Genomic DNA, 144,179 nt, shown 5'->3' with positions numbered 1-144,179 from the left:
AACTCATTTATTACTTCTAATATTTATGTTTATAAGATCATGCCATCTGTGGGGCCCCTGTGTGGCTCAGTTGGTTAAGTGTCTGCCTTCGGCTCAGGTCATGATCCCAGGGTCCTGGGATCCAGCCCCGAGATGGGCTCCCTGCACAGAGGGGAGTCTGCTTCTCCCTCTGCCTCTCCCCACTGCCACCCACCCCCAGCTTGTGTACTCTCTCTTGCTCAGTCTCTCTCTCTCTCAAATAAATAAATAAAATCTTTTCTTTTTTTAAAAAAAGATCACACCATCTGTGATAGCTTTACATCTTCCTTTACAATCTGAATGCTTTTTTTTCATTGCCTAATTGGCTCGGATAAAACCTCCAGTTCAACGTTAAATAGAAGTAGTGAGAGTGGACATCCTTGTCTTATTTCTGACCTTAGAGGGGAAGATTTTAGTAGTTCACCATTAAGTATGATGTTAGCTATAGTTTTTTGTTGATGCCCTTTATTAAGCTTGGGGAGTTTCATTCTATTTCTAATTGTTGAGTGTTTTTACCAGGAAAGGGTGTTGGATTATATCAAATGCACTGTTATAAGTCTATTAAGATCACCATGTGGTTTTTGGTCTTTCTTCCATTCATGGGGTTTGGCATATTGACTGATTTTCATATGTTGAACAATATATGAATTCCCACGTTCCCGAGATAAAATCTCAGCTTGTCATGGTACATAACCCATTTTATGTGTTGCTGGATTCAGTTTGCTCATATTTTGTAGAGAATTTTTGCACCTATATTAGTAAAGGATAGTGGTTTGTGGTTTTCTTTTCTTGTGGTATCCTTGGTTTTCGTATCAGGGTAATACGAGCTTCAAAGAACAAGTTGGGAAGTGTTCCCCCTACTATTTTCTGAAAGGGCTTATAAAGGATTAGTATTAGGCACCTGGGTGGCTCAGATGGTTGAGCGTCTGCCTTTGGCTCAGGTCATGATCCCGGGGTCCTGGGATCGAGCCCCGCATCGGGCTCCCTGCTCAGCGGGGAGCCTGCTTCTCCCTCTGCCTCTCTCTCTCTGACTCTCATGAATAAATAAATAAAACATTTTAAAAAAAGGATTAGTATTAGTTCTTCTTTAAATGTTTCATAAAATTTACTAGTGAGGCCATCTGGGCTTTGAGTTTTCTTTGTGGGTTTTTTTTCTATGACTACTTCAATCTCTTTAATTATAAAAGATATGTTCAGATTTCTAGAAATTTGTTAATTTCATTTAGGTTTTCTAATTTGTTAGCATGTTCGTAGTATTTCCTTCCAATTCTTTTTATTTCTGTAAGGTCAGTAAAGATATACAAAGAGTTTAGTCAACTGGGAACAGTCCCTGCAAGACTGCCCTCACTTTTAAATTAGTGGGGAAAAGGTGGAAGTGTTTCTAAAAACACTCTCAGGTTTGATAATTTAATGGAAGGGCTCAACAGAAATCACTAAAAGTTATTATATCCATGACTTATTACAGGGAAAGGACACAGGATAAAATTAGTCATAAGAAGAGATGTACAGGACAGAATCTGGGAGAGATCCAAATGCAGAGCTTCTGATCATCTCTTCCCATGGTCATGGATAGCATTAACTCTTCCTAGACACAGTGTGCGACAATAGAGTATTATCAACCAAGGAAGCTCACCCAAATCTTTAGTGTCCAGACTTTTCAATGGGGCTTGGTCATATATTACTCGCAGGGCTGAACTTTGGGGCGTGGTCATATATTACTCGCAGGGCTGAACTTCATTCTCCAACTTTTCCCATAGGGTGGGCTAATTCCTTTAATCTGTAGTTCCTTTGAAGTTTGGAAATGATGCAATATGGCCAAAGGCCCCAGGCAAATAATGAAACTCCTATTAAGCAGGACTTTTCAGAGGCCTAGAGATCAAATCGCAGTTGTCAAGGGCAAAGGCCAGATCTCTACAGATGAGGTTAATTCTTCATTACACATAATGTACCCTCTTTCATTTCTGGTTTTAGTAATTTGAGTCTCCTTTCTTTTTCTCCTTGGTAGTTTAGCTAAAAGTTTGTCAATTTTTCTGATCTTTTAAAGAACCATCTTTTGGTTTCATTGATTTTCTGTTATTTTTGTACTTTCTAGTTCATTTATTTATTTTCTAATCTTTATTATTTCCTTTATTCTGTTTGCTTTGCATTTAGTTTATTTTTTTCAAGTTTCTTTTCTTTTTTTTTAAAGATTTTATTTATTTATTGACAGAGAGAGACACAGTGAGAGAGGGAACACAAGCAGGGGGAGTGGGAGAGGGAGAAGCAGGCTTCCCGCGGAGCAGGGAGCCCAATGCAGGGCTTGATCCCAGGACCCTGGGATCATGACCTGAGCCGAAGGCAAATGCTTAACGACTGAGACACCCAGGCACCCCTTTTTCAAGTTTCTTAAGGTAAGAGTTTAAGTTGTTAATTTGAGGATTTTTTCTTTTTTTAATTTTATTTTATTTTTCAGATTTTATTTATTTATTTGACAGAGAGAGAGATAGCAAGAGCAGGAATACAAGCAGGGGGAGTGGGAGAAGGAGAAGCAGGCTTCCTGCTGAGCAGGGAGCCCGATGTGGGACTCAATCCCAGGACCCTGGGATTATGACCTGAGCCAAAGGCAGACGCTTAACGACTGAGACACCCAGGGGCCTTTTTTTTTTTTTTTAAAGATTATTTGTTTATTTATTTGACAGAGAGAGAGACAGCGAGAGAGGGAACACAAGCAGGGGGAGTGGGAGAGAGAGAAGCAGGCTTCCTGCTGAGCAGGGAGCCCGATGCAGGGCTCGATCCCAGGACCCTGAGATCATAACCCGAGCCGAAGGCAGATGCTTAACGACCGAGCCACCCAGGCACCCCTCTTTTTTTTTTTTTTTTTTTTAGAGAGGAGGCGAGAGGAGGGGTGGAGGAGGGGTAGAAGGAAAGGGAGAGAGAGAATCTTTTTTTGTTTTTTAAGATTTTATTTACTTATTTGAGAGTGAGAGAGTACAAGCAGGGGGGAAGGGGCAGAGGGAGAGAGAGAAGCAGATGCCCTACTGAGCAGGGAGCCTGACATGGGGCTTTGATCCCAGGATCCTGAGATCATGAGCTGAGCCCAAGGCAGTTGCCTAACTGCCTGAGCCACCCAGGGACCCAAAGAGAGAGAATCTTTTTTTTTTTAACCATTTTTTTTAAGATTTTATTTATTTATTTGCCAGAGAGAGAGAGAGTGAGAGTACAAGCGGGGGGAGGGGGGCAGAGGCAGAGGGAGAAGCAGACTCCCCACTGAGCAAGGAGCCCGATGTGGAACTCGATCTCAGGACCCTGGGATCGTGACCCGAGCTGAAGGCAGCCACTTAACCGACTGAACCATCCAGGCGTCCCAAGAGAGAGAATCTTAAGCAGGCTCCACGCCCACTGCAGAGCCTGACTTGGGGCTCGATCCCACAACCCTGAGATCTTGACCTGAGCCAAAATCAAGAGTTGGATGCTTAACCGACTAAGGCACCCAGGTGCCCTGAGATAGTTTTTCTTTTTAATCATGGACATATTCAGCTATAAATTTCCTTCTAAGTACTGTTTTAGTTGTATCCCAGAAGTTTTGGCATTTTGTGCTTCTGTTTTCCTTCATCTCAATGTGTTCCATAATTTCCCTTACGATTTCTTCTTTGAACTACTGGTTATTTAGGAATGTGTTAATTTCCACATATTTGTTCATTTCCCCAATTTTTTTCTATTGTTTAGTTCTAATTTCATTTCATTGTGGTCAGAGAACACATTGGAGTCCTTTTAAATTTATTGAGATATATTTGTGGCCTAATACATTGCTCTATCCTAGAAAAGGTTCCATGAATAGTTCAGTGTATATTCTGCTGTTGTTGGGTGAAGTGTTCTATGAATGTTTTTGGTTTACTCATAGTGTTGTTCAAGTCTTCTATATCCTTCTTGATTTTCTACATAGTTATTCCATTAACACTCTGTTGAATCTCCAACTATTATTATTGAATTGTCTATTTTTCCCTTTAATTCCATCAGTTTTTGCTTCATGTATTTTGGGGCTTTCTTGTTAGATTTATATGTATTTATAATTGTTATGTCTTCCTGATGGATTGACACTTTTATCAAATGTTTAAAATGTCCTTCTTAGTGTCTAGTAACAATTTTTTGTCTTAAAATCTGTTTTGCCTGATATTCTCATAGTTATTCTTCATTTCCTTTGGTTACTGTTTACAGGGCATATCTTTTTTTCTTATCTATTTTTTTTAAAGATTTTATTTATTTATTTATTTATTTGAAAGAGAGAGAGAGAGAGAGAGAGAGTATGAGCAGGGGGAAGGGGCAGAAGGAGAGGATTTGTATGGAACCACAAAAGACCCCAAAATAGGTGGCTGGGTGATAGACATTGGGGAGGGTATGTGCTATGGTGAGGGCTGTGAATTGTGCAAGACTGTTGAATCACAGATCTGTACCTCTGAAACAAATAATACATTATATGTTAAAAAAAAAAGAAGAAGATAGCAGGAGGGGAAGAATGAAAGGGGGGAAATCGGAGGGGGAGATGAACCATGAGAGACTATGGACTTTGAAAAACAAACTGAGGGTTCTAGAGGGGAGGGGGGTGGGAGGATGGGTCAGCCTGGTGATGGGTATTAAAGAGGGCACATTCTGCGTGGAGCACTGGGTGTTATAGGCAAACAACGAATCATGGAACACTACATCAAAAACTAATGATGTAATGTATGGTGATTAACATAACATAAAAAAAAAAGACCCCAAAATAGCCACAGCAATCTTGAAAAAGAAGAACAAAGCTGGAGGTATCACAATCCCAGATTTCAAGGAGAGGGAGCCTGACACAGGCCCTGACACAGGGCTCAATCCCAGGACCCTGAGATCATGACCTGAGCCAAAGGCAGACACTTAACTGACTGAGCCACCCAGGCACCCCTCATCTGTTTACTTTAAATCAGTCTATGTCTTTGAATCTAAAGTGCATATCTTGTAACATATAGTCAAATCATTTAAAAAAATAAAAAATTCTTCCCATTTACTATTTGCACCAAAAATAATAAAATATCTAGGAATAAACTTAACCAAAGAGGTGAAAGACCTGTACTCTAAAAACGATAAGACAATGATGCAAGAAATTAAAGATGACAAAAACAAATGGAAAGATATTCCATACTCATGGATTGGGAGAATATTGTTAAAATGTCTATACTACCCAAAGCAATCTACAGATCTAATGCAATCCCTATCAAAATATCAACATTTTTCACAGAACTAGAACAAATAATCCTAAAATTTGTATGGAACCACAAAAGACCTCAAAATATCCACAGCAATCTTGAAAAAGAAGAACAAAACTGGAGGTATCACAATTCCAGATTAACATGCTGTAGTAATCAAAACAGTATGAAACAGACACCGATCAATGGAACAGAATAGAAAGCCCAGAAAAAACCCATGATTATATGGCCAAGTCATCTACAACGAAGGAGGCAAGAATATACAATGGGGAAAAGACAGTCTCTTCAACAAAGGGTGCTGGGAAAACTGGCCAGCTACATATGAAAGAATGAAATTGGAGCATTTTCTTACACCATACACAAAAATCAACTCAAAATGGAGTAAGAACCTAATATGAGACCTGAAACCATAAAAATCCCAGAAGAGAGCACAGGCAGTAATTTCTATGACATCAGCCATAGCAACATTTTTCTAAATGTCTCCTAAGGCAAGAGAAACAAAAGCAAAAATAAACTATAAGGACTACATCAGAATAAAAATCTTCTGCACAGCAAAGGAAACAATCAACACAACAAAAAGACAACCTACTGAATGGGAGAAGATATTTGCAAGTGACATGTCTAATAAAGGGTTAGTATCTAAAATGTATAAAGAACTTACACAACTCAACACCAAAAAAACAAATAATCTAATTGAAAAATGGGCAGAAGACATGAACAGACATTTCTCCAAAGAAGACATTTGCTGTAATTACTGATAAGACAGGATTTAAGTCTGCCATTTTCCATTTGTTTTCTCTATGTCTAATGTCTTTTTTGTTTTTCTATTCCTCCATCACAATCTTCTTTTGTGTCAGATAGATATTTTTAGTGTGCCCCTTTAATTACCTTGTTTACTTCACCATATTATTGTTATTCTCTTAGTGGTTGTCCTGTGGATTGCAATTAGTATCTTTTTTTTTTTTAAGATTTATTTATTTGTGTGTGTGTGTGTGTGAGAGAGAGAGAGAGAGAGAGAACATGCAGAGCGGAGGGACAGAGGAAGAGGGAGAGAGAGAATCCTAGGCAGATTCCTTGCTGAGCACAGAGCCCCTCACAGCTCAATCTCATGACCCATGAGATCATGACCTGAGCAAAATCAAGAGTCGGATGCTTAACTGTCTGTGCCACCCAGGCACCCTGCAATTAATATCTTAACCTAAAACAATCTAGTGTGGATTAATACCAACTTAATTGCAATAGCATACAAAAACTGTGCCCCTATACACCCCCCCATTTTTACAGTATTATTACTACACAAATTACATCTTTATATGTTATAAGCCCATAAACAGTTTTATGATTATTGCTTTATATATATTGTCTTTCAAATCAGGTAGAAGAAAAAAAGTTACAAATAAAAAATACATTTATACTGTCTTTTACATTTACCTATGTAGTTACCTTTACTGGTGGTCTGTATTTCTTCTTGTGGATTTGAGTTACTGTCTAGTGTCCTTTCAATGCAACCTAAAGGTTGCATTGAAAAAGTTAGGTTGCATACCTAACTTTTGGTATTTTTTGTAGTGCAGGTTGGCAAGCAGTGAATTCTCTCAGTTTTTGTTTTTCTGGGAATGTTTTACCCTCTTCTTCATTTTGAAGGATAGTTGTACTAGGTATAGAATTATTGGTTGACAGTCTTTTTCTTCAGCACTTTGAATATTCCATCACACTGTCCTCTGGTTTCCATGGTTTCTTTCTTTCTTTTTTTTTTTTTTCTTTTCTTTTTTTAGAGAGAGAAAGAGAATGTGAGCATGAGTGGGGGAGAGGGGCAGAGGGGAAGAGAGAGAGAGAAAGAATCCCAAGCAAATCTCTGTGCTGAGTATGGAGCCCGACTCAGGGCTTGATCCCACCACCCTGAGATCACCACCCAAACTGAAGTCAAGAATCAAATGCTCAACTCACTGAGCCAGCCAGACGCTGGTTTCCATGGTTTCTAATAAAAAACTAGTTGTTAGGGGCACGTGGGCAGCTCAGAGTGTTAAGCGTCTGATTTTGGATCAGGTCATGATCCCAGGGTCCTGGGATCGAGCCCCTGTGTCAGGCTCCCTGCTCAGCTCCCTCTCTTTTTGCCCTCCCCCCAGCTTGTGTGCACTCGCTCTCTCTCTCAAATAAAAATAAAAATTAAAAAAAAAAAGTAGCTGTTATTGAGAATCATTTGTGATGAGTCGCTTCTGTCTTGCTAGTTTCAAAATTCTTTATCTTTGACTTTTGGGAAGATTGTAATGTGTCTCTTTGTGGATCTCTGTTTATTCTACTTAGAGTTTGTGAAGCTTCTTGGATGTGTAGATTGTTTTTCATTGAATTTGCAAAATTTTTGGCCATTATTTCTTCAAATTTTTTTTTCCTTCCCCTTTCTCTCCTTTTCTTCTGAGGTTCCTATTATGCACATGTTTGTACAGCTGATGTTCCATAGGTCTCTAGGGTTCTATTCATTGTTCTTCATTCTCTTTTCTTTTTTTTTTTCTTTGACTCGATAATCTCAATTGACCTATGTTTAGATTCACTGACTCTTTCTTCTTCCAGTTCAAGTCAGTTTATGGGGCCCTCTCATAAGTATTTCATTCAGTTATTGTAGTTTTCAGCTCCAAACTTGTATCTGGTTCTTTTTTATAATTACTCTTTATTGATTAATAGTCTCTATTTGGTAAGACATTGTTCTCATACTTTGTTTCAGTTCTTTGACATGGTTTTCTGTAATTATTGGAACATATTCATAATAGCTAATTTAAAAGATTTTGTCTAGTATGTCCAACATCTGGCCTTTTAGGGATAGTTTCTATTGAATGACTTTTCTTCCTGTGTTTAGACCATATTTCCTGTTTCTTTTGTGTCTCGTATTTTTGTTGTTGTTCTTGATAACTGGACATTTTATATAACATATGTGGCAGCTCTGGGAATTAGATTCCTTCCCCCGCCCCCAGGGTTAGTTGTAATTGTTGTTTGTGGTTTGTGTTAATGCCGCTATTGCCTTTTGTTTAAGGACTTCCTGAACAAAGTCTGTGAAGTTTGTGGTTGTTGGGTTTTTGTTTTTTATTTGATTTGTTTTGTTACATGTGGCCACTGAAATCTCTGCTCAGTTTAGCTTAGTGGTTAAGTCAACGATTGGACAAAGACTTGCTGAAATGCCTTGAATCAGGATATCACCTAGGCATTGCCAAAGGGCATTATGTGTGTGGTGGGGCATGTTTTCAACTCTCTAGCAGGCAGCTTACACCTCTGCCTTAGTCTTCGGTTCCTGCTTATACAGAGCTTCAATGTCAGGCAGTGGTGGGAAATTCAGGCCTTCCTGAGCATGGGTATAGTCTTGCACATGTGCATGATCTTCTAGAGTCCCAGGATTATGTCAGAGCTTTTCAAAATACCCTATGGACATCTTATTCCCAAGATTTTCCTTTTAAGTGTTTGGTCAGCTTTTTGTTTGCCCCAGTTGTTTTCAACAAATATCCTGGGGAAAAGGCTGTTCACACTGAGCACACTCTGAATCAGGTCGAATAAAGATAAGCTCTCTGATTAGGGGTTAACAGGGAATGCCAGACATGTTAAATAATGACAATTCTCTGAGAATGGGGCTTTATAGAGGGTTCCAAACCCATTCTGCCCCACTAGGGGCTACTAGGCTGCTGGTTTTCATGGTTACTGTGATTGTGAAGTTATTTGTTTTTAATAATTTTACAGAATTGGGAAGAGAAGGATGGGAATAGGTCATGTTTAAACACCACAAATCTTGGGGCACCTGGGTGGCTCAGTTGTTAAGCGTCTGCCTTCGGCTCAGGTCATGATCCCAGGGTCCTGGGATCGAGCCCCACATCAGGCTCCCTGCTCAGCCAGGAATCTGCTTCTCCTCTCCCATTCCCCCTGCTTGTGTTCCCTCTCCCTCTCTGTCTCTCTTTGTCAAATAAATAAAATCTTAAAAAAAAAAATAAACACCACAAATCTTGCTGTTCTTAGATTCAGCTATTTTCTTGTATACATTTTCTTTGGGTTATTATAAGCCTTTGGTTAATTTGGGGTCTTAAAAGCTGATTTTAGTAATTTTTGCTAGTGTTCTCATTGCTTTTATGAAGGAGTAGATTTTCAGAGGGCCTCACTTCATCATTCCAGAAGTATCACAACTGATTTTTGTATATTGATCTTTAATTTGAAAATTTTGCAAACATTTTATTATTTTTAATAGTTGACTAACTTATTCTTTAAGGTTTACTACATTGATAATCATATTACCTGGGATTTTTTTTTCCAGATTTATTTATTTGAGAGACAGAGAGTGGGAGGAGGGGCAGAGGAAGAGGGAGAGAGAGAGAATCTCAAGCAGACTCCCTGCTGAGTGCAGAGCCTGACTTGGGGCTCAATCTCATGACCCCAAGATCGTGACCTAAGCCACAATCAAGAGTCGGACACCCAACTGACTAAGCCACCCAGGTGCCCCTTACCTGGGATTATTTAATTTGGTTTCCTCCTTTCTAATTCTCACACCTTTTTTCCTTGTCTTATTGTGCTGGGTTCACTATCCATTACAATATTAGATAAAAATGGTAATGTTGGTGTATTAGTTTACTAAGGCTGCCATAAGAAAATACCATAGACTAAGCAGCTTAAACAACAGAAATTTATTTTCTTACAATTCTGGAGGCTAGCAGTCCAAGATCAAATGTCAGGAGGTTTGGTTTCTTCTGAGGCCTCTGTCCTTGGTTTGTAGATGGCTACCCTATTACTATCTATTCACATTGTTCTCTCTCTCTCTGTGCAAGGTCTGGTGTCTCTCTCTCTCTTTTTTTTTTTTTTAAGATTTTATTTGAGAGCGCGTGTGCACGCGCACGAGTGCAGGGAGGGGCAGAAGGAGAGGGAGAAGCAGGCTCCATGTTCAGTGGGGCTCAATCCCAGGATCCTGAGATCATGAACTGAGCCCAAATCAGACTGAGACACCCAGACACCCCTCTCTCCTCTTTTCATAAGGATACTAGTCACACTGGATTAGGGCCTACCCATATAACATCATTTTACCATAATTAAGTCTTCAAAGGCTCTATCTCCAAATATAGTCATATTCTGAGGTACTGGGGGTTAGGATTACAACATATGAATTTTGAGGTGACACAATTCAGTCCTTATTTTGTGATTTTAAAGGTAATGTATATAATGTTTCATCATCAACAAAAGTATTTACTCCAGAGTTTGGTAGATACACTATCAGATATAGGAAGTTTTATTCCCAGCTGATTAAGAATTTATTTTAGGGAGCCTGGGTGGCTCAGTCGTTAAGCGTCTGCCTTCAGCTCAGGTCATGATCCCAGGGTCCTGGGATCGAGTCCCACATCGGGCTCCCTGCTCTGCGGGAAGCCTGCGTCTCCCTCTCCCACTCCCCCTACTTGTGTTCCTGCTCTCGCTATGTCTCTCTCTGTCAAATAAATAAATAAATAAAATCTTAAAAAAATAAGAATTTATTTTAAATTCAGTAACTATTGAATTGTTTAAAAAAAATGCCTTCACATGATATTTCTTCTTTCATCTTTAAAAGTAGTTAATAACGTTAATATATTTTTATATGTTAAACCACCTTGCATTCCTAGGATATTCCCAACTTGATCACAATATATTATCTTTTTAATACATTTCTTTTTTTTTTATTATGTTATGTTAATCACCATACATTACACCATTAGTTTTGGATGTAGTGTTCCATGATTCATTGTTTGTGCATAACACCCAGTGCTCCACGCAGAATGTGCCCTCTTTAATACCCATCACCAGGCTAACCCATCCTCCCACCCCCCTCCCCTCTAGAACCCTCAGTTTGTTTTTCAGAGTCCATAGTCTCTCATGGTTCATCTCCCCCTCTGATTTCCCCCCTTTCATTCTTCCCCTCCTGCTATCTTCTTCTTCTTTTTTTTTTTAACATATAATGTATTATTTGTTTCAGAGGTACAGATCTGTGATTCAACAGTCCTGCACAATTCACAGTGCTCACCATAGCACATACCCTCCCCAATGTCTAATATCCAGCCACCCCATCCCTCCCACCCCCCTTTTTAATATATTTCTAAATTAAATTTGCTAATGTTTAGTTTGGATTTTTTTGAACTGTGTCTATAAGTGATTTGAAAACATAATTTTCCCTTATCATGACCTTTCCCTTATCCTGACCTTTTCTGACTTCAGTATCAATATTATATTACAGTCACAAAGTGAGTTTAGAAATGTTCTTTTCCCTCATCTCAGGAAGAGATTATACAAGATTGGAATGATCTGTTCTTGAAAAACTGGTAGAATTCACTTCTAAAAACACCTAGACATTGTATTTTTTTTCCTTTGGGAGATTTCAAATCATCTACTTCAATTTCCTTAACAATTTTGGTCTCTTCATTCCTACTATGGCATTTGTGGCTTTTTGTTTTTTTAAAGATTTTATTTATTTATTTGAGAGAGAGCGAGTGAGAGAGAAAGCACAAATGGGGGGAGGGGCAGAGGGCGAGGGAGAAGCAGTCTCCCCACTGAGTGGGGAGCCCGACGCAGGGCTCAATCCCAGGACCCTGGGATCACGACCTGAGCCAAAGGCAGACACCCAATGACTGAGCCACCCAGGCGCCCCCCTACTGTGGCATTTTGAATTTGTCTTCATACTTTTCTATAACTTCTTCCATTTTCTCAAGGTTTTCAAATTTACAGGCATAGAATTTTTATATTTTAATCTTTTTATGGGTTTGTAGTTATATTCCCTTTATCATTAATATATGGATCTTCTTTCTCTGCATTAACTTTAGGAGTTTATCTATTTTACCAGTTTTCTTCAAAGAACATTCTCAGTTTAGTATGCGAGTCTTTATCTTGGGGTTGTGAGTTCAAACCCCAAGTTGGGCATAGAGTTTACTTAAAAAAAAAAAAAGACCATTCTCAGTTTTATTGACTTTTTATTGTTCTCCCACCCCCTTTTTCACTGATTTCTGCTACTACTTTTATAATCATTCTTATGCTCACAGTTTTGTAATTTAATCTGTTCTATTTCAAACATAAGGTGTATAGTTGGCCAATTAGCCCTACTTTTCCAATATAAGCATTTAAGACTACATATTTCCCTCTATGTATCACTTTACTGTATACTATCTATTTTTTTTTAAGATTTTATTTATTTGAGAGAGAGTACACAAGCTGGGGAGAGAGGCAGAGGGAGAGGGAGAAGCAGACTCCCCCTGAGCAGGGAGCCTGATGCAGGGTTCGATCCCAGGACCCTGAGATCATGGCAGCCAAAGGCAGCCGCTTAACTGAGCCACCCAGGCACCCCTACTATCTATTTTTTAAAGATTTATTTATTTTAGAAAGAAAGAGAGCATGGGGTTAATATATTGGGGGGGCAGAGAGCCCAATGTGGGGCTCGATCTCACAACCCTAAGATCATGAGCCAAAACCAAGAGTTGGACACTTAACCGACTATGCCACCCAGGTGCCCCAACTATCTATTTTTAAGTATTTTCACTATTGTTTGTTCCACTATTGTTTTAAAAATTCCCATTGTGATTTCTTCTTTGACACAGACCAGTTATTTAGAGTTCTTTAAATCTTCAAAGGAAATATTTTGTTTTATTGACTTATGATTAACAACATTGTGGTAAGATGACCTGGTTGGTGCAATTTGATTCTTTGGTATTTTATGAGACTGGCATTTATGGGCTGGTACATTAATATCTGAAAATATTCCATGTATGTTTGAATGTACATTTTTTAGCTGTTGGGTTTGAATTGCTTATTTGTTGAATCAAACTTTTTATTCAAGTCTTCTAAATCTTTACCAGTTTTCTATTTCCTGCTTTATGTATCAATAAGTGAAGAGAAGTATGTTGAAATCTCCTAATGATGATGTGTTTCTCAATTTTTCCATTTGGTGCTTGCTTCAGCAGCACATATACTAAATTTGGAAGATATAGAGAAGATTAGCATTGTCCCTGCACAAGGATAGCACACAGATTCATGAAGCATTCCCGTATTTAAGAATTATTTTTCCCATGTTGCTCTTTTTTTTTTTTAAGATTTTATTTATTTATTTGACAGAGAGAGACAGTAAGAGCAGGAACACAAGCAGGGGGAGTGGGAGAGGGAGAAGCAGGCTTCCCGCCGAGCAGGGAGCCCAATGTGGGACTTGATCCCAGGACCCTGGGATCATGACCTGAGCCGAAGGCAGACGCTTAACGACTGAGCCACCCAGGCGCCCTCCCATGTTGTTCTTTTGGTAATGTTTATGAGCTTAGGTGGTAGACCTTAATCTCTGAGAAACCTGAGGGCCCAAATTGAGGGCACTTTCTTCCAGAAAGAAATATGCATCTCCCAGAAGCTAGGGAACATTAAGGACCTGGATGATTTTAGCCTCTGCCAGGATCCCTGGCTTATTGTGGGGGCTATGGTTATCTTTCCTTTGCTGCTGGTCCCAGGCTTATCTCTCAACTAGTAGCCCACGTATCCAAGGCATAGCATAGAGTAAATGCAATTCAAACATTTGAGTGATTCCATTTAATTTACTAAAGGCAATTTAAATTAAAATATGGTTCCTGCTCCCAAGGAATTTGTAATTTGATGGCAGATGACATAATTATTGTGCTGGATACTTTCACCAGCCTTGTTTGACAAACTTCATGTGTCCTTGCTTTAACATTAATTCATCATCCATTGTTCAAATCGTTGAAAATGCAGTCTTAAATGCTCTTTTTGACTTCTCTCTCGATTTTCTTCCTTTCTCACAGGCGATTTACTCCTTTTCAGTTTGATTCAATGACTCCATTTCTTCTGCTTACTTTAATTAGGTTGGCAAGTGACCAAATACATAATCCACTCTGACTTGAACAAAAATAAAATGCTTAAGGTTCATGTAACCAAGAAATCTAATGTGGGGGTTCAGATTTTGGCACAGCCTGCTCCGAGGACCAAATGATGTGGTCAGCAATATTTCCCTCTTTGTAGTCCTACTTTCTTCTGCGTTGTTTCCACTCTTAGGCCCGCAACTCAATGAAGCAAGATGAGCGCCAGTAACTCCAAGCCTACACATTCCACAACAATCCTAGCTTTTTTTTTTTTTTTTTTAACAATCCTAGCTTCTTTCCAGGCAACAGAATTCCCAGAATGTTCACTCTAGCAACATAATTAGCTTCGAGTAAGTGCTTGTTTCAATCAGGGCTAGGCACTGTGGAAGCCTTGACTGCCTGGATCTAATTCACACACCTACTTCTGAAGCCTGGGATCCAGTCACAGAATGGAAAGAATGGAAAGCCAGTTTTTAAATGCTACAAAGGCCCTATATCATTTTCCTTACTTTATTTCCTACCTTCGTCCCCCGTGGCTCATATCACTCCAGCTACACTGGCTTTATTACCATCTTTAAGGATGTCAAGCATGCTTGCTCTTTAGGGTTTCTGGATTTATTCTTATCTCTGCCTATAATTTTGTTAACACAGATATCATTTCAATTAAGTTTTTGCTTAGTATTGCATCCCATAATATCCTTTGCTGGGGTCTTTTTAGACAGCTACCAAATCAATTTTCTTTCACAACTACAGTCTTTTATAAGATTCACATTTGATGTGAGGTGAAAAAAGATCAAGCAAAATACTCAATGATCTAAGTCCTAATTTATACCATTCTGTGGTCTCTTAACCTAACATCCTAAATCTACTTTGAAGGGAGCTAGTGTATGTACAAGTGACTCCCAAGTCTGTGGTCTTCAACTGTTTTGTCCCAAAGAGAACTTTGGAAAATATGTACCCTTTATACTTTGACTACCAAAATGTGTAAGTTTAATAGTCGCAAGTTTGTAGTTCCTGGCATATTGTACATTGTGTTATATATACTTTAAATATATCATTGTCAAAACCTTGGCACTTAATTCATTCTGTTTATGGAAAATGGCCACTCTGGAGCACCTGAGTGGCTCAGTCGTTAAGCATCTGCCTTCGGCTCAGGTCATGGTCCCAGGGTCCTGAGATCGAGCCCCGCATTGGGCTCCCTGCTAGGCGGGAGGCCTGCTTCTCCCTCTCCCACTCCCCCTTGCTTGTGTTCCCTCTCTCGCTGTGTCTCTCTGTAAAATAAATAAAATCTTAAAAAAAAAAATTAAGAAAATGGCCACTCTATAACCTAACTGGCCAGTCCTTATCATCAGAAAAGATCTGACCTCATTTGAATGCAAAACAGTTAATTGATAAACATTCCTATTACAACCTACTCTCTTTCAAGTTCTAAGATGATAGAAGACAGAGAAGGTAGAAGTTTGTGTCTGGGTGAAATATGGTCCTGCTTCCTTCAGTATTTCTCTCTCTGGCGCTATGCAGCCTGGCGTTTTCACTTTGTTTGGATTGCTTCCCAAAGATTTTTATACCCTGGGGCAGTGCACCAGAGTAAGAACTGGGATGAGTGAGGTAGCCTTACTTTTGTAAAAGAGACGGAATCTGTGTAAGATGAATTAGTAAAGAAGTCCTGAGGCATCCATTCTCATCTGGGTGGAGATCATTTTAAATTCAGGGTACAGATGAAACAAAATTTGCAAAATAATTCCATAAGACTACACTACCATTTGAAACTAAAGATTACCTGTCCTAGAGCATTTCACCTACCTATGCCAGAGGTAGGATTACAAAAATATTCCCAAATCAGGGGCACCAGTTGAGCGTCTGACTCTTGGTTTCAGCTCAGGTTACGATGTCAGGGTCATGAAATCAAGTCCTGCATCGGGCTCTGCGCTTGGCAGGAGTCTACTTGAGAGTCCCTCTCTCCCTCTCCCTTCCTCTGCTCCTCCTCCTGCTCTCTTTCTCTAATAAATAATCTTTAAAAAAAACTTTCCAGGGCGCCTAGGTGGCTCAGTCATTAAATGTCTGCCTTTGGCTCAGGTCATGATCCTAGAGTCCTGGGATCAAGCCCCACATCAGGCTCCCTGCTTGGCAGGAAGCCTGCTTCTCCCTCTCTCCCTCCCCCTGCTGTGTTCCTGCTCTCACTATCTCTCTCCCTGTCAAATAAATAAATAAATAATAAAAAATAAATTTAAAAAATTTCCAAGTCAAAGTTTTCTAAAATTTCTATTTGAATTATAGAAATTGTAACATCTCTCAGTTCAAAGGAAACAATCTGGGTTCTAAGACTACATTAAATAGCAATGCTCCAGGGCATGAATTTTACAAGTTTTTCCTCTGAATTAAGAGTCAAAAAAACAAGGTTAATTAATTTCAGAATACTTATACTTAAATTTTTTTTAAAAAGATTTTATTTTTAAGCAATCTCTACATACAACATAGGGCACAAACTTACAACCCTGAGATCAAGAGTCACGTGCTCTACCAACTGAGCCAGCCGGTCGCTTCATGAATATTTATGCTTAAATTTACATACACAATCACAATAGAGCTGCTTGATACATTTCGGTTCACTTGCCATAGCTAATAGAATACATGCTGGATGTGATTAAACTTTGAGCTTCCTTGCCAATTATGATGTCTCACCATTTGTTTTTTTTTTTTTTTTCATCATTTGTTTTTTAAAAGTCATAGTTTTTGGTCACTAAGAACTGATTCATCACAGTCTTAACAGTAATATTGTCTTGTTTTAAAAAAATTTTATTCATCCTTATATTTAAGTGACTTAAAACAGATTCAGAGAGAAAAAATGAATCAATTTGAGGACCCAAAAGCAAAACTATGGATTAAAAAAATTCACAACCCAGGGGTGCCTGGGTGGCTCAGTTGTTAAATCATCTGCCCTTGGCTCGGGTCATGATCCCGGGGTCCTGGGATCGAGCCCCGCGTCGGGCTCCCTGCTCTGTGGGAAGCCTGCTTCTCCCTCTCCCACTCCCCCTGCTTGTGTTCCCTCTCTCGCTGTGTCTGTCAAATAAATAAATAAAATCTTAAAAAAAAAATTCACAACCCAGACATGAACTCAACACAGTTCTGCCAAATTAACAAATTCCTGTGGTTTGTTGTTGTTGTTGTTATTTGAATTTATTTTGGCATGATTTCTAAATACTGAGACCCCCCCTTTTTTTTCACATTTTAAAAAGGACATTAGGCTCTGAGTAGGGAATAAAGGGAAGGTAGAGACTGTGTCCTTCAGTCTTCTACACTATACAGGAGAGTTTTGCTTAGAATTCCAGATTACAATCTAGAATACAATTTATAAATACTATTTTCTGCAGCAATCCAAAGTAGACTCTCCAAATCAAAACCTAAATATACTATTTTAATTAATACAAACTAATTTTATTCCAGAATTTGAAGCAGAAATGTACTGGCTCTTTTTTTTTTTAAGATTGATTTATTTAATTTATTTTTTAGAGAAAGAGAGTACACAAGCTGGGGGAGGGGAAGAGGGAAAGAGAGAGTCTCAAGCAAACTCCCTGCTGAGCATGGAGCCCAATGCAGGGCTCAATCTCACAACCCTGAGATCATGACCTAAGATGAAATCAAGAGTTGAACACCTAACCATCTGAGCCACCCAGGCACCCCTGTACTGGCTCTTTTAAAATAACAAATATGTAGTTAGGGTTATGGTCATCCACATTACTCCTTTTGAATAGAAATGCTAGTATATCACTGCTAGCATCCATTTCACACAGTTCTTTTGAGGCCAAGTTGGGAAAATGCATCACAAAGAGGAAGCCAGCAAAGAAAGTTGTTTTCCTGGGGCACCTGGGTGGCTCAGTCCTTAGATGTCTGCCTTCAGCTCAGGTCATGATCCCAGGATCCTGGGATTGAGACCAGCATCGGGCTCTCTGCTCAGCGGGAAGCCTGCTTCTCCCTCTCCATTCCCCTTGCTTGTGTTCCCTCTCTCGCTGTGCCTCTCTCTGTCAAATAAATAAATAAATCTTTAAAAAGAAAGTTGTTTTCCTTTTCTGGAAAAAAAAAATTTGTACTCACAGAAAGATTTAGCACTATAATTAGCTTCACAGTTTTTTAAAATAGTTTTATAGTTTACAGTTCTATGAAAAAAATGAATCATAGGTTTTCATAACTAAAGACCACAGACTAAAATTTTAAAGTTTTATTCATCACTGAAAGTTCTCATCCCAAAATGAGACCCTTAAATTTGTCTCCTTCTAGTTTTTTGTACACATCTTTAATTGTCCATGAATGAGTCTGAACATCATTATTACTGCTACATCTGAGCCCATTACTTCAAAGAAGGAATGAAATTATTTTGTTTTTGTAGAAGAACTAATAATCCACCAAACACTAATAAACTGATTATTGGTGGTGCCTAGGTGGCTCAGTTGGTTGAGTGACCGACTCGATTTCAGCTCAGGTCATGATCTTAGGGTTGTGAGATCAAGCCCCACAGTGGGCTCCATGCTCAGAGGGGAATCTGCTCGAGATTCTCTCTCCCTCTCCCCTGCCCCTCCCCCCCCAGCCCCCCTACCTCCCATGTGTGTGCTCCCTCTAAATCAATCTTTAAAAGAATAAAAGGATGGTGTGCCTGGGTGGCTGAGTTGGTTAAGCCTCTGCCTTTGGCTCAGGTCATGATCCTGAAGTCGTGGGATTGAGCCCTGAGTTGGGCTCCATGGTCAGTGGGGAGTCCGCTTCTCCTTCTACCCTTTGACCCTCCCCCTGCTCATGCTCTGGATCCCGCACTCTCTCTCTCAAATGAATAAATTTAAAAAATGTCAATAAGGAAATTTTGTTACCCCAAAATACAATTACAGGTTAAACATAAAGAGTTTTAAAATGCTGACAATATAAGCCACAGAATATACTGTCGTTAAGATAAAAATCACTTCCTTTAAAGTACACTTAACAATTTCAACAATCTATTTCACTTTCCTAAAAAGCCAACAGTAAATTATTAATCTGCTCCCCTGCCATAATCTCTGTTTTCTACATCATAAACTACAAACATCAGTATGTTGCAATCACAACAGAGGGAGGTAAACATGTGCATTTCTAATTTGTAGGTAAAGCAACCCAAACCTGAGGGTCAAAGGACTCCCAACAGGTTATTACAATTGATATGACAAAGGTCTGCATCTTAGAGTGGTTCACTCCAGACAATATTTAGGGCTAATTTAACTAATGTAACTGGATCCACAAGAAAAAAGTACACCCTGGGTCACAGTAATTACCCAAAAAGCTGCTCAAGACATATTCCGTTCAACTACGTGCTATGGGAACTACTAAGTTACTACCTTAAAGAAACTTACAATAAGGTGAAAGTAAGCAAAAACACAACTAGAGTAAAGGTTCACATAATACAAAAATTACAATGGAGAACAGGATGGGTAGGATTTGAGAAGAAAAGGGAATTTCTATGGGCAGAGTAAAGTCACAGAGAATCAAGAACCGGGGAGAATTCAGTTTGTCAGGATAAATTAAAAAGAGGACCAAATAGGGGTGCCTGATTGGCTCAGTCTGGAGCATGTGACTCTTAAGGTGGTAAGTTCAAACCCCACTTTGGGGGTGAACATTACTTTAAAAAGAAAAAAAAAGGCCCAAATAAAGACTTTAAAGATTAGAAGGTTAAAGGGGCATCTGGGTGGCTCAGTTAAGCGTCTGCCTTCAGCTCAGGTCATGAGCCCGGAGTCCTGGAATTCACACCCCACCCCCTTGAGCAGTGAGCCTGCTTCTCTCTCTCCCTCTGCTCTTTCTTCCCGCTCATGCTCGCTCTCTCTCAAATAAATAAAATCTTAAAAAAAAAAAGATTCGAAGGTTAAAGGTGGCATATGCCACAACGCCAAAAGGAAAAACAAACAAACAAAAAAACTCCCGCCCAAATCACCTGCCGCAGAGCCAAAATCTGGCCAAGAAAGCCTTGAGGCATGAGGTTAGTCATCCCTATTTGATTTTACAGCCGAGGTCATTTTTCTCCCAGAACAAAAGCATCCCCAATAGAGATGAAGCGATTTCCCCCAGGTCACCACTGCCTCGTCTCCCCAGCCGGTGGCCGGCACACCTGTCCGGATCTCCCGCTCCCGGCTCTGGGACGGCCCTAGCAGGCAGCCTCCCTCCGCCAAGACCCAGGTCTGCGTCCCTCCCCCAACCCCCTGTCCAGGCTCCCTCCCACCGGCCAGGGCTGCAGGGGCACCGCGCGCTCCGCGCCCAGCGCCACCGCTGGCCGTTACCCAACTAACCGTTTGCGCGTCTCGCGCCGCCAAGCGTGTACGTGACGCGGCTGCGCGGGGCGGGGCTCGGCTCCCCTCGGCCGCACGCGGCTCCCACGCGGTGGGAACGCTCCCCACAGTGTGTGCCGGGTGGGCGCCGCTGCCTCAAACCCTGCCCGGGCCGGAGCTTGCGCGCGGGGGCGGAGCCGGCCCGCCCTGGCACCGCCCCCTCCCCCCCAAGTGCGAGCGGTCACCTGTCTGGCCCCACCAGGCGGGGGGTGCCGACGCCCTGGCCCGCCACGAGTATCCCGCATCCTCGCCGTGACGTACACGGGCGCGGGACACCAGCTGCCGGCCTCCCCCTCAGTCTCTGGCAGAGAAAAGGGAAAAGCCCCCAAGGAGGGATGCGGCCCGGGAGCCTGACTCAGAGCCTCCCCTGTGGTATTTGATGAATGCTGGGTGTTAAACACAAGTCTGGAAAGAAGAGCGGGTCAGAGGGTGGTGAGACTGGTCCCTAGGGAGGTGTGTATGTTGGAAACATGGAGAAACGAGAATGCAGAGGCCAAGTTTTCATGGACCCTGAATGTTCGGGACAGGATCTAATTGCAGCTAGCAGACTGATTATGTGCTAAGTACTTCACCTGAATCCTCGTGACCCTGTGCAGTGGGTACTACATTTTACAAGTAAAGCACCTGAGGCTCAGAGAGATTAAGCAATTTTCCACGGGTCACGCAGCTAACAGTAGCCAGCCTTTGAAGTCAGACTCCAGAGCCTGATTTTGTCCTAAGAGCCACCGATGTCTTGAGCAAGTCCAGAGACTGAAGCATATCAGTTAAAGTCACTTTAAATAATGTTGACTTTTAAGAAATACCCAAAAGGTATAAATCAAGGCTCCTGCCCTCCAAGAAATCACAATTTCTTTGAGGAGGCTGAGGTACAAAAGAGCCAACATTTGTTGAACATTCGCTGCATTCTGGGACCTTGTCCAGCCACTCCACTCTCACCCCCTACCACACACACTTCATTCTCAAAACAATCCTAGGAGTTGGCCTTAAGATTTTGTTTTGCAAATGAAGAAACAGACTGAAGAGTGGCGTTTGGGGGATCTGGTCCTGAGAGGTCCCAAGTGCTTTCCTCTCACTCACTCTTCCTCTGTTTCACAGCAAACTTTTCAGTAACAGTTCCAAGTGTTAGCAGAAGACAGTGTAGAATCTACAGCCAAGAACTGCTTATGAGCAAGAATTGTTTTTGCCTTTGATAAATGCAGAGTAAGAAAGATCTTCATGTCATTGTGGTGGCCAGGACTTGAACACTGATGCTTTAGGAGTGTTAGGGTGGCAGCAGCATTCAGGGTTGACTGTAGACAGTTGAGTTAGGGAGACAGAGTGGGAGACTGGTTCAGGAGTGAATTTATAATGGCAGTGGGAAGAGATAGGATAGAGTAATTCCCAGGAAATTTCTTTCTCTCTCTTTTTTTTTAAGATTTTATTTATTTATTTGACAGAGAGAGAGACAGCGAGAGAGGGAACACAAGCAGGGGGAGTGGGAGAGGGAGAAGCAGGCTTCCTGCCAAACAGGGAGCCTGATGCAGCAGGGCTCGATCCCAGGACCCTGGGATCATGACCTGAGCCGAAGGCAGATGCTTAACAAACTGAGCCTCCCAGGCGCCCCATTCCCAGGAAATTTCTCAAAGAAGTCTTGTAAAGCAGTGGTGTAATGGGTTCAGAATATGGACTCAGGAGCCAGACTGCCGGTTTTCAAAAACCAAAGGACCTAATTAGGGTTGTTAAGGAAATAAAACTAGTGTTTGTGAAGCACTGGGACAGAGCCTAGCATATAGCAAGTCCTGCATAAGTATTTGTTAACAACAAAGAGAAAAAGAAATTAAGAAAACAATTTCATTTACAATAGCATCCAGAAGATTAAAATACCTAGGGCTATATTTAAGGAGTCTGCAAAGCATTTAGGCAATAGTACACTCTGAAGAAACAGTGCCCCCAAACTGCCTTTGCTTTAGACACCAGCTGTATGTAACTTTGAGGGCCCCCAGGGCCACCCTCACTTTAGACCATCTGGCCACAAATTGGGGGTTCCCAAAACCACCCTCAGGCTCACCAATTTGCTAGCAAGATTCACAGAGCTCAATGGAAGTTATTATACTCAAGGTCAGGTTTATCACAGGTTAAGGATAAACTGAAATCAGGCAAGAGAAGAATAGCATAGGGCAGAATATGGAAGGGGTCTGAACTCGACATTCTAATCCTCTCTCCCAGCTATGATGTGTGACAATGTTCAAAGTTTTGCCAATCACAGAAAGTCACTCCAGTCCTGGTACCCATCATTTTTTGAGGCTTCGTTCCTTGACATGAATCATCACCCAAGTGATTGAACTCAAATCTCTAGTCCCTACCTACCTCCACCCCTGGGCTATTACCATGTCACACAAAGCCCTACTTCTCCAATCACATGGTTGGTCTTTCTGGCATTGCCAGCCCTCACCCTGAGTTGTTTTATTAGCATAAACTATTGGGGTTGATCTCCAGGAACCTACCATGAATTACAAAGATACTCTTCTATCACTTGGGTAGTTGCAAGGCTTTAAGAAGTCACCTCCCAGGAGCTTGGATAAAGGCCAGACCTCTCTTTAGATGAGGCCAAATTCCTTACAACATTAAGTTAGTAGACCTATACATGGAAAACTACAAAATGCTGCTGAAAAAAATTAAAGAAGACCTAAATAAATGGAAAGGCATCCATGTTCATGGATAGAAAGACTTAATATTGTTAAGATGGCAATACTACTCAGTGTGATCTACAGATTCAAAGCAATCCCTATTAAAATTCCAAGAGAATTTTTGCAGAAGTGGAAAATAGGACCTCCAAATTTGTATGGAATTGCACAGGACCCCAATTAGTCATAAAAATATTGAAAAAGAACAAAGTCGGAGGACTCACACTTCCTTATTACAAAACTTATTACAAAGCTACAGTGATCAAAACAGTGTGATACCATCATAAGGACAAATATATAGACAAATAGAATGGAATTGAGAGCCCAGAAATAACCTCATAAATACATGGCCAACTGATTTTCTAAAAGGGTCCTAAGACCATTCAATAGGAAAAGAAAGTCTCTTCAACAAATTGTGCTGAGACAACTGGATATCCATATGTAAAAGAATGAAGCTGCATCCCTACTTCAAAGCATATACAAAAATCAACTCAAAATGGGTTATCCAACAACCTAAAACTAAGGGCTAATCTATAAAATTCTTAGAAGAAAACAGGGGTAAATTGTAATGGTCTTGGATTTGGCAATGGATTCTTAGATACAACACCAAAAGAGGAGCAACAAAAGAAAAAGTATGTAAATTGGGTTTCATAAAAATTAAAAGCTTTTGTGCGTCAAAGGATAATTATCAAGAAAGTGAAAGGGACACCTAGCTGGCTCAGTCGGTGGAGTATGCGACTCTTGATCTCAGAGTTGTAAGTTCGAGCCCCATGTTGGGTGTAGAGATTACTTAAAAATTACTTAAAAATAATAAAATCTTTGGGGCACCTGGGTGGCCCAGTCAGTTAAGGTGGTTTCAGCTCAGGGTCATGAGATCAAGCCCCACATTGGGCTCTGCTCAGCATGGAGTCTGCTGGAGATTCTCTCCCTCTCCCTCTGCCCCTCCTGCTCATGCTCACTCTCTCTCTCTCTCTCTAAAATAAATAAATAAATAAATATTAAAATCTTGAAAATAAAATAAAATCTTTTTTAAAAAAGTGAGAAGACAACCACCTACAGAATGGGAGAAAATATTTGCTAATTAGGGTCTACTATCCACAGTACATAAAGAACACTTACAATGCAGTAACAAAAAGACAGCCTGGTTAAAAAATGAGCAAAGGACTTGAATAGATATTTTCCAAAGAAAATATGTAAGTGGCCAACAAACACATGACAAGATACTCAACATTATTAATCAATAGAGACATGCAAATCAAAACTACAAGATGCCATTTCACATCCACTAGGATGGCTAAAATAATAATTTTTTTAAAAAAAGAAAATAAGTACTGGCAAGAATGTGAAGAAATTTGAAACCTCATACATTGCGGGTGGGGATAGAAAATGGTATAGCCACTGTAGAAAACAATTTGGTGGTTCCTCAAAAAGTTAGAGAATTACTATATGACCCCCCTTCTATGTATATATCCAAAGAATTGAAAACAAGTATTCAAACAAATACTTATACAGGAATGTTCATAGCAGCACTATTCATAATAGTGAAAAGTTGGAAACAATTCACCGCCCATCCTTGAATACCATCATTGAACAAATATGGTATAGCCATACAATGGAATAGTATTGAACCATAAAAAAGAATGGAGTATTGATACATGCTACAGCATGTGTCAAAATATTGTAAGTGAAAGTAGCAAGGCACAAAAGGTCACAAGTTATATGTTTCCATTTTATAAAATATCCAGAATAGGTAAATCTGTAGAGATAGAAAGGAGATTTAGTGATTGCCAGGGTCTGAAGGGTAGGGGGAAAGGGAATGATTGCTTAATGGGTATGGAGCTTTCTTTGGAGTAATGAAAATGATTTAGAACTTGATATAGGGGCTAGTTGTGCAACATTGTGAATGTATTAAATACCACTGAAATGTATACTTTAAAATGGTTAACTTTATGTTATATGAATTTACCTCAATAAAAAAAACTGAATAAATAAATAAGAAACGGGGGCGCCTGGGTGGCTCAGTCAGTTAAATGTCTGTCTTCGGCTCAGGTCATGATCCTAGGGTCCTGGGATCGGGTTCCCTGCTCAGGGGAAGTCTGCTTCTCCCTCTCATTCTGTGGTTCCCCCCGGCTTGGGCTCTCTCCCTCTCTCTCTGTCAAATAAATAAATAAAATCTTAAAAATAAATAAATAAATATATAAATAAATAAATCTTAAAAAAATAAAAATAAAAAATAAACAGATTTTCCATGAATTTAATGAAGTTTACTATATATGTTCACAGGATATCTAATTTTGTAATTGTAACTTTAGATTTTTTCCTAAAGAAGGATAATGTGGTAGTCAGAATAAGCAACCCCCTCAAGATGTTCATGTTCTAACCATTGGAACCTGTGAATATGTTATATTACAGGACAAAAGGGAATTAGGGATGTAGATGGAATTAAATTTTCTAGTCAGCTCACCTTAAAATAAGGAGATTATCCTGGATTGTCTGGGCCCAATGTAATTAAAAGCATTCTTAAAAGTGGAAGAGGGAAGGGGTGCCTGGATGGCTCAGTCGAAGAGTCTACCTTTGGCTCAGGTCATGAACTCAGGGTCCCCATGTTGGGCTCCCTGCTCAGTGGGGAGTCTGCTTCCCCCTCTCCCTCTGCCCCTCCCCCTGCTCATGCTCTCTCTCTCTCTCAAGTAAATAAATAAAATTTTTAAAAAAAGAAAAGTGGAAGAGGGAGGCAGAGAGGTCAGAGTGATACAGTGTGAGAAGGATTTGCTATTGCTGGCTTTGAAGTTGGAAGAAAGGGTTTGCCAGCCAGGGAATGCAGGTGGCTTCTAGAAGCTGAGAAATGCAAGGAAACAAATTCTCACGTAGAACCTCCAGAAGCGAACAAAACTCCCCTTGACACCTTGATTTTACCCCAGTGAGGTCTGTGTTGGACTTCAGACTTAGGGAACAGAAAGATCATAAATTTATGTTGTTGTTGTTGTTTTTAAAGATTTTATTTATTTTTTGACAGAGACACAGCGAGAGAGGGAACACAAGCAGGGGGAGTGGGAGAGGGAGAAGCAGGCTTCCCGCGGAGCAGGGAGGCCAATGTGGGGCTCAATCCCAGGACCCTGGGATCATGACCTGAGCCGAAGGCAGACGCTTAACGACTGAGCCACCCAGGCGCCCCAATTTATGTTGTTTTAAGCCCCTCTTTGTGGCGATTTGTTACAGCTGTAGTAGAAAGCTAATCTTGCCAGCATAAATGTGGATACTTCAGGCCCCACAAAAGTGGTTCCCATTAACAGGGAATATTGTCATGAAGAGTACAGGCTTTGGAGTAGGCCAGGTCCTATAGCTGCCTGGTTTTGTTATGTGGGCAATTCAGCAAAATCTTCCAGGCCTCCTGTTTCCTCACCAGGTACACCAGAGATAATACGTATAATCCCACTTTTTTGTGAGAATCAAAACAGAAAATTTAGCAAGTGCTCTGAGAATGTTTATACATCATATTAGAAGTTGTCAGTAAACGGTGCTTAAGAGGAAAAGGTCAAAGCTGGAAAAACAGAAACAGGGAAGGGGGAAAGAGGAATCAGTTTGAGCGAGCTGGAGAAAGTGATAAAACAGGTGCAACTCTCTAACTATTTTGCCAAATTTTATCTTGCCTTTAAGGCAGTACAAAATAGGAATTTTAGAGTTGACAGGAACTTGGAAACAGCATAGCCAAACCCACACATTTTGCAGATGTGGAAGCTGAAACCCAGAGAAGCTGAAAGACTTTCCTAAGGCCACCCAGATAATGAACGGTTTGACCAGGTGAATAAACACCACCCTGGCTTCAGTATAATAACTTTAAGATGAAAAGGGATTTCTGCGCAGAAATCCTTAACTGCAAACCACACGGGGTACAGTGCCCTCTAGTGGCTTTTAATTTTATCTTACAAATCTCCTTTACTTCACCTTTCTGTTTACAGGTCAAGAACAATTGGAAATGGTGCAAGGTAGACGGCCTTAGATAAACTTACAGCTATTTGCAAGCTCAGGAAGATTTCAAGCGAGTTTTAACTTCAGAAATTAAGGACAAGGGTGAGAAACACCATTAAAGAAAAGGGGGGAGCAGATCTTATAAATGAAAAATTGGAAATTTATTAGTTTTGCTGAATACATTGCTCAAATATTTTATCTGGAAAATAAGAAAAATAAGTTGCTGTTGTGTTTTCACTGAAAATTCAGTTACTTCATGTCCATTCTTCCCTTATTCTTTCAACACCTCTCTTAGGTAAGAAATAGGAAGGTGCTCTTAACCCTATTCCACCAATAATAAAATGTAAAACAAGTTTTTGTTTTATTGAAATATAATCCTCATATAAATTCACGTCTGAATATTACAAAATTCCATATTCCATAAAATACCAGAAAATTCACCATTTTAAAGTGTACATTTAAGTGGTTTTTAGTCTGTTCACCATGTTTTACAAACATCACCACTATCTAATTGCAGAACATTTCCATCTCCCCATAAAGAAACCCTGTGCTATTAGCAGTTAGTCTCAATTTTGCCCCCACTTGTCCCATTCCTTGGCAATAACTAATGTACTTTCTGTCTCTATAGATTTTCCTATTCTGTATATTTCATGTAAATGGAAGAATATTATCATGTGACCTTTTGTGGCTGGCTTCTTTCATTTAACATAATGTTCTCAAGGTTCACCCATCTTATAGCATGCATCAGTACTTAGTTCCTTTTCATGGCTGAATAACAGTATTGTAAGGATATGTCACGTTTTGCTTATCAGTTCATCAGATGATGGACCTTTGGGTGGTTTCCCCTTTTTGGCTATTATGAATAATGCTGCTATGAACATTTGTGTACAAGTTGTTGCATGAACATATGTCTTCATTTCTCTTAACTCTTTTTTGGTTTGAGAGAGAGAGCCCTCACATGCACACACGTGCAAGTTGGGGGGGGCAGAAGGAGAGGAAGAGAGGGAATCATTAAGCAGTCTTCGCACCTGGTTAGTGCTTTTTGTGTCCTACCTAAAAAATGTTTTCCAACCTCCCATTCTTCCACCCCCAGATTACAAAGATCTTTTCCTGTTTTCTTCTAAAAGCTTTAGAATTTTAGTTTTCACGTTTAGGCCTATGATGCATCTCAAGTTAATTTTTGTATAATATGCATTGAAGTTGGGGTTGGGGAGTGGTCTGTAATTTTTTTTTTTCTCCTACAGATATCCCCTACTTGTTGCAGCACTGTCTACTGGGAAACTTTCTTCCTTCATTGAATTGCTTTGGCTATTTCGTCAAAATCAATTGATGGTATGTATGTAGGGACCTATTTCAGACTCTACCATTGATCTATTTATCCATCCTTATGCCAATACTACCTCGTCTTTTGGTACTATGGCTTTTCATTGTAGTAAGTCTTTTTTTTTTAAAGAAGACATTTATTTATTTGAGTGTGAGAGAGACAGCACAAATGGGGGGAGGAGCAGAGGGAGAGAATCTTCAAGCCAACTCCCTGCTGAGCACAGAGCCTAATCAGGACCTGAGCTGAATCCAAGAGTTGGACCCTCAACTGACTGAGCCACCCAGGCGCCCCTCATTGTAGTAAGTCTTGAAATTAAGTAGAGTGTGCCCTCAAACTTTGCTTTTCTTCTTCAGGATTCTTTTAGCTATTTTGAGTCCTATTCATTTCCATATATATTTTAGAATAAGCTTGTAAATTTCAATGAAAAAACCCTGTTGGAGTTTTTTTGGAATTTTATAGAACAGTTGGTAAGTATTGTCATCTTAATGATATTCAGTCTTCTAATTCATGAATATGGTATATCTCTTTATCTATTTAGGTCTTTAGTCTCTCTCAGCAGTGTCTTATTGTTTTCATGTAGAGGTTGCACAGTTTTATTAAAATTATTCCAGATGTTTTATTTTTTATTATTTTAAATAGTTTAGTTTCAATTTTTATTTTTGAATTACTAGTAGACATACAATTTATTTTGCATATTGAATTTGTATCCTACAATCTTGCCGAATTCACTTATTGTTTCTAGTAATTTGTTTATAGCTTCCCATGGATTTTCTACATATGTAGTCATGTCACCTGCAGAAAAGAAAGTTTTTCTTTTTCTTTACAATCTTTATCCCTTCCTTCTTGCCTTGCCTTGCTACACTGGCTAAAACCACCAGTACAATTTTGAATAGTAGTGATGAGAATGGACATCTTGGCTTTATTTCAACTTAGAGGAAAGTGTTCAATATTTCATCATCAAGTTTGATGTCAACCACAGGATTTTATAGACAACCTTATCAGATTAATGAAATTCCTTTCTTTTTTTTTTTTAAGATTTTATTTATTTATTTGGCAGAGAGATACAGAGAGAGAGCAAGTAGGCAGAGAGGCAGGCAGAGGGAGAGGGAGAAGCAGGCTCCCCGCCGAGCAGAGAGCCCGATGAGGGGCTCGATCCCAGGACCCTGGGATTATGACCTGAGCCGAAGGCAGCCACTGAACCGACTGAGCCACCCAGGCGCCCCGAAGTTCCTTTCAATTTTCAGTTTGCTAAGAGTTTTTATCATGAACAGGTGTTAACTTTTATGAAATCATTCTCTATCTCTACTGAGGTAATCATATGTTTTTTTCCTCCTTAATTCGGTTAATGTGATGGCTGACATTGATTTCTTTTTTAAAAATACCTTTTTATTATGGAAATTTTCCAAATACATACAAAGTAAATAGAACAGTATAATAGACTCCCAGGTACCCATCACCCAGCTTCTTAGATCATTTGTACCTTTACCTAATCCCTACACTTAAAAGCTCCTTTCAGGTTTTCTACTTTGGATCTTCTGTTTGTCACTTTCTCTCCAATTCTTTTCATTCACCATTTTCTTCCTCTTCCACCTTGCGTTTCTTTTCCTAGCTTCTCCTCCTCCTCCCTCTGCATCTGCCCTTCCTCTTTTGTCCCCCTCCCCTTCTGTCTTCCTCCACCTCCTTCCTTTCACTTTTTCCCTCTCCTTTCTCTCCCCTTCCCCTCCTCATCTTGTGCTTCTTCTGGTAAAGTTGACAAAGTCTTTATTGTTATTTAATAAAGATAAATGAACTCATATAAAATCCTTTTCTTGCCTCCCCTTTTAATACACTTCAAATTAGCAAAGTTTTCTTTCTATATTTTAGTTCAGTAGAATACTAGAATTTTGTCAAGAACTGAAATGTTACACATTAGTCACCATTATAAATTCCAACAATGTAGTTCAAACCCCATGAGTGTATCACTAACTAAAATTTAGTTAATTGCAGAACCTTCTTTCCAAAGACATGATAAGAAAGCACTGTATCATTTTCCTGTTTCGGGTAAATAATCTGAAAAATGAACTGCCTATGGCTATACTTAACAAGTTGTGATATATTGTGAAAAAATAGGAAGAACACGGAGCCAAAAATATCACATTTAAATATTTTATATTCTTTAGAATTCAGGCCCAGACAAATTAAATACAAAATTTAGATTTATATGGCTATTTTCATTGTTTTTGCAAGTTCTACTATCTGAAAAGGGATGAGAAATCAGCTTATCAGCTTGTTATGAAATCTGCGAGCAAAAAAAGCAAAAGAATAAGGCAATATCAATATTATGTGAGAATACAATATTTAAAATTTTTTTTGTTTTTTTGAAGTATATTTAACATACAGTGCTATATTAGTTTCAGGTGTACAATATAATGATTCAACATTCGTTACATTACTCAACGCTCATTACGATAAATGTATTTTTAATCCCCTTCACCTCTTTCACCCATTCCCTTACCCACCTCAACTCTGTCAACCACCAGTTTGTTCTCTGTATTTAAGAGGCTTTTTTTGTTTGTCTCTTTTTTTCTTTGTTTCTTCGTTTGTTTTGTTTCTTAAATTCCACATATGAAAGAAATCATATGGTATTTGTCTTTCTCTTACTGATTTATTTCACTTAGCATTATACCCTCTAGATCCATCCATGTTGTTATAGTGGCAAGATTTCACATCTTTGTATATTCATCTATCAGTGGACACTTGGGTTGCTTCCATAATTTGGGTATTGTAAATAATGCTGCCCTAAATAAAGGGGTGCATATATATTTTTGAATTAGTGTTTTTGTATTTTTGGGTAAATACCCAGTGGTGCAATTACTGGATCATATGGTAATTCTGTTTTTAATTTTTTGAGGAACCTCCATACTGTCTTCCACGGTGGCTATACCAATTCCATTTTCAACAGTGAGCAAGGGTTCCTTTTTCTCCAAATCCTCACCAACATTTGTTTCTTGTGTTTTAGATTATCGCATTCTGACAGATGTGAAGTGATATCTCATTGTGGTTTTGATTTGCATTTCCCTGATGATGAGTACTGTTGAACATCTTTTCATGTGTCTGTTGGCTATCTGTATGTCTTCTTTAGAGAAATGTATGTTCATGTCTTCTGCCCATTATGCAATTGATTATTTGGTTTTTTGGTGTTGAGTTGTATAAGTTCTTTATATATTTTGGATACTAACCCTTTATTGGATATGTCACTTACAAATTATCTTGTCCCACTCAGTATGTTGCTTTTTGTTATGTTGATTATGTCCTTTGCTGTCCAGAAGCTTTTTATTTTGATGTAGTCCCAATAGTTTATTTTTGCTTTTGCTTCCCTTGCCTCAGGAGACATATCTAGAAAAGTGTTGCTATGGCCGATGTCAGAGAAATTACTGTCTGTGTTCTCTTCTGGGATTTTTATGGTTTCAAGTCTCACATTAGGTCCTTAATCCATTTTGAGTTTACGTTTGTGTATGGTGTAGGAAAGTAGTCTAGTTTCATTCTTTTGTGGTTACCCAGTTTTCCCAACACTGCTGAAGAGAGTTTTTTCCATTGCATATTCTTGCCTCTTTTGTTGAAGATTAATTGACCATATAATCATGGGTTTATTTCTGGGCTCTCTTTCCTGTACCATTGATCTGTGTGTCTGCTTTTGTGCCAGGACCATACTGTTTTGATTACTTCAGCTTTGTAGTATCTCTTGAAATCTGGGATTGTGATACCTCCAGTTTTGTTCTTCTTTTTCAAGATTGCTTTGGCTACTCAGGGTCTTCTGTGGCTACATATAAATTTTAGGATTATTTGTTCTAGTTCTGTGAAAAATGCTGTTGACATTTTGATAGGGATTGCATTAAATCTGTAGATTGCAAAAGCTTTTTATTTTGGTGTAGTCTTAATAGTCTAATTCTGCTTTTGTTTCCCTTGCCTGAGGAGGTATATCTGAAAAAATGTTTCTACAGCTAATGTCAACAAAATTACTATCTATGTTTTCTTCTAGGAATTTAATGGTTTCAGGTCTCACATTTAGGCCTTTAATTCATTTAGTGTGTGTGTGTGTGTGTGTATTATAAAAAAGTGGTCCACTTGGGGTGCCTGGGTGGCTCAATCGTTAAGTGTCTGCCTTCGGCTCAGGTCATGATCCCGGGGTCCTGGGATCGAGCCCCGCATCAGGATTCCTACTCGGCGGGAAGCCTGCTTCTCCCTCCCTCTCCCACTCCCCCTGCTTGTGTTCCCTCTCTCACTGTGTCTCTCTCTGTCAAATAAATAAATAAAATCTTAAAAAAAAAGAAAAGTGGTCCACTTTCCTTCTTTTGCATGTAGCTATCTAGTTTTCCCAACACCATTTGTTGAAGAGACCCTCTTTTCCCCCATTGCATATTGTTGTCTCTTTTGTCAAAGATTAACTGACCATATAATCATGGGTTTATTTCTAGGCTATTTTGTTTCATTGATCTATGTGTCTATTGTGCCAGTACCACACTATTTTGATTACTCAGCTTTGTACTTTGTAGTATTGGTTCATTATATGCATGCTCTAAGGGGTAGTGATTATTTCATCAGAATATTTGAAAATATTGTCACATTATATAAGAAAAAACATAGAAAATACCATGTATTGAGTAGCTGCATTTTTCACATTACAGGTCTAAGGATAGTTTTGAACATACCTATGCTACACCAACTCTGAAAATTGCTTGGAAAAACTTTTAGAGCAACTGAAATTTGTTTTTCTGGAGGAAGATTGCAACAGCCTTACTCTTATCACCAGAGCCTTCAAATACTTATTTGCAGTTGTCAGTAATACATACCATCTCAAACAATACTTCCACAGCAGTCATTGGTCACATAAACATGTATTCCCATAGTCAGCCTCCACATCCAATAAAAACACATGCATTTTCCCTCCTTTCTCCTCTAGTCCTAAAGTAAAAAAGAAAAACAAAAACAAAAAAACAAAACAAACAAAAAAACTAGGCAGCAGTTGCAGCTACTAAAGAGAAGGTGGAGGTGGGGCTGAGGGCAAGAGCTTTTGGGGCATGTTTTCACATCTCTTTTCTCCTCCTCCTTTCCCTCCCCTAATCCTTCTATTTCAAATTGTGATATTAAACATGAAATTACACGTATAGATCTTAAGTCATCAGCTCAGTGAGTTTTGACAATTGTACATACCTCTCTAACCACCCCCTAAAAAAAAGATAATATTCTGTCACTTCAGGAAGTTTCTTCATGCCCTTTCCTGTCTGTTCTCCTTCTTCCTAAGGAACCACAGTTCTTTTTCTTTTAAGATTTTATTTTTGGGGTGCCTGGGTAGCTCAGTCGTTAAGCATCTGTCTTTGGCTCAGGTCATGATCCCAGAGTCCTGGAATCGAGCCCCGCATCGGGCTCCCTGCTCAGTGGGAAGCCTGCTTCTCCCTCTCTGACAACTGCAAATAAGTATTTGAAGGCTCTGGTGATAAGAGTAAGGTTGATGCAATCTCCCCCTACTTGCGTTCCCTCTCTTGCTGGGTCTCTCTCTATCAAATGAATAAATAAAATCTTAAAAAAAAAAGATTTTATTTTTAAGTAATCTCTGTACCCAAAGTGGGGCTCAAACTCACAACCCCGAGATCAAGAGTCACATGGTCTACTGACTGAGCCAGCCAGGCACCCCAAGGAACCACAGTTCTGATTTTTGTCCTCATAGATTAGCTGGTCTTGGACTTCACATAAATGGAATGGTATACTATTTTGTGTGTGGCGCCTTTCACTCAGCATATGTCTAAGATTTATCTATGTTGTTGCTAGTTTCAGTAGTTTGTTTCTTTTGATTGCTGAATAGTATTTCATTATATGAATATACCACATTTTTTCCCAAGACTCCATTTTTTAGAACCGTTTTAGATAGACAATGAAATTGATAGGAAGGTACAGAGATGTCCCATATACCCTTTGCCCCCACACATGCATAGTTTCCCCCATTATCATCACTCACCGGAGCAGTACATTTGTTACCAAGGATGAACCTGTGCTGACAAATCATAATCATCCAAAGTCCATAGTTCACCTAAGGGTTCACTGTTGGTGTTATGTGTTCTATAGATTTGGACAAATGTATGACATGCATCCATCTTTATAGAATCATACAGAGTATTTTCACTGCCTTATTTGCACTGTCTGCTCTGCTCTGCCTATTCATCTTCTTTCCAACCCCAGCAATCCCCCTGCAACCATGGATCTTTTTACTGTCTCCATAGATTTGCCTTTTGAATGAATATATTTTATAGGGTGTAACTGGTAATGTTAGCTTATTAATATTAAAGTCAATGACTTTACCAGAGCAAACTTTTGATCATTATAAATAGAAAATTTTGAAATTGGCATGTTGTATAATAATTTATTTCTACATTTTATTTTGTTCGCACAGTATTGAAATGATTGCTGGTTGAAGATCAAAATAAGTCGTCACACATGGTAGCCCATTTTTAAATAGCTCACCTTATAATTTAGGTCACTCTTTAATTACATTAATTCCAAAGCTTGAACGAAGTGTAGTAGAGATTTTTCTTTCTAAGTTGGCATAAAAGTAGTATCTAATAAGAGTTCAGATTCCTTTTCATATTTGTAATAGATATAATTTACTCCAACAATAAATGTTAACGTGTCTACAAGCGTTTACCGGTTATTGTACAACTGATCAACGCAATGTAAAGAAAATTTGCTCCAAATAGGTGAACCTTGTGCATTTTATTGAGTGTGCTATTGTTACCTACTCACCTGTACAGTTTTGTAACCTGGATTATTTATTTATTTATTTGCGAGAGAATGAGAAAGAGAAAGAGCACGAGCAGGGTGGGGGAGAGAGGGAGAAGCAGACTCCCCGCTGAGTAGGGAGCCCGACGCGGGGCTCGATCCGGAGACTCCGGGATCATGAACCGAGCCGAAGGCAGACACTTAACTGACTGAGCCACCGAGGCGCCCCTGTAACCTGAATTTTGGAAAGAGTTAACACCTGGGGCGCCTGGGTGTGATTCATTTGGTTAAGCATGCGACCTCAGGTCATGATCTCACAGTCAGTCATGAGGTCGAACGCTGGGTGGGGCTTCCCAGTCAGCACATAGTCTTCTTGAGATTCTCTCTCTCCCTCTGCCCCCACCCCCACCACTCACGTGCACTCTCTCTCTCTTTAAAAAAAAAAAAAAAATCAAAAAAGTTAACAGCTTCCTAGTCAACCACACAACCACAACCTCCCTTTCTGCCAGGGGAGGAGTTAGAAAACTGCACTCAAATGACATCTGACTCCACACTTCAGAACGTGGAGGAAGCGCCTGGCAGCCAGGCCCGACAGGCTTGACAGATTAGCCTTTCTAATTCCTCCCTAGGAACACCCTGCTCCGTTGGTATCTGCTGTGGTGGCAGAAAGCCAACTCCACTGCTCTGCACATAGCAGAGGGCACTGCCGCCCTGAGGACGGTCAGTGGCCTGGGAAGCCAGTACTCCGGCTATGAGACCGACTTGTTCCCTTTAGGGCACAAGGCCGTTTGGAAGCCCTTGGAGCATTCAGCTGAAAAAGGTGACAAAACCCACGCAAGGTGTCTTAAGTAACCACACTTAATTAAGTCGGAGGGGCTTGAAGAAAATCAGAGCCTTCAGTCCAAGAGTAATTAGCATTTCATTCACTTCTTTTTTTTAATTTTTAAGATTTTTTATTTATTTACTTTTGAGAGAGAGAGAGCACGAGTGGGGGAAAGGGTAGGGGGGGAAGCAGACTCCCTGCTAAACAAGGAGCCAACACAGGACTTGGTCCCAGGACCCTGGGATCATGACCTGAACCAGCCAGGTGCCCCATTTCATTCACTTCTACAAGGAGGAAAAGAAAGTTTTTGGAATACTCAGGAACTGACCTGCTTTCATTTGAGTGGGCCCAGTCTGTTCTGAGGGAGTGTGCTGCAGTGTGGTATGGCAAGAATACTATGTTCTGAGTAAGGAGACCTATAGCTTGGAACATATTATTAAGTGACCTTGAACAAATCACCTAACTTTAATTTCCTCATCAGTAAATGGATTGCTGTGGTAAGAACTTCATAAGATAATCCATTCAAAAGCACCTAACACGAATTCTTGGTATATCTTCTTTAATCTGTAAACAATCACTAAATAAAACAAATATTCCTTAACACACCAACAGATGCTCTTGAGTGATAGATGGATGAAACAGGCAGGAAGTTTTTGAGAGGACTATCCTGAAATAAATTGGAGGTGTTCATGTAATTGTTGCTATTATTATTTAACCTTTTAGAGTTGAAGGGGACCTGAAGCATCACCTAAGACAATGCTGAGGTAAATACATGTAACTTCTGCTTTCTTATATCTAGTGATAGATGCTGTGCCCTTCCGGGGAGGCCAGATCCCAAAGTAACCTCAAACATAAGTAATAACGGACAGCTTTTACTCTTGTCTGACTAGCATTTATTATTCCTTTTATGTTTATAGCATCCAATTTTCCTCTATCATGTTCAGTTCATTGGTCCTGGGGGGGAAGAGTCCACCCCAGCTTTAGAGGTAGGCATATGAATCAGGCCTGGCCAACCACAGCACTGCATCTGTGGCACAGCCCATTGATTGGCCAACCCAATTCCTATCCCCAACCCTCTTCTTCCCAGCCTAAGTCAACTGGAGTCTGGAAGAGCAAAATAGTTGGCTCCCCAACCTCCCTTGAACGTAGAGGCAGCCTTCTGACCCAGTTGTGGCCAGTGAGTTGTGAGGAGAAGTCTGCTGGGTGCTTTGGGGAAAGCTTTTGCTTTCCTCAAAGAGGAATATTTGCTGCCCATAACATCTTTTTGCTGCCTAACACCTGGATGTCCTATTTTGGGGGGGGGAACTGCATCAGCCATCTTGCAATCCTGAAGAAAAGGCCAAAGAATTATGGAAGTTGTTAGTCCATAGAATCATCAGCAGGAGCTGTGCATTCCACGTGTTTTTGTAAGTAAGGGACATGAACTTCATTTTCTTTTATCATGTTCTTGTTGGTAGTTGAAGGCATCTCTAACTGATAAAATAGCTCCTGGGCTACCCTGATTGGTTCCAGGATGGGCATGTGACTTAAGTTAGACCAATCAGAGCCAATGAGACTTAATTTTAGGATTTAAACTGGACTGCTAGAATAAGAAGTTCTGGGTCTCTAGATTTGAAAGTAAAAAGATATTAAGCCAGAACTGCTGCAGTCAACTTGCCCCTACATGGCCAGAGTGAGAATGAAGCCCGTTCAGAGGAAATCAGAGATGAGATGTGGAGGGAGAGTGAGCTACAATGACATGCTTTGAGTCCCTGATACTGATCTGCCTGAAGTTAAGGTGCCTTTGGGCTTTTTGAGTACATGGGTCAATAAATCTCTCTTTGGCTCAAGCTTATCCGAGAGGAGTTTTCCAGCATGTATTATAACTTGGCAACATATTACTCATGCTGCTTCTAGTCCGTATTTTCCCCTGCCTGCTTGGCCTCAAGTGGTATTTAAGTACCTAAAAGTAGGACTTAATATTAATCCATTTTTATTTTTTAAAAGATTTTATTTATTTATTTGACAGAGAGAGGGAGACAGCGAGAGAAGGAACACAAGCCGGGGGAGTGGGAGAGGGAGAAGCAGGTTTCCCGTCGAGCAGGGAGCCCAATGCAGGGCTCGATCCCAGGACCCTGGGATCATGACCCGAGCCGAAGGCAGACACTTAAGGACTGAGTCACCCAGGTGCCCCAATACTTATCCATTTTTAGTGAGCCCCTCCTCCTCCACCTCCTCTCTTGAGACTTTTGTGCCTCCCCGCCCCCCCCCCCCCCCCCCCGCCATCAATAAGGACAGTTCTTTGCTCTGGGTACAAAGAGATGAAAGATCCCATACATCTTCGGGGCAAGACTTGCCAGCACAGGGAAGCCAAGTGCACACAGTTCAATTCCTCTCTGGTTGAAATTCATCAAGAGGCTGTTCAGAGGGGCACGGAAGAGGAGACTGGTTGGAGTTGCTAGGATGAAAGATAATTTGGTTTATTACTATCAAACTTTTTTTCCCCTTATTCTCAAAGTCACAGAGAAAATATAAAAATAGAGATCACTGTCTCATGAATGATTTTTCTTCTTATAGTCTTCTGTATTTCCCTCTGTCTTCTGCTAAGCATGTATGTCGTTGATAATCAGAAGAACATGATAATGGTTGAATCACTTTGATAGCAACAACCCAAAGTCCCAAGGCCAAGGGAGAGAAGTAGTTTGGGCTGTTGTCAGGAGACAGAGTGTCAACCTGGACTCCAGCACCTACAGCTGGCCAGGTGATGTCTTTAATTCTCCAATTCCTCCTCTACAAAATAGAGATAGTAGCACCTAAGTACCGACCTACCTGCCCACTTACCTCGTTTGGATATTGTGAGAATTAAATGAGATAGTATTCTTTTATATTCCTAGTAAGACATATGTGTTTCTTGTGCGTCTTGTTAGAACAGGGAGTTTAGAGACCAGTGACTGAGGGGCGCCTGGGTGGCTCAGTTGGTTAAGTGACTGCCTTCGGCTCAGGTCATGATCCTGGAGTCCCGGGATCGAGTCCCGCATCGCGCTCCCTGCTCAGCAGGGAGTCTGCTTCTCCCTCTGACCCTCCCCCCTCTCATGCTCTCTCTCTCTCTCTCATTCTCTCTCTCAAATAAATAAATAAAATCTTAAAAAAAAAAAAAAGGTCAGAGACCAGTGACTGGGGTGGACAGCACAGGGGAGAAAGACAGAGTGAGAGGCTGTCCAGCTACCCGCCCGCAGCACCCCATTATCCCAGTGCCTGTTACATTCCCCACCTCCACGGACGCCACTCTTCCTGTACTTACTCATGTTGTTTTCTTGTTACTCCTGTGTCCTCATGCATACCTGCAGCAGGCCTGTGCATTTTCAGGCTGTTTTACAGAATTTCAGGGGGAACGTGTACCTCTCTTCCTGCTGGCCCTGCTGACACCCAACAGCTCTGTGTCTTCTGCTGTCCTTCCTCTCCCTGTCTAGAAACAGATAAGCATTCACAGACGTGTTCTTTAGGGTCATGTCATCAAGATTTTTTAAAATGTGAATGGCAAGTGAGGTTTCTGAAGTTCCTTCTTTTTTTGTTTTTGTTTTTAAAAATGTATTTATTGGGGCACCTGGGTGGCTCCGTCATTAAGCGTCTGCCTTCGGCTCAGGTCATGACCCCAGTGTCCTGGGATTGAGCCCCGCATCGCGCTCCCTGTTCAGCCGGAAGCCTGCTTCTCCCTCTCCCACTCCCCCTGCTTGTGTTCCCTCTCTCGCTGTGTCTCTTTCTGTCAAATACATAAATAAAATCTTTTTTTTAAAAAAGTATTTATTTGAGAGAGAGAGAGAGTGCCCAGCAGTACACGCAAAGGGGCAGAGGGAGAGGGAGAGAAAGTCCCAAGCAAACTTTCTGCTGAGCCAAGGGTGGGGGGTGGAGGGTTGCTGATCTCACCACCCTGAGCTGAAACCAAGAGTCGGAAGCTCAACCAACTGCCCACACCAGCGCCCCTGAAGTTCCTTCTTTGAAGTCTTTTCAGAAGTCACCGGGAACTGATGGGGGTATGGCAATGCGGCCTGGGAGCTGTTCTTGCTGCAAGAAAAGTGGTCCTGCACCCCGCAATCCAAGGACGACCTTTGCTTGAAGAGTCCTCTCCCCGTTTCCTCCCACGCTGGCCTGTAGACCTCCACAAAAAGAAGGAGGAACAACGACTTCTTCAGCTACAGAGACATGGCGGCCACAGGGACTTCCAGGGCTCCCCTGACACCCAGGCGCACCCGGCACAGCCACCCACCCTCCCGCACAGCGCCCTCAACCCTTGCTCATGCAGGTCACGTGCCCTCTCCACCTGCTCACGCGGACGTCATTCCAACGCTCAGCCCGCAAACCAGAGGCGCAAGACAGCAATAGCTCTTTACTGCATGGCTAGGCTCAGGAAGACTTCACACACTTTATTCTCTAATCGTTATTCAAATTTACAAAGAGTTAGTGACTCCACTTGCCTTTCTTTTATGTGTATTGAGACCCAGGTTCAGGATGTTATAGCTGGCCTAAAGTCAGTCGGTAAGTGTCACAATCAGGTTGTAAACCCAAGTCTGTCAGGCTCTCTGAAGCTGGTGTCCAGCCTCATTTTTCTATTTCCTGGTTAGCTCGTGTAAAGGAAAAACCCCAAACCAATGTGATCTTAAAAGAAAAAAATCCATTTCCCCCTGTCAAGCAATTTTATTTTCTGCAGAGAAGAAACTTGGTACTTAAATGAGCTTGATAACTATGTTCTTTTCCTCTCTCCCTTGCTTCTCTTTATTATTTGCTGGAATGAAGTGAGGTTTTTTATTATTATTATTATTTTAAGATTTTATTTACTTATTTGATAGAGCACAAGCAAGGGGAGTGGCAGGCAGAGGGAGAGAGAGAAGCAGTCTCCCTGCTGAGCAGGGAGCCCAACGCCGGGCTCGATCCCAGGACCCCAAGATCATGACCTGAGCCAAAGGCTAGACGCTTAACCGACTGAGCCACCCAGACACCCCTGGAATGAAGTGAGTTTTTTTTTCTAAGATTTTATTTGACAGAGAAAGACACAGTGAGAGAGGGAACACAAACAGGGGGAGTGGGAGAGGGAGAAGCAGGCTTCCCAGGTAGCAGGGAGCCCGGTGCGGGGCTTGATCCCAGGACCCGAGCCAAAGGCAGACGCTTAACGACTGAGCCACCCAGGCGCCCCTGAAGTGAGTTTTGATTGAAAAGTAAGCTTTCACCATTCACTTCATTAGTCACTGGAAATTACTGCAGCCCAAATGGCAGAGAAAATATCTAAAGAGAAACATGTTGCTGAGCCACTTGCTTCAGCCCTTTGTCCAGCCCAGGGGAGGCTTCCTACAGCATCTGCTTCAAGACCACAGAGGACGTGCAGCTTCCACCAGTGGGCAGCAGTTACATGAAACTTGTCTAAATAAAGTTCATTTTTCGACTCAAGGCTTGGGGGAAGTCATGTTTCAGAAATAAAGAAGCAGACATGATTATTTGGTTTATTTCTTTAAAGAAGTTTATTGCTGGGAGATTGAAAAAGGGGAAGCACACCCAACATGTTAACACCTGGCCTTCCATGCTGCTTTCTTAAATCCCAAGATGGAAGAAATGGAACAACGTCTACTAAAGAGGCCTCCAAATACACTCTTCACCTGTAGACCTGCGCGTGCACACACACGCACACACACACACAGATTTGGGTATCCTTCTCTCGCCCTATTAGTGATTCAACAAACATTTATAGGATTGGACTCTATCAGGAGGACACACAGTAGAGTGAAGGCAAAGGAATTTTGTCATCAAATAAAAAAGGGAACAAATAAACCTGTGTTCATTCAACATCTACCTCCTAAGCACCTACTCTGTGCCAGGCACCATAAATAAGCAGACAAAACATAGTCTCTCTCCTCAGTATGCTTATAGTCTGTGCAGGGAGATAAACAAGTAAATGGATAATTTCAATACCCTGTGATAAGTACTATGTTTGAACTTGCTCTCTTCAGGTTTTCACACCTATCTTCCAGTAAAGCTAACTTTGCTAAGTTCACGCTGTCAAATATGATGGTCAATTCTTGGTCTTTTTACTTCACCTGTTGGCAGCATTTTACACCGTTCTTTGGATCCATGTAGTGAGGCAGTCAAGAGTGTGGACTCTTGATCCAGAAGAGTTCCAAATCCCAGCTCCACCACCACCACCACCACCACCACCACCACCACCACCACCAGCTGTGTAACCTTGAGAAAGGCTCTTAAATGCTGGCCTCAAGTTTGTTATATATAACGTGGTGATACTAATAGAATCTACTTCATAGTGTTGTCAGGATTAAAGTGTACTAAGAACAGCTATTGCTGTTGTTGTTTTATATTTTGACTTGTAGGATCCCACACTAACTGATCTTTTCTCTTACTTCATTAGCTACTTCTCCTACTCCCTTGCTGGTTCCTTCTTATTTCCCTTATCCCTAAAGGTGCCCCGGGTCCCTGTCATTGTACCTCTCCTTTAACTCTGTCACTTTCTTCGTGAGCTCATCCAGTCTTGTGGTTTTAAATATCATCAGTGGTGGACACTATGATGAACCACCCAGATACTCCTACAAGGAAGGCCTCTTGCCCTAGCTGCTCAGGGTACTGTCGGTGGGCAGCCTTCAGCTGTTGGCCCTTTCAGGGATTGCCTCGGCTGCAAGGCATTGCCTAAGGCCATGTCTTTCTGGGGATGGTCAAAATTCAATAGCTAGTACAGTCTAGAGGCCTTCCTATTTCAACCTCACATAGGACAGTGCTGACAGGCCATTTCAAACAGAGCTCCCCATGGAATCAGCTGAGGGTGTCGGGCCTGCATTGTAGCTCAAATGCTTCTGCCCAATCCTGCTTCCTCTACCTGCCTTCCAGAGATGTTGATCTTAAGGACATTCATTCTCTATTAAACAGCTGAAATACTAAAGTCTGCCTCAGAATGTGCTTCCCAAAGAACTTGAATTGTGATGCCATTTATAGTCTGATGACTCCCGAATTTTGTATTGCCAGCCCAATCTTCTCCTCTGAACTCAAAACGGTATATTCAGCTGCCTCCTGGGAGATTTAACAGATATCTCAAATTTAACATGTCTAAAACTGAGCTCTTGATCTTCCCATTTCCAAAACCTTTTCTTCTTCTCTCAGTAAACAACAACTTAATTCTTTCAGTCGTTCAGCCCCAAAACCTAGAACAATACTTTATTCCACTCTTTATTTCATACCCTACATTCTGTTATCAGCAAATCTTATCTATTGTACCATCAAACTAGATTAAAAATCTAGCCACTGACATTTCCCCTGCTAATAGCCTGGCCTAAACCACTATTATCTCTCCTTTGGCTTATTTTAATACCCTCCTAATTGGTCTACCTGTTTTTTCTCTTCCTCTTCTACATTCTATTTTAGACCAAGTAGCCAGAGTGACAGTGTTAAATGTAAATCATATCATGTCATTACTCTACTCAACCCCTTTCAATGTGAGAAGATGAATAAAATTGGTAAATCTCTCTCTCTCTAGACTGACCAGAAAAAAGAGATGCTATAAATTACCAATATCAGTAATGAGAGAGGACATCATGACAGATCCTACAGATATGAAAGGGATAATAAGAGAATATTATGAACAATGTTATGCCTGTGCATTTGACAACTTAGATAAAATAGATAAATGTCTGAAATGACACAGAATATCAAAGCTCATTAAAAAATAGATAATTTTAGGGGCACCTGGGTGGCTCAGTCGTTAAGCATCTGCCTTCGGCTTGGGTCATGATCCCGGGGTCCTCAAATGGAGCCCCACACTGGGCTCCCTGCTTGGCGGGAAGCCTGCTTCTCCCTCTCCCACTCCCCCTGCCTGTGTTACCCCTCTTGCTGTCTCTCTCTTTCTCTGTCAAATAAATTAATTAGTTAATAAATCTTAAAAAAATAATTTTAGTAGCCCTATAAATTCAATTTATAGTTAAAAATCTTCCCCAAAAGAAAACCGCAGGCCCAGATGGCTTCACTGGTGAATTCTATTGAACACTTAAGGAAGAAATAATATGCCAGTTATACACAAACTCTCCCAGAAAATTGAACACTAGGATATACTTCACAATTTGTTCTATGAAACCAGAAATGCCCTGATACCAAAATCAGACAAAGGCATTACAGAAAAAGATAACTGCAGATCAATACTCCTCATGATATCAATGCAATAGCTTTTTTTTTTTAAGATTTTTTTTATTTATTTGAGAGGGAGAGAGAGAGCATGCGTTGGAGTGAGCCAGAGCACAAGAGCAGGAGGAGATGGAGAAGCAGACTCCCTGGTGAACAGGGAGCCCGATGTGGGACTCAATCCCAGGACCCTGAGATCATGACCTGAGCCAAAGACAGACACTTAACCAATTGAGCCACCCAGACACCCCTATACTCCAATTTTTTAAAAAATCGCTTCTCAGCCTTTTGGCTAAGATCAAGTACAATTTTTTTAAAAAAGGAATTAACTACTGATATACACAATAACATGCCTGAATCTCAGTGAATGAAAGAAAACAGAAACCTACGTTCTATATGATTCCATTTATATAAAATTCTAGAAAACGTAAACTACAGTGATAGAAAGTAGCTCAGTAGATGCCTGGGGAAAGTGGAGACGCGCAATGGTGAGCAGCAGAAGGGATTCCAAAGGGCACCAGAGTATGATGGACATGCTCACTATTCTGAATGTGGTGATGTAGTATACACATGTCAAAACTTATATTGTACACTGTAAATATGTGCAGCTTACTGCCCATTATATCTCAATACGTCTTTTTTGAAAATTAAACCCACCACAGACCAGCAAACATAAAGGCCTACATGGATTGGAAGATTCATCATAATGGCTTACAAAGCCAGACATGATCTGCCCCCAGAATCTCTCTGACTTCAATTTCTTGCTACTCTCTTCTTTGCTTTCTGATTCCAAACACACTGGTATATTTTTTGTTCTTGGAATACCCTTTGAGTGCTTCTAACCCAGGGCCCTATACCAGGGTTCCCTCTACCTAGAGTACTCCTCCCTCAGATATTTGCATGCCTAGCTCATTCACCTCCCATGATGGTCAGTTTTATGTGTCAACTTGGTTCGAATGTAGGCCCCAGTTATTTAATCAAGCATTAACTAGGAGTTTCTCTGGTTGAATCCCTGACTAATATACCTCCTCAAGTCTTTCTCAAGTGTGACCTTCTCTAGTGGTCCTTGACAACCCCATTTAAACTTGCAACCCCTGACCATTTAGATCTCTGTTCCTGCATTATTTGTCTTTGGTAAAATTATCACTATCTAAGATACTATAACTATCTTATCACATGTACTAGAATTATAGCTCCTGAGGATAGAAATATTTTTCCTAGGGCGCTTGGGTGGCTCAGTTGGTTAAATGGGTGCCTTCGACTCAGGTCATGATCCCAGAGTCCTGGGATGGAGCCCCAAGTTGGGCTCCTGCTCAATGGAGAGCCTGCTTCTCCCTCTCCCTTTGTCCCTCCCAACCATGCTCGCTCGCTCTCTCTCTCTTGCTCTACCTCAAATAAATAAAATCTTAAAAAAAAAGAAATCTTTCTTCCTTGTTGTCCTTTGTTGTAGCCCCAGCAATACCTAGTATACAGTAAGAATGAATGTTTTAGCAAAAGAGGCCAGGAAAGCAGAGAAAGTACACTTAATCCAACCCATTGTAGAGGAATCAGGGAAGATTTTCTAGAGGAGACAATACAGTTAGGTGAAGACATTTGGGGTAGGAGGTGACATCTAGGATAAGGGAATTTAATCTAAGCAAAGGAGAACAGCAAGTTCGGAGGCCTAAAGGCAATAATGGTAAGAACTAACATGTATTATGTATTTACTGTAGACCAGGGACTGTGTGTATGTATTCTCCATGAATTCTCACAATTACATAAGGTAGGTACTAATATTGTACCAATTTTATGAATGTGGAAATTGAGGCACAGAGAGATTTGGTAACTTGCCCAAGATCACACAGCTAGGAAGAGGCATAGCAGGGATTTGACTTTAGGCAGTCTGCCTCCAGAATCTATTCCCACTCCACTGAGAGACCTGACATGGTGCATATGTGTGGAAATGCCTACAATTCAGTGAGTTTGGAGGGTGGAATATGAGAGGACATGGAGAGAAAAAGAGAGAAACAGGCAAGTGGACCCCACATTCTGGGACTGGGTCTTGTTTCTACCTCCAACTAGCTGTGGGTATCTGAACCTCAGAAAGGAAGGGTGATTAGATGATGCCCAGGACCCCCTCCAGTTCCCAGAGCTGTGTCTCTGGGGATCACGTATCCTAGAATTATGCTGTGTTATTGGAGCAAGGTGGGTGGGGAGGGGAGAAACTGAGATCATAGCATAGTCTCGATGCCAGCTGAAAAACCATGACAGATGCCAACAGAGCTACTTGATAACAATACATGACAGTCACAACTAGGGGAAGTTATCTGAAGACTTCACCTTAGAGTTTAGAGAAGGCAAAAGTGAGTGGGAGTTTTCTCCCATGGAATGGGACAAGATATTTGCAAATCATATATTTGAAAAACAATCACTATCCAGAATGTATAAGGAACTCCTACAACTCAAAAACAACAACAAACAACCCAATTCAAAAATGAGCAAAGGACTTGACGTTTCTTCAAGCAAGATACACAAATGGCCAATAAGCTCATGAAAAGAGGCTCCATATTGCTAGCCACTAGAGAATTGCAAATAAAACCACAGTGAAATACCACTTCACATGGCCATTAGGATGTCTATTATCAAAACAAAAACAAAAACAAAAAGGAAAATCACAAGTGCTGGCGAGGATGTGGAAAAATGAGAACTCTGTTGGTGGGAATGAAGAATGGAAAACTGTTTGGCACTTCCTCATAAAGTTGAACAGAATGACCACATGACCCAGCAGTTTCACTGCTGGTGTATACCCAAAATAACTGAAAGCAGGAACTCAGATATTTGTACACCCATGTCCATAGCAGCATTATTCACGATAGCCAAGAGGTGGAAACAACCCAAATGTCCATCGACAGATGAAGAGATAAATAAAATGTGGTGTGTACATAAATGGAATATTATTATTCAGCCTCAAAAAGGAATGAAGTTTGTTCGTTCGTTCTTTCTTTCTTTCTTTCTTTCTTTCTTTCTTTCTTTCTTTCACTCATGACCCTGAGATCAAGGGTCACATGCTCTACCAACTGATAGAATGGAATGAAATTCTGACACCTGCTACAACATTGGTGATTATGCTAAGTGAAATAAGCCAGCCACAAAAGGATTCTGCCCATACGAGCTAACTAGAATAGTCAAATTTATATAGAGAGAAAGTAGTAGAGTGGTTTCCAGGAGCCAAGGGACGTGGGGGTGGGAAATTGTTTCGTTGGTATAGAGTTTCAGTTTTGTAAGATGAAGTTTTGGAGATTGGTTGCACAACACTGTAAATGTACTTAACACTACTGAGCTGGACACTTAAAAATGATTAAGTTGGTAAATTTAATGTTATGTGCATTTTACCACAATTAAAAAAAATTTTTTTAATTAAAAAAAGGAAAAAAAGAAGCAGTGGAGTTAGGATTCCAGTTCAGGGCATTTAATGACAGTGCCTGGTCTTAACACAAGTCTACCCTGGTGCTGCAGGTAACATTATCCATGATCCGTGCACCTTAGATGGCAGCCTGTCACCTAGTCTTGCCAAAGCATGTCCCTTGGAGTCCATTTATATGAGGCAACGTCATAGAGAAAGTAGAATAGAGGTTATCGGGAGCTGGGAGAAGGAAAGGAGGAGGCATTACCATTGACAGAGCAGTTTCTGTTTGGGATGATGAACAAGTTCTGGAAAGGGACTGTGGTCGTACTTACACAACTTTGTGGATGTGCTAAATGCTGCTGAATTAAACGAAAAGTGGTCAAAATGGTACATTTTATGTATGTATATTCTTCCATGAGTTTTTAAAAGGTAGTTTTTAAAAGGTGAGAGGGATGGCTTCTAAGTTCATGGCCCTACACAGCGTTTACCTCTCACCATCACATTTACCTAGACACACACACTGAAAGCCCCAAAGACCATCCAGGGTGACAGACAGGCAAACCTTTAATTAGACTTAAAAAAAACTGGCGAACCTGACTGGCTAAGAGACAAATTCCGTCTTCCCTATCTGTTGCCTTCAGTCAGTTGACAGTTCCTGCCTACCAGCAAGTTCAACCATAGCCTGTCCACTTGAACTTCCTCTTCTGTTGCTCCCCTCTCCCCAGCCTTCTGTCCAGGCAACCTTGAGGGCTGCTTGTGGAAATGAGTGGAGTCAGTTTGGATCTAAACTTCCACTTCCCCTTGCAAATCACTTAACCATTCTGGGCTTCAGTGTCCTTTTCCGGGCAATAAAAATAGTAACTAAGTTAGAGGGTTGTGGTGAGTAGTGAGTGATTTTATCTAAAGAACTTGGAACAGTGCCCCGCGCATAGTAAGCACGTGTTTTTGTGATTTATTATTCTCCCAGATGAGGCATGTAAGAGGCCTTGAGGGGAAGGAAAACTAACAGGTGGGAGCAATCCCGTAAACAGGAAGGTCAGAGTGTTCATGGTGCCTAATGGCCTCCTTTCTCTTCCAAGTTTATATTTGCCTCTTTCTGGGTTGGCTTCCTCAAAACAACAGACCCCGCCTTGATGGAGATGTATGTGCAAGGAGTTTACTGGGGAGTACCCTCTCAGGAACAATGCCTGTGGGACGTGAAAAGGGCAGGGCTGGGGAGAGGGGAAGTCGAATTGCAGAGCGCCCCGAAGGCCTCAGCTAACCCCTCGGTGAATTCTGGATTTGGACTGTTGGAAATGTCCCAGAATGAGGGCTAGTGGGGCTTTCTACTATTCCAGTGGTGGTGCAGGCTGCCACCAAGAGGGACATGTTGTCAGCAGCTGAGGCAATTCCCAGAGACGGAGTTGCTTGTAATCTGTCAGCCTTTAAGTCATTCTGCAGCTGGGCAAAGGAGCATGTCAGTTCTGGAGGAGGAGGGCTCAGAGGCAAACTGCAGCATCTCTTCACCTACCCTTTCCATCATCTCCATCCACTTGCTGCACAGAAGCTTTGGGAGCAGCTCCACCAGGATTCTGTTTGGCCCCTTTCCTTGGTGAATCTTGCAAAATGAAAGTAAAGGGATGAATTACAAACACAAGTGAGAATCATTAACAAGGACTTCCCAGAGCCTAGAGAAAGTACACAGAAGTTTACCAAGGAATTTAGAATAGTTCCAGGAACATATAATCCAAGATGCCAGATCTGTATCAATTGGCTCGTATGTTTGTAGGCACTCCATGTGCAAAATTATTGGATGGGAAAGGCAAGGCAAGTAGACCCCGAGGGTAACCTAAGAGACCAGAAGTTGGATAAGAAAACAGGGGGGTTTGAAAAACTGGAGACATTGCACAATGCACTTTTGGAAGCTATCCTCAAAGTTTTTCCTATGAGAACAGAATGAACTCTAATTCCATCCTGCAAGCAAAGGAAGGGTGAGTCCAAAGAAGATGGCAGGAATAGGCTCCTTAATACCTGTAGAGAGCACTCAGAAACAAACTTGGAGGCAGATATGACTCTAGCTCTCTCCTCTCTCTCTCTCTCCTTTTGTTAATGGCCTTAGGCTAGAAATAGGGGATTTAGGATGCAAGCAAAATTTTGAATGGGAAAAGCCCTATTGTCAGATATCTAACTTCTCACTAAACATTTATAAAAACTGATATATAATTTACAAACTATAAAATTCACCTTTTTAAAAAGATTTTATTTATTCTAGGGAGAGAGAGAGCAAGAGCATGAGTTGCGGGGGTGGGGGAGGCAAAGGGAGAGGGAAAGAATCTCAAGCAGACTCTCCGATAAGCATGGAGCATGTTCGAATTATCTGACAAAGAGGTTTTTTTTTAAGATTTTATTTTTTTATTCATGAAAAACAGAAAGAGAGAGAGACAGAGAGATAGAGGCAGAGGGAGAAGCAGGCTCACCGTGGAGCAGGGAGCCTGATGCAGGACTCAATCCCAGGACCCTGGGATCAGGGCCTGAGCCGAAGGCAAACATTTAACCGACTGAGCCACTCAGGCACCCCCCTAACAAAGAGTTTTTAAGCAGCTCTAATGTTTCATTGAGCAATTATGAACACACTTGAAACCAATTCAAACATAGAAAGTCTCAGTAAAGAAACTGAAGACAAGTAAGAGCAAATGGAACTTTTAGAACTTAAAAATACAATAACCAAAGTAAAAACTTAATGGATGAGCTCAACAGCAGAATTGAGGGGACAGAGGAAGGAATCCTTTAACTTGAAGATAGCACAATAGAAATTGCCCAATCTGAGCAAAAGAGAGACAATAGAGGGAAAAAAAAATGAACATAGAATCAGGAACTTGTAGAGCTAAAACAAAAGATCTAATAATTGTATCACCAGAGTGCTGGAAATAGCAAGAAAGAGGGCAAAGATGAAAAAGTATTCAGAGAAATAATGGCTGAAACTTTTCCTAAATTTCCTGAAAATCTGTCCAAAAGACATAAGCTTACAAATTCAAGAAACTAAGTGAATCTCAAATAATATAAACCCAAAGAAATCCATACAAGACACATCACAGTCAAACTTCTGATAACTAAAAACAAAGAAAAAATCTTAAAAGCAGCAAAACAGAAAAGATGCATCATCCCTAGGAAATCAATAGTTTGAATGACAGCAGGTTTTCTCATCCAAACCCATGGAGGCCAGAAGGAGATGTGGTATAGTATTTTTCAAGTGCTAGAAGAAAAGAACTGTCAACCCAGTGTTCTATATCCAACAAACATATCCTTCAGGAATGAAGGAGAACTGAAGACATTCCCCAGAGGAAGGAAAATTAAGAGAATTTGTCCAGCAGACCTACCCTAAAAGAATGGTTAAAGGAAATTCTCTAAACCGAAAGAGAATGATAAAAGGAGGAATCTTGAACATCAGGAAGAAAGAACAAGAAAAAGATTAAAAGTACGGTAGGAACAACTGGGGTAAACAATACTTTGCATCACTGGATGGAGAAGGGCACCCACTAGCCCACACCAGAGAATTTAAATCTTGGTTTTTGTAAGTCATTAAAATTTTGTTGTGTACTTTCTTCTGTAGCATTGCCCATAATGCTGATTAAATCATAATAGATTGTTTTAACTTAATTTTGTAATTTTCCTTTTTTCTATTAATTTCATATTCATTATAAATCTTTCAAAAATATTAATATAAAAAATCAAATTGTTGTAAAAATCAGTGTAACTTACCACATAAACAGAATATAGGAGAGAAATCATTTGACCAGCTCAAATGAAGGAAAAAACATTGACAAAAAAAGTAATTAAAGGAAAAAAGTAATTAAAGGAGTATTAGAAAGAGTATCATGGGTGAATTGAACTTTTCCGAGATGGTTTCTTATTTTGTAAAGTGAATTATTTAGAAGACTTAAGGAGATGTATATCAACAACCTGCTGTCTAGCACAGAATAAGGGCTCAGTTGATAGCTGTTATTGATAACATATTATTTACATAGGAAATATATATTACATATATGCTAATTACATTGGAGATATATATATGGGCTTGGAGTCCTATATGAAGACATAAAAAGGAAGGACCTATTTGGGAAAACATATGAAATAATACTTGTATTATTTAACATAGGGTTAAAATCTATGCTACATAAAAATCTTATTTAAAGTTATGATTAAAATGGGCCCTCGGGGCACCTGGCTAGCTCAGTCAGTAGAGCATGTGACTTTTGATCGCAGAGTTGTGAGTTCAAGCCCCACATGGTGCATGGAGTCTGCTTAAATAAATAAGTGGCACCTGGGTGGCTCAGTTAGCTGAGTGTCTAACTCTTGGTTTTGGCTCAGGTGGTGAGCTCATGGGTGGTGAGATCCAGCTGTCAGCAGCCTCCACTCTCAGCAGGGAGTCTGCTTGAAGATTCTCTCCCTCTGCCCCTCCCCCCACTCATGCACTCACACACACTCTCTCTAAAATAAATAAATCTTTAAAAATAAATAAATAAATAAAATTTTAAAAATAATAAAATAGGCCCTCAATAAAAAGGCAGTGAATAGGAAGACACAACTCACAAATAGAAAATGAAAGACGAGACTATGATACACAGATGGAAGTGAAAATGTTACTCTTTAAGAATTTTTTCTTCTCATGTGTGATGGCATTTAATTAAAGAAAGAAAGCATTCCCTTCCTTAGTCTGTGCTCTTGGGATCCACCATTCTGTTGGGATTTTCTTGAGCAGGGTGTCTTCCTGATGATTTAAGAATGCTTTTGTTAAAAATAAAATGTCTCAGGGCTCCTGGATGGCTCAGTCGTTAAGCGTCTGCCTTCGGCTCAGGTCATGATCCTGGGGTCCTGAGATTGAGCCCCACATCAGGCTTCCTGCTCAGTGGGGAGTCTGCTTCTCCCTCTCCCTCTGCCCTTCTGCCTGCTTGTCCTCTCTCTCTCAAATAAATAAAATCTTAAAAGAAAAAGAAAAAATAAAAATAAAATGTCTCTTAATTATAAAAAACTTAGAAAAAATGTTTAATGAAAGTGCCCAATGCTGAATAAGTTGGGGTGAGATAGGCAATACTCATCTAAGGCTGTAGCAGCTCAAGTTGATACAAAATAGGCCTGAAAAGCCAGAAATTAATGAAAAAAATAATGCAGAAGAGAGTGGGTTTTGTATATTACTCTCAAAATATATGTTTAATAGTTTCCTAATTTCCTTAACAGTAGGCTAATATTGTATATGACGACAAACTACGAAAAGGTCAAGATCTAATTTAGACGTCAGAAATTAACATCTCTGCTAGAGGAAAACAGTCTGGTTGTACCTGGAGCATGGCTGTGGCCCTCCCTTCCTCACCAAATGGTGGTCGAAAGGCTCTCATGATGAGTCCCTGGGACAGGTTTTGTCAAAAGTCAGAGTGTGGTTGGGTGATACCCCTTGGCCACGTTAGACTTGTCCCGTGAAGCTGAAAGCCTTCTGGCTGACAGGGATAGTAATACTCACGATGGGTAATCAACCATTAATAAATCATTCCGGTTGTTCTACTTTAATCATCTGTCATGAAAGATTCAGAGCGAAAAATGCATTTCAGTTTAAATGGTCGCCAGGGCTTTCATCTAATCCAGTGGTGGGTTCAGGTTTCATCATATTTTTGCACAGCGTGGGCGTAGAGCACAGGCCGAGAGTTCTGAGAGAAGCTCCAAATGGAGGTGCCACCCCACACTGGAGGAAGGGGACCTATGTGCTACAGGAAGAGGTCACAGGAGGAATGGCCAGAGCCCTGCTTTCAGATCTGGGACTTCTGGGTCCTGTCCCTAGCCCGACACTGGCTCTGCTGAGAGACTCACATGGTCTTCCCCAGTCTGTGATTGTAAGCATTTAAAAAGTTCCCAAGCTTTTGAGGTCATAAAAGGAGCCCTGAGAGTGGAGGGATCTATGGGAACATGGCTGGGAGAGGGGCTCAAACCACCAAGCATTCAGTCCTGCCCAGGAAACTGTGGACAACTCGAGGTTTGGGAAGGCTCAACACAGAAAGCCTGTCAATATAGAAATGGCTGACATGTCTATAAGTCATGTCTGAGGAGCTGTGGTCCTGATTGGCAGCCAGGGAACCTGGGAAGTTTGAAAGGTGGGTTGGCAGGATTGAGTGAATCTGGGCCTTTCTGCTTGGCGTGCGGAGAGAAGTTCACTTCTTGGGCAGACCCCAACTGATGCATGGGTTTGAGAGCAAGGCCAAAGGGCACCATGTCCTAGACTCAGCAGTCCAGCCCCATAGTCCAGTCTATCCTCTTTTGTTCATTTTTAGGATGTGATTAGAGTCAAAAATGAGTTGTTGTAGGAATCAGTGTTGGGACTACAGTGATGCAAGCGAGCGACCCAGGGTACAAGACTTAAGGAGCCACTCACCCGCAGAGACCAACTCCATATTTGTATGATCTTGAGCGAGCGTCTCCTTAAATCCCACACCTCCTTGCCGCAAGGTGGTACTGGCCCTGGTAGGGAGCTCTCCAGACAACTGAATTGCCTAGGCTCCCCATCACTTGTGGCCCCAAATCCTCTTCTCCTATTTCCCAGATCTCTGGAGTTTCCCACCCCAGGTACAGTACCCTGAGAATCTAATCTTAGATTAGATTTGAAAGAAAGGACAGTGGTTAGTTCCATTCGGGCTCCCCTGTATTCTCCCTTGCCTGGACCAAAGATGGATACGGAGAGAGTGATTTCCAAGATGGACACATCTCCCTTATCTCCACTCCCTGAGTCCAAGCCCAGCTGAATACTTAAATAGTTTCTCATCCTAATTCCTAAGGAATGTGAATTTCCACTGCCTCCTCCCATCCTTCCATCAGCTCAGGACACTCGAGTGCTTTCACTGTGGATTCCCTTCCCTGTCAGCTCTGGGCAGCTCCATTCTGATCTCAGAGCTAGGAGGTGCACCCACTCTCTCCGGTATAGCAGCCCTCTCAGCTGCAGCCCTTAGTCTTTGCTTAATCTTTGCTTTACTCAGCTGCCTCTTGGCTCTAAGATAGCTGCCAGGAGCTGGCCCCTGGGGGAGGGAGAAAGCCTTACCACTCAGAGTCATCCTAGGCAGTTGGCAAACCGCCAAGTGTGGGATTTCAAGAGATCTTCCCATTTCCTATCAAAAAAGTCCTGTTTTACTTCACAGATGTATATCTCTCTATGAAAATGCAGATTCCCCGGGGAAGGAGAACACTTTACTCGGTCATCGAGGACACCTCGTGTGAATACTCATTGCTGAGTAGTAATGCATTGAATGGGTGTATCACAATTTGCTTATCCATTTCCCAGTTGAGGGAGATTTGAGGTGTTTCCAGTTTTGACAATTACAAATAAAGTCCTCATGAAAGCATTCGTGTAAAAGGTTTTGTGTGGACATTTCACTTCTGACCACTTTTCATCGTTTTCAATGCTTTCATTGAATGTTTCCAAGGCACCATCATCTCTCCCAGCGGCCTCTACAGTTCTCCTTGCTTGCCCTCTTGCCTACAACTCATTCTCTGCAAAACGGCCTGACTCAAATTTGGAAAATGTCACTCGGCTGTATCTCACTTCAGTTATAAGCTCTTTCACGCATCCAATTACTCTTAGAATAAAATCCGAACTCTTTAGGCTTCCTTGCTCACAAAGTACTCAGGCCTAGTCCCATCATTCATCTCTGAACACATCCTCTACTTCTATCCTCCTCTGTGCTCCAGCCCAGGGGCAGACCCAGGTTTGGGGGGACCTGAAGCTTATATAAGCTGTGGGCAATGGGAGAGCAGATTAGAAAAATAAGATAAAATGAAAAATCAATACAGAGCTTTGGAGACATCTATGAGGGTCCCTGGAAGCTTACGCTTTATTAGCTTTAGGGTCAACTCCCTCCTCTTCCATATTCTCCTTACTGCTTTTTTTTTTTAATTGTAATATAACATTGTATAAGTTTAAGGTATTAGATTCCCCTTACTTCTTTCCATCCCTTTGCTCTAGCTGTTCACTTTGCTTGGAATGCTCCTACTCTGAATTTGCATCCGACCATTTCTTTGACTTTTGAATTTCAGCTTAAATGTCACTTCCCCAGAGATGCCTCCTCTAAGCACCCAATTTAAGAATCTACCTAGTCATTATGCTAAGTGAAATAAGTCAAGCAGAGAAAGTCAATTATCATATGGTTTCACTTATTTGTGGAACATAAGCATGGAGGACATTAGGAGATGGAAGGGAAAAAGGAAGGTGGGGGAAATCGCAGGGGGAGACGAACCATGAGAGACTATGGACTCCGAGAAACAAACTGAGGGTTTTGGGGGTGGGGGGGACGGGTTAGCCTGGTGATGGGTTTTAAGGAGGGAGGGCACGTACTGCATGGAGCACTGGGTGTCATATGAAAACCATGAATCGTGGATCACTACATCAAAAAACTAATGATGTATTGTATGGTGACTAACATAACATAATAAAATTAAATTAAATTTTAAAAATAAAAATAAAAAAAATCTACCTAGTCGTTTGAAATAACATCACTCTGTTTTAGTGCTTGGCACAGCACTTGTCCTATTTGATTCTTTCTTACTCATTTATGTATCTCCTACCTGTCTTCCCAAAGGGGAACATCATTCCATGGGGGGCAGGGACATGTCTGTACTGTTCATTGTTGTATAGGCAATGACTTGAACTGTGCCAGGCACATAGAAGGTGCTCAGGAAGGAACAGAGACTCCACCCTCAAGGAGTCCACCATCCTGTGATGAAATCAGACAACCCATAAAACACCTGCAATGCAAGATAGAAGGGCACTGACATGATAAGGCGGGTGCAGATGAAATCAGAGGACAGAAAATATCTCTCCTGATGGGGGAGTTAGGGATTGCTGACCAGAGGTGGAGTCCTTCGATCTGGGCTTTGAGAGATAGGTGTGATTGAACATGTGAAATGTTAAAGAAAAAATTATGCAATGACAATTGTTTAAAGCATGGTAAGGCAGATTTCACTCCGGACCATTATAAAAGAAATGGGGACCACTGCAGTGGATATTTGCCTGAGGGGAGAGATTGGACTCAACTTTGAAAACAGTGTAGGCAAGTGAGAATTTATAGCCAAGGAGCAGGGTGGAGATCACTGGATGGAAAATTACCAATTGGAAACATTAAACGTAAGGGGGCTTCTGGTTAAACAGAATCTAACAGGATTCTTGCTGAAGACAGGCTACAGTGCTCAGACATCACCTGGAGGATGGGGGAGGGTGAGGAACCTGACTGGATATTAAAAGTGATCAGAATCCTCCAGGATGAGGATTCTTGCTAAACTGACGTTGTAGCCTCGTGCTAAAACTGGATTTTACAAACACACGTACAGATGGGCCTAGGAGAAGGATCAGGAGCCTGACTAAAGTTTGGTCAAGCAAAAAATCTTAGTCAGAAAATAGAGCCATGATGGGGCATTTCAAATAGGAAAGAGAATGAGGTTAAGTAGAGGGTGTGTATAGGAAATGGAAACTATGAGTGTATTAGTTATTTAATGTTATGTAACAGACAACCCCAAAACTTAGAGGTTTAAAACAACAAATATTTATTCTTTCTCACAATTCTGTGCATTTACTGGGCTTTAATGTGGCTACACTCAGCTGTTAGCTGGATTGGAAGATCCAAGATGGCTTCACCCATAGGTCTGGAGCCTTGGGGCTGGCTGTATTTTGAGGCTGCTCTATTTTCTTCCACATAGGAAAGGAAACTCTGCTGTGAGGAAAACTCTTCCTCCTCCAACTCCAATCAGTGATTGAAGACTTGTAAATTAACTGCCAATATACAGATTAATAGGAGAAAAGATAAGGGTTTTTTTATATATGCACAGGAGCTTCCAGAAATAAAGTTTTATATATATCAACTTAACAGAAGTGGGTTTATTAGGGCTTCAGTGAAAAATATGGAAGTTTCTATTAGGCTGTTTGATGCTGATGGAAATGATCAGTCTGTCTCCAAGGCAGCTGAACTCACAGGAAATTCCCTTGGAGGAGGAGCTAATGGTGTTTTCAGAAAGTTAAGATAAGTCAGATAAGGGAAATTCAAATAAGATTTCTTTCTGTATCTTCTATAGCTCAAATTTTTCACTTTCTCAACTTTAGGGAATCCCAGTGGGTCCCCCCCACCTCTCACCCTCTGGAAGGCTAGACTGGCTTCCTATAAGGAGAGTTGCTCTCAATTCCTCTAGGGAATTGGGTTATAATTTAAATGAGATCATAGTTTGATCTACCCATACAACCTTTAACAAGGGCTTTTTCCTCTGGGTACATTTAGCTTAGGGGAGGAGATCTAAAAAAAATTCCTATCAGGCTCTGAGTATCAGCTTACAATTGGCCAAATTTCTGATCATGGAGTTATTAAATCCTGTCAAATATCTTGTCAGGTTTCAAGCAGGACAAACGGTAAATATTTCTGGCAGTATTGCACAAACTAGAAGACTGTATTTCAAACATATTTCTAAAAAGCTGAAAAATAACCAAATCCTTACACATATATAATTTAGGTATATTTAGTTATTTGATGAAATAAATAGTTGTATAAAAAAGCAAGGGAAGACAGGATTCTAAGGAGAAGCTGAGTAGGAAGCACTGGCAATCCCACTGGGACTACATTTGCATTTTGAAACTCTGCAGTTTATTGAAGACTTCCCGTAAGTTGTGGTTCGTTTCAGTCAACTTTAGCTATGACCACAGTAACATCTACCCATCCCTCCCACCAGCCATGTGGCAGGCAGATGTACATGTGTTCCTGACGCAGCTTGTGCACAGATTATGGAAGTCAGGGTGGATAATAGCCACCTTATCTTCCAAATATGTGGAACCCATGCTCTGATTGCTGATTGAGACTTTTAATCATAGAGGTGCAGACAAAGAGATGGGTACTCATCGTTGCAGCTCCCACCCAATATCGCAAGCCCCTACCTCTCTAGCTGAAGTGACTTCCAGGGGATTTAAAACGCCGGAACTCTCCCCACCCCTCATTTTTCTCTTTTTCCCCTTTTGGGAGCCAGACATTAAGGACTAGGACATTCAGGGTGCCTGGGTGGCACAGTTGCTTCAGTGTCTGACTCTTGGTTTCCGCTTAGGTCATGATTTCAGGGTCATGAGACTGAGCTCCTGTCGAGCTCTGTACTCAGCACAGAAGTCTGCTTAAATTCCTCTCTCCCTCTCTCTCTGCCCCTCCCCAACCCCATGCATCTCCCTCTCTCTCAAATAAATAAATAAACCTTAAAAATTAAAACTAGGACATTCAGAAACAACTGCATATATAGGGAGAAATTAGAAAGTGACTATGCATGCCCAGAGAAAGTATCAGAAAAGATCTCTGAGAAGACTTTAAAATTTACACCTCAGGTTAATCCTTGGCACAAAACATCCTACACCAAGCCAAATAATAATGATAATAATAAATAACAACCCTGATGAAAGGGAAGAATCTGATTTCCAGAGTTATCACATTATTAAAATGTCCAGTTTTCAACAAAAAAATCAAAAGTCATAAAAAGAAACAGGAAAGTATGACCCACTCAAAGGAAAAAATGATAGAAACTGTCCCTGAGAAAGACCTGATGTCAGATATGTATGCTAGGCAAAACAACTGTCGTGGGGTGCCTGGGTGGCTCAGTCAGTTAAACATCTGACTCTTGATTTCAGCTCAGGTCATGATCTCAGGGTTGTGAGATTAAACCCTATGCTGGATTCCATGCTCAGCAGGGAGTCTACTTGAGATTCTCTTCTCCCTCTCCCTCACCCCCCCTCAGCTCACTCTCTCTCTCTCTCTCTCTCTCTCTCAAATAAATAAATAAATCTTAAAAAAAATAAAACAATTGTCTCAGAGAACTAAATAAAGATGTGGAGAAAGTCAAGACAATGATGTCTGAGCAAAATGGAATATCAATAAAGAGATAGACACCCTAAGAAGAAACCAAAAAGAAATCCTGGAGCTTAAAAGTATAACTGAAATGGGGCACCTGGCTGGCTCAGTTGGGGGAGTGTGCAACTCTTGATCTTGGGGTTGTGAGTTTGAGCCCCACATTGGGTGTGGAGATTACCTAAAAATAAAGTCTTTAAAAAAAAAAGCATAACTGAAATGAAACATTCACTAGAGAGATTCAAAGGCAGATTTTAGCAGGCAGAAGAAAGGACTGTGAACTTGAAGATAGGATAATGGAAAGTATGGACTCTGAAGAACAGAAAGAAAAAAGATGGAAGAAAAGTGAACAGAGCTTAAGAGACTTGAGGGACACACCAGGTGGATCACATTTGTATTGTGGGAGTCCCAGAAGAAGAACAGAAAGTGGCTGAGAGACTATTTGAAGAAATAATGGCAGAAGACTTTCCAAATTTAATTAAAGACATGAATACATCCAAAAGGTTCAATGAACTCCAACCAACTCCAAGTTCAGTGAATTTGGAGACCCACACTGAGACATAATCAAACTTTCAAAGACAAAGACAAAGAAGGAATCTTGAAAGCAGCAAGAAACAAATTATCATGTACAAGAGATCTATTTTTTTTTAACTTTTAAAAAAAGATTCTATTTATTTATTTGACAGAGGGAGATCACAGAGGGAGAGTGAGAGGGAGAAGCAGACTTCCTGCTGAGCAGAGAGCCTGATGAGGGCCTCAATCCCAGGACCCTGAGACCACGACCTGAGCCAAAGGCAGCTGCTTAAGCGACTGAGCCACCCAGGCTTCCCTGTACAAGAGATCCTTAATAGAGCAGCTTTCTAATCAAAAACTGTCAACCAGGAATCCTATATCTGGCAAAATTGTCCTTCAAAAGTGAGGAAGAAATTAAGACACTCCCAAATAGGGGTGCCTGGGTGGCTCAGTCGGTTGCCCCTCCCCCACTCTCTAAATAAATAAAACATTAAAAAAAAAAAAAGAAATTCCCAGATAAAGAAAAGCTGAAGAAGTTCATTACCACTAAAGCTGCCTGCAAGAAATGCTAAGAAAGGCTGTAAGGTAAAATGAAAGGACACTAGACAGTAACTTGAAGCTATATGGAGAAAGAAAGATTTCAATAAAGGTAAATTGCCCACAGGCAATTACAAAAGCTAGTTTTATTGTAACAATGGTTTGTAACTACGCTTTTTGTTTCTACATGATTTAAGAGACTATAAAAAAAAAACCAACAATTATTAGTGTAAAAGTTGGTATTGTTGTAACTTTGGTTTGTAACTCCAAATCTTGTTTTCTATATAATTTGACTAATGCATTAAACAGTATTAGTTTAGGTTTTGGTCTTTAGTATTAGTTTAGGTCTTTGTATAAAGATGTAATGTGGGGACACCAACAACTAGAAGGAGTAGGTTGTAGCTATTATAAAGAGGCAGACTTTTTATGTTACTGAAATTAATCTGGCAATAATTCAAATTAGAGTATCATTAACTTTAGGGTGTTACATGTAATCCCCATGGCAGCCACACACACACACACACACACACACACACACACACACACACACAAAGCTACAGAATATATATGAAAGGAAACACAAAGAAATTTAAACATTCACTAGAAAAAAATTAATTTGGGGCACCTTGGTGGCTCAGTTGGTTGAATGTCTAACTCTTGATTTTGGCTCAGGTCATGATCTCTGAGTCATGAGATTGACCCCTGAGGCGGGCTCCACACTCAGTGGGGAGTCTGATGGAGATTCTCTTCCTCAACCCCTCACCCAGCTCACGCATGCACTCCCTCACTCTCTCAAAATAAATAAATAAACAAATAAATATTTTTTAAAAATCAATTAAACACAGAAGACAGTAATGCAGGAAATGAGGGACAAACAAAGATATAAGGCATATAGAAAACAAACAGCACAATGATAGAAGTCCCTCCTTATCAGTGATTACTTTAAATATAAATATATTAAATTTTCCAATCAAAGACCTAGACTGGCAGAATGGAGAAAAACACATGTCTATATGCTACCCACCAAGAGACTCAAGAGCCAAAGACACAAGTAGATGGAAATTGAAAGAATGGAAAGAGATAGTCCATGAAAATAGTATCCAAAGAGATCAGGAATGGCCATAGAATATCATACAAAATAGACTTTATTATTATTTTTTAAAGATTTTATTTATTTGACAGAGATTGTGAGAGAGGGAACTTGTGGAACTTGTGTTCCACAAGCAAGGGGAGTGGGAGAGGGAGGGAGAGGGAGAAGCAGGCTTCTGGCTGAGCAGGGAGCCCGAAGCAGGGCTCAATCCCAGGACCCTGGGATCATGACCTGAGCCGAAGGCAGATACTTAACAACTGAGCCACCCAGGCGCCCCACAAAATAGACTTTAAGTCAAAAAAGTTTATAAGACACAAAGAAGACATTATATATTTACAGAAGTTTCAATATAGCAAGAAGATAAAACAATTATAAACCTTCACATAACAGACCAGGAAAATATATGAAGCAAAAACTGATGGGTTGAAGGGAGAACTAGAAGGTTCTATAATACTAGTAGGAGACTTCGATACCCCATTCTCAATAATGGATCCAACAACCAGAGAGAAAATAAGTAAGGGAACAGAGGAGTTCAATAAGACAAGAGAACAACTAGATCCAACAGACATGTTTAGAACACTCTATCAAACAACAACAGCACATACATCCTTCTCACATGCACATGGGACATTTTCTAGGACAGACCATATATTAGCCCACAAATTAAGTCTCCATAGATTTTAAAAGATAGATATATGAAAAAAAAAGATAGATAAATGAAGCTATCTTCTCCAACCATAGTGGGATGAAGTTAGAAATCAATAACATAAGGAAAACTGGATAATTCACAAAATTGTGGAAATTAAAGAACACATTTTATTTTATTTACTTGACAGAGAGAGAGCACAAGAGAGCACAAGCAGGGGGAACAGCAGAGGGAGAGGGAGAGAGAGAGAAGCAGACTCCCTGCTGAGCAGGGAGCCCAATGTGGCGGGGCTGCATCCCAGGACTCTGGGATCATGACCCGAGCCGAAGACAAAGGTTTACCCCACTGAGCCACCCAGGCACCCTAAAGAACACACTTTTAAACAACCAGTGGCTCAAAGAGGAAATCACAAGGGCAATTAGAAAATACTTAGAGATGAATGAAAATGAAAACACAACATAGCAAAATTTATGGGATTCAGTAAAAACAGTGCTAAGGTAAGGGGGGAATTTATAGCTATAAACACCCACATTAAAAAACAAGAACAATCTTACATTAGCAACTTAACTTTACACCTTAGGAAGTAGAAGAAGGAGAACAAAATAAACCCAAAGCTAGCAGAAGGAGGAAATTATAATAAAGAGTAGAACAGAGACAGAGAATAAAAAAATAATACAGAAAAATCAGTGAAACCGAAAATTGGTTCTTAGAAAAGATCAACAAAATTGACAAACTATTAGCTGGATGGACTAAGAAAAAAAGAAGCCTAAATTACCAAAATAAGAAATGGAAAAAAAAAAAAGGAAATGAAAGTAGGGACATTACTGCCAATTCTACAGTAATAAAAAATAATTATAAGAGTACTATAAACAATTGTATGCCAACAAATTGAATAATTTAGATGAAATGGACAAAACAAAACAAAAAACAAAAACAACCAAGACTAAATCATGAAGAAACAGGCAACCTGAATAGACTTAGGACTACTAAGAAGACTGAATCAGTAATCAAAAATCTCCTGACAAAGAAAAGCCCTGGACAGGATGACTTCACTGGTGAATTCTACCAACATTAAGATTTATATTTATGTATATATACACGCACACGCACGCGTGCGCACACACACACACACACACACACACACACACACACACACTAAAAAAGCTAGGAATAGAAGGAAACCACCTCAACATTAAAAAAGCCACAAAGGAAAAATCCACAGTGAACATCATACTCAATGATAGAAGACTGAATGCTTTTCCTTTAAGATCAGGAACGACGCAAGGATGTCTGCTTTCATCACTTCTATTCAACATAGTACTGGGGGTTCCAGCCAAAGCAATTAGGTAAGGAAAATAAATAAATAAAAGACGTCCAAGTTGGAAAGGAAGAAGTAAAATTATTTCTGTTTGCAGATGATATGATCTTTATATAGAAAGATTTTACACACACACACACTGATTAGAACTAATAAATGAATTCAGCAAAGTAGCAGAATACAAAGTCAACACACAAAAATTAGCTGTATTTCTATAAACTACCAATGAACAATCTGAAGAGGAAATTACAAAAACAATTTCATTTACAATTGCATCAAAAAGAATAAAATACTTAAGAACTAACCAAGGAGATGAAAGATTTATACAATGAAAACTATAACACATTGCTAGAAGAAATTAAAGGCATAAATAAATAGAAACACGTACCATGTTTATGGATTAGAAGACTTAATACTGTTAAAATAGCAATACTGGGGCACCTGCATGGCCAGTCCGTTAAACGTCTGACTCTTGGTTTCCACTCAGGTTGTGATCTCAGGGTCGTGAGATCAAGCCCTGCATCAGGCTCTGTGCTCAGAGCAGAGTCTGCTTGAGACTGTCTCTCCCTCTAAAATACATAAATAAATCTTTAAAAATTATTAAATAAATAAAATACAATGTCAATACTACTCAAAGCAATAAATAGATGGGAGTGCAATCCCTGGCAAAATCCCAATGGTTTTTTTTTTACAGGAACAGAAAAACCCATCTCCAAATTCACGTGGAATCTCAAGGAACCCTCAACAGCCCAAACAATCTTTTTTTTAAAAGATTTTATTTATTTATTTGAGAGAGAGAGAACGAGAGATAGAGAGCACGAGAGGGAAGAGGGTCAGAGGGAGAAGCAGACTCCCCGCCGAGCAGGGAGCCCGATGCGGGGCTCGATCTCAGGACTCCAGGATCACGACCTGAGCCGAAGGCAGTCGCTTAACCAACTGAGCCACCCAGGTGCCCAGCCCAAACAATCTTGAAAAGGAAGAAAACTAGAGGATTTATACTTCCTGGTTTTAAAACTTACTATAAAGCTACAATAGTCAAAACAGTAGTATTGGCATAAAGACAGACATACAGACCAATGGAGTATAATAGAGAGCTCAGATATAAACACTCACAAATATGGTGAAACTATTTTTAAAAAGGCTGCCAGGACCATTCAGTAGGGGAAAGGGCAGTCTTTTCAGGGAATGGTGCTGGGGAAGACTGGACGTCCACATTCGAAAAAATGTAATGCAGTCGGGCCTTTACCTAACACCACATACAAAAATTAACTCAAAATGGATCAAAGACCTAAACGTAAGAACTGAAACAATAAAACTCTTAGAAGAAGACACAGGACAAAACTTCACGGCACTGAATTTGCAATGTTTCTTGGATAAGACACTGAAGGCACAGGTAAGAAAAAAAAGACAAATTTGACTTCGTGGAAATTTTCAAATTTTGTGCATCAAAAGATACTTTCGGGGGCTCCAGGATGGCTCAGTCGGTTAAGTATCTGCCTTTAGCTCAGGTCATGATCTCAGGGTCCTGGGATCAAGTCCCACATCGGGCTCTCTGCTCAGTGGAGAGTCTGCTTCTCCCTCTCCCTTTGTGATCTCTGTCACTTTCACTCTCTCTCAAATAAATAAAAACTTTGGAAAAAAAAGATACTCTCAACAGAGTAAAAATGCAATCCACAGAATGGGAGAAAATATTTACAAATTATATAACAGAAAAAGGAGTGCTATTCAGAATATACAGAGAACCCCTAAAACTCCACAACGAACAAATAAGCTGATTCAAAAATGGGCAAAGGACTTGAATAGGTGTTTCTCTAAAGACATACAGATGGTCAATAAGCGCATGAAGAGATGCTCAACATCACTCATCATGAGGGAAATGTAAATCAAAACGGCAATGAGATACCACTCACACCCATTAGGATGATTATTATAAAAACAAAACAAAAAAAGAAACAAAACCAAAAAACAACCAGTGTTGGAAAGGATGTGGGAAAGTTAAAACCCTTGGGGCAGCTGGCTTGCACTCTTGATCTTGGGGTTTTGAGTTCACGTTGGGCATAGAGCTTACTTAAAAAAAAAAAAAGAGGGGCGCCTGGGTGGCTCAGCTGGTTAAGTGTCTGCCTTTGGCTCAGATCATGATCCCGGGGTCCTGGGATAGAGCCCCGCATCCCACTCCCTGCTTGGAAGGGAGTCTGCTTCTCCCTCTCCCTCTGCCCCTCCCCCTGCTTGTGCTCTCTCTATCTCAAATAAATAAATAAATAAAATATTTTTAAAAATGAGAACCTTTGTGCACTGTTGGTGGGAGTGTAAAATGGTGCAGCCACTGTGGAAAACAATATGGTGGGTCCTCAAAAAAATAAAAAATAGAATTACCTTATGACCCAGCTATTCTGCTTCTGGATACACAGCCAGAAGAACTGAAAGCAGGGTCTCAAAAGAAATATTTATATACACATGTTCATAGAAATATTATTCATAATAGCTAAAATGTAGAAGCAACCCAAGTGTCCATGGATGGGTGAATGGATAAGAAAATGTATAATGGGATATACACACAATGGAATATTATTCAGCCTTAAAAAGGAAAGACGTTCTGACACATGCTACAACATAGATGAACCTTAAGGACATTATGCTAAGTGATATATGACAGTCACAAAAAGACAAAAACTGCGTGATTCCACTGAGATAAGAGACCTAGTCAGGTGCATAGAGACAGAAAACAGAATGGGGGTTGCCCATGGCTGGGGGAGGGAAGAATGGGGAGGTGTTATGTAATGGGTACAGAGTTTCAGTTTGCCAGGAGGAAAAGAAGTTCTGGAGACGGATGGTGGTGATGCTTGCACAACCTTCTGAATGTATTTAATACTTCAGAACTGTACATCATATTTTATATGTATTTTACCACACTAAAAAAAAATGGAAACAAAAAGCAAGAGAAAACATGAAATTAGGGTCAGTGAAGAGGAACACAAAGGAAGGTGCAACTTTCTAAATGATTCAGCTCTCTTGTCAGGTGGCAGGTTCCCGGATAATAACTATATTATGTTTTAGAGCTAACATTTTGTTAAATTGTCTTTTGACATACACGAATATTGACTTGGAAGATACAGGGAGAAAATCTTCAGGGGTGAAAGAGGAGGGCGTGCAGCTTGGGCGCCGGCCCCGGGGGAGCAGTGGGCGCGGGCGGGGGCGCAGCGGGGCTCCTGGGGGGCAGCTCAGCCCGGGGCTCGGCCCGGAGCTCCTCAGCCAGCAGCGCGCCGGCGCGGGAGGAGGACGACGGCGGGGAGCTGCAGCGCCGCTTCCGGCCACACGAGGGCGCCCCGCGCTGCCGCATCCAGCCTGGGGCGCTGGACCCGAGGGGGGCCGGGGAGGGCGCCTTCTGCGGGGCGAGGGGCAGCGGGGAGTAGGGGACGGAGGGAGTCCTGTCTGCCCCCAGACCGGCCCCCTCTCCAGGTTCCTCGTGTGGTCACCCTTGAAGAAGGGCCGTGTGAGGTCCCCCGGACAACTGGTCGCGCGGTGCCGGCTTCCAGGCCTGAGGAGTCGGCGCGCATGTGTCGGGGCTGCCTGCGTGGGGGAGGGGAATGTTTGTTGATCGGGGTGTGTGCTGTAGGTAGGGGTGTGGGTGTGGAGGTTTCCCCGGGGATGCCGTGGAGGGTGGGAGGGGGCGTGGGGAGGGGCAGTTCCTGCCGGCCGAGGGCTGTAACGAGGAGCGGAACCTGAAGCAAGGAGCAGCCCAAGTGGACTCGGCGCCTCCCCCCCGTCGGGGTCCGCGGAGGGTCTGGCCGCGGCGAGAGGTGACTGGCCGGAGGTGGCCGGCGCCTCCCTCAGCCTGGCGCAGCGGGATGGATAGGGAGAGCTTCCCTAGGGGCTTGCAACCCCCCACCCCACCCCCCATCCCCACCCCCCATCCCCCATCCCCAGCCTTCTCATCACCCAGCAAAGGCTGTGATGCACCGCGGCTGCCCGGTCCTGGGCTGCGACTCAGGGAGCTGGTGCCACCAAGATGTGCCCAGGGGCATAGTCCAGCAGAGGTCCTGTGACCTAAGAAACACCACTGGTCTCACTTTGACCAGAACATTTTTTTCTCCTGAAAGCTGCCTCGGGCCATGGCAGGGAGCCCAGGTTTGGAAGGGGGAGTGAAGTGTGGTGGAATATGCCACCCCCAAATATGCCCTTGATCATAAGGCTTATTTTGAGCTGATTGTTGTGACAAAATACAGACACCGGAGAAGCTCTTGAAAATAGTAGAAATTACTCTTTTGAAAGGGAAACTTAACATTTGTAGAGGAAATATTCATTTGTAAGGGTGTTTCCCTCTCTGTAGTAGGAAGAGAAGCTGACTCTCAGTCACAAGAGACTCTTACCCAATGGAGAGAGCAGTGATTTAAATCTGCCTAAGAAGCTTTACCCTTGTTTACCCTGCTTTTCCAGGTAACCTCCGGTTCAGACCTCACCCCACCACCCCCGCCTTTTGTTCTTTAGCTGAAGATGTTGTTGCGGCCGCTGAGTTAGGCCCCTGGGAGGATTGACTGTTTTTCCTCTTATCTCAAATATATATAGGAGGTACACATGTGAATAAACTTTGGTTTGTATTTCTCATGTTAATCTGTCTTTTATTACAGGGGTGTCAGTCAAGAACTCAGAAGGGTATAGGAAAAATTATTTTTCCGCTCCTACATGGGACACAGCTCCCAGGAGCCTAGAGGCTTCCCCCACCCCCCGCCGTGGGCACTGGGCAGCTACTGCACATGAATAAGCTCTGCAGGCTGTACCCTGGCCTGGCGTCTCAGCTGGGGATTTGGAGAGCATTAGGGTTAGTGGAAATTAAACCCAGGGTGGGAGGCTCAGGCCGGTAGGCTGAGGCCCTGGACAGTGTCCCAGAGCAGGAGGATGAGGAGGTCCTGAGGCTTCTCAGAGCCAGAGTAGGAGAATAGCAAGCCTTAGGAGTCCTTAGGGTCCTGAAACAGGCTGGCGACAAAAGCAGGACTTTGCAGTGCCTAGGAGACCCCCTGCTGGGGAGGGGTGAAGAAGAGCAGAGCCTCCCAGGGCCTCCCATCCGACAATCCCTGCTGTCCTTGTTCTGTACACTTCATCTTTTCCAGGAGCTTCGATTCCCAGGACCAGGCAAACAACCATGAGAAAGATGTGAGAGAACATCTTCCTGGAACGTGACTACTCGAGGGAGTAGCAGGACCTGACACGGAGCAGGGGTTCCAGGGAGCAAGGCTTTGTTACCCTGTAGTCATTTGGAAGAAGGCCTTAGTATCAGGTCTGGGTTGGTTAAAAGTCTAGTTCAGCCACTTAGTAGCCATGTGACCCTAAATGAGCAAATTTCTCTAAGGTTCTAACTGAACCTTAGTTTCATCATCTACAAAGTGGCAACAATAATGATCTCACAGAGTTATGGAGATTCAGAAATCAGGAATGTGGAGTATTTCCGGAACAGAAAGTGCTATTTACTGGCATTCTTTTCCAGGGCCCAGCCCCCCAGGGGATGACTCCAGGCCGCTCACCTTTCTAAAAAAGCAGGCCTCCCTTCTAGGCTCCTATAATTGGCCTGCACTACTGTGATAGTGGTAAGAAGTTACGATTATCAGCCAGGCAGTAAGTAATCGGCTGCTGTCTTCCTGTTGACAGCCTCGGGGGAAATGCCTTGGTTCCAAGGAGTGCATCTATTGGATGGCAGACCGTAAGTCTTCGGGGTGAACATGCAGGTGGGTCTCTCCTTTCATCTGGGATCTCACAGCAGAAGGAATGCAGAACTCTAAAAGCAGAAAGAGACTAGGGATGGGTGCCTGTTCCAGCAGAGGTTGGGGCCCAGGGGCTTTGTCTAAGGCTCTGCTGATGCCCTTTGTACCTTTCAGTCATGGGGGTGAGAGGTCATAGGTCAGGGCCCTCCTACATAGGGAGAGGAGAGAAGGCCTGAATGTAGGCTCTGTGTCCACAGCCTCTCCCTGGCCACCCTCAGCCCCCCATCCCTGCTCCAAAGCCTCTCAGTCATCCAGTTCAAATTCCCTTAGGTGAGAAGGGGAGAAGCTTCCCTGGTTCCTGGCACATAAGAACTGCTTAATAAATGTTGGTGGAATTGAATTGCATGTAGGCCATAAGGTTCACGGGAGGGAAGAAGCTTTCTGTGAACTCAGTCCAGAGGCAGGGAGACTGTGGGTGGGCACCACCCCAGGATCCAGTGCCAGGAGCTGGTGGGGGCCCCACCCTTCCAGGTATATCTGGTCATGAAACCTGGCAGCCACCCCAGGTTTCTCCCTGCTCCCACCCCCACCCCCTCCTGTGCACTCTGCCTCCTCCTAAACTCCCAGCAGTCTGCTCTCTTTTCCCTGTCCTCTTCTAGGCATGCCTTAGTTCCGGCCCAGGCTGCTGCAGTGTCATTGTTGACAACCTCACCTGCAGTCCTGCCCTCTCCAACCGATTCCACAGACTGCAGCAAAGTGATTTTGAAAAACCAGAACGATGACTCTTGTCCCTGCTTAAATACCTACCATGGCTTCCCATTGCCCACAGGATAAAGCTTAAATTCTTCAAAATGCTGTGGAAGCCCCTGGAGATCTCCACACCCCTGCATTCCTCTCCAGCTTCATTTCTTACCCCACTACCCTCACTCATCACTCTCGGACTGAACTGTCTACTTGTGGAAAATGCCAAGCATCTTGCAGGGGTTTGTATATGTATGTGCGCCCCTGAAGTGGAAATTAGCATTGTCACACACACACACACCCTTTGTTTCTTCCTGCTTAATCTGGTTAATTTGTAGTTTTCCCTTCCAGCCTTGTATTAGACTCTATACTACTGGAAAGCTGGCTCTTACCATTCTGCGCCCCACCCCCACACTGGTACAGGTGCGCCCCCTCTGCTCTCAGCTCCCTGTGCTCCCCAGGCTTTTAGGACAGACACACTGTTACACCAGCCACATTCCTTGATGATTCCAGTCTCTGCTGGCCCTGGAGGGTCAGCCCTTCTTCAGGGTCGGGCTCTGTCTTGTTCGCTGTGGTATCTCCTGGGGCCTGGCCTGGAGCTGGCTGTCACCACCACCGGAGCCTCCCCAGAACCCTCCCCAGAACCGCCTTCCTTCAGCACCTGCTGTGTGCCTTTGGGGGGGGGGTGGTGTGGTGAGCTCTCTCCAGGCACAAACCCAGTTGTGGTTAACCCTCTTGTGGCCGAGGAGCACCCAAGGCCCCTTCCCCACTATTTCCTGTCCTTTGCAGGCAGAAAGCTACAGCTGTATTTCCCAGGCTGCCTCCTTCCAGAGTGTGGGTGTCCGCTGTGAGCCGGCACTCGGCCCTCACCTGGGACTCAGAAGGTGGAAGGGAGCCAGAGGCCGCCTTCCTGGGCTTTGGCTGCTCCCTCCTGACACACAGGGTCATGCAGACCTGCGTCTTTTCCTGCACTGGTGTCCTGGGCGCAGTCCCATCCCTGCTCACAGCCCTGTGGCTCCAGATGCCCCCAGCTCCGGAGGCTCCGGGGCAGGGGCAGATCCTCTCAAGCCTCAGCCTACCCTCCTCCCCTCCCCCATCCAGCCACCCTGACCATCCCCCAAGCACCTAAGCCCCTGGGTGAATCACTTTCTGCCCCAAATACCCCAGTGTTCGGATTTCTGCACGGAACTCTGGCTGATACAACCCTTGTTACCCTTCTTTTGCAGATGAGGGGACCGGGGCAGAAGTGACCTTCCCAGAGCCACATGGCCAGGCAGTGCTGGAGCCGGGCTCTGAGGCCAGAGCCACCACACCACCTAGCCTCGGTGGAAATGGGGTGAGGTGTAGCAGGTGCGGGAGGTGGCTGGGTGGGCTCGCAGGCCTAACTGCCATGGTGGGTCCCGAGCAGGTGCTCCGGGTGTCTGCCCCTCCTGAGAAGGCAGCACAAGGGAGGCAGGGTCCTGGGGACTGTCCCAGAGGCCCGGGCTGATCCAGATGGGATGTGTGAGGCAGGGAGGCTGCTAAGAGAGCCAGGCTGCTAAGAGAGACCCTGTTGGTCACCTCCCGTGGTTGGAGCAGATCCGCAGTGTTGGGAGAAACATTTCAGTGATCAGGTCAAAATCAAAAGAGGTGGATGTTATGGTGGAGGTGTTGCCAGGCCCGTGGGGCGGGAGGCTCACTTGGGCGGGACCGCCTTGGTGAACTTAGAATGGTTTGGTCTTGTTGGTGTCCTAGGGTTGAATGGAGCTTGGGAGTCTGACGGACATTGGAGGCTCAGGTTTATACCAGAATTCAGAGGGAGAGTATGGCAGGCACTCAGACTGACTGTTCCTGCCAATATGCTATGTATATCATTTCCTATTAGGCAGCTAAAACTATAGAAGCGGCCAGAGCGTTGTCTGGTGAGGAGAAAAGTAAATCCAAGGAGTTGGCTGGTGCTTCAAGTATTTAAATGAGGCCAGTCTTTGACTGACTACATCTGAGGGCACTGAGCAGGACAGCCAATCTGCCAGTTTCGTCTCCCTGAACAGGTCCTTCTCTGGAGCCCCCATTCATTCATCCTTTCTTTTTATATATTCAACAAATGAGTCCTATCAGATAATAAGCATATTCAGATACTCCCTGCCTCACAGAGCTTAAATTCTAGGGGAGAACACATTTTCCTGAGTTTCCTTGTTGATTATCCCCCTTTCAACATACTGCCTTTCAGCTGGTGAGTACCGTTTTCTTTGCAATGACTTTTTTTTTTTTGAAGATTTATTGATTATTTGAGAGTGAAAGAGAGAGCACGTGCATGTGTGAGTGGTGGGGGGGCACAGAGGGAAAGAATCTCAAGCAGACTCTCCGCTGAGTGTGGAGCCCGATGCGGGGCTCAATCCCATGACCCTTAGATCATGACCAGAGATGGAACCAAAAGTCAGAAACTTAACCGACTGAGCCACCCGGTCGCCCCTGCAATGACTTTAAATGAGCTAGTTCCCTAAGTAAGACTTGGGGAATGCTTCAGGGTTACCCCTGCCCATAATAAGGACTTCCATTCCCAGAGATTTGAGGGAACTCAGATTCTTCCACAGCCACCCATCTGGCAACAAATGTCCAGCCACAGGTAGGAAGAGGAAGGGGTCTGACTATGGGTGTAGAACAGACACTTCTTCATTGATTTCTCTGAGGCCACGCAGAGCCTCACAGGGATCTCCTGTGTTTTGCCTTTCATCAAACCTGGGCTTGGGCAACATTGTGAGCAGTTCCCTTGAGTTTCTAACTTTGGCATCTGGACTTTCAGGGCCCTCATCACACTATGTCGTAAGCCTTGATTTCCTTTTATTTCCCACAATAGACTGAGTGCTTCTTGAAAGCAGAGAGCAGGCCTCATTTCTCTATCTTCCTAGCCTAGCCCAGGGCCTGGCACAGTCTGTGTTTAACACCTGCTTGCCAGTTGCTTCTTCCCTGGCCCCAACACAGCTCTCTGGATGCTCTTCTCCAGCAGAAATGTAGCCTTCCCTTTCTCTACCCAGCTCAAATGTCACCTCCTGCAGAAATTTCTCCAGCCCCTAAAATCAAAATGGATCGATGAGTTTGCGTGTTGTTTCCTCTCATCTCAAGCAGCTCACAGCTGGTAGGGTCTAGAAAGGCAAACTGATGAGTGCTGTGCACTATTATGCGAGGAAAAATTGTTAGGTTTTACAAATGGGCAAAGGATTCCTGGGTGTTCTGTCAATGGAAGGCTGTGAGTTTTCTAGGGTTCCGGGCTCTCTGGCTCTATAGGGATCTCCACATCTGTCTGTCTTCTGCTGGGCTATATTACAGCTCTGCGGAGATGGAAGCTAACCTGTAGAGGGCTGAAAGCAGTACAGATGCTCCCTGTCTGGTGTACAGTGCAAGTTGCTCCTGTTGATGGCAGTGCAAATGCATTCTGTCCAGTAGAGAAATCTCCATAAATCCACTTCTCAATTGAAACAGTTGTAAAATCTTACTGCTTCCCTCCTTAATGACTTATATAAACATGTATTTTTATATCTGTACGAGAGTTAAGATTTTACCATTTTTTTTTAGATTTGAGAGGAGAGAGAGAGAGTGCAAGCTGGGAGAGGAGCAGAGGGAGAAGGAGGAGCAGGCTCCCTGCCCAGCACAGAGCCCTACATGGGGCTCGATCCCACGACCCTGAGATCATGACCTGAGCTGAAACCAAGAGTCAGACACTTTAACTGACTGAGCAACCTAGGCATCCCTGAATTTATTTTATTTTTTTATTTTTAAAAAATATTTTATTTATTTGACAGAGAGAGAGAGAACACAAGAAGGGGGAGCAGCAGGCAGAGGGAGAGGGAGAAGCAAATTCCCCACTGAGCAGGGAGCCCGATGCAGGGCTTGATCCCAGAACCCTGGGATCATGACCTGAGCTGAAGGCAAACGCTTAACCGACTAAGCCACCCAGGCGCCCTGGTGTTCCTGATTTTACCTTTTTTAAAAAAGATTTATTTGCGAGGGCGCCTGGGTGGCTCAGTTGGTTAAGCGACTGCCTTCGGCTCAGGTCATGATCCTGGAGTCCCGGGATCGAGTCCTGCATCGGGCTCCCTGCTCAGCAGGGGGTCTGCTTCTCCCTCTGACCCTCTTCCCTCTCGTGCTCTCTGTCTCTCATTCTTTCTCTCTCTCTCTCTCAAATAAATAAAAATCTTAAAAAAATAATAAAAAAATAAGATTTATTTGCGAGAGAGGGGGGGAAAAAACGTGAGCGGGGGAAGGGCAGAGACAGGGGGAGAGAATCTCAAGCAGATTCCCTGCTGAGGGCAGAACCTGACCTGGGGCTCAATATCAGGACCCTGAGATCATGACCTGAGCCAAAATCAAGAGTCAGACACTTACAACTGAGCCACCCAGGTGCCCCTATGATTTTACCATTTTGAAAATTATTCTTTGGCAGTGGGAAGAACTATCTAGGACAGAGATAGTGGTAATTCCTGCTGAGCATTTATTCAGGTACTATGCTAAGGGTCTTATAGACATGGCCGTATTTAATCCTCGTGGCAACCCTATAAGGTAAGTTCTCCATTTTATGGTTGTACAAACTGTGGCCTAGAGGTTAAATAACTTGCTTAAGGACTCAGAATTAGTAAGTGGCCTACTTGGAATTTGTACCCAAGGCCTGGGATTTGACACAGATCCATACTCTGTGCTGTACACATAAGGACAATTAAAATGAATTGGGGGTGGGGCGCCTGGGTGGCTCAGTCGGTTGGGCATCTGCCATCGGTTCAGGTCATGATCCCAGAGTTCTGGGATCATGTACTGCACCGTGCTCTCTCCTCGCCAGGGAGCCTGCTTCTCCCTCTCCTCCCTGTTCCTGCTCTCTACTGCTCACTCTCTCTCTCAAATAAATAAATAAAATCTTAAAAACAAAAAAAAAGAACTGGGGAATCAGTAAGGCCTCCTGTAAGAGGAGACATGAACTGAGTTTCAAAGGATGAATAGGAGTTGGTGCAGAGAGAGGAGAGAGGGGTTACCAGACACAAGTGAGCACATAGGAAGGCCGGGAGGTCGGAAACTAGGGCCAGCTTTAGTAACACATTCAGCTGGGCAGGAGAGCAGGGTGCGGCTGCGGACTGGCAGGAGATAAGACTGGAGCAGTACACGGGTGCTGATCGCTGATTGAGAAGGGCACCTGGGGGTCAAGCTGAGATCGGACTTTATCCTCAAGCTATAGAATTTTAAGCAGAGGAGTGACACGGTTAGATGAGTTTTATTATTTTTATCTTTATTGCTTGTATTTGAAATTATAAAAGCAGCTGAGAGACTTGGTCTTTTTAGAGAAATCATTTCGACAGCAGTGTTGAGGTTGGATTGGAGGTGGTGAGAACAGAGGTAGGGAGGCTGTTAAAGGCTAAGCCTGTGGCAGGGAACCAAAGGAGGGAATGAAGGGAGAAACAGGAAAGCAGTTCAGTCTACACATTTGGGCAGCTGATGAGGCACGTGGGGGTAGGAACGGGGAGACGGAAGGAGGGGCTGGGGCAAGAGTGGAAGTTTAGGAACCCTCCCAAGTGCTTGCCTGACCTACTGCAGGCCAGTTCTTGCTCATTCTCATCGTTGGAGAAGCAAGATAGTACTTGGAATTTAAAAGGAGAAGAGTTGTTAATCAAAAGTAAAGCTCTCCTTTGAGAAGCATAGATAAAGAGGGCCTGACAGATAGGCACCCAGGCCCTTCTCTTTTGGTCTCAAAAGGGGGAAAGAAGCAATGAGAAAGGAAAAGAAAGACAAATCACAATGACAAGAACCATTAGAAACCTTCTCTTGATAATTATTGATGTACAGATTGTTAGCACACCAGGTGATTTCTAATCCTAGCCCAGTTCCCCTCCTGGCTTCTTAATGGCTGCTGGCCACTTTCTCTTGGGACCTGGCCAGAGTAAGCTCAGGAAATGCAAACTTTTAATTCTGGAATTAGTAAAGCATATTAGGAAAGGAAATCCACAAGTGAAGAAATCACATTATGAATTCCAAAGCCAAGGAAAAGGATTGTTAAATTAGATTGTGAATTCACTGGGGGCAGGACCATTTTACTCACTTTGGTGCAGGGCCCGAGTGATTGGTCTGGTCACTGTTCCAAGATTACCCAGGATTCGGCCTCTTACACTCTTGGAGGTCTCCAAACTTCCAGCCAGTACCTTCAGCTCTAGCCGCTGAGCTGTCTGCAGTCTTGCTCTGCACTCTTCTGCAGCAGGGGAGATGCCCTGCTCAGATAAGACCCAACTAAAGGGTCAGTATTCTTCATTATACCTACCTCCCCAGGATTTTGCATGAATCAGGTGAACAGCATATACTCAAAAGGCCTTTGAAAACTCTGATTAGCCATACAGATGTTACCAGCCGTTCTTTATTCCTTGTTCTGGCTGATGACTTAATTGACACTTACTATTTTTTAAAAAGATTTATTGGGGCACCTGGGTGGCTCAGTCGTTAAGCGTCTGCCTTAGGCTCTCAGGTCATGGTCCCAGGGTCCTGGGATCGAGCCCTGCATCAGGCTCCCTGCTCGGCGGGAAGCCCGCTTCTCCCTCTCCCAACTCCTCGTGCTTGTGTTCCCTCTCTTGCTGTCTAATAAATAAATAAAATCTTAAAAAAAATATATAGAAAGATTTATTTGAGAGAGCACACGGGGGAGGGGCAGAGGGAGAGAATCCTTAGCAGACTCCTCGCAGAGCCCATCTCATGACCCTGAGATCACGACCTGAGACAATATCTGACACGCAACTGACTGAGCCACCCAGGCGCCCTGCTATTTAATTTTTAACACTATGAGCTCAATGTAATGCTACTATACACTCCACAGAATGCTGGGTAATTTTACACTAAATCCTCACAATTTTATGTTTATTTTACCAGAGGCTCAGAGAAATTAACTTGCTCAAGAATATACTTTTTGTCCTTTTTATGGTTAAAGAATTCTCCATGTGCTGCCCTGCCCCCCCACAACACTTACTACACAGTCCTTCCCATTAGACTAGAAGCTGTGGGTGCCAGGAACAAAATTTTGTTCACTGTTTTCTCTATTCAGCAAATAAGCACATAGATGTTAAAAACACACCAAAATACTGTTTTCCTTATAACCTGATGTTCACTGTCTGTCTTCTGCTCCTAGAATATAGGATACATGGGAAGACCTACTGTGCTTTGCTCATGGTTGGATTCTCAAAGCCTAGAACAATGCTTGGGACGTAGTTAAGAATCCAGTAAATACTTGCTGGTAAATAAATGAGAGCGGTGCAGGCAAGCAAATTCTTTTTGTGACATCAGTGCATTTTTTTCAGATGCTGATTCCAGTAAGATAATGTTTAAGACTGCAACACTGTGATGTGGGTAAGTGCTGAATGCTCTGGCTTTCTGAGTTAAACATTCACTTGCAGCGAAATGATGATCTGAGGGGGAACCACAGGAATGCTGTCCCCAGGAGCACGATCTCCAGGGAGGGGGCACCGCAGGCTGACACAGGTGGCCCATGGAGTCATGCTCCACAGTTCTGGTCCAGACCAGCAAAATCATGACTTGAGACCACTGTGCTCTTGAGTTCCATGTCTCATCCTCCACCCTTTCACCACATGCAATTCTCGAAGCAGGAAAAAATAACCTGCTTGTAAACAATCATCAGCTTCATTTTCTTAGGAGTCATGTTTCTTGCCAGAACCCTTAACTGTACTATTTTTTCCCTGTGTAAACCAGTATTACGTGCTACATTAAGTATTTTTAGTGTAAAAGTTACCATCACATTAAGAAAATTTAGAATGTGGAAAAATATAGAAAAAGTCACCTCTAATTTTACCAGTCACAAAATAAGCCTATTTGTATATGTTCTTTCCCCTGCCGTGCATGTGTATGTGTATATATACATATGAACTTGCATCATGGTAGTTTGTGTTTTTTTTTTATATAAAGATTTTATTTATTTGTCAGAGACAGCCAGAGCATAAGCAGGGGGAGTGGCAGGCAGAGGAAGCAGGCTCCCCGCGGAGCAGGGAGCCTGATGCAGGGCTCAATCCCAGGACCCTGGGATCGTGACCTGAGCCGAAGGCAGACGCTTAACCAACTGAGCCACCCAGGTGCCCCTTGTGTTTTGCCTTTCTGTTTAACATCGTGCCATGTTTATACCACAAGGATATAATAACCATTCATTTAAATAATTACTGATATACACTTTAAGATTAAAGACAGACATTTTTCTTCTGTCAATTCCAAATCTGGAATTCTTAGAAAGATGTGAACTCATGGCACTTGACACACATCATGAAATTGCTGTCAGTATGTTAAATACCAATTTATTCAGCCACTAAGTGGTAATTTATAATTTAAATCATGTTATCACTACATTATCAACGTAGTACAAAAAAATTAAGACCTCTCAAGTCTTCAATTTGCATTTAAGAACACTGCTGAGACAGACAACTTTAATCATGACTGGTTACTAGTTATATTTCTTCTTTTAGAATCATCACAAATATTGAGAGGAAATGTTTATCTGCCGCTAGTTGGGCCTCTCTTCCTTGAAGATGGTGTACTATTAGAGCATCAGGAGCAAGGGTTTTGGGACTCATATCCCTCTTGTGAGCAAGAGCTGGGCATGTATGCCCCAACCTCATCAATTGTTCATTTCATCCATTCATTTACCAAAGAAAGACCATTACATTTATAAGAATAAAAGGAGGATCTGATCAAAAGGAGAATGTGATAATTTAGCTAATATTCTTTATTTTTTATTTTTCAAGTAGGCTCTACACCCAACATGGGGCTTGAACTCAAACCCTGAGATGGAGAGTTGCATGCTCTTTTTACTGAACCAGCCAGGTTCAGTCAAATTTGGGAATTTGCTAATATTTATTTAGCTAATATTATTTAGCTAATATTATCAAATTTAGCTAAATATTATCTTTAAAAGTCACTTCCAAACTATCCTAAGTAATGATCCATCTTGGGAATTAGAAGAGCAATTTTTTCCCCAAGTATTAATTTTCTTTGATTTTTTTTTATAGTCAGGTATTTACATTCGTGAAGCCCTTATTTAACATAAGCTGTCACATATCAACTAACCTTCCTGATAACCCTGGGGGGGTGGGGGGTGGTACTAATTAACACCTTACAGAAGAAAAAACCCTGATGCTTATGGAGGCTCGGTAACCTGGTTGAGGGCACACAGCCTCAATTTGAATTCAGGTAGCTTATGTGGTTAAGCGAGCAGCAGGCTGCAATCCCACGGCTGGCTATCCCGGTCTCCTCTAGGCAAGTGAGGGTCAAAGTTAGCAAAACGAAGTAAATCAGTGCTGTTCAACTCAAGAAGATAATCTACACATACACATGGGTACTTTTCCCAATCACTGTCATTTGAATGATTTTGTCACTATGGCCCAGACTGGATGAGGGGAAAAAGGGGAGACTGAATCTAAAATGCTAAAGCTAGAACACATTTCAGAAGTGATGTACTTGAAACCCTCTAAATGCTTCTACCCTCTGAAGTAACTTGGCTTAATTGCTCAAATCTGGGCAAGCCAAGCAAGCCTGGACTGTCGCTTCCTGTCAAGAACTGAAAGAATTTTCATATTGACACAAGTCTGTCATTAACCTCTTTCTTCATGTCTTCTAGGCAAATGCCTGCCTGACCTGATTATTAAGACAAGCCATGTTGCAAAGGTGGAAATTTACTGTTCACCTCCCTCATCTTTCCAAGCAAAACAGGGAGAGGGGGGTGCACACCTGATTATTAGGTTTGTTATACTGTGAACCATTTTCTAGGTAAAACCCAGACATTTAGGTTTTTCATACAAACCAATACCCAGTTTATCATTCTGAAATTCAATACAGTCAAACACTGGTACAAAAATATTAAATGGCTTTTAACAAATTTTTTCCTTTTTAAAATACAGGATTAATATTGACATATGTATCTATGATACAAACAAACTAAATTCAGACAACCCAAGAATTCAGAGGATTAGTCATCTGCGTGATTAAATCAGGGATAAAACACCTCTGAATTTTCCATAATTTGTTTTTACCATCATGCTTTCCTGAATATTTTGTAGAAATTACTTATTTATAAGATAATTTAAATTCTCAACAGACTGGAGTATAGCACACTAGTTAATACAGTCTTGTCACCATGATCTTCTGCCATTGACCAACGTACCAGTTTCTTAATTTTCCAGCTTTGGCTGGGGACCCTTTTCAGAGTATGCTCTTAAACAAGACTTTTTAGGCCCTACAACTACCTAAGAGCTGTATATGTTCTCTCTGTGACTTATGGAAGGTGTGGGACAGAAAACAAAGATAGGCAGGTGCTCTTTGCGTACGTTTGTTTCCAAAGCAGCCACTGAAACTGTGTGAATTGGAAGAAAACAGTCCTCACATGGAGTAAAGGACAATAGACTGGATCAGAAAGCTCAGCTGCTTCCCGGTGTTGAACACAACCTACAACACAAGGAGAATTCACTGACTGATAACAAGGAACAGATGGCACAGAGTAGGCCTATACTGGGTTTTGGTGTTGGCTGTTACCAAAACTAATCTTAAATAAATACTTTAATGCTGCCTCTTCAGGGGGAAAAAGTCAGGGTTGCACTGGGCAATAAAAGGTTTAATTCCAGCTTTGAAACAGTTTTTAACCCTTCACTAACAAGATTCAACTACTGAACAAAGACTAAGCAGGGTCTTAGGTATGGACGTAGCTCAACAACTGGGATGGAGTGATGGGGGTTCAGGACAAGGCTGCCCCAAAATGTGCCACTTTGGCATGTGGAGTATTTGAGCTGAAGGCAGCCAATGCCTAACAGACTTAAGAGCTTTTTACCTCACCTGTAATTGCCTAAAAGAATTCAGATAGGGAGCCTGTACCAGGAAGAGTGGTATTACCTTTTTGTTTTTTAAACTCAAGACTTCTCTGCATGGCATGGTTTACCAAACAAACATTTGCTCTTTCCATCTTCTTGTAAATTGTCTTTATTCCTTTTGAAGCCGCAGACCCTACCCACCCCTCCTTAGCTTTGGATGGCTTGTAAGTCTTAGTTGCCTGATTGTTTTTGACCCTCTCATGTCTATGTGAAGTTCCCGTTATGTATGAAATTAAATTTTTCTCCTATCTTATCTGTCTTATGTCAATTTAATTATTAGGCCATCCAAAGAACCTAGAAAGAAGGGTAAGGTTTTCCTCCCTTACAGGAGAAAATAATCCTGGACAGTGATCCTCATTTTTATGGACAGGGAAAAGAGGCACAAAGAGATTATGGACTTGGGTCGATGGAAAACAGCAGAGTCCCAACTGGAGCCAAGCCTGCCAACAATCACAGCAGGCTTCTCCCCTCAAATTCCTTCTCCATCTGCCATGACACTCAGGCATTGAAAGGGAATTTTCATTGTGTTCTTAAGGTTAACTGCTTTGGATGCTTTCAGAGAGGTAATTTCAAAATTCCCCTCTTCCTTGCCTTTAAGAAAAGGAGGAAAGAAGAAAAGTAAAAATAAGCCATATACACAGCTCCCACAGCACATAAGCTGAATGATTTAATATTAGCAAGGGCCAAATTGGATCTTGATAATGAAAATGAAGACACAGTAATATTTTCTCAAGAAAATAAACATTTGGAGGGAGAAGCATTTCTTAAAAAAAAGGAAAAAAGAAGTTTATTTGGAAAAGCCAGCCTCTTACACAAAAGGTTTTGTACCTATACTTCACTGTGTCAATTACAATGATATTTTTAAATGCACTGAATATAATTTATTGAGTGTCTATCATTATCTTCTTGTGCATTTTAGAAGATATTAGGTTAAAAAATATTTACAGATTTCATTCTGGTCCATCCTCCCTATCCTCATACTAAACTCATTTCTCTACTTTTCAAGTAAGTAAAAAGGGTCACAATACTTTAGTTTTATGTGGAGTAGTAAGAATGTGTCCAATAATTATAAGCAAAACATAATTTTTTTCAGGCCTCCTCAGAAAAAGAAAAGGGAGCACCTTCCCTCCCAATCTTATTCTTACTGGTTTGCCTGGGGCCAAATTACTCTGGCTTTCTTTAATTAGCAAACATTTAAAAAAAAAAGAACAAACAAGCACACAAAGATTGAGTATCTCACACACAGCTCTAAGCTAGACACAGATATAAATGGAACCACTATGAATCAATGGGGGAAAATTCCAGGAAAATCAACAACAAAAAAATTCTAAGTCTCACAGTTTAACTGAGGTTTTGGTAAAACTGAAGCTGAATTCAGCTGATGTTTGAAATATCTGTCTACATTTAATTAGATGTGTTGTATTTACTAAGGAGGTACAAATATATACTTTTGCATATTTTAAAATTAACTTTTATAGTGAAAAATACTAAGTAATTTCAAAGGGGGCAATGGTCTATAACCACTCAAACTTTGTCTTTGAAAAGGGAAAATAGTAATTTAATAATTTTATAATTTTATAATGAAATAATTCTCAAGCACTAATAATATTAGCATCCCAAGAAAAGATTCCAGAGGGGTGCTGATGAGTACAATGTGTCTAGAACAGCCAAGATGTTTCCAAAGTTTTATGCCTTAAATTTCCTAAATATATAGCTATCAGGCACTATGCTAGGCAACTACTGATGCAAGGAAAATATTTTAGTCAGGATTTTATAAAATCCCAACTTCCAACCAATATTTCTATTCATAAATCTTCCAGTGGTGATGTCTGACAGTATATTACAAATAACAATGAAGCAAGATTAATTTTAAATTTTAGATTTGTCAGAAACAAGTTAGTTGTTATTTTTCCTTATAACATAACACTTAAAATAGATGAATTCAGCAGAATGGTTTAAAAAGTTAAGGCTCCCTAAAGAGTTCTAAAGACTAAAACTTAAGGCACATATTAAAATCTTCTGGACACTGTTAAAAGCTAGGATTTAAACAAACAAACAAAAAAAACCCCACACTACGTCCTTCTCTCATTCTTTGCCAACCACTCCCTCCCCAAAGGTATGGCATTTTTAATTCAGGCTGCTGGTAAGGAGTGAAAACAGAACTTCCATCACTGAACACCTGGTACAATTCCCACACACATGTCCACTGTTGGCATTGAGCACCACTGCTGGATTACAGGCCAGTAGATATTTTCAAGGATCTTGGGTCACAGATGCTTCACTGACCCTTGGGCCCCAAAGGTTTAGACTGGACTCTCCTCCTCTTTGGGACTTCCTTCTGTGTCTTTCTGCTCTGCAGATTCTGCTGCATATTCTCTTGGCTTCTCAGCAGCATCCACACTGGTCTCCTCCTCTTTACTTTCCTTTTTCTGCTGATTCTCTGCTTTCTGCTCTTTTGCCACAAGTTGATAATTGATGCCCATGCCAATGAAGAGATAGATGCCTGCTATAATGAGGATCACACCACATGCCCAGTAGGTGTATTTGTAGTCTCCATAGATGTCATTCAGACGACCTAAAGATATCCAAAACAAAGTTATGTGGACAAAAGTAAACAAGTATACCTTCCCCAAAGAGAGCTGAAGGATCCACTCAGAAAGAAGATGTCAACCAATCCTCAGAGAGCCCACAAATGACCGTTTCATCTAAAAAGGAACTGCTAACAATGATCTCATCTTTTATGATGTCACATTTGGTTTTAGATGGCCTTACCTATCCTGTTACTTTTGCACCTTGAAAGTAATGAAATCTTGGCCAGTTGGAATGGGGAAAGACCCAGAGATCACCTAGATCCTCCCTTCACAATGGAAAAATTTGTTGCTCAAAGGAGATGTAGGAGTCTTGCCCCAGGCCCCAGAGCTAATTGCAGTCTCCCACCAACGCTCTTTTGCTGACATCAGCATTCCCAAAAAGCAGCCCTGGGGACAAGTTACAGAATTAACTAATAGCAACACCTTTCCACCATCCTAAGTGCTTAGCCCTCACAACAGGCAGCATCTGTCATCACGCTCACTGTGTACAAAGTCAGACTTAAGAAATGGCACATCCTAGGCTCCTCCAGTGAAGAGTCACCACGTGCATTAGCATATTAAAGGTTTTGCAAGGTCCTCTAGTAGAGCAATCTATCAAACTTGGTGTTCCCCAAATTTTTTTGACCATGAAATCCTCACGATAGAATTTATTAGCATCTCATCAAATTGGCATGTTAAGGAATAAACTCTGGAAAACCCTACTCTGTACCTCGGAGAAGGACTGAATATAACCAATTCAAACAGGATTCCATGTGCTTTTGTAATTCAGGGCATTGGCCACCCAGCCAAACTTACTGAGCCTACGCATGCACCAGGCACTGGGCTACTGGCCGTGAGGATAAGGGAGAGCAGAGGAGAAAACCTCCACAGTTCACTGGACAAGAGAAATGTTAATCAAATAATTACACAAACCTGACAAGGAGGGTTTGCAAGCAGAAAATAGGGGGTTGGCAGCAGCAAGCAGGGTCAGGAGGCTTCTCTCAAAGTGTAAATGAAGCAGAGACCTAGAGGGGGATCGGAGTTATCCAGGAGGAGGGCATGGGAGAAAGCTGTGGCCAGGGAACAGCAAGTGCAAAGGCAGGTGAGAGGAAGCGGGGTGTGAGAGGGAAGGAAGAAGGGCGGGGCTGCTGGAGCAGAGAGAACAAAAGGTGAGTGAGGGGAAATGAGGCTGGAGACATTGGTGGCCAGGCTGGGGGGCGCCTCGTAGGCCACATTAGGGAATCTGATCTCCACCCTGAGAACAATGGGAAGCAACTGGAAAGATCTAATCAGCTGGGCTATCAGGTTTGTATTTGCACAGATAAATTTTGCCTGCAGAGTAGAAAACAGATTGAAGTCCTGATAGAATGGAAATGGGTAGACCAGCCAGGAGGCTCATGGAGTAGCCCAGATGGGAGACAGGAGCTGTGGACAGGGTGGTGGTGTGATGGAAAAGTGGACCAATTAGAAAGAGATTTAGGAGATGAAAACTGACAAGACTTGGCAATCACTGGATATGGGGAGGAAGAGAACAATATCAAAAGATAGCTGTAGGACTTCTTTAATGTATCCTCACTCACTAGCCAAATCATACTTCTAAGACGTATACATCTAAAGGGAGGGCCAGGGCGCCTGGGTGGCTCAGTTGGTTAAGCAACTGCCTTCGGCTCAGGTCATGATCCTGGAGTCCCGGGATCGAGTCCTGCATCGGGCTCCCTGCTCAGCAGGGAGTCTGCTTCTCCCTCTGACCCAACCCCCTTCTCATGCTCTCTCTCTCTCTCTCATCCTCTCAAATAAATAAATAAAATAAAAGGAGGGCCAAATTATATTTTCACTAATGTTATCTAATGAGGTATTAATTTAAAAAATGAAGTATTTAATAACCTTAGGAAACAGTTCCCAAATTATATACTCACTTACTAGCCATGTGATATAAGGCAAATTATTTAACCTTTCAAAGTTTCTATTTCTTATGAAGTAGGAACTCTAACAGTCCTATTTCATAGGCTTGTGAGATATAAGAGGATATAGAAAATGGTTAGAACAGTCCCTGGTAAACCATGAGCTTACATGGTAGCTATTATCAGCGATGGAGTTGGATTTTACATGTTTTTCTACAACAAGCACATAAGGTTTTTTGTTGTTGTTTTTGTTTAATTTTTTTATTATTATGTTATGTTAATCACCATAGTTTTTGATGTAGTGTTCCATGATTCATTGTTTGCGTGTAACACCACAGAAGCAAGTAAGTTTTTTGAAGAGAAAACATAATTCAAAAAAAGAATGCCATTTGTAAAAATATTTGATTCACCTTTCAGGTTGTTGGTTCAGTGTAATCAATTCTGTAAGAATCTGAGCAATTATGCTGTGCCAAACATTGTGCCAACACTGAGGCTACAGAAATGAGAAATACTTTCTGCCACCAAGCAGCTTACTAATCTTGGCTTTCTATCACCTTTTCCATCTTTAGTGCCTGTTTCATGTTAACAGAACCAAAGAGGTAGTAAGGCATACTATACCTAAAAGCGGTGGCCCCAGGAGGACTGGACAGCATTCCACAATGGTCACCAATCCCACGGCGCTGGAGAACCTCTGGGGTCCAACGAGGTCCATCAGTGTTTCAAACAACACTGAGCTGAGCCACCCAAATGCAAATCCAAAGAATCCCGCATAGACACAGAACCCAATGTAGCTGGAGGATAAAGGTGCTAGCAGATGACACACTCCATTTGCAACAATAGAAGCTGCAAAAAAATACTGAACTCGAGGTCTTATCCACTTGGTGTTGGCTACAAGTCCCATAGAAGGTCTGGCTACCATGTCAACAAAAGCCAGAATGGAAAGAAGGAAGGCAGACTTCTCACTAGAGTAATGTTGACTCTTGCCATAATTACTAAGAAAGACCAAAGGGGTAAACAGTCCAAAAAACATGAGCACGTTTCCGGACAGGTATAGCAAAAAGCCTCTGTGTGTGAACAGAGATAAGTCCAGGAATTTATTAATTGTTTGGAAGACCGATCGTTTCTCTTCTTTGCGGTTTCCTCCAATAAGATCTATATTTGCGTCACCTGCTCCCTTTTTTTCGTCAGATTTTCCAGGTTGCTGAAGGGATTCTTTAGACCTATCTTTCCCTGCACTTGTTGGTGGGGGCCCTATTGGACGCATCAGGGCTCCAGCTACACAGCAGTTTAATAGGAGGCCCCCAAGAATTAGGAAGCTCCCTCTCCAGCCAAAGATACCAAAGAAAGCCTGATTGAGGGGGGCCAGAGTGGAGAGGAACACAGGGCTGCCTGCCATGGCCAGTCCATTTGCCAAAGGTCGCCTCTTGTAGAAATACTTGCCAATCATGGTCAGAGCAGGATTCAAGTTGAAGGCAAGCCCAAGACCTGGGGAAGAGGGAGAAAAACAACCACATAAATGTCAGAAACATATTTGGAATTACATAACCAGACAAAGAAATTAAAATGAGAAGTATAAATAATACAAAGGAGATAAAAATCCTCACCACTACAGGACATACTGTATAGTGGTTTAAAGTATGGGATCTAGAACCAGACTACGTGGGTTCAAACCTCAGCATCACTATTTACTGGCTGGTAATATCAGACACATGTGTTTCCTCATATGTAAGAGGGGCACACAGCACTACCGTGAGTAAAACACTTAGAAGAGTGCCTGGCATGTAGTAAGCACTCAATAAATGTTATTTTTATTATTGTTGCTTATATTATTTGTCTAGTCTTAACAGAATCACCCGAGGAGTCACTGTAACAATAGAAGATCATTAAGTAGATAGTTACAATTAGAGACAAAATTTTACAACAGAAAATGCAATACAAAATTATTCCTTTTACAATCGCTCCAAAAAGTAAAAAAATGTGCAATTTAGAATCGCTATAATTGTGTAACTTTCCTAAAGGGTTAGAGAATTAAAAAACCACAAACACACACACACACACACACACACACACACACACACACACAAACAGTTTTTGGATAATAAAACACAGCATTATCATCAGTACCCCGTAAATGAATGCATTAATTTAATGTGATTCCAATGAAATGTAAGTGCATTTCATTTTGGAATAGGTAAAATGACTCTAAAACATAGAATGCATGGGAGTCAACCAGAAAATTTTTGGTGGTACTGGAGGAGTGGGACAAACATTAACAGATACTTAAATGGACTTCCAAAAGCTACAATCACTACAACAGTGTGGCTCTGACTCAGTATAGGTAAACACTTATCACTGAAAGTGGACAGAAAGTCCACGAACATACCTGATTTTGTTATATATATGATTTAATGTAAAATGATTTAACATAGATATGTGATTTAATGTAAAAGTGAAATTTTAAATTACTGTAGAATTGTTCAATAAACAGTGCTGTAAAAGTAAATATTCAAATAACTTCTAGATGCTCTCCCTGGCCCCCACTTGCTCCAACTCCCTACTATTTATGTTTAAGTGATTCACAGAGGCTTAAACCAATACATCAGGGCTGATCACTCCCCCTTTTCAAGCCTGCTAATGGCTTCCCATCCATAACCTTTATGTTGGCCCTTACCTCTCTTCCTCATCTCATACCAGACCATTCTCACCTGTGCCAATAAGCACACTGTTGACCTGGGGCTTAGGTTCCCCTAAATTTTCAACAAAGCTTGTTCCCTGTTGCTACTCAAATCTCTTGGTTAAGGTCATCTCTTGAGAGTGACCTACCTTTGTAGACTACCCAGTCCTTCCCTGTCAGAACATTTTATTTTGAGGCTTTGTATAGCATTATCACTACCTGATATTTTTCCTATTTCTTCATACATTTGCGAGTAGTATTATCTGTTTCCTCCCATTAAAGAGTATGATTTAGCCCTAGTTGTTGCTCTATTCCCAACAAAATCTAGAACATTGCTTGACATATACATGGTTGTTAATAAATATTTGAGGAACTAAAAGAGCAAATGAACAAACTGACTAACCATGTGGGAACAAACAGAGTTTCATATTTCTTTCTTCTCATTTTATGTAAAATGTTTTCTTCCATTCAGAAATTTAAAATGTAAGAGAACATATGTTTAAGAGAATATAATAAATGGAAAGGCATTCCATGCTCATGGAATGGAAGAACAAGTATTGTTAAAATAGCCATACTACTCAAAGCAATCTTTGGATCAAAGATTGGATCCAATCTTGATCCAACCAAAGATGGATCAAAGCAGATTAAATGCAATCCTTATCAAATTACCAACAGCATTTTTCATAGAACTAGAACAAATAACCCCTAAAATTTGTATGAAATTACAAAAGACGCCCAAATAGCCAAAGCAATCTTGAAAAAAAAGGGAACAAAGCTGGAGGTATCAAAATTCCAGATTTCAAGTATATTACAAAACTGTAGTAATCAAAACAGGATGATACAAGCACAAAAACAGGCACATAGATCAATGGAACAGAATAGAAAGCCCAGAAATATACCCACGATTATATGGTCAATTAATCTTTGACAAAGGAGGCAAAAATATGCTATGGGAAGAAGACAGTATCCTTAACAAATGGTGGTGGGAAAACTGGACAGCTACATGCAAAAGAATGACACTGGACCACTATCTTACACCATATACAGTCATAAACTCAAAATGGATTAAGGACCTAAATGTGAGACCTGAAACAGAGGCAGTAATTTCTCTGACATCAGCTGTAACATCTTTCTAGATATGTCTCCTGAAGCAAGGGAATCAAAAGTAAATATAAACTCTTGGGACTGCATCAAAACAAAAACCTCCAGCACAGCAAAGGAAACAATCAACGAAACAAAAAGACAACATACTGAATGGGAACAGATATTTGAGAATGACATATCTGATAAAGGGCTAGTAGCCAAAATATATAAAGAACTTACAACCTATACACACACACACACACAAAACAAATAATCCAGTTGAAAAATGGGCAGAAGACATTATAGATATTTCCCCAAAGAAGGCATACAGATGGCCAACAGACACATGAAAAGATGCTCAACATCACTCATCACCAGGGAAATGCAAATTAAAACTACAATGAGATATCACCTCACACTTGTCAGAATGGCTAAAATCAAAAGCTCAAGAAACAACAAATGTTGGGGAGGATGCAGAGAAAAAGGAACACTTGTGCACTGTTGGTGGGAATGCAAGCTGGTGTAGCTACTGTGGAAGACAGTATGGAGGTTCCTCAAAAAACTAAAAACAGGACTACCATATGATCCAGTAATGCCACTACTGGATATTTGCCCAAAGAAGACAAAAACACCAATTCGAAGGGATATATGCACCCTGATGTTTACTGCAGCATTATTTACAAAAGCCAAATTATGGAAGCAACCCAAGTGTCCATTGATTGGTGAATGGATAAAGATGTGATGTGTGTGTGTGTGTGTAAAGGAATATTATTTTTGTTAAGGATTTATTTATTTGAGAGAGAGAGAGTGCACACATCCGTGCATGGGAGTGGTGGTGGGGGGAGGGGGCAGAGGGACAGGAAGAGAATCTCAAAAACACTGCCCACTGAAAACAGCCTGAGACAGGGCTCAATCCCAGGACCCTGAATGATGGCCCGAGCTGAAACCAAGAGTCAGATGCTCAACCGCTCAATGGACTGAAGCCACTCAGGTGCCCCTATACAATGAAATATTATTTAGCCATAAAAAGAATGAAATCCTGCCATGTACAACAACATGGATGGATCTAGAGAGTATAATGTAATGTTAAATAAGCCAAAGAATACAAATAGCATATGATTTCACTCATGTGTGGAATTTAAGGAACAAAACAAATGAACCAAGGGGCAGGGGGGAGACAAACCAAAAACAAACAAAACACAACAACAAAACCCCAGACTCTTAACTATAGAGAACAAGGGGAGAGGGGGGTGGGGGGATGGGTAAAATAGGTGAAGGAGATTAAGAATACATTTATCTTGGGGCGCCTGGGTGGCTCAGTCATTAAGTGTCTACCTTCGGCTCAGGTCATGATCCCAGGGTCCTGGGATCGAGCCCTGCATCGGGCTCCCTGCTCAGTGGGAAGCCTGCTTCCCCCTCTCCCACTCCCCCTGCTTGTGTTCCCTCTCTTGCTGTATCTATCTCTGTCAAATGAATAAATAAAATCTTTAAAAAAAAAAAGAATACATTTATCTTGATGAGCACTGAGTAATATATGGAATTGTTGGAGCACTAGATTGTATACCTGAAACTATTATAACACTATGCTAACTACCCTGGAATTAAAACACAGTTTTAAAAAAGTAGGCAAATATATTCATAATCTTGGAGTGTAGAACAACTTTGTAATAATGATATACAAGACAAAAATCATGAAGTATTGAGAGTTTTGAATACCTGAAATTGTAGATGAAGAGGGAAAAAACTGGAAGACTAAATTAAAAAATTTTCTTCCAAACAAAATTCAACAGAAAAAATTAACTGGGGACAGATATTTGGGGGGAGGGGGAATGGGAAGTTACTGTTTAATGGGGACAGGGTTTCATTCTGTAAGATGAAACAGTTCTGAAAATGGATGGTGGAAATGGTTGCATAAGAATGTGAACATACTTAATACCACTGAACTGAATACTTAAAAGATGTTAGGAATGTAAATTTTATGTGATATGTATTTTACCATAATTAAATGTAAAAAAATTTTTGGAAAAATAACTGTCTTTTTTTTTTTAAGATTTTATTTATTTATTTTGAGAGAGAGGGAGTGTGAGAGAGAGAGCATGAGCAGGGGGGAGGGGCAGGGGGAGAGGGAGAAGCAGACTCCCTGCTAAGCAGGGAGCCCAACATGGGGCTCAATCCCAGGACCCTCGGATCATGACCCGAGCCGAAGACAGACACAACCGACTGAGCCACCCAGGCACCCCAAAATAACTGTCTTATGCAAAGGGATAATAATTTAACCTGTAAAGTTATTACACATTATTTTTAAATAGGTACACAAAAGCAGTCAATAAGCATTTTGTACAAAGACAATAAACAAAAAACCCGAAATACATAGCCACAAACATATTAAAAACATTTACTTTCCTAATAAAGAGATTTAAATTAAAATCAGGAAATACTGTTCACCTGTTAAATGATTCACCTGGCAATAATTAAAAAGGATAATATCCCATTGTTGTCAAGGCTGTATGCCCTCTCACATTATGGTGAGCATGATCTTTTTGGGAATTTAGCTCATATGTATCTTTAAAACACACAGCAGTTCCACTTTTACAAAGCTATCCTAAGAAAATATTCATGTTCACAAAGATTATCAACACAATACTGTTTACTAATAGTAAGAAAATGTAAAAAATCAAAAACAAAACCCTAAAAATCGAACAATTAACTAAGAGACTGGTCAAATAAAATTATGGTACGTATCGGGATGCATGGCTGGCTCAGTCATTAGAGCATAAGACTCCTGATCTCGGGGTTCTGAGTTCAAGCCCCACACGTGTCATAGAGCTTACTAAAAAAATTATTGTACATACCTATTTAATGGAATAACAGATTAAAAATCTTGTAATATTTAATGACATGGAAAGATGTTCATGGTATCCTGTTAAGTGAAAAACTGGTTACAAAACATATCTGATTATTTTTTGTATTAAAAAAGGTTTTATCTTTGTGCACAGGAAAAGTATGGAAAGATATACATCAAAATGTTAATAAAGTCTCTGGATTGTGAAGTTATGAGTAATCTTTATTATACTCATCAGCAGTTCATTACTTTAATTTGGCTATCAAAAGAGGAGGGAGGAATTATTAAGTGGGTCTTCTATCCCTCAGAAATGTATTTGGACATTCTGCCAGATAATTCCTGCTTTATATTTTATACTCTCTCCTGCTCCAGTAGAAGCCTATCCCCTGTGGGAAGAAGAGGTAATGAGAAAGAGTAATAACCAATGATCACCCTTGCAAGAAATTGCCAAACACATTTTATCTACCACCACTGACTAGTCTTAGGACAAGGGATGCAATCATCTCTTTCATTATTCATTCATTCAACAGTGAACACCCCCTGTATAACAGGAATTTCCTTAGAAGTTTGCTTTTCTAGTACCCTTTAATGTATTTATAGCTCTTCAAAATGATAATCAAGTAATTTCTATAAGGTAGGAATTTCACTCAAAAGATCTGAAAGATGAATGTTAAATGAATACCAAATAGCCAGCAATAAATTAATGCTTGAAAATGAATCAACAGTAACTCACCTCCAATGACTCCAACACACAAGTAAAGTTCCTGAACAGTATTACAGAAAGAAGCCGCAACCAAGCCACAGCCTGATAAGCAGCCACCAACAATCATGATTGGACGACTGCCATATTTATTCACCAGGATACTGCTGATAGGACCTAGGAGAAAACCAGAAATTTAGTTAACACAGAGGAAAGGAACCAACTCCCTCCTATCTACACAAGGCATTGACGCTAAATGACAAGTCTTTTAAAATAAACAGATAAAAACAAAGACAATGGGAAGAATATTGCTTTCTACATTTATTTCATAGTCAAAGGTGTATTAGAAAATAAAGATGCTAAAGAACATCATTGTATATCTTCTTTATCTATAAATATTGGATGGAATTTTATTAAAATATCAGACTCTGGTTCTCTCCTTGGTCTTCCTCTTATAAGGCAGAACTGGCTGAAAACACCTTGGTAATGGATGTTGATAGGCTTGTTGATGTATCTAGGATATGATAAACATATTTAGTAAGTTTGCTCTGTTTTAATTTTTGGACAGGCACTCTAATATGATGATATTAGAGCATCATTTACACATTATCATAAATGTAGTTTGTGTCATATTTTTTAAAAAGAAAAAATCCCTGAAAAATACGTAATTATTTTTTCCAAGTTTAAGTAGCTTTGCAATTAGGAAATCTAAATTGAGGGCGCCTGGGTGGCTCAGTCGTTAAGCGTCTGCCTTCGGCTCAGGTCATGATCCCAGCGTCCTGGGATCGAGCCCCGCATCAGGTTCCCTGCTCCGTGGGAAGCCTGCTTCTCCCTCTCCCACTCCCCCTGCTTGTGTTCCCTCTCTTGCTGTGTCTCTCTCTGCCAAATAAATAAATAAAATCTTAAAAAAAAAAGAAATATAAATTGAAAACAAAAAACTTCCCAGTTATACCTAGATGTCTCAGGTACTAAATTGAACATTTCTTTAGAGTTAACCTGATTCCATGCCTAAATTACTGTTTCATGGTAGCAATACAGTGAAACTAAGCTTGCAGGAGATTAAATCAAATAATGGTTAAAATATCTTGGATCTAACAATTCAAGAAGATAGGAAATAGTGTTATCTAAGATAATCAGATTAAATTTCCTCTGATAAAGGGACGCATACCAAAATTATCAGTTTTTCTTCAATGTGAAAGGAACCAAATAAAATGTGAAGTATTATAAGGATCAGGAAGAAAAAGATTTGATGCATTTAATGTATGTTTTCAAATATGAGTATCAAATGGGCTCTCCTTACTTGCTATAAATAGGTATAATCTGTAATTCCCCTTTCCAAGTTTTTATTTTTAAAGATTTTATTTATTTGTTTGGCAGAGACACAGCGAGAGAGTGAACACGAGCAGGCGGAGTGGGGGAGAGAGAGAAGCAGGCTTCCCGCGGAGCAGGGAGCCTGATGTAGGGCTCCATCCCAGGAGCCAAAGGCAGACGCTTAACGACTGAGCCACGCAGGCACCCCCCTTTCCGTATTTTTAAGTGTTAATTATAATAAAGTCCTATTCAAACCAAACAATGTTTTAAAAGCTGTAACATGGGGTGCCCGGATGGCTCAGTCAGTTGAGTCTCCAGCTCTTGGTATTGGCTGGGGTCATGATCTGGGGTGGTGAAATTAAGCCCTGCATGGGGCTCCACACTCACCAGGGAGTCAACTTGCAGATTCTCTCCCCCTGCCCCTCCCCCCATGCTTGCGTACAGGCTCTCTCTCTCAAATATCTTTAAAAAAAATAAAAGCTGTAACACAACTCTTAAGTAGACTAACATTATTTTCTGATTACACTGACATTCATTGCATTTCATTTCTTTATAAAAGAATATGCCTCTGTCTGTACTTCATGGATAGGGACTCGGGGGAATGACAACTTTGTTTACATGACACCACACCTTACCTGCCTGGTTAAGGTAGAGGACTGCAAACAAGAGGATCACTGCAATGCATCAGTAGGGAAGGGCACACAAGGAAATGAACTGATGTTTGAACTTTGCAAAGTCACAAAGCTACCAAGAACCAAGTTTCAAATCCAGCTCATTTTCTCCCTATTACACTGTACTTCATATTTTTGGAACTAAGCTATTAAGCAGAAGACATAAAAATTGTGTTTTCCTTCTATTAGCACAGTAAATTCTGACCTTATTCTGCTCATTCTATAATTAGTTCCTTAGAAGACAGTAAGTCTATTTTTTAAAACAAATATAGAATGTACGTATTCAGAATATATTATTGGTTATATGTTGACATATTCTATTTCCATAAACACTATGGGAAATTCTGCAGTTACTTATATTCTAGTACTATACTCAAAGCTGCAGTATGATTCAATTAAAAGGTCAGCTCTGACCCCAGGGAACCCAAATTTAAATTATAGTGTATGTAAGCATGCAAGAAGGAAACAAACCTTTTTTCCTTTTTAAAGATTTTATTTATTTGAGAGAGAGAGAAAGCGAGAGCACAAGCAGGGGGAGTGGGAGTGGGAGAGGGAGAAGCAGGCTCCCCACTGAGCAGGGAGCCAGACTCGGGGCTTGATTCCAGGACCCCAGGATCACGACCTGAGCTGAAGGCAGATGCCTAACAGACTGAGCCACCCAGGTGCCCCAGAATCAAACCTCTTGATATCCTAGTGTTTCAGAGGACTAAGTCTCTTTAAGGCTGGGTCAAGAACTGGCTGCCAGGAGAGATTTCAGGCCCAACCAAGGATATGTATAAAGAAGTTTTCATTGACTTTCTAAGTCACTTCAGGAAAATACTAGACCACAGCTGGTTTGGAAGTAATTTGAATTTACAGCTTGTGTAAGGTGAAAGAATTAAATACTGAAAGAATATTCATGAAATATTTTCACATAAATTGGTCATGAAATAGATCTTGTATAGTCAGAATTACAAAGATCAAAATATTGCCACACTATCGACTTGTGAAGTAGAAGTTAATACTGTAACATCTGCAATATTAAACTAGGAATGTTAAAGACATTAGTGTGAAACTGAAAATATGCAAATTACTTTCCTGTTAAAAAAAAAAATCGGAAAAACTCAAATAAAAAAGAGAGTAGGCAACTAAAATCTCCTCCCCTAAAAATATACTTACACTCCAACAAGCATCAGTACGTATCTCTGAACCAAAGTACTAAAAGAAAAAAAAACTAAACCACTGGTAGTTCAAAACATATTAGTGTTGAGGGTGTGGCCCAAATACATTAAGTTAAAGAATTGTGGCAGTTGAAAACTGATGATAATTCTTAGGGGATATACCACTTAGGAGCCAATCAAAACAAAATAACCCATTTAGTAAAAATTCTGCCACAAGGCTCTCGATAGGCAATTTGTCTTTCAGAGTTATTTCAGGAAGGATGACCCCAATTAGCTATCATTAAAAATAGAGAGGGGTACAGTTCATAGGCCTATTATAACACAAATTCAGAGAAATGTGCTAGTTATCTCTGGGTGAGGACAAAGAAGGAACTGTTTTCCCAGAAGAAAGTGTCATGTGCCATTAGTACAACTGACATCACTTACTTTTGATGCAAAATGCAAGTGGCTCTCAAGCTCTTTGGCAGCTCCAAATTATAACATGTGAACCCCTGGTTTATAGTCAGCTTAAAGATACCCTGAGCACCTGGAATACGTCTGGATAATACTTATACCAATTTCTTCAAGCCATCATAGTCAAAACCTCATTAGAAAATCCTGGCAGAGGGCGCCTGGGTGGCTCAGTTGGTTAAGCGACTGCCTTCGGCTCAGGTCATGATCCTGGAGTCCCGGGATCGAGTCCCACATCGGGCTCCCTGCTCGCCAGGGAGTCTGTTTCTCCCTCTGACCCTCTTCCCTCTCGTGCTCTCTATCTCTCATTCTCTCTATCTCAAATAAATAAATAAAATCTTTAAAAAAAAAAAAAAAAAAAAAAAAAAAAAGAAAATCCTGGCAGATAGAGTCCAAAGCTTCCAAAACTATTGGCTCTCAGAAACTAGATAATATCCAAGGTCCCTTTTGATTTCTCTGAACTTATAAAAAGAAAATAAGTACTACAATTTAGCACTTATATTCTCTAAAAGTACTTAATAGACAAAACAGGCATACCGTCAAAATTCAAAAGGCATAAAATAAAAAGATATATAGTAGAAAAACATAAGTCTTCCCTGTCACCTAATTCACCTCTCTCTAAGGCAACCAGGTTACCTGTTTTTTCTGTGCAATGAAATTATATATTTAGTTAAATTATGACTTCAACTATTTATTCTTGTTTCATGAGTTTATGTTATTGTTTCAATAGGATTATAAGCTCCCCAAAGGCAGGTATCAGGATCAAGTGTTCTCTATCACTCACAATATCTAATCTAGTGTGAAATATGTGCATAGGGCTTAATATTGGTTGACTCTGCCAACAGCTTACTGGAATCCCAAGAATTCAAATTCTAAGGTTTTACAGTTGAAATATAGAATCTTTATACTGGCTATTAAGGAACTACATGTGAAAATAATGAGATACTAAACTGCCACCAAAAAGTAGTATTAACAGAGATGAAAGTTTGGCTAACTAAGCAGCATGAGGCACTGTCAATCTCAGTATCACTTGGCTTTAGAATCTCTCACTAAGCAACTATATGTTTTAAGTATTATGGAAGGTTTTGACTTTTACATGTTACATTGTGATTTGATGTTCCAAGGTGAAATGAATAGTATTTTATTTATTTATTTTACAAATTTTTATTTTATTTTATTTATTTTTATGTTAGTCACCATACAGTACATCATTAGTTTTTGATGTGGTGTTCCATGATTCACTATTTGCATATAACACCCAGTGTGCATTACAACACATGCCCTCCTTAATACCTATCACTGGGCTAACCCATCTTCCCGCCCCCCTCCCTTCTGAAACCCTCAGATTGTTTCCCGGAGTCCACAGTCTCTCATGGTTCGTCTCCTGCTCTGATTCCCCCACCCGCCACCCCGCTTCAGTTTTTCCTTTCTTACCCTAATGTCCTCCATGCTATTCCTTATGTTCTACATATGAGTGAAACCATATAATTGTCTTTCTCTGCTTGACTTATTTCACTTAGCATAATCCCCTCCAGTTCCATCCACGTCAATGCAAATGGTGGGTATTCATCCTTTCTGATGGCTGAGTAATATTCCATTGTATATATGAACCACATCTTCTTTATCCATTCATCCACTGAAGGGCATCTCAGCTCCTTCCCCAATTTGGCTATTGTGGACATTGCTGCTATGGACATTGGGGCGCATGTGCCCCTTCTTTTTCACTACATCTGTATCTTTGGGGTAAATACCCAGTAGTGCAATTGCTGGGTCATAGGGTAGCTCTATTTTTAACTTTTTGAGGAAACTCCATACTGTTTTCCAAAGTGGCTATACCAATGAACAGTATTTTAAATAATGTTAAGTAAGCAACTTACTCTCCGTATTTCCTTTAAACATGTCAAGGAAAACAGCAGGGAAAAAAATGATAAAACTTAAGTTTAAGATTCAGCTGAAATGCTTTTAGGGTGAATAACATCACAAGCAAGAAGAAGAAGATTTTTTTCAGTTAATTCTAACACCATGCAAAGATTTTACCTGAGACTTTGAACTATGCTATTCAGGTGAGCCTGATTTACTTTAATTCTCCCAATATCAACTTAAGAAAAGTCTTTATTTGTGGGATGCCTGGGTGGCTCAGTTGGTTAAGCATCTGCCTTCGGCCAAGATCATGATCCCAGAGTACTGGGATTGAGTCCCGCATCAGGCTCCTTGCTCAGGGGGGAGCCTGCTGCTCCCCCTGCTTATGCGCTCTCTCTTTCTCTCTGACAAATAAATAAATAAAATTTAAAAAAAAAAAAGGAAGAAGAATCTTTGTGTTTATATCTTAAGAGTCTAGCAGAGAGCAGTAAGAAAAATCAGCTGCACACATGTCATTTTTCTGAGAGCTTTTTAATGATACGGAGTTGGACCAAATCACAGGACCTCACAGTTTCTCATTTCTGTTCAGAATACTACAGTGGAACAAACAGATCAAGAGCGGTCATGGTTAATGGGAATGAAAAAAATGTGACTAAAACAGCAGGCCTTGGGGGTACTTACCTCCACCATACATGACAGCCAACATGATTGAGGATATCCATGACACTTCACTGGTGGTGGCATTGAAAATGCCTTCAATTTCTTTGAAGAACACAGTAATGGATTTGGGAAATGCGTAAGAGAAGCCGATGGAAATGAAAGCTCCAACTACTACTGCCCACCCCCAGCCTCCATCTGGGGGAGTGTATCCAACTGGACCTCCAACTGCTGGTGGCATTTTAAGTGTAGATGATTTCCAAAATGCAGTTCAGATCCAAATATCTGAAGGATATAAAATTAAAATACCATGTCAGTAATAAAGCACTTCCACCCTTTATAGCCAGCTCTCAAGTAACTGAATTGCTTCCCAATATTAATTTTCCAATAGAGATGATCTTCTAAGGACATTATTAGAAAAAGTCTTAGAGCCATGGTATTGCCCATAGTAGCTTAAAGGAAAACAGCTCCATACCATTTAAGGAACCATAACTGACATAAATCCTGTTCAGTACATATAGCCTTTCTATTTCAAATAAGCCTACTTGTTTCAACAGTTAGTATAATTCCTCAAATTACTACTCAAATTACTACAGAATGCTGTTGCTGGTGGTAAAGCAAAATGGTACAGCCAGGTCAGAAAACATTTTGGCAGTTTCTTAAGAAGTTAAACATACAAACATATGACCTAGCCATTACATCCCTAGGTATTATCCAAGAGAAATGAAAACATACATCTTCACAAAGACTTATATAAGAATTCTCTAATAATTTTATTCATAATAGCCCCAAACTGAAAACAACCCAAATGTCCATCAACAAGTGAATGGAAAAATCATGGTATAGCCATATATTGGAACAATAAACACGAACAAACTAACGATGCATGCAAGAACATGGATGGGGCGCCTGAGTGGCTCAGATGGTTAAGCATCTGCCTTCGGCTCAGGTCATGATCCCAGGGTCCTGGGATCGAGTCCCGCATCAGGCTCCCTGCTCCTTGGGAGCCTGCTTCTCCCTCTGCCTCTCTTTCTCTCTGTGTCTCTCATGAATAAATAAATAAAATCTTTAAAAAAGAAAAAAAAAAGAACATGGATGAATCATAAAAGCTTTATGTTAAGTGAAAAAAGACCAGACATAAAAATATTCTGTATGGTTACATTTATATCAAGTTTTAGAAAAGGCCAAATTCTAGTAATAGAAAACAGATCAGGGGGTTGGGAGAAGAGGTTGACTGCAAAGTAGCCTGAGAGAATGTCTCTGGGTCATGGAAATGCTCTGTTATGATTGTGGCTGTAGTCACCCATCAAATTGTATTTACTGTATGTAAATAATACCTCAGGGGCGCCTGGGTAGCTCAGTTGGTTAAGTGTCTGCCTTTAGCTCAGGTCATGACCCCAGGGTCCTGGGATCAAGCCCCAGTTGTCGGGCTTCCTGCTTAGCAAGGGCCTGCTTCTCCCTGTCCCTCTGCCGCTCCCCCTGCTTGTGCTCTCTTATTCTCACTCTCTCAAATAAAAAATCTTTAAAAAATGCCTCCACAGAATTGATTAAAAAAAAATAGTTCAAAGACAGTGACAAGGGGGATAAAATCTGTTCAGTGGCATGTGGAGACAATACAGAAGCAAAAGGTAATGGCAGGCAAATTCTCTCTCTTGGCTATCTGGTGGTTAAAGAAGAGGAAAAGGAAGAAGACAAGGAAGAGGAGATGACACTCTCTTCTGAGAATTCACAACTACAGGACTGGGTGAGCTTGTGCTTGGCAGGTCAATGTCTGTGGGAAACCTCTGTTGTTCTTTTAGAGATATATTATGTTTAACTTTACTAGCAAAGATTTCCCACAAACAAAGCCCTGCCAAACATAAGCTGACAATATAAAATTTCCTATCTTTCTATCTATCTATCTATCTATCTATCTATCTATCTATCTATCTATCTATGTATCTATCTATCTATCCATTTAAAGTAGGCTCCATGCCTAGCGTGGAGCCCAGCACAGGGCTTGAACTCACAACCCAGAGTTCAAGACCTGAGCTCATATCAAGAATCAGATGCTCAACCGACTGAGCCACTCAGGTGCCCTGACAATCTAAAATTTTAAAACACATCAAGAATCAATTAACCATGAGTGAAGTAAAGTCAATTCAATATAGCTGGATTAGACACAAGAACTACAGACATTGGATGTGAATATTTAAAATGATTAAAAGCATGAGATAAGAAACTAAGACCACTAAATAAAAACAAACAACATATTAAATACTATTAAAAGACCAGTTGACTTGAAACAGAACTTCTAGAAATAAAAAGTATGCTCAATGAAATAATAGGTTAACCAGCAGACTGAACATAGCTGGAGAGACCATGAATCTAAAGGCTAAATTTGAAGAAAATAGAATTCAGGGGAGAGCTTTATTCTGGAGCTGAGAGAGGAAGATTTAGAAACACGGAGTTGAGAATGGGAGCATCTGGCATACATCTAATGGGACTTGGGAAGAAGAGAATGGAGAGAATGGGAAAGAGGTAATTTCAGGGGTTAATGGCTACGGCTATTCCAGATGTGATGGAATAACATGAACCTACAGTATGAGGAAACCCAACAAGATAAAAAGAAAAACCTTAAAAAAAAACAAAACCATTGAGAAAATACAGATTACATAACCAAGAGACAGTCACACTGACAAAACAAAATTCTCATCAATTTTGAAAAACTCTCAGCCACTATGTCTTCAAATATTCCTTCTTCCCTTTTCCCTTCTTCCACTCCCCTGAGACTCCAATTGGATGTGGGTTGAACCTTCCCATGGTATCTACTTTCTTTCTCTTCTGTGTTTTCCATCCTTAGTGCAGTTCCATCTATACTGAGAATTTGAGGCTTAGGATAGTATCTTCCTCCTGAGTGATTTTCATTTACCTAGGGCTATATAAACCTAAAATCTCTTCAAGAATATTTCAAGGACCAAGATGTTTTGTTCATACAGATGACTTGAAATCAGGTTGCAGTTCATTTGAGGACTGGTTTACCTCCAATGAACACTTATTCCTATGGCACAGCCCTTTAGGATCCCAACCATTAAGAACAGAACAGAACTCTTACTCTTGATGGGCCCTAGACTCCCAACATTTGTTCCCTTAGATCCATGAAGCTTTCCAAAGCACTACTCAGGCCACCAAGAGAGTTGCTCCTCCTTCTACAACCAGAAAGCCACTGACTCCATAATCGTATCACTATTGGCACAATTAGGAAGCCAACAATATAAAAAGCTGCCAAAATCAAGTAATCATCAAAATCAGGAAGTTGCAATCAAAGGTTGTTAATTTCTGCAGTTAGCTCCAGAACCATATGTGCCTCCCATGATAACATCATCAAGATGGATTCCACATGCCCTGCTTCTTAAAATCTCAAAGCTAGTGAGTAGACATCAAGAACTCTGTTCTAATTCTGCCTTACAAATGTCATATGAAGGGGCGCCTGGGTGGCTCAGTCATTAAGTGTTTGCCTTCAGCTCAGGTCATGATCCCAGGGTCCTGGGATCGAGCCCCGCATGGGGCTCCCTGCTCCGTGGGAAGCCTGCTTCTCCCTCTCCCACTCTGCCTCTCTCTGTCAAATGACTAAATAAAATCTTAAAAAAAAGTCATATGAATACATGTGACTGGCAGAATTTAAATCAAATTCAGGAATATAGTTGCAAGGAAGCCTGAGAAATGAAATTTAGCTTTAAAGCCTCTGCAACATATTAATGTACACTAGAAAAGAGGATGTGTAATGGATGCTAAACCTCATTTCCAAAATACACCTTAGACACAGTATGATTTATGTAAAATTTTAAATCATGCAAAACTATGTATGTGTATACCAGTGTCTTTATAAAGAGTATATACTGATACTATTATATACAAACATATACAAAATGGGTATATACAAAAATGAAAAAAAATTGCTATAAAAGTTACTAAATGCTTACCATTAATGTCTGTACTTATCTCATCATGGACTGGCAATACACAATAGACCAGCACTGGTCCCGTGGGCATACTTGATAGTGCTCCTTCAGAATTGTCTGGGAGAAGTGGTTCAAGAATGTTAGGCAAGGGCATCTCCTCCAAATCCTCCTGGTACTGGAACTTCCCAAAAGGAAGTACTAGCCAAGATTGATGTAATCAGATATAGATTGGAGGCCACCACAACAATTATAAATTTGTTCCTATCAGGAGTTTCCTTTCATTACTTGTCAGGATGGGTGAAATTGTGTCACAATATAATTCTCAACCTATTCTTGTTCATTGGTGGAACAGACAAACATGGCCGATGAAAAGGTGAAGTGCCCAGGAAAACAGAGAACATACCATCCATTTCCTTTACAGAAGAAGTTTAGACAGTATGAGGAGACATTTCTGAGAGTTAGTCACAAACTCACTAGAGTTGCAGATAGGTCCTAATCTCCTGAAGCATAATTCTCCATTGTCAAAGAATACTTTTTGCACAGCCAGAATTGCTGGCTTATCCTGATTCCAGGCACTTGGTCTATCCGAGGATCCCTAGCTTGTTCTCTATGTGAAAATAGTGTCAACATCCTAAAATAATATTCTTTTCCTTGGAACTCTAGTTTGTTTTACTCAGTATGTACATTATTATGTGACACATCATTACCCGACTCCATAGTTTGCCTTAAGGTTCACTCTTGGTGTTACACAGTCCATGTGTAGACACATTTATAATGATATGTATCCACCATTATAGTATCATAATAAGTAGTTTCATGGCTCTAAAAATCCTTTGTGCTCCCAATATTCATCCTTTCCTCCTCTCTAACCCCTAGCAACCACTGATCTTTTTACTGTCTTCATAGTTTTGCCTTTTCCAGAATGCCAGAGGGTTGGAATCATACAGTACACAGCCTTTTCAAATTGGCTTCTTTCACTTAGTAATATGCATTTAAGTATCCTCTAGGTTGTTACATGGCTTCATAACATATTTCTTTTAAGTGCTATATAATAATATTCTACTGTCTACATGTACTACAGTTTATTTATCTGTTCATCTACTGACAGAATCTTGGTTGTTTCCAAGTTTTGGCAATTATGAATAAAGCTGCTATAACTTCCATGTGCAGGGTTTTGTATAGACAAAAAAATATATTTACTGTCTTGTACATTAATTTTACATTTAAAATTTGTTAAGCTTAATAGTTACATAGAATAGAATTTCTGGCATATCATATGTTGTATTCTATGTGCTTTAAATATATTTGTCAAAACTCTGGTGCTAACAATTTAGCCCAATTTATAGAAAATACCATATAGTCTAACTGGCCGGATTTCTGTCAAACAAAGTCATACCTCATTTTAATTGAAATACATGTATTGACACCATCCCTGTGGTAACTATCCCACTTTTTAAATCTAATTCTAACTTAGAAAACAGAGAAAGAAGGAGTTTGTTGTCCAGAAGGAATAAAGTCCTGCCTCCCCCAATATTTCCCACCTAACCCCTCTTTGGATTTCTGTCATGGGACACTGTGGGACAACGCATTCTGCAATTTTCTCTTGTTTGGGGGACCTCAGAGATTTTGATAGTATGGGGGCAATGAATCATAGTCAGAATTAGGATAAGCGAGAGATATACCTTTCTTTCATAAAGGGGTTAAGGGCTCTTGGAGAAAACAAACTGAAAAAGGAAGGAACAAACTGGAAAAGAAAGGAGAGGACCCCAGGCATCCATTTTCAGGAGAGATGATTTTTAGTTCAGAGTACATTTGAATCTGAAAATCTGAAGAATAATTCCCTTAAAAATATAACTCAGGTTAAAGATTAAAGTTCTTTGTCCTAGGGTATTTTAACTACCTATGGTTCAGGAGGGATAAAGATATTTACAAGTTGAAGCTTCCTAAAATTTCTACCAGAATAAATATAAAAAGCTATGTAACTGCTTTGTTCTGCTAAAAGAAAACAGTCTCAATTCTAAAATTATGTTAAACAGAACTGCTCCAGGCATTACTTTTACGAGTTTTTCCTTCATCTGAGTATGAAAAAAGAGAAAAGCACTTGAAATTTTTCAAAGAACACTAAAAAGATTAATTTGCCCCAGATTGTTTACACATAGAGAGATATCCACACAGACGGCAGAGCTATTTAATGCATCAAGCTCTGACTCGAACAGCTAATACGTGCTGGACGTGATTAAACTTTGAGCTTAGCTGCCAGCTATGATTTGTCCCGGTTAGTTAAAGCAGTTACAATCTTTAGTCACTAAGACTTGCCTCATCAAGTTAGTAATACCTTATTCCATAGTGTCAAAATTAGATTTAAAACTTCAAGAAGCTTTTTGGGGCGCCTGGGTGGCTCAGTCATTAAGTGTCTGCCTTCAGCTCAGGTCATGATCCCAGGGTCCTGGGATTGAGCCCCATATTGGGCTCCCCACTCTGCGGGAAGCCTGCTTCTCCCTCTCCCACTCCCCCTGCTTGTGTTCCCTCTCTCGCTGTGTCTCTCTCTGTCAAATAAATAAATAAAATCTTTAAAAAAAATAAAAAATAAAACTTCAAGAAGCTTTAAAAAGATTCAGAAGGAAGCAAGAAGTGTAAGAGAATACAAATTTTGAAAACAACACTTCAAAAAAACAGATATGGATTCAACACAGTTCTGCTACCATCTGACAAGTGGCTCTCTGTATTAACTTAAAAAATTCTGATGGTACACAGTAAAAAAAAATGTGTATTATCATTATCTAAATATATTATTTCCTTTTAAACTATGACCACATCTCAGCTATTAACAAAAGGGTTCATACAACAAGTAAATTATGAGAACAGGCTCCCTCACACAGTATTCAGAGCCCCGTTGAGAAGGAGTACTCAAGTCCAGAGGCTAAAAGGGATTAAAGTTTAAGATTTTAATCCTTACAGTGTGCACAGTAGCTTTTCTATTAGCTTAGTTATTATTTGATGACTCTCTTGCAGTTCCCTGAAAGTGATGGGGAGATTAAAAAAAAGTGATATAATGATGAGGAAGTTCATCATCAGTTTGCCTTGTAAAGGACAATGGGAAACAACTTTAACTTCTTGACAATGACCATGGTGCAAGAATCACCTAATTTCTCCTCTAATCACCTTCTGACCTTTTTTCCTTTTCTCGTGACTCTCAGGAATTGTGCAAGTAAACTAATCTGGAAAGCTGAAGTTGTGCTACCTACCTAGCCCCATGCTCTGCCCCCACTCCTACTCATTATGTTCCCTACACTTTCTCCATCAACATCTAAAACAAAGCCACTGTCATTTCCTAAAATGACAAGGGCCAGTTGGTGAACTTAAAAGAGGCAGAAAGTATCTAAAATCAATAACCTTAAAAGAATTTGTTACTAAGTGTAGACTAGTTTTAGGTTTCCAATTCACATGGAAACATTCACATGGAAAATCCAGAAGGCTGATTTACTGAAGCTATTGCTGTTAATGTGGATAAGCGACTACTCTTTACTACCGGCCCTAGTCAAGTTTCATGGTTTACAGAACTACCTGTGTCAAGGTAAATCCCAAGATTCAAGGTCTAGGAAACCTCACCTTCTTTTACCTTCTTTTCCACTTGAAACAGAACAGAAAGAAACAAAAGACTGTGAATAAAACATTAAAAAAACATAAAGCACTAGTGAGAGGAGAAATATAACTATACTACTGTTAAACTAGCCAAAAACTCAGCAGTTACGAAATACATGGTTTTGATCAAACTCAATATAAAGAACCTAGAAAAATATAAACCTGGCTCTGCAAACTTCCAAATGTTTGTATCTCCCCTTACCATTGAGGGCAAATCTGACCAGCGATACAAAGAGTTAAATACACTATTCTTGAAGAAAAATGAACAATTTGCTAATTGTTAAAGAAAGATTCTACGTTTGTCCTTCATAATATATGAAAATTGCAGATCTTATATTTAGCTCATATTTATAATCTCTAAAAATATCAATATTTTAATTACTAATAATTTCTAGATTTTTCACTATTTATATGGTCAGACTATCCTACCCATAGATATAAAATAGATTTCTTTTTTTAATATAACAGATCTCCAAGTTTTTGGTCTAAAGCAACCTTAAGCAGATACATAGTTGTACAAGGGAGTATTTTAATAGTCTTTTCAGATAATTATGGATATTTTACCTTGATACACCAAAATTTGATAAACTATTACCTATCATCTTTTTTTAAAGATATTTATTTATTTATTTATTTCACAGAGCGAGTGAGAGAGCACAGGCAGGTGAAGCAGCAGAGGGAGAGGGAGAAGCAGGCTCCCCGCTGAGCCAGAAGCCCGATGTGGGGCTCGATCCCAGGACTCCGGGATCATGACCTGAGCCGAAGGCAGATGCTTAACCAACTGAGCCACCCAGGTGCCCCTATCATCCCTTAATGATTAGTTACAATGTGCAATCTAAGGATTCCAACCCTGAATCTTGTGGTCCTTGAGGGGCTCATAAACCACACTTTGAGAATGGCTGTTGTTTCAAATCATTAACTCTACTTGATTGCAAAAGTAACTAAATTGATATCTATTGGTTTTTGGCTGATTCAGATGGTATATCATCTTGGTGCATTCAGAATCTCTGTGGGCTAGGCAGTATTTTGTAAGTGCTTTAGTAAATAATGATGTGTAACTTGAATGTATTAATTACAGAAAAAAGCTGATGCACATGTATACAGGAAAGGGTGGTAGGAGATGATGCAGAATGGACTATTTTTCATTGTTAAGTCATGTCTATTTGAACTATATATATGTATTTTATACTTTGATAAAATTATAAATATATAACCTCTCATGTATTACAGTAACTTTGAATAAGGACGTCAAATCTTTGCTCTTTTTATTTAGTCAGTTGAAAAGAAAAAAAATGTGGTAATTCTATTATAAAACAAAATAATAATTTCCTTTCCTTTAAGAGTTCTTTGGCTTATTAGGCATTCCCTGTCATCCTCGTCAACATTTTTTTTAAGGATTTGAGAGAGGGAGAGAGCGAGCACGTGTGCACATGCGCATGGGTGGGAGGAAGGGGAGAGGGACAGGGAAAGAGAGAGTCTCAAGCACACTCGGTGCTGAGTGCAGAGCCGATGGTCGAGGTGGGCTTGATCTCATGACCCTGAGTTCATCACCTGGGCAGAAACCAAGAGTCAGACACTCAACCGAATGTGCCGCCCAGGCGCCCCCTCCTCACATTTCTTTTTGTTGTCCCAAATACCGTATGTATTCTTGGAGAGTATTTTCTACCCAAACCAGGAATTTGGTCAAAGTTTTCCCAACAGAAAGCTCACAATATATACCTGTCAGGACCCAGAGCACCATGAAACAGATGAAACCTAACATTTGTATCTGTCCTCATTTCTACTGTGATCTAGAAAAGAGCTGCTGTTTCAAGTAAATGTATCAGGTGCCAAAGGGTATGTCATGAAATGAAGGGTGTTTGAACTAAGGGCTTTTCACCACCTAAAATAAGACTGAGTGGTGTGTCAGAGATCAAGGGACAAGGGTTTCTCAAACATAAACAGTCAATACCCTTAATTTCCAGCCCTCCTGCTACCTCTCTATCCACTGCGGTCTTATGTACAGATTGTTCAAGCATAACACTTTTCTATGTTATGAATGACAACTTTCTATGGATCTTCCTTAAATACTAGTCAACTATCTTTTGCTCAGTTGAGGAAAACCTCAAGGCTAAAATTTTTTGAAAAGGCAGAAATACAAATTTATCAATAACACAGAGACATATGAACATTAAGACCCAGTATTGAGAAAGGCTTCCAGAGAACAGAATTTAGTGCCACCACCAAATGACATGCATTATAAATATTCCTGGCTTATTTCATGAAATGGGTTTAAGTTTTCCTACAAGGCTTCCTGGCAATTAATATATATCACCTTTTAGATCAATATATCACTATTATAGTATCAGAGCTACTTTTGCTGTACCATCAACAAAGCCAGGCAAGCTATTCAATGAATGACAAACATGGGGAAATTTTGGCCATTTGCAACTTCAACTACAAATTCCCTAAGAGGGGCACCTGGGTGGCTCAGTCAGTTAAACATAGGACTCTTTTTTTTTTTTTTTTTAAGATTTATTTATTTTAGAGAGGGAGGGAGAGAGAGAAGTGCGTGGCCAGGAGAAGGGGCAAAGGGAGAGAGAATCTCAAGCAGATTCTCCGCTGAGCCCTACATGGGGCTCAATCTAACAATCCTGAGATCATGATCTAAGCTGAAATCAAGAGTCAACACTTAACGACCGAGCCACCTAGGGGCCCCTAAACATCTGACTCTTCATTCTCAGCTCAGGTCTTGATCTCAGGGTTGTGAGTTCAAGCCCCATGTTGGGCTCTACACCAGGCATGGAGTCTACTTAAAAAAATGAAAAGTAAAAAAAATAAATTCCATAAGAATCTACAGAATGCCCAAGACTTAACAGTAAGTGAAAAATCAGTTTTTGCTTATTTCTTCTTGACTGGGACTACACTGATGCAGACTTCCAATTAATTTATCATGACTTTGTTTAATGCTCTAATAACAGCCCTATGATGTTGCTATAACAACCCACATTTTTAAATGTCAAACCTAATCTCTTGTAGTTGTTTTAAAAAAGAGGATTAGGAGCGCCTGGGTGGCCCAGTCAGCTGGGTGTTGGACTCTTGATTTTGGCTCAGGTCATGATATCAGAGTCATGAGATCAAGCTCTGCATCAGGCTCTGCCTCAGTGTGGAGTCTGCAGGAGATTCTCTCCCTCTTCCTCTGCCCCTCCTCCTGCATGCTCTCAAAATAAGAATAAATTTTTATATATTAATAAAATTAAATAAAATCTTATTAAATTAAATAAAATCTTATTTTTAAAATTTTATTAATAAAAATAAAATCTTTAAAAAATTGAAAAATAGAGGATTTAATGTTTTTTAAGTACTACAGAGAACTGATGAAGTTGATCGTATCTGCAAATGAACAAAGTAATATGCAAGCTTAAAGGTAGTGAATATACAAATATTGTAACATGTGTGTATACATATGTATGTACACATATTTACTTACTTAATTCTCTTTTGTCAATCTCAACCAATATCATGCTCAATAATCTGAATCTGTAACACTCTTTAATTCTCCTTGTAAGACAATGATTTCTGGCATCCATTCAACCAAATAAGCATAATTTTAGGCAAGTGGGTGGGGTAAAGAAGTATGGTCCCTGATATGTGTAGAAACTCTCAATTCAAGGTTCTGGTTTCCCTGTTGAGAGTTAATCTTAGTATTTTATTTCTCTTCTCCCCATACCAGTGCAATTTCTTTCAAAGGTAAGTAATCTACTTGTAGACTTTCAGAATATATAATATTGATATATATTAATATGTATTTTAAATTGAGAATCAGGATTTTCAAAATTAGGAAAAGAGAAACTTCTACTTACTTTTAAAGTCTGATTTGCAAACTATAAGCATAACAAACTAATTCCAATAAAAATTTCTCTCCCTTTGGGGCATATGGGTGGCTCAATCGGTTAAGCATCTGTTTTCAGCTCAGATCAAGACCTCAGGGTACTGGGATAGAGCCCCATATCGCTTCTCCCTCTCCCTCTGCCCCTCCCCCCCCACTCAGGTTCTCACTCGGTTCTGCACGTGCACTCTCCCTCTTTCTTTCAAATAAATAAATAAATAATCTAATATAAAACTTAAGATTGCATGAAAAATTGTGAACTTGTTAAAATGTTTATTATAAAAAGGTTTCAAGAAACTAGCAACTAGGGGAACCTGGGTGGCTCAGTTGGTTAAGCGACTGCCTTCGGCTCAGGTCATGATCCTGGAGTCCCAGGATCGAGTCCCGCATCGGGCTCCCTGCTCAGCGGGGAGTCTGCTTCTCCCTCTGACCCTCCCCCCTCTCATGCTCTCTCTATCTCATTCTCTCTCTCAAATAAATAAATAAAATCTTAAAAAAAAAAGAAAAGAAACTAGCAACTATTTCTACTACAGCTGACAAACAGCAAAACATGAGACCCCACTTAGCATCTTTTAATACTAGGGTTCTGGCTCCCAATTTTCTAAGAGTAAGTAGACTTCTAAGGGGACATAGTATGAAGAACAATAAATCTTCAGTTTAACATTGCTCCTAGTGAATTACTACTTCAAGAAGAAAAAAGTGAAGCTCATTAGCTATTAAATACCATCCAGGATGAAAAGTAATAGTCTTATAACACAAAGAAATGAAAAGACATTCCATGCTCATGGATTGGAAGAACAAATACTGTTGAAATGTCTATGCTACCCAAAGCAATCCACACATTTAATGCAATCCCTATCAAAATACCAATAGCACTTTTCACAGAAGTAGAACAAGCAATCCTACAGTTTATATGGAACCAGAAATAGCCAAAGCAATCGTGAAAAAGAAAAGAAAAACTAAAGGGATCAAAATTCCAGATTTCAAGTTAAATCACAAAGCTGTAGTAATCAAAACATTAATGGTATTGGCACAAAAATAGAACTACAGACCAATGGAACAGAATAGAAAATCCAGAAATAAACCCACAATTATGTGGTCAATTAATCTTCAACAAAGAATATCCAATGGCAAAAATATACTCTCTTCAACAAATGGTGTTGGGAAAACTGGATAGCTACATGCAAACGAATGCAACTGGACCACTTTTTACAATATACACAAAAGTAAATTCAAAATGGATTAAAGATCTAAAGATCTAAATCCATAAAAATCCTAGGAGACAAAACCGGCAGTAACTTCTTTGACATTGGCCATAACAACTTCTTTCCAGGTATGTCTCCTGACCTAAGGGAAACAAAAGCAAAAATAAACTATTGGGACTACATCAAAATAAAAAGCTTCTGTGCAGTGAAAAGAAACAATCACCAAAACAGAAAGATAACCTACAGAATGGGAGAAGATATTTGCAAATGACATACCCAATAAAGGATTAGTATCCAAAGTCTAAAGAACTTATAAAACTCAACACCCAAATAAACAAATAATCCAATTAAAAATAGGCAGAAGACATGAACAGACATTTCCTCAAGGAAGACCTATAGATGGCCAAAAGACACATGAGAAGATGCTCAACATCACTCATAATCAGGGAAATGTAAATTAAAACTACAATCAGGTATCACCTCACACTTCTCAGAATGGCTAAAATCAATAACTTAAGAAACAAAAGGTGTTGGTGAGGATGTGGAGAAAAAGGGCCCTCATGCACTGTTGGTGGGAATGCAAACTGGTGCAGCCACTGTGGAAAATAGTATGGAGGTTCCTCAAAAAGTTAAAAACAGAACTCACGATCCAGCAATCGTACTTCTGGGTACTTACCCAAAAAATACAAGAACACTAATTCAAAGGGATACATGCACCCCTATGTTTATTGCAGCATTATTTATAATAGCCAAGATATGGAAGTAGCCCAAGTGTCCATCGATTGATGAATGGATAAAGAGGTAATGTATATACATACAATGGCATACAGTCATAAAAAGAATGAAATCTCGCCATTTACAAGGATATGGATGGAGTTAGAGTATAATGCTTAGCGAAATAAGTCAGAGAAAAATAGCATATGATTTCACTTATATGTGGAATTTAAGGAACAAGTAAGCAAAAGTTAAAAAATAAAAGGGGGGCACTTAGGTGGCTCAGTCGTTAGGCATCTGCCTTCGGCTCGGGTCATGATCCCAGGGTCCTGGGATCGAGCCCTACGTCGGGCTCCCTGCTCCACAGGAAGCCTGCTTCTCTCTCTCCCACTCCCCCTTCTTGTGTTCCCTCTCTTGCTGTGTCTCTCTCTGTCAAATAAATAAATAAAATCTTTAAAAAAAATAAAAAATAAGAGGGAGAGAGAGAGACACAAATCAAGAAACAGACAATTAGAATAAACTGTTGGTTACCAGAGGGGAGGTGGGTGGAGGATGGGTGAAACAGGTGATGGGGATTGAGGAGGGCACTTGTGATTAGGTGATGATACAGGGTGAAGTATGGAAGTGCTGAATTACTATATTGTACACCTGAAACTAATAAAACACTATGTTAACTACTAGAACTATAATAAAAACTTGCAGTCCTTTAAAAAAATATATTTTATTTATTTATTTTAAAGAGAGAGAGGGTGTGCGAGCCAAGGGAGGGGGGAAAGGGAAAGGGAGAGGCAGAGAATCTCAAGCAGACCCCTGCGGAGCCTGATGCAGGGCTCGATCTCAGGATCCTAAGACCATGACCTGAGCCAAAACCAACAGGCAGCTGCTTAAATGACTGAGCCACCCAGGTGCCCCCAGTAATAGTCTTATAGTAGCAGATTAATTCTTTATTCTTGTATTTAACAACTTCCTAAGAGCCATACTGCATTCCTTGGGTATTGCACCCTTCCTTTCCACTACCCAAGCACAAACTGTGGTGTAACTTTCTTTATAAACACTACAATCCCAAAGAACAAGGGTTAGTTTCTATTCATGCAAATGAAGGGGCATACCTTGTTAATAAAGATTCATACAAAAGCAGGATTTTAGTGTTATGATCCCAAAGAGGATCAATTATCAACGTCCTAAATTTCATGAATGTTTTTGCAATTCAGGTTTTTAAACTTAAACATAATAGGACTATATAATCATTTTAAGAAATTATACCAGGTTATACACCAACCTTTTTTCCATTCATTTAATAAAATTTGAGTGCTTGGAGCGAAAGCAGTAAACTAAACAGACATGGTCCCTGCCCTCAGGGAGTTTAGATTCTAGGGAAGAAAGAAAAAAAAAGGTAATGTATCTGAAACTTTATACTGGTTGGAGGTTGTGAGGGGTAGATAATAATCCTCTTTCCATATACTGTGTTGTTTGATTTGTTCCAACCAACATTACTTTATAATTATATATATATAATACATTACTTTATAATAAAAAAACACAAAGTAGCAAAGTAATAAAAGATGACAAGTTATACATACTCATTATAGAGAAATTAGAGGATATACCGATATAAATAGAAAATAAAGTCTGCCCGGGGGCACCTGGGTGGCTCAGTCTGTTAAGCAGCTGACTCTTGGTTTCAGCTCAGGTCACGATCTCAGGGATCAAGCCCCACATCGGGCTTTGCACTCAGCAGGGAGTCTGCTTGAGGATTTTCTCTCTCTCCCTCCCTCCTATTCCCCCACACACCCAACTGCATGCCATCCTCATATCACTTATTCACATTTTGATGAAGATTCTCTTAAACTTCTAGGATAGTGATACATAAGCATATATGTAATATAAACATGGGGTTATATTTCATGCTGCTTTATAGCCTGCTTTTTCCATTTAGTATCAGAAATATTTTTCGGGATGTGTCCAGATCTATAGTATTATTTCTGAATCGTGGCTTTCTACTTTATAGTAAGGTTTAAGACAGACAATAACTGAATCTTCATTTTTTTTTACATTTAAAGTTCATGGCTTATTTAACATTAGATGAGTTAAATAACAGGTAACTCCTTCACCATTACAGGTCTGTGGGTTACTCAGGGCTGAGCATTAAGATTCCTGGGCCAAAGTTGGACACCTAGTCAAATGAAGTGGTAAACTGCAAGCCCCTAACTTCAGAGAACTTTCCCACTTCACTATGGTTAGCTACCTAGGCTACCCCTTAAAGTCACGCCACAAAGAAATTAATGTATGTTTTAATATATATTAGGAAATAACAGTATAATAAACTAAGACAAAACCCATGAAATCAAGTTAGTTTCGTTCTCTTTAATAGTGGGACTTATTTGCAGGGATAAGGAGGCAGATGAGGATGTCCAGAAATTGGAAAAAAACTTCTACGGATATTTCAAAGCTTTAAGCATAGTTCATAGAACCAATTCTTTATTATATCAGTCACAATTAAAATGTATACTTACAAGTTTCCTTTTCCTTCATACTGTTGTATCATTAGCACTTATCACACTTATTAGCAAAGATTGAGGCCTTTTTATCTCATAAACCAGAGAGGAAAGAAGGAAAGGGAAAAAGAAGAGATATTCTGGTAATGCTACTATGGAAGAGTTGGAAGTAGAGGAGGGAAAAGTAAGGGACTTTTGAAGTATGTATTTAGAATTCATGATGGAATCACACTTCAGTTAATCTCAGTTATGAGGGGCACCTTGGTGGCTCAGCCGGTTAAGTGTCTGCCTTTGTTCGGCCCAGGTCATGATCCCAAGGTCCTGTGATGGAGCCCCGCATTGGGCTCCCTGCCCGGCGGGGAGCCTGCTTCTCCCCCTTCCCTCCGCTGCTCCCCTTGCTTGTGCTCTCTCGCTCTGTCTCTTAAATAAATAAAATCTTTAAAAAAAAAAAAAATCTCAGTTGTGAATGAGCAAAGGGAAGAGAAAGTCAACTGCATGATTCCTTAGGAAGAAAAGGACAATTCAAGAGGCACCACTGCTTTAGGAGACCTTAAAGACCATATCAGAAACAAAGGCAAAAAGATAGTATAGTTTTATTCCAAATTCACATATTGATGTAATAAAAGCATTTAGTAATTTATAAAAATGAAATTTTCATTTACTGACAATTTCCATAATTCTAATTTTATCTAATACTAAAAATCTACTCTAGCCCACCAATATCTTTATTGTTTTTCTGAATACATCATGCCACATGGAGTTAATTTCCTCCATGACATCTTAGCGCTTCTTAGGTAGTGTTCTGAAAACTCTAAGACACTAAACTGTATGTCTACTTCTCTCTTTTTAAGTAACTATTTCCTGGGGCCCCTGGGTGGCTCAGTCGTTAAGCGTCTGCCTTCGGCTCAGGTCATAATCCCAGGGTCCTGGGATCGAGCCCTGCATCAGGCTCCCTGCTCTGCGGGAAGCCTGCTTCTCCCTCTCCCACTCCCCCTGCTTGTGTTCCCTCTCTCACTGTGTCTCTCTCTGTCAAATAAATAAATAAAAATCTTTAAAAAAAAAAAAAAAGTAACTACTTCCCTAATTAGTTTAGGTGTGTGCTTTTAGATCATGAATTAAGGACAGAGACTATTCTTACTACTTTTGAAAAATTTAACCTCCTGGGTGGCTCAGATGGTTAGGCATCTGCCTTGGGCTTAGGTCATGATCCCGGGGTCCTGGGTTCAAGTCCTACATCAGGCTCCCTGCTCCTTGAGCCTGCTTCTCCCTCTGCCTGCCACTCCCCCTGCTTGTCTCTCTCTCTCTCTGACAAATAAATAAAATCTTAAAAATAAACAAACTTAAATAGCCTTAATTGTTGACAATACTATACTGTCTTTTAAGATAATTATCAGTTCCTTTATTAGAAATATACAATTTCAAATGAGTGTTTTATTTTCCTGGAAACTACAGTAATTGTTAAACCATTCGTTCTCCCTCTACTAACTCCATCAAGTAGTATTCTAGGTGACAGAGTAAATACAAACAACATCATTACACAATCACAATAGAAAGCATGTGTCTTGGGCACCTGGGGAGCTCAGTCGGTTAAGTGTCTGCCTTCAGCTCAGGTTATGAACCCAGAGTACTGGGATTGAGTCCCGTGTCAGGCTCCCTGCTCAGCGGGGAGCCTGCTTCTCCCTCTCCCTCTGCCCCTCCCCTCGTGCTCTCTCTCTCTCACACTCCTTCTCAAAATAAATAAATAAAATCTTAAAAAAAAAAGGATGTCTTTTTTTTTTAAGATTTTATTTATTTGACAGAGAGAGACACAGTGAGAGAGGGAACACAAGCAGGGGGAGTGGGAGAGGGAGAAGCAGGCTTCCCGCTGAGCAGGGAGCCCGATTTGGGGCGCCATCCCAGGACCCTGAGATCATGACCTGAGCCGAAGGCAGACGCTGAACGACTGAGCCACCCAGGCGCCCCTCTTTCATTTTTATTTAAGTAATCTCTACACCCAACATGGGACTCAAATTCACGCATGATCAAGACTCGCACACTCTTCTGAAAGAGCCAGCCAGGCACCCCAAGGATGTGTATTTCTAATCTCCAGAGGAGGTATTTCAAACCTGAATTCCACTGACACCATTAGGGATTCGCTTAGCTGAGCAAAATAAAATCCTGCATCTAATAGAGTAAACTTGTGAAGATAAGATATGAAGCACCTTTGCTGATATATCCAAAAGAGGGCAGGAAAGTCCCAAGTCAATAAAGACACCCCCTATTCCATTTAACTTATGGCATTTAAGAGAATTTGGGGGGCACATGGCTAGCTCAGGCAGTGGACCGTGCAACTCTTGGTCTTGGGGTTGTGAGTTCAAGCCCCATGTTGGGTGTAGAGATTACTTAAAAATTTTTAAATTTTTTAAAAATTAAAAGAGACAGAATTTTGGAAATGTAATTTAAAGTTACATAAACCTATACTTCCTGAATACAAAGGAAAATTATTCCACCCAATTTTATAGAAATCATCTCACTAGACCTTAGAAAATACACACAAGCATTTTGTTCCCCATTATTTGTGAGATCAAAATTTATGATTTAGTACACAAAAGTCAATGACCAAATAATTTACATAAACCTGTGACACCATGATTTGTATGCTACATTTCATCATAGCTTCTGGCTAACCATTCTTGTATCAGAACAGACATGTAAGAGTTAGGAGGAGTTAAGAGCAGAAGTTCTTAGCCTCTTTGGTGCCACAGATTCCTTTGAGAGTTTGGTAAAACCTGTCATTATTCTTGTCAGAATTATGTTTTTAAATGCATGAAATACAAACATAATTGTCAAAATATATTTTTAATTGATATGTGCTTTTAAAAACAAATCAGATAAGATCTAGTAGTAGGTCTAATAACCACAGTAATTTTGAAGTAATGATGAATTTAAATAATTTCAAGATGGCTGCAACCACCATATTATATGAAAATATGTGATTTCTATTGATAACAAAGTCACAGGTACTGCTAAAACTACTTATGGTTTGTTGCCTACATTCATAGTTGAAATAAATCTAAATTTTATGTAGAAGTTAATGAAAAGATGTATTTTTTTTTTCTCCAGCAAGTTCAGAGACTCCCTGAATTCCATCCACCATGGAAGACCAATCTGCAGATCACAGGTTAAAAACCCCTGACAGGGGAATAGAAGAGAAAGTTAATCAAGTAAAAGCTTTGAGTCTCAAAACTATATAAGGCAATTTTAAAAAGCTTTGTTAGAAGTACACTTACCATGATGAACACTGAGTAATGTACAGAATTGTTCAATCACTATACTGTATTTCTGAAACTAACGTAACACTGTATGTTAAATGTATTAGATTTAAAATAAAAACTTAATTAAAAAAAAAAAAGCCCCTTTACTATCCAAAACAGTTTAACACACTAGAGCAGCATTATCAAGCTTTCATTCACTCAATAATCTTTGGTGATTTACATAGTAAGAGCAAAGCAAAGGGAAGAAATATTTTTCAACAAATGATCAAATAAATATGCAGCTTACAATGCTTGTACATTTTGAGTAATTTCTTTTATATGAAGGCTAAGTCATTGTAATCAAATTAGATTAAACAGTATTATGAGCTGTGAGTAGTAATGGAATAGTATGGACAACCAACAGAGCTGGATCCTGCTTCTTCTGCATAAATGGTCAGTTGTACTCAAGAGCTTAGCCCTTGCAGCCAAGTCTCCCTGCTGGTAGATGTGAGCTCGTGCTGTGATTGTGTGTACTGTGATCCCAGAAGAGAAATCACCATTTCCTTAAGATCATTATTACTGTTTTATCACTTCTTTATAGGATATGAGGGCTCAAACATCTCAACTATACTAATCTTGGCACACAGATCCATTATAAAATGGATCCTAGGACCAGGAAAAGAGAAAAAAAAAATTACAGGGAAAAAAGCGCGGAGAAAAATTTCAGTTTGTCAGTGCAAGTTAAAGAATAACATACAACTCAGAAGGGTAACCTGGAGTCATATATTGAAGACTAAAATCTATCCAGACAAATACTAAATTTGGTAGGCACTAGAAAGCCATTAGAAGATTTTGATTAGAGAAATGACATGATCAGAACTGGTAGCACATTATAGAACAGATTGGAAAAGGGTGAATGGCAATGATGGTACAAAGCCACCACTGCAACAATCATGGCAACAGCTGAAACTAGGGAGTAATGATAAAATGAAAAGTGGGGTGGGGTTGGGGGGAGAGAATGGACACGAGATATAACAAAGAAGAGAAGCGTTTGGCACATAATTGCATTTGGGAGGGCAGGGGGCCCACTAGGGAAGTATTTAGATGACTGACTCAGAGGTTTTAAGCCTAACTGCTTGAAAGAATGTAGTCAGAAGAAAAGACAAGGTTTGGGGATGAAGGGAAGTTGAAAACAGGCAGAAATAATGAACCTTAGGCAACATTTGAAGTTTGAAATGCCCAAGAGATAATTAGAAAAGCACATCACTGATAATAGTAATCAATCTCTGTACTTAAGGAATTTAAAATCTGTATTCTGGGGCGCCTGGGTGGCTCAGATGGTTAAGTGTCTGCCTTCAGCTCAGGTCATGATCCCAGCGTCCTGGGATCGAGTCCCGCATCAGGCTCCCTGCTAGGCGGGGAAGCCTGCTTCTCCCTCTGCCTCTCTCTCTGTCTCTCATGAATAAGTAAATAAAATCTTAAAAAAAAAAATAATAAAATCTGTATTCTGGTTACAGCCTGAGATTTAGATTTGGTAGTGATTCTACCAGAAATTCCCCAAAAGGTATGGGAACAAATAAGCTCTTCAGAAAAGAGCAGAGAAGACCAAAAGAAACCGTATCAATGTAGGAATAGAAATTCTAAATATTCCAAATACTAAAAAACCATTTGAAATGTTAATATCAAGTGCTTAAAACATTTTAACAAAATACTGGCTTTTAAAGAGGATGTACCTTGATACATTTAAATACATTTCTCAAAAAGATAGTATCTCAATCATATATGACATTGTATTAAAACACACAAACTTTAACTTGCTCTTTCTATTCAAAAACCACTTAGAAGAAGGTGGTCAAAAGGTACAAACTTCTAATTATAAGATAAGTACTAGCGATGTGAGGTACAACATGATGACTATAGTTAACACTGTATATGATATATATGAAGGTTAAAAGAGTAAATTCTGAGTCCTCTTCAGAAGGAAAAAAAATTTTTTTGCTCTTTATCTAATGAGCTGGTGATGGATGCTAACTAAACTTATTGTGGCAATCATTTCACAATATATACTAGTCAAGCCATTATGCTGTATAACTTAAACTTACACAGTGATGTCGATTATATCTCAAAATAAAACTGGGGGGGGAAAAAACCCTACTTCTCTCTATAGAGGTATTCTAGTTAATCAATTATGAAGGAATGTTAAGAGACGCCTGGGTGGCTCAGTCAGTTAAGCGCCTGCCTTTGGCTCAGGTTATGATCCCAGGGTCCTGGGATCAAGTCACACATCGGGCTCCCTGCTCAGTGTGGAGATTGCTTCTCCCTCTCCCTCTGCTCCTCCCCGCACTCTCTCTCAAATAAATAAATAAAATCTTTCTCTCTTAAAGATTTTATTAGAGAGAGAGAGAGAGAACACAGCAGGGGTAGCAGCAAGCAGAGGGAGAAGCAGGCTCCCCGCTGAGCAGAGAGCTCGACGCGGGACTTGATCCCAGGACCTTGGGATCATGATCTGAGCCGAAGGCAGACACTTAAAAAGACTGAGCCACGCAGGTGCTCTAAATAAATTTTAAAAAACAAAACAAAACAAAAGGAATGTTAGAGAATTAAAGGCTATTTGCAAACCACTAATGAGAAAATGGAACGATGCCATTAATACAGCAGAGTCAGTGATAACCAAACATAGGCCTCCTGATGGAAATATACGTCATCACCTAGGAATTATACTTGTCCTCTCCCCCACACTGTCCCTACCCTCAGAAATCAAACCTGAACTGATCTAAGCATGCTTGAAGTCTTCAACCTAGCTACCAACTTACAGGATCAAGGGACATGTTGAACTAAAACATGTTAAAACTATTCCAGAGGGATATATTCAACAAAATCCAGAATGAGGGAAACTTCAGGAAAAATAACCTGGTTCCTTCAGCAAATAAATTATGAGGAATGAGAAAGGGGGAAACTGTAGATTAAAAGATCTATCAACCAAATGTAATATGTGACTGTGTTTGGATCCCAAATCAAACAAACCAATTATTTAAAAGCAACTTGGGGGGGGGGGTAGTGCCTGGGTGGCACAGTCGGTTGAGCATCCAGCTCTTGGTTTTGGCCCAGGTCTCCATAACAGGGTAGTAAGATAGAGTGCCACATCAGGCTCCGTCTGTACTCAGCATGGAGTCTGCCTGAGTTCTCCCTCTGTTCCTCCAAATCATGCTTTCGCTCTCTCAAGTAAATATATAGATCTTAAAAAATTAAAAAGAAAAAGCTGAGGGATACGACGCCTGGCTGGCTCAGTCAATAGAGCATGTGACTCTTGATCTCGGGGTCTTGAGCTCAAGCCCCACGATGGGTGTAGAGCTTACTTAAAAAACAAAAAAATGCCAACTGAGGAAAATTTGAATACTGCCTGGTTATTTGGTTATGTTCATTTTGACAGGTGAGATAATAGTATGTGGTTATGATTTTTTGAATAATATCTTTTAGAGATATACTGAAATATTCATAGACAGAGTAATTATACACATATAACTTGCTTCAGAATAATCCAGTAGTAGCTGTGGGGGAGTAGAAAAGGGTATAGATGAAACACTCGCTCTCAATTGTGTTTGAAATTTTTCGATAATAGTTTGTTTAGAGGGGAATAAATAAAAAAAAATCACTATCAATCACACCAATAGAACTACAAAGAGGACAGGAATGGATTTGTTTTATTTCCCAGACTTACAACCTGAGCAGCCCTGGGCTAGTCATACAATGTCTTAATTGCCCCCACTGGTTAAATGGAGACAAATACCATCTGATAAACCCACAAAATCATATTTGCTCAAGCTAGAAACCTCGGAGATACTGTTAACTCTGGCTGCCCCAGTTTCCCACATCTGGTCCGCCACTGAATCCTGTGTTTTCCCCCCCTCTTCCCTCCTACCACTAGTGTCCATCACTGTGGTTTCACACACTCCCAACAGCCTTCCTTCAGCCTTTTCTCCACATTGTATGCAAAGTGAGGTTCCTAAAATGCAAAATATGATCCTCAACTCCACTTAAAACCCTTAAACCGGGGCGCCTGGGTGGCTCAGTCGTTAAGTGTCTGCCTTTGGCTCAGGTCAGGACCCCAGGGTCCTGGGATCGAGCCCCACATCAGGCTCCCCGCTTGGCGGGAAGCCTGCTTCTCCCTCTCCCACTCCCCGTTTGTGTTCCCTCTCGCTGTCTCTCTCTCTCTGTCAAATATAAAATCTATAAAAAACAAACAAACAAACCCTTAAATCGCCTGATTAGCTTCAAGGCAGGAGTGCTTCCTCAAATTTTTAACCTAGTCCTTTCCCTAATTCTTTAAAATGACTTATAAGGCCTTCCGTTATCTGATATTATCTACCTCTCCAACTTCCTTCTCTCCCTAATTTCCCTTCTCCCTCTTATGCTTTAGCTTTGGTAAATTCTTGCAGTTTTTCCAATGTACCCTGTACTCTGACTGTAGCTTCAGCATTCATGGCTGGAATGCTCTTTCCACCACCACTTCCTGGCCTAGTTAGCTCCTAACCTTCAAGTCTAAAAAGTTAAGTAGCATTCCTCAGAGAGGTGTACCCAGATTGCTTCTATACTAGGTTGTTTGGTATCTTCTCCTAAGTAGAGAATACACTATTTCGTTCCACAGGAACCTGTACTTCCTCTATCATAACACTCAATATTTGTTTATAAAGAGTACTTGTGGTAATCACTGTTACCTGTCTATCTGCTCTCCAGTTAAACTACAAACTCCAGGAGGGATAGGGCCAGAATCATTGTTCATTGCCGAATCCTAAGTCTCTCATAGTGCCTAATAGCTAATAACAAATTGCTGAATACAAAAATATTCACAACTCTCTGGTCTGTTTTTCTCACATCCAAGTTCCATCTTCCTAGTCTTCATCTGCAACAAAAACAGATTGGCCATATAGGCATTTACAGGGACCTAAATCCTATATACAGTAATGCATTATAAAGTGGATTGAAAACACAATGGGAATGAAGGACATAAACTGGGAAACAGTTACTCAAAATATCTATTTTAGTATAAATTTATATCCATATTAACAATTTTACAGAAAGCTCAAGAGTGCCAATCTGATTAAATGGGAGTCAAAAGACACATTAATTCCCACAAAAACATCAACCAGTTTTCACACCTAAGGTGTTAAGTCACTTAACTTACTCCAACTTCAATTTCCTAATCTGTAAAATAAGGGAATCTGACTAGCTGGTCATTAAGATCTTTTCCAGGGTTTATATTATATGCATTAATATTAGAAGATAAAAAAACATGTAAACTATTGAAACACTATCAAATGGTTTCATCCTATGACCTTTTTAATCCTTTTTTTATCTGTTTAGGGATGTTATAGCCTATTATGTTAAGCTTACAACCAAACCTTTAAACCTATTCAGCTATAAAAATCTCACAAAATGCTTTCCAGACCATTAACTTGCATATTTAACAAGAATCACTGCAATATGATTAAAGAACAGCATTTATCTAAACCCTAAATTACTCAAGTATGTTAAACTTTTAAATAATACTTACCCATTATCTATATTAAAGGCTAGATGTCATGAATTCCTGATATTTTCTATGGCAATTTGAAGGCAAAGTTGTACTCCAGGGCATAAGACTTGGACTTATGGGTACTACTTAACACCAAACTAAAAAGCTGAAGATACATAGTCTCTAACTCACTCATAGTTCTGGTAAACGACACTGACATTGTTTATTAATGCCTAATTCTTAGTCATACTCTTCCAAACTCTCACACAATTCAGAGTTCACCCTATCACGACACTCCACTAGTTACTAAACCCACATTTGTTTTATCAGGGCACTGACGTGTACGCATTTTATTTCGAAACCGGAATAACTTTTGAAAAAAAAAAACATTTCAAAACTAGTTATGGTAAAGAGTAGCTCTGTAAACATTCTACTGCTATCAGGCGCCTAGTTCGTAAACAAACGCTGGAAACCCGGCTCAAGTAGAAATCCGTTTGTTTCTTGGTCGAAAATAATTACAAAGTAGTTTGGGCCACTGCTTGTCACACCAAATCAGTCGTGACAAAGACATGAAATGCTTAAAATGCACGTGGAAAAAAAGGATGTACTTGGAACAAAACGAGTGCATCTGACCAAGTGTAACGCTATCCTTCAGATTCCTCCCCACAGGGCCGCCTTCAAGACCAGGAGCGCGAGGGCGCTGCAGTCGATGTTCCGCAGCCACAGGTTGAATGACAAAGAGTCCCCGTCAGCACCAGTCCCGGAGTCGGCCAGCTGCCCTGTTCCCTCCGCAAAGTCCCCTCGAACCTTGCAGTCACGTCCTGGCTGCGGGGACTGCGGCTCCCCAAACCACTCTCGCAAGTCACCAGGTGGGGCAAGGATTGGCTGGCCGAGGTTGGGGCGGGCATGCCACGAGTCCAAAATAACTCCCGCCCGAGTCCTTTCCTCGGAGCAGAACGCGGCCAGGAGAGCCGGGAGGCACCCCGTGAACCAGCCCCACGTCGTCCCTTTTCCAAATCAAAAGCATCTCTTGAGGAGACTCCTGAACGCTACGGGAAAAGCTACTTGCCCAAGGTCACCGGCACCCAAACCCAACTCCCCCGCCAGGCCGGTGGCCCGCACCTGACTATGGGGCCGCAGCTCGGCGGGGCGAGGCGCTGTCCCCATCGCCTCAAGGTCTCCTTCCCCAACGCCGCGCTCCGGGGCTAAGCGGCTGCCCGCCGCCACGACGGCCCTACCAGGCCGCCTCCCTCCCCCGAGACCCAGGTCTGCGCCCCCCCCCCCGAGGCTCCCTCCCACCCGCCAGGGCGGCAGGGGCACCGCGGGGTCCGCGCCCAGCGCCGCCGCCGGCCGTTACCCAACTAACCGTTATGCGCTGTTCGCGCCGCCAAGCGTGTACGTGACACGACTGGAGTCCCGCAGGGCCCAGGGTCCAGGTCGCGTCCTTCGCCAGCTACCTCGTTCGCTCTCTCGGGCACACACGCGGCCGGGAGGTCACGTCGCAGCTCGCCAGCACTTTGTCGGGCCGGGCCCGCGGGGCTGCCTTATAATCCTCCGGGGGCCGGAGCATGCGCACAGGGGGCGGAGTCGGCCCTCCCGGCCGCCGCCCCCTCCCCCCCCCATACATACGCCCGAACCGCGACTCGCGCCTCCACACGCTCTCAGGCGCGCGCGCCCGCCCGCGCTCTGACGCGCGCCGGCGCCCCCTCCCCGCCACGTGACCGGCGGCCCGGCACGACCCGCGCTCCGCGCCCCCGCTATGCGCTTGCCACAGGGCTGCTGTGTTCCTCTGCGGAGCTCGCCCCTCTGGTCCCCAGTCCAAGGAGTTCGCGGTGACCTACACGCGTGCGGGACATCGGCGCCGGCCTCCCCCTCAGTCTCTGGCAGAGAAAAGGGAAAAGCCGCCAAGGACGAATGGGGCGTACCCCCGGGGGCCTGACTCAGGTGTGGGGGGCGACGGGCGCGCGGAGGAGCAGGAAAGCGACTGGAAGAGGAGGGACTGGGCAGGGTGTGAATGGATGTGGAGCCACCTCGGGCCCGGGAAGAGGCCTAAGGGGCGGGCGGTGAGAGCGCTCGGGCTGTGGCCTCCGCAGAGTTCGGTGAACTCGGGGAAGTCACTCAAACCCTCGGGGCCTGTTTCCTGTTCTCTAAAATGGCAACAGTAGTAGAACCAACCTCCTGGGCACTTTTGATGAGAGAAGTGATGGAACTTTCTTAATACAGAGCCTCCCCTGTGGCATTTGATGAATGCTGAGTGTTAAACACAGAAGTCGGGAAAGAAGAGCAGGTCAGAGGGTGGTGAGACTGGTCCCTAGGGAGGTGTGTATGTTGGAAACATGGAGAAACGAGAGTGCAGAGGCCAAGTTTTTCTGGACACTGAATGTTCGCGACAGGATATAATTAGAGCTAGCAGTTCTGAGGGACTGATTATATACTTAGCAGTTCACCTGAATTATCCTCATAACCTTCTGAGGTAGGTAACTATTATTAACATTTTACAAATAAGGGGCTTGAGGCTCAGAGAGGTTAAGTAGCTTTCCAGAGGTCACAGAGTAAGTGACCAACATCCAAAGTCAGACTCCAGAGCCTGATTTTGTTCTAAGAGCCATTGTAAATTCTTGAGCAAGTCCAGACACTGGAAGTGTATCATTTTAAGTGATCAGCTTGAATAATCATGAGGTGTCTCTTTGTTAGCTTTTGGAAGATGCCAAAAATGTATGAAGGCCCCTACCTTCAATGAGTTTACAAGTTCTTTGGAGGGTTGAGTCAGGCAGAAGAAATCAACCAATATTTGATGACCACTTGCTGTTGTCCCCAACCCTGCCCTCTCTCCCCTTAATTCTCACAGCCTTGTGAGGTTGGCCTTAAGGTTTTGTCTTGCAAATGAAGAACTAAGTTTTAGGAGTGGGGGCTTGAGGGATCAGGTTCTGAGATGTAAATGTTACTTTCCCTTCACCCACTCTGCCTCTGTTTCACACAAAGGAAGTTTTCAGTTATAGTTCAACACCTCAGAAGACAGTACATAATCTATGGCCCAGCACCGCATATGAGCAGTAACTGCTTTTCACTTGATAAATGCAGAGAATTAAGGCAATTCAGGCCACCCCAGTGGCCAGGATTTAGAACTGCAGGGCTTTAGGATTGTTAGGGTGGTAGCAGCAACATTCATGGTAGATGGTAGGAGAACTGAGTTAGGGAGAAAAACAGGACTGGTTCAGACATGAGCTTATCAGGTCCAGAACTGTAGAATGTAGTGGGAAGTGGTAGAATAAGTTGACTCCCAGGAAACCCGAAAAGAAGGCTTATGTAGGAACAGAGTGGGGTAGGTTTATAATACCAACCCAGGAGCCAGGTCTCAGTTCCAATTTTGTTACTTTGCACTTACAAGCTCTCTATCCCTAGGCAAATTATTTTACTCTCCAAGCCTCATTCTCTGCTCTGTAAAACAGGGATAGTACCTACCTCATAGGGTTTTTATGATAATAAAAATAGTATTTTACTTAAGAGTCTGGCATATAGTGAGCATTAAATAATCGTATAACCATGAAAAACCATGAGACTGAATCCTAAAGATTAATTCTAAAAGCACTTGAATAGACCCCTTCCAGGGCCCTGAGAGGGGCCCTAACAATGTGTTCACAGAATCATGTTAGTGCTTTATTGTAATTTTGTATTCCTTTTCTTGAAAATGTCCACCAAAATTGTATACACCTCAGGCTCCACAAAATCAGGATCTGCTCCTAGCAGGAACTGTAGTGTTGTGATAAGGGTATAGACTTTGGAATCAGAAGGCTTGTTCCCATAACTTATTATCTGTGTTACTTTGGACAATTCAGTGAACTCTTCTGGGCCAGCCAGGTAAACTGAAGATAATACATAGCAGCCTGAGGTGTTGTGGTAATCAAATAAGAGTATTTGCAGAAGGGGTTGATAAAACTTGGAAAGCACTCTACAAGTGTTTGTGATTAATATTATAATTTGTTCATAAAGTGCATAAGAGGGAAAGATCACAAGCAAGGGAAAGGTTCTCAGCTTAAAAGTAGAAATAGGATGGGTGAGCTGGCAAAACTGATGAAATGATGCAGGTAAAATTCTTGCTTTTCTCTAGATTTCTTCCTGATTAATCCATGAGACACTGAAGAAATAAACTAGTAAGCACAGGATCAGAAATTTAGAGCTGAGAGGCGGTTTTGCAGAATAGAAATTAAGGCCCAGAGAAGCTAACTTTTCTAAGGCTATTCATCTAATAAATGGCATGACCAGAAGAACCAGATCTCCAGCCTCTAGGTTCTTCTACGGTACCAAGTTGTGGGGGTTTTTTTTGTTTTGTTTTGTTCGGGATTTGTTTGTTTTTTTGAAAGGCTGTCTTTTATTTTCCTTAAGATTTTATTTATTTATTTATCTTTTGGGAAAGAGAAAGAGCGCAGGTGCCAGCAAGGGTGAGAAGTGGAGGAACAGAGGGAAAGGGACAAGCTGGCTCTGTGATGAGGGACACAGGCTGGATCCCAGGACACTGAGATCATGACCTGAGGCAAAATCAAGAGTTGGTCGCTCAGCAGACTGAGCCACCCAGGCACTCCCTAAGTGCGGTTTTTAGGATAAAAGCATTTTAGGGGCGCCTAGGTGGCTCAGTCAGTTGAACGTCTGCCTTCGGCTCAGGTCATCCCAGGATCCTGGGATCGGGCTCCCTGCTCCGTGGGAAGCCTGCTTCTCCCTCTCCTACTCCCCCCTTCTTGTGTTCCCTCTTTCACTGTCAAATAAATAAATAAAATCTAAAAAAAAACCAAAAACATAAAAGCATTTCATCATGGAGTCTTTCAAAATCATTACATCAAAACCAGAAAAGGCGTGATGTTCTTTAGTGGCTTCCGGCTTTAGCATGGAATTCCCCAAATTCACTTTCCTGTTTTAAAGGCTGATAGACTGGATGATGCATGGGTAATCTGCTGTTGGCAAGCTTGTTAAGTGAGCAAAATTTCTGAAGATTTTAAGGTAGGAGTTTTAACCTCAGAAATTAGTATTGGGATGAGAAATGCAAATGCAACAAGTTTGAAAATTCATAACAATTAGTTACTATTTAAGCTGAGTAAGTTACCCATTTATCTAGAAAAGGAAAATAATAAAGTTAGAGTGTATTTTCTCTGGAATTCAAATACTTCACTTACATTCCCTTAATTATTCCATCATTTCTGTGGTGGAAGATGCTATTATCCTCATTTCACTAACACCAAACAAAGCAGGAAGGGGTTTTTTAAAAAACACAGTAATAGTTTATTGATTAAGAATACTTCCCTACTTACAATTTATAAGAAGTCAAAGGGGAATATGGAAAATGAAATTTGAAATTTGCTTTTGTACAATGTATGAAAAAAAGTCTGCTAAGCAAATACCTAGCATAAAGAAGATAATGTCAATGCTAAAAAACATTCTTTAGAGAACTCTTGGGGCACCTGGCTGGCTCAGTTGGTGGAATGTATGACTATTGATCTCTGGGTTGTGAGTTTGGGCCTCATGTTGGGCGTAGAGATTACTTAAAAATAAAGTCCTGGGGTGCCTGGGTGGTGCAGTCAGTTAAGCGTCCGACTCTTGGTTTTGGCTCTGGCCATGAGATCAAGCCCTGTGTCGGGCTCTGCGCTCAGCATGGAATCTGCTTGAGATTCTCCCTCCCTCTCCTGCTTGTGTGGGTGCATGCGCTCTCTCTCTCAAAGAAATAATCTTTTTAAAAAAGTAATATCTTTAAAAATAATAATAGAGAACTCTTTCATTCAGAACATCTCTAATTTTATGTTATATATCAGTGTGGTCTTGCTGCATCCTAAGGGCCAAGTCTGGATCTAAGATGAATTTGCTACCCGTTGAAGGAAGACTGACTCTGTTGGTGAGATGTATGTGTTTCAAGCATTGCCCTGAGCTCTCCCCATTTTTCCTTGGCACTTCTCACTCTGTTTTGACCCTTCCCTTATCTCACCAGCCTGCAGTTTGGCATCCTAATCAGTTGGCCTCTTTGGCTCTCTGCTGGCAAGAGATGATTTGGTTAAAACAGTCAAAACAAACTGCCACATATGAAGAGTGCCTCAGCAATTTGGTAGAAAACAAAACTACTCTCAATAAAAATTTCCTCAACGTGACAGATTAGTCAAAAATGATTATATCCAACTACTGAATTTTTGTGTGTTTAGTAGTTTTGATGGCCAAATATTTGCTTTTCTACTTCTTTGAGTCTTTGAGAATTTTTTTGTGAATAAATATGTGTTTTTCAAGGAATCATACTGTCCTACATTTACTAGCACACATGTACTAATTGTAATTACACGTGTACTAATTGTAATTATACGTGTACTAATTGTTTACTGTGTTTTTTAATATTTGCAATGGCTTTGATAGTGAGGGATATTTATATTGTTTTTTAATAATTGTCTGAAATTGAGATTAAACCCCAAACTTGGGGGGGGGACCTAAAAAATTATGATAAACTCGCGCTAATGCTTAAAGACTTCAAAGTTTTAAAAGATTTAAAGACTTTAAAGGTCAGAAAACAATACATATGTGTTGTTATATACCTTGGTAACAAGTACCAAGGGTATTCCTTTTGACCTGTTTAGCCTCTCATTCAGTTTGTTTCAACCAAACTGCCTGAGGCTCTCTGTTTGTATATGGCAGTACAGTTCCCATACGCTCACTTCATTCCTGGTCTGATAAAGCTTGTGTCCTGCTTCTTATTTCTGCCAGCACAGAGACAGTTTTGGTGTCTGCTCTTTTTAACCTGTATCATTAATTAGGGTCTTTCCTGGCAAACATTCCTTCTAGGCATGGTTCTACATATTTGCCAGACCTGTCTAACTTCCTGGCTAACCCAAAGCTCCTTCCTTCCTTTTACTTTTTCTCCCTCCTTCCCTCCCTTCTTTCCCATCTTTAGTATTCTAGGCAGATGGGGTGGAGATTGGAAATAATAATGATAAATTGATGATAGCTAGGATTTAGGGAGTGCTTACTATATGTTAGGCATGGATCTACGCACTTTACACATATTAACTCATGTACTACTCATAAAAATGCTATGAACTAAGTACTGCTATAATCCCCAGTTTACAGACAGACACAGATACAAAAGGTTAAGTAACTTGCTTAAGGTCGCATAATCAGTATTTTCTGGAACCATCAGGAAGTATTCATCATTTCGATCTCGCCAAAAATACATGAGCAGAAGTTGTCATTTATAACTATTAATACCGTAGGAGATCACTCCCTAGAGTTTGAAGGCCATTTTGACTTAGGAAAATCCTGTTCTAGTTTCCTTATATCCCTCGTAGGGCTGAACAACCCTGACAAAAGCTGTTGGCCACGAAATCTGCCTTGGAAACCAAAAAATGCACTACAGGGAACTACTCCCTGCTTATCTGAATTTGGGATAGTTGTGCTCACTTCTTGTATTCATAAGGCACTTCTAGGCACCAAGTTGGGGGTGGAGGTATTGAGACCTGTTTCTTAAACTTCATTTTAAGATCACCTGTATTCTGGGAAGTTCTGCGTGTCCTGGCGCCCATATTCCATGCTGGGAGATCTTTCTGAGAACATGGACCTTTCAGCCCCTACTCAGCAGCAGCAACAAGCAGTTGGAACTCCAGAACAGCTGTACCTCAAGCCTGATGTGACTCAGAAGAGTGGTGCATGCAATGAAGGAGGCCTCTTAGGGCATAATGACTAGCTTTATGTATCCCCTTGCCTGGGTAGCCAGACCTGGGTGTTCTAACTGGACCTTGAGGCTGCTGCACTGGTGAACATGAGAGGCTGAAATAAAGCATGAACTCAGTCTGTGGTGACTTCTGAGAACCGTCAATCTGCCACAGGGCCCGTGCCGTACAATATCTTATGTCGTCTGTACCCAAGTGAGGTCCAGGGGCTACCAACCCCACTTTTGAGCTGTGTATTAATAAGAGGGAAGCCTCCTCCCTCCCCCCAGCTTACCTTTTATACAAACCATTAGTTCAGATGTTATGCCTGTTGTACTCTGATAGGATTATTTTTACGGCCATAGAATAAGGTTATACCCCCCTTTGAGTAGGGTGGAATGGTTTCCTTAAATAAGACATTCTCATTATCAACCAATCATAGAGGAAGAAGGTCCTCACACACACAAAAAAAACTTGGAACATAGAACAGGTAGAAGGGGCACTTGTGGATTTACCTTTTCAGGGTTTGAACTTAGAGGAGTTAAAAAATGTTGAGGGCCCTCCTTACTGATATGAGGGAAATGGCCTTTGCCACAGAGTTGCCTAGTAGGAGCCAGGCCAAAAGGCTTTCCTAGAGACCCAAAAGGGAAGGTAAATACTCATGTTTTGTAAGTCTGTTTATTGGTGCATTACTCTGCTTATCCCTGAATTTTAGTCAAGTTTAATCTGAATCACAGATTCAAACTGGGAAGTCTTCAAGGACTAGGAAAAGTTAATCAGCCTGGTATAAGATAATAGGGAGTGGAGCAGTATGTGAAAGTACCCTTCTAGGCCTCAGAGTTCAGATGTTTCAAATGTGCTTCATGAAGCCCTTCCCTTTATGGCACTAACTACAGTACATGTTTGCTTGACATTTCTACATCATACATTATTCAGTAATACAAAAGAAAATAGAATTCTTTAAACTAATACTTTATTTTTAATCAGCATAAAGGAGAAAACAACAGTGACAGAAAATTGTGTGGGGGTTAGAAAATGAGGAATGGACAGGCAGTTAGGGAGGGGAGGGAAATACATATTGCAGCACCTGGTTCCAGCTCGGGCTCTGCTGTGCTATTTAAGAAGCAGGCAAAAAGGGAGGGTACCTGGGTGGCTCAGTTGGTTAGGCATCTGACTCTTGGTTTCATCTCAGGTCATGATCTCAGGGTTGTGAGATCCAGCCCTACGTGGGCCTCAGCACTGAGCGTGGAGTCTGCTTAAAGATTCTCTCCCTTTGCCCCTCCCCCCCCATCTCGGGCACCCATTCTCTCTCTCTCAAAATAATAAAATCTTAAAAAAAAAAAAAAGAGCAAGCCGAAAGGGAAGTGCTAACGCATCCCCCCAGTCTTCCTCATGGTGTTGGTGATAATTTGTGTAACATGCCCAAGGGAAAGTTTAATGTCAGAACAAGAGCTTAGCAACAACATTTGGCAGTCTCCTCCCTCTATGGAGATTCTCCTTTTAATGTCACCTTTGGCAGATCAGGATTCACATTTAAGAGACCCAGTGGACCTCCTGACAACTTCCTCAAAATTCCACAATTTTCTCATCTCAGGCCCATGGTTCCATTTTGGTCATCATGGCCACAGTGACTGAAACGGCCCACTACATCCTTTGAAATGGACAGCCTTCAGCTTCCGATTCCAAGCTAACTGCTTATAGACAAGTTCTTTTCTCTCTCGTGTCTTCAAACTCATGGTCTCAGACTGAGGGCTTTAACTCTATCCTGCTTTGGCAGGGCCCTCTTTAGGTCTTCTAGGTTTACAAATATACCTTCCCCTGTTCACCACCTCCAATCTGGTAGCAGGAAAGAAACTGGAAAATCTTGTAGTAGGGGAATACCCTTTGTACTATGCTACCAACCTCCAGGACTGCTAGTCTACTCAGTACCTCAGGGCCAGAAGTAGAGTAAATCTCACCAAGCTCAGAATACGCTATTCTGAGGAAGTCATCGTTTTTACCACTCCCTCATCCCCACCATGCACACACATCTCATGTCATTTTATGTATACTCGCCTTAGCCACAGCAGTGGGAACCAGAATTGAAAAGTTAAATGCCACAGGAAGTTAGTGAGAGGCACAAAGACATAAATTGCAAACAGGTAACACTCATCAGGGTAGCCATCCAAGTTGAGAACTACATACACTGCCTTCATCTCATGTTCTATCAGGCCCAGACAGGCTAGAAAAACAGGGGTTTTTGCTCCTGTTTCCAATGAAAAGTTAATCTGGAAGCCTTCTTCTTTTTTTTTTTAAGATTTATTTATTTATTTATTTGACAGAGACAGCACAAGCAGGCGGAGCAGCAGGGAGAGGGAGAAGCAGGCTGTCCCCTGAGCAAAGAGCCCAATGCAGGGCTTGATCCCAGGACCCTGGGATCATGACCTGAGCCGAAGGCAGTCACTTAACCAACTGAGCCACCCAGGCGCCCCAATCTGGAAGCTTTCTAACTCCATCTTGTATAACCCCTGTGGTCCACTAGTCATTCCTTTGACCAACCCAGGTGTGAGACCACATTATGCATGAAACAGCCAAGATGTGCTTCAACCATAACATGGAAGTACATGATTCAGGCTGTGTTGGCAACCAAGCCCACTTACAGAATCCAGTGGAGTGAGAGAGAGATGGATTCCAAGTGTTATTGGGGAGAACTCTTCATCACTGCAGCCATGCACCTAAACAAAGGTTTTTCTACCAAGAACTTAGGGAAATCCCATCCCATCTCCCCAAACTTACAGATATGTTGCTAAGCTATTTTTAGCTTATAAGTCCTTTAAAGCTGAGATTTAAACCTAGGTCTGCTTAACTCAGCCTGTGCTAAAGTCTAGGCTATTTTCATTTTATTTTGTTCAAAATCCTCAGGTTATAGGGAAGGATAGTGATGAGGAGGATAATAAGAGGCAGAATATGCGGGGTTGTTTCAAATTCCTAACCCTGACCATTCAGCCTTTGTACATACTGTTTCTTCTTCATAGAAAACACTTCTTCTTTGTACCTAGTAAGCTGTGTACAGGACAACCTGGAGATGAAAGAGAGCCAGATAGGGCGCCTGGGTGGCTCAGTTGGTTAAGCGACTGCCTTCGGCTCAGGTCATGATCCTGGAGTCCCGGGATTGAGTCCCACATCAGGCTCCCTGCTCAGCAGGGAGTCTGCTTCTCCCTCTGACCCTCTTCCCTCTCGTGCTCTCTATCTCTCATTCTCTCTCTCTCAAATAAATAAATAAAATCTTTAAAAAAAAAAAAAGAGAGGCAGATAGACTAACAAGGGAGTAGTTTTAGTAATTCTATTATGTAATTCAAACCTCTTCATAATGCAATTTATGTTCCCCACTGATTAATGTGAATTAATAAGGTTTCATAATTATATTTATAACCAGATTCTTTTCACATAATTATTGTTTATACTTGAATAAATTGCTTAGGAAGGCCTCCTCTTCATCCAAATTGAATGTAATGTTTCATTTCCTATTTCCTTTATGGGGGTACATGATTATTTTGGGAAAAGCATTGGTTTGAGAATTAAACTCTACGTCTTGCTCTATCTCCCCTGGAAGACCTAGATCTCTTTTATTTTTTTTTAAATATTCATAAGTCTTACCAATCTGTGGGAAGGGCTCTTAGTGGATCCTCTCAAGTATTAAGGACCTCAGGCAAACATGTATGCAGTCTTTGTATTTTAAAATTCAGGTATTCCAAAGCCCTCATGTATTGTCCACTATTAACACAAAAGCTGCAGAATTCAGGAATTATCTTAACAGTATCGGATAGCCGTATAAACATGTTGTGATCTAATTTATACATTCTCCATGTAGAAAACTTTTCCTCAGGTTAGGAAAGCAAATTAAATTTCTCCTTAATTTCCACCTGAGAAGAGAAAGCTGGGGTGTGTGAGGGACAGGGTATATTTTAAGGTAGATAAGAAAGACCTAATACCTGAAGGATAGATTTTCTACTGTATGTCGGAGGGAAGTTTAAATTATGTGTTAGGGTTTGGTGTGCCTTCCTGTCAATTTGGGAAGTTAACCTTTCCAGGACAGTCTCTACTAGAAATTAAGGCTTTCTTTTCAAAAAGATTTTTGCCTACTCCTTTTCAGAGAGATTGCAAGACAGTTTTAACTCACTGAAGAACATTTCCCACCTTTCAATTATCCAGTACAGCTGTAGTACAGTTCTTTTATTCCTCTTCCTTTTCTTTTCCTTTCCTTTCCTTTCCTTTTCTTTTTTCTGTTTTTTTCTTCCCCTTTCTTTTCATAGACTAGAAGGTATCCAAAAACAAAGGTGTTCAAAAATGGAAGTATACATACATGAAGACTAAGGACAGTTCCATGTACCCAGGTCTCTAGGCAATCTTCCTCCTGGCCTTTTCCTCTTGCATTCTACCCTTGTCAGGGGGAAAAAAAAGATTATAGATTCCCACTTAAGTGCCTTACTTCCCTGAGAATTTTGATTCTTGTATTCAAGACCTATATGGAGTTTGGTTTAGATAGATTTTATGACACCAGAATTGTTGAAAAGCAATAAATTACTACTGTAATTTGTTTCTGTTTATTTTAAATATTAGTGATCTCTGTTTTTAACTTGTTTGGGAAAGAAGGAGCTATGAACTTTTCTCAGCCTTTGATGCAGGACTCTAGCTAAACTAGCAAAAGATGCTGCCTCAAAGAAACTAAACATTTTTTTCTTTAACCATTTAACTTTCTATTCTCCTTCAAAATGTATCACTATAAACTTCTTACAAACAGGGACTGTTTCTTCTCTTGGTATCCTACAGATTGCTTTATATAAAGGTACAGCATGGCTAATAAAACCTTTTGACTATTCTGAAGTGGTAAGTGTCATTATAATAATGATGATGATAAATAGCAGTTAGCATTTACAAAGCCAATCTACGGTGCCAGACACTGTTGTAAGCATTTTACATAGAGTTGCTCAACGTAAAACCACTTATCCAGTTGTCTTTATTTTTTTGGCAAAACTCTTTAAGAATCTGTGTGCTTTAGTGAATTCCACAGTTCAGCCTTCATCTCCCCAACAAGAATAGCTAGAATTCCACTGTCATCCCTTTTTCATTTTGATTCCAAGAAACTGTCACTTTTTAGATCCATGCTTGTCCATAAGGTTTGACCTAAATACACAGTAGGTTACTGGTCTGCTTATCTTAGCACATAAGGCAGTAAACAAAGCCAAAGTAACTTTGCACTTAGTGTAAACTCTTGATTACCTTCACTGAAGTAAGAGATACAATAAACATATTCATTTGAAGTCGTTCCTACCTTTTATTATTTTTCAGAAAAATATCAGGACCAGCTTCCTCAGCAAATGTAGGGAGATACAGATCTTCCTGGACTTATGATGAGGTTACATCCCAATAAACCTACTGTAAGTTGAAAATATTATAAATCAAAAATGCATTTAATACCTCTAACCTACCTTAAACGGGCTCAGAACGCTTATGTTAGCCTACAGTTGGACAAAATCATCTAGCACAAGTCTATTTTATAATGAAGTGTTGCATATCTCATGCAGTTTATTGAATACTGAAAGTGAGAAACAGAATGACTCTGCAGGTACAGTATAATTGTTAAGTGTAGGGGTTGTTTACCCTCGTGATCACATGGCTGATGAAGCTGCAGCTCACTGCTCCTGCCCAGCATCACGAGAGAGGATCATACTGCATGCATATCACTAGTCATGGAAAAGATCAAAATTCAAAGTACTGTTTCTACTGAATGTATTGCTTTTACACCATGTAAAGTCAAAAAAGTGTAAGTCGAACCATCCTAGGTTGGGGACCATCTGTATATGAAACTTCCTTGTAATAAAGAGTAATGGATTGTTCCATTTAGAAATATAACAAAGTGACAATAGTTTTTTTCCCCAATTCAGTCTTTATTTCTGTTTTAAAAAGCCATTTAGGGGCACCTGGGTGGCTCAGTTGGCTGACCATCTGTCCTTAGGGCTCAGGTCATGAGCCCATGTCCTGGGATCTAGGCCCACTTTGGGCTTCCTGCTCAGTGGGGAGTCTACTTCTCCCTCCCCCTGCTCTTGCTCTCTCCCTCTCTCTCTCAAATAAATAAATAAGAAATAAAGAATAAAAATAAAAAGCCATTTAGTAAGGGTACCTGGGTGGCTCAGTCTGTTAAGCCTCCAACTCTTGATTTTTGGCTCAGGTCAAGGTCTTGGGGGTCATGGGATGGGCCCCTGTGTCGGGCTCTGTGCTGGGCGTGGAGCCTGCTTAAGATTCTCCCTCTCCATCTTCCCCTTCTCCCCCCTCCAAAATAAATAGCCATTTAGTCTCATGCAATTATAAAATTTCACTGTTAAGCAGTGAGTGGAAGGTTGATAAAACTGCCACTAGACAAGCTTGGGACCTGACTTATTAACAATAGAATTAGTGCATTTTCTTCTAGACCGTAAGAGGTGTTTTTGCCAATGAGTGGTAATTCTTTCACAGATTTGGGGGATGGAGGATAATCTGGCTTTATTACTTAGGAATTTTTAAAGGACTAGCCTAGAGCCACTTATAAAAATGCTGTTCTATCAACCAAAGCTCTTTTCTTGGCTATGTCACAGTTCTGCCATTTCTGAAGATTTACAGATATTGACCATTTACAGCCTTAAAGTTTGCTGCAGTCTGGGCACATAACACCACAAGGCTTTAGTGCAAGTTTAAGACATTGATTCATTTTACTTAATTCATTTATTCATTTATTCTTTCATTCCATGTTTATGAATGCCTACTATATGTAATAAGATTTTTATAATTAAATTCTATTTTTAAATTGTTAGTTCCTGTACATGGAACAAAATTTTTAAGGTTCAGGGAATATACAGTGAAAAGGAAATCTTGCACTCCTGTTACCCAGCCATTCATCACGCCTCCCAGAGTAAACCAGTATTAATAGTAACATTTTGTTATGTTGTATCCTGCATATATTCTATGTATATAAAAAATACACACATTTTTAATATATAATGGTATATGGCATATACTATTCTGTTCCTCTTTTTTCACTTAACAGGTTCTAAGCTTTATTGTTCTTTTGGTACATTAGATTAATTTCAGTATCATAACCGAGACATTTCAATATTAAATTGTTAAAAAACAGGATGCTCCAGAAAAGACCTTAAAGTGATATCCTTAAAGTCAATAAGGACAGTGTTTGTAACAAATCAAAAAGTTATCACAAAGATTTGTCTTTTCTAAAAAAACAAATTCTAAAAAGAGTTATACACATGAAACAACCCAAAACAGAAATTTAAAAAGAATAATATATATTGAGAAAAGAATAGATAACAGGCTCAGAAAAAGGTAAAGGGACAGTAAGTTATGTGAAGATGTGCTTTGTTATTCTGTACATGGCCAGTGAGTTATAATTTGTTCTTTTGAATGATCAACTATCAACAATAACCTGCTCAGCCAGTAAGTCAGAGCCCAGCAAGGGGGTTCTGTGTCTTTCCAGTGTCTCTAACTTAGTATTTCTTCTAAAGGCTCTAAAGAGCACCACATTTGTTAAGATCACTGAAGGCTATTATTTTGTGTTTTTTTTAAAGTTCTGGTGAAGGTGGCCACTTCCAAGGTGTTTGCCTGTTTATTTACCTAGCTAGTCCCCCCACAGAATGTGATGAATTATAAGTACATACCTGAATGTAAATCTTTTGCTGCCATAATTTTGATACACATTGTATAATAAGTTGTACATTTAAAATCAAATACCTGCAATGCGCTAACTTTCTGCCAGTTTATCCAGTATTGGCCTACCAGTGTTTAAGATTTATTAATGTTCAATGCATAAAATTAATGAAGTCTTAGTATTTTATTCAAAATACTTCATTATTAAAATGTTGTTGGAAAAGGTGCTCCAGAATAGAGCCCTAAAATGACTGATAGGTTGAGATTTAAAAAGCAAAATGAAATCATAAAGTGATTTGTGGATAGGCCAGAGGAAAACGGTAAAAAAAAAAAAGATATTAATTGACGTTTTGGTCTGGGACCATAATTAGGGCGATTATGATCTCCAAAAACAACTTTGAATCTCCCTGAATCTGCAGGGCAACATCAAAAATAATGAGGAATTTGAGGTGTCTCAAAAAAAAGTGAACAAGTAGAAAAATGAACAAAGTAATGGAGTAGACAACCAAAGAAAAAAGAAATGTAAATGACCAAAACAAAACAAAAATATTCAGTAATAATCAGATATGGATATTGACAATCAGATATGGATATTGAATTATAAAGCCTACAACCTCAAGGGTTTTTCTGTAAATTATAAAACCTGTTTTATAACCTCCAGGGTATCTGGAGCACACATAAATTACTAGTAGGAATATCTCTAGTTATAAAAAAATGTTCTTAGGAAATAACCACTTATCCTTGTAAAAATTTGTTAACTACAATGTTATTTATCACACAGAGTATAAATAACCTAGATGTCTAACAATAATAGATGAGTTAAATTGTAGTATTTAATAGTGGATTGCAAATGCAGCATGAAGAAATATTATGCTTTAGAAGAATGTGAGGAAATCTTTATGGTGTATTATTAGGTAAAGAATTCAGGTTTCAAAACACTAAGTACAACATGATCACAATTTTATTTTTTAAATAAATATGCATAAAAATATGGGCACTGAAGTAATAGAAGATTATAACTCAATTGTGGGGTTATAGGGTGGTATTTATTTTCTTTATATCTTTATTTAGATATATTTTATAATTTTTAAGTGGTGCCATGACTACTTGGAGGAAAAAAAGGGCAGACATTCTATATAGAGAGCTTTTTATTTTAAGCATCTGTGGTAAGTGATTTAAAAAAAAAAAAACCTGGAAAAAGTTAAGCATTCCATGTACAACAAGGATGGCAAAGGGGAGAGTTTGCTTGTCAAATGAAATCACAGAAAATTCAAACTGGAGGACGTTTTAGAAATAATTTAACTCAACTCCCTCTATTTTACAGATGAAAAAATTAAGTCCAAACGTAACCAAGGCTGCAAAGACAGTGTTTAGAATCCAAACAATACTTGGATTTTCTTATTCCTAAGATCCTTATTTCATCTTTCTTCCTTTCTACTTATGTATTATAATGCCATAATTGGCAACTATGTTCTTTTAAGTCTGAAAAAAGAAACGGAAAACTTTAGGATAAGGAGAAAAAAATTTAGGATAAAGGATATCTCAAATAACATGGTAACATAGCTTTGCTTCCTATTTTTGAATTAGCATTTGCCAAGGAAAAAAGAATACACACATACTTTGTACTTGTCTTCAGAATAGCCCATTTGAAATAAAACCTCTAAATACAACTTCAGGATGGTGACTTAAATATCCCTCTTTCTTACATTCTTCCTTTTTCCCCAGCCAGTGCTATTAACCTCAAGGCCACAGACTGATTACAAGAAGTAAAAATTAAAATCAACTGTTTCCACAGGACCTACTAAAATCTGATACTGGCTGATACTGAAATGTTTATGCAACTGTAATCACAAACAATGTGTTTGTCAAAGAATGTAGTACACACGTATTCGAAAAGGAACATCATGTACATACCTGTTCATACATTTATACATCCAACTAATATTTATTGAGTACCTATCATGAGACAGACACTGCTGTACTTGGGTATAAAGTGGTTCTTGAAACAGACCCCAAACCTGACCTTGGAGCATACAGTCTAGTGTATAATAGTCTCCCACTAAATTATATATTATAAGGCAGCAATCAAGTCTTATTCAGTACAATGAATATAGATTTTCTTTGAATATAGACTAAATGAATGAATTTCCCAGGAGTTACTTTGCCCTAAAGTAAGAAGTTGTTTATTATTACTTCAGACTTGTACTTGTGGCAGTTGAGGAATAATGTGGCCTAAGGAACGCTGATAAAACCTCACTACTAACTTTAGCATGCTTCTTCCCAAGCCAACCTGTCTTTCAAATACCCCAAATTGGGCCTAATGTCTGGTTATGAAAAGATTTCTGACAAAAAGTCATGTAAATGTGGCCACCCAGTGATAAAACAAGCAGGCTAAGTGCTCAAAGACTGCTGTCATTTAGATTAGAACAAATTATTGTTATTATTGTAATTTTGTTCTTTAAAAAGAAAACCCTCTGACATTTATTTTACAGTGATTTTCTTAGTTGCATGAGATATTTGGGAAAGTAATCTGAGAGATTATATGACCCAGCATTTTTAGAATAAGTAACAGATTTCAACACCAACACTTAACAGAAATCTCTAAAGTAATACATTTTTAAATGATCAGAATATCAGGAACTTTTAAATTTTTGGAGATTAATTGGTATGCAAACATACCATTTGCTGACATCTCAGTCACTTCAGGATCTGTGCTCTTGAATCAAAGAATCAACCTGTAAGAGCTTTCCTGTTTTCTCCCCTGTAAATAACAGATTTTTCTACCTCAATTTACCTGGGGAGGTAAACACAAAATGAAAGACAAAGACTGACTAGCTCTCCTAAGCTCTGGTCTACCTAATGGATAAAGTGGCACTTACCTGGGACTTCCAAGAGTTAGCCTTTACTGTGTCCTCCAAAGGAAAGAGAATGGATTGTCCTCCGGGCTGATATAAACGGGAGAAGAGGGCAGCTATAAGTGACCTTGTGTTCTGATATGGTCCTGGCATCTGGACAGAATCTTTTTGGTAGCCTGTGCTTTGTCACTTTCTAGCAAGTACAGAGGCTGGGCACCATGAGATCCCAGGCCTCCTTGAGAGTAGGAGAAAGGGATCTCAATATCCTCAGCATTTGGTTGTCCGTCTCAGATGAACTTTTGAGTCCAGTTAATGAGCAGGCATCATGCCAGGAAGAGATACATGAGCTTGGACCTCGAAGGGTATGTACTCTGAAGCTGAAATCATAAACCAGAACATCTGATTTGTGTCTCACACAATGAGGGAAGGGAGGGCTGTTGACGGAAATGTCACATGCAGCTGCTTTTAGCGCTTGGCTCTCACCGAGGAAGCTTCCCCCTCTGCCACTACACCGTACCCTCTTCCTGCATGAAAGCCATTTAGGGCACTTTAGTTCTTATCCTGCGTGCTGTGAAACAGGCTGAAAATTTATATCTGTTACATCAGTCTGGTTCATGGCTGATTGATGTACCTGATGGGCTTACGGGAGTGAGCTCAGTTATGTTTGGGTCAGGAAAGAATCTGCCTTAGACAATTGTGTGCCATGCTTTGTAAAGAAAAGAATATGGCTTAGGGTCCTAATTAAACTATTTGTTAAACATCATCCCTTGAACAAGTCACTTTCTTCTACCACTTCTCCAGCTATATGATTAAGCATATAATCCTATTGAGATTTCCTAGTGGGGTTGTGAAGACAAGCTATTCCCTCCATCTGGAATTCTTTCCCTTGCTTTTCCATGCCGAATCCTCCTTATTCTCGGTATTTAAATTCAAACATCAGTTTTTTTTATTCATTTATTTATTTTTAAAGATTTTGTTTATTTATTTGATAGAGAGAGAGAGAGCACAAGCAGGGGGAGTGGCAGGCAGAGGGAGAAGCAGGCTCCCCGGTGAGCAGGGAGCCCGATGTGGGGCTCAATCGAGGACCCTGGGATCATGACCCCAGCCGAAAGCAGACGCTCAACCAACTGAGCCACCCAGGCGCCCCCAAACATCAGTTTCTTGAGATCTTCCCTGATCCTACTTTCTTACTGCTGAAAACCAAGAAGTTTCCCAGTTCACGCCATAGTACCTGTTACTTCCCCTTTCGCAACCTATGTCATGCTTATTATATAGTTCAGTGTCTAGCTTCCCTATTAGACTCTAAGTTCCATTGTGGTAGGACTCTGTCTTTTGCACCTGAATCTCCAGCACCAAGCATTGTGTGTGCACATATTTGGTACTTAATAAACATTTGTTGAATAAATGATGAATTATATCTTATAATCACTTTGAGATTCCTTTGTGAAAACCAAATATTGAACTTTCTGTGCCCTCCTATCATGCAGGTAATGTTAAGAACAGGTGTTGAATTAGAGCCAAAAGGACGGCTACTTATTATGCTTTCCCCATGCCTGACTGCTGCTTGCCTTCTCATATCACCACAATCTAAATTCTTATCATCATGGCAAATTGTTCCCAACTCCCTAAGCGATCATTTCTAGGAAGATTGCAGTCTGTGTTCATTTTTTAAATGAAACCAACCATCCAAACTGGCTTTTAGAGTCGAGTGTTGTATTTCCTCATATTTTAGTCAATTTAAAGAATCATTAAGCTCCCATAGAAAAGATTTCATGTAATTTGTAATTACATTTGAGAATGAGTTTGCCAACTTCAAATAAATTCTTATCAAAACGTTGTCTTCTTGTCAACACTAGGTGTTTCTGAAATGTTAACCTGAACTTGAATACCTTAATTCTTTCTGAAAACTTTTCAGATTCATAGTTGAAATGAGGAAAAACAGCTTCAGATGCCATTTATTAATTCATTGCTTTATTCGTTCAATAATTGTTAGTGAACACTGGAAGCCAGACACGATTCTAGATATTAGGGGATATCAGTACATAAAACAGATTCTTGCCCTCAAGGAAATAATTATAGGACTACTGTGGTATGGACAGTACTCACCAAATATTCCATTGCTGCTCTGCATTTCCCAGCCTCCCTTCAGGTAGGTTGGGGTCCTGTGATTACTTCTGGCTAATGGCCTGTGAAAGAAGTGACTTGTATCACTTGAAGGCATCACTTTCAGACTGAACAAGTTATAAGCTAATAAGCCTCCCATAACCCTTTTTACCCTGTCACAGCAGGCTTGGAGGTTACATATTGCCCATGGTATAGCTATAAGATGGGAGAACCTGAGTCCTGTTGGCTACCGAGTGAAGGGGTGGAACGACACATGACCTTCACCACCTGTCACCCTGTGCTAGATATATGACATGTGTGAGATAGAAATTTTTGTTGGTTAAGCCACTAAGGATTCAGGGTTTGACCTCTGGGACAGCCAGCATTAACCATCCTGAGTAATACAACGTGTATTATTTGTTTAACATCTTTTATATTTGTAGGCTGTTTGTAATAGTGATTTATTATTGTTAAAACCCTGACAATTCACTTTCCTTGCCAAAAGGGAGACATATTCAATGTTTATCCTGAACTACTGTGCCCATTCTCATCAAAGCTGCCATATATATATATATATAACAGTAGCACTAAGATTGAGATCAGCCTTGTAATTTTAGAGGGAAAAAATGGATTTTAGGCTTATTCTAGAGGACTGAATTAGGATGAATCCTTATCCT

General features: G+C 40.6%; 1 protein-coding gene, 2 long non-coding RNA genes and 1 other non-coding gene across 5 annotated transcripts; 3 read left to right on the top strand and 1 right to left on the bottom strand.

Moving 5' to 3' along the window:
* Window positions 1-13,143: 13,143 nt before the first annotated feature.
* Window positions 13,144-13,249, top strand: LOC114208134 (U6 spliceosomal RNA). Its single transcript, XR_003608979.1, has one exon. It is a non-coding gene; the product is annotated as a U6 spliceosomal RNA (small nuclear RNA).
* Window positions 13,250-68,973: 55,724 nt separating this feature from the next.
* Window positions 68,974-78,556, top strand: LOC114207943 (uncharacterized). Of its 2 annotated transcripts, none has more exons than XR_015767961.1 (4): window positions 68,974-69,135; window positions 71,079-71,188; window positions 77,151-77,199; window positions 78,321-78,556. It is a non-coding gene; the product is annotated as an uncharacterized LOC114207943 (long non-coding RNA). The 2 variants fall into 2 exon arrangements; XR_003608948.2 differs by lacking the exon at window positions 68,974-69,135 and adding an exon at window positions 69,866-70,094.
* A 2,794-nt stretch (window positions 78,557-81,350) lies between these two features.
* Window positions 81,351-124,738, bottom strand: SLC16A1 (solute carrier family 16 member 1). Its single transcript, XM_028102009.2, has 5 exons — window positions 124,570-124,738; window positions 98,618-98,878; window positions 92,518-92,661; window positions 85,804-86,670; window positions 81,351-83,289 (listed from the first exon to the last, which is right to left on the bottom strand). The coding sequence occupies exons 2-5, from the start codon at window positions 98,832-98,834 to the stop codon at window positions 83,018-83,020; spliced, it is 1,500 nt and encodes a 499-aa protein (XP_027957810.1). The 5' UTR covers window positions 98,835-98,878; window positions 124,570-124,738; the 3' UTR covers window positions 81,351-83,017.
* A 150-nt stretch (window positions 124,739-124,888) lies between these two features.
* LOC114208116 (uncharacterized) lies at window positions 124,889-131,015 on the top strand. The gene is made up of 3 exons (XR_003608972.2): window positions 124,889-125,147; window positions 129,002-129,088; window positions 130,706-131,015. It is a non-coding gene; the product is annotated as an uncharacterized LOC114208116 (long non-coding RNA).
* The last annotated feature ends 13,164 nt before the right edge of the window (window positions 131,016-144,179 follow it).

This window comes from Eumetopias jubatus, unplaced genomic scaffold (genome assembly GCF_037043125.1).
Source record: "Eumetopias jubatus isolate StellerSeaLion01/CBP00866 unplaced genomic scaffold, mEumJub1_p1.0 scaffold_4, whole genome shotgun sequence".
In the NCBI taxonomy this organism is placed as follows: domain Eukaryota; kingdom Metazoa; phylum Chordata; class Mammalia; order Carnivora; family Otariidae; genus Eumetopias; species Eumetopias jubatus.
This window is presented reverse-complemented; position numbering and strand designations above follow the sequence as displayed.

What these genes read in the sequence shown, in the direction of transcription:
- SLC16A1 (XM_028102009.2), bottom strand. Translation starts at nt 98,834, where the DNA reads ATGCCACCAGCAGTTGGAGGTCCAGTTGGATACACTCCCCCAGATGGA. An exon ending in GGCTGTCATGTATGGTGGAG is followed by an intron (nt 92,662 to 98,617) that starts GTAAGTACCCCC and finishes GTTTTCTCCTAG; the next exon opens with GTCCTATCAGCAGTATCCTG. An exon ending in GTGTGTTGGAGTCATTGGAG is followed by an intron (nt 86,671 to 92,517) that starts GTGAGTTACTGT and finishes CCTCTTCCCCAG; the next exon opens with GTCTTGGGCTTGCCTTCAAC.